Source organism: Ascaphus truei, chromosome 3, assembly GCF_040206685.1.
Source record: "Ascaphus truei isolate aAscTru1 chromosome 3, aAscTru1.hap1, whole genome shotgun sequence".
NCBI classification, from domain to species: Eukaryota; Metazoa; Chordata; class Amphibia; order Anura; family Ascaphidae; genus Ascaphus; species Ascaphus truei.
This window is the reverse complement of record NC_134485.1, coordinates 404496685-404640863: the sequence shown is the minus strand read 5'-3', so window position 1 is coordinate 404640863 and position 144179 is coordinate 404496685. Positions and strand designations below refer to the sequence as shown.

The 144179-nt window shown below is 41.8% G+C and overlaps 2 protein-coding genes across 3 annotated transcripts; one reads left to right on the top strand and one right to left on the bottom strand.

The window, feature by feature from the left end:
* Positions 1-56196: 56196 nt before the first annotated feature.
* LOC142490792 (uncharacterized) lies at positions 56197-79479 on the bottom strand. Its single transcript, XM_075593213.1, has 4 exons — positions 79415-79479; positions 77948-78025; positions 76796-77584; positions 56197-56654 (listed from the first exon to the last, which is right to left on the bottom strand). Exons 2-4 carry the CDS (start codon positions 77994-77996, stop codon positions 56197-56199), a joined length of 1296 nt encoding a protein of 431 aa, XP_075449328.1. The 5' UTR covers positions 77997-78025; positions 79415-79479.
* A 16849-nt stretch (positions 79480-96328) lies between these two features.
* On the top strand, positions 96329-118372 carry PRSS23 (serine protease 23). Of its 2 annotated transcripts, XR_012800040.1 has the most exons (3): positions 96329-96680; positions 112612-114695; positions 115054-118372. XR_012800040.1 is itself a non-coding variant. In XM_075592566.1 (2 exons), exon 2 carries the CDS (start codon positions 112625-112627, stop codon positions 113753-113755), a length of 1131 nt encoding a protein of 376 aa, XP_075448681.1. In that variant the 5' UTR covers positions 96329-96680; positions 112612-112624; the 3' UTR covers positions 113756-118372. The 2 variants fall into 2 exon arrangements, 1 of the variants encoding a protein (XP_075448681.1); XM_075592566.1 differs by having other exon boundaries at positions 112612-118372.
* Positions 118373-144179: the final 25807 nt, after the last annotated feature.

Genomic DNA, 144179 nt, shown 5'->3' with positions numbered 1-144179 from the left:
GCCCACCACCTTCGAGTGGTTAGACTTCCGGTTCCGGGACAGGGACCCTGTGAGAATCTGTAGTAGTGGATAACGGTCTGGGCAGGGGATTCACTGGCATACGCTGAATGCAGTCATTTGTGGGAGCCTCATCGTGCATGCGGTTATACCCAATTGTAAGTAAATATATGCAGTGTTTTAAACAATAAATTGACTTGCTTTAACCTTGGGATCTCTTCTTCTCTGCGCTCCAACTCCTTTTTCTTGTACGATGGTGAGAGAGAGGAAAGGGGGAAATGGAGAAATCAGAGAGATTTTGTTTTCGTGAAAACCAGGTTTAGGTCCATCCTTGTTGGTGCTTGCTGCAGTCCACTGTTGAAGGCCAAAAGAAGAGGTTAGAGAGAGAAAGTTGCAAGGGAGAGAGGGATAATCAATGTGTCAGTTGAAGTCCCCAAGGAGAAGAACAAGGGAGTATGAGGAGAGAAAGAAAGAGAGTCAGGATTCAAAGTGAGAGAGAAAGACAGAAGGGGGATGAGTTGAGGTAGGTGGGCCATAGATGACTGTCACATGGACAGGGAGAGGAGAGAAGATCTGGACAGTGTGAGCCTCAAAAGAGGGAAAAGCAAGAGAGGGGGGAATAGGAAGGGTTCGGTAATGGCAGAGAGAGGAGACCCCCACGCCTGCACCCCTGCCATCATGGCACAGTGTGGGAGAAAAAAATGCCACAATAAGAGAGGGCAGCTTCCAGAGCAGAGTCAGACTGAGTGAGCCAGGTCTCAGTTATAGCAAATTGGATCAGAGAGTGAGAGAGAAAGAAGTCATGCACAGAGAGGAACTTGTTAGAAAGGGAGCGAGCATTCCAAAGGGCACAGCAGAAAGGGAGAGAGGAGGGAGGGTGACATGGGATGGGTATGAGGTTATAGGGGTTGACACCAGAAGGAGTAGAAGTTGCATTTGGCAGGCGAGGATGAGAGCTTGTAGGAATAAGACAGGGACCAGAATTGCGAGATATATCCCCAGAAGGAGGAGAAGCATGGATAGAAATAGAATGTGTGAGGATGTGTTTTAGTGCAGGGGCTATGGCTGTGTAGTGACAAAGGGGGCAGATAAGAAAGTATTTAATGTGAACTGAGAAGTGGCGAAAAAAGGAGAGATGGAGATATATGAATACATGAATAGAGTTGGAGACATGAGGCTGGTAGAAAGAAGCGCATAATTTGAAAAGAAGTGAGGCCATAGAAAATATAAATAGTAAAGGCGGCATTACAGCAATAGTAAAGAAAAACAGCAAAATGTGTGGTGCTCTAAACGAAAGCCTATAAAGTAAAATCACAGTAGCTTGATTGAAGAATACTATGGTTTAACTCCACCGTGGAAGAATATGGGATATACCCCTTAGACAAAAAACAGATAACAGCTCCAATTGTAGCTCCAAGATATAACCGACTAGTGGACTAGGATCCCAACAGGCACTGTAGTAAGGGACCTCACAATAAAGTGATCACACGTATTACATCGGATTGGAGAATGTCCAGATAAGGAAATAATAACTCACTCTGGGTAGGCTTGTTATCCTTGTCGTCACTGCTGTTGTGTTTTCTTCCACACATGAGGGGTGTGCATCTGTTTTTTCAATGGTCCTGAAGAAATGCAGATGGGAAAAAGCAGGCACCAAACACACAGGATCCAAAAATATAAATAAAGGAAATCCAATAAGAGCTAGTTCCCATAGAGGATAATTTAATGAATTCTACAAAAATATACAAGCATTATGGGGTACAGAGCCCCCCACCAACGCGTTTCGAGCGCAAGCTCTTTTTCAAGGTGACTAGAGGTACTCACCTAGCCGTTTTTTGTAGTCCTCAGAAGCGCGCCAAAATCACCTGCCATTCACTTCCTGAAACTCTCAGGAATGACGTCTGCGTGATGACGTCAGCGCGCGACAAGGGGAGTGCAAAAAAAACATTCAAAAACTGACAACTTTATTGACAATATTACAATGGACATTCATAGTGTTAAAAAATACCGGCCAAGGTACCAGGCTGGTAGAAAGAAGCGCATAATTTGAAAAGAAATGAGGCCATAGAAAATATAAATAGTAAAGGCGGCATTACAGCAATAGTAAAGTGCTGAGATGTGCAGTCTGGGATAGATAATACAGGAAAAAGGAGACCAAAAGCGCACCAGCACAAACGGAGCAGGAAGGACCCAAAACAGAAAATGATTAAAAGGGCACTTTAATTTGACAAAAGACCCATCCAACGCGTTTCGAACGTCACAGCGGTCTTTTGATACATTATAGTGCCCTTTTAATCATTTTCTGTTTTGGGTCCTTCCTGCTCCGTTTGTGCTGGTGCGCTTTTGGTCTCCTTTTTCCTGTATTGCATATTTGTAGCTGCACAGCCTGCCTACCTACAACCAGGATGTGAGTATTGCTTATTTTCAGGGGAACCTGCCGATGAAACTGAGGGTGAGTGGGCTTGTACCATCTACCACCTGTCTTCAGGAGGATAGTACCCATACTATTACACATTAAGTACTATGTTATTTATTAGTACCCTGGTTTAGTGGTTTGGCTTATTTTTGTTCAGTACACCTGCATTTGAGCGCTTCAGCTATTTTCTACATTGGGATAGATAATATCCACCTATATATATATATATATATAGCCATGCTTGGTTTTGGTTACCCGTCTGCCCTCGCTGTCATATAAGCCCTGCTAACAGTGCAGGCAGTGACATGACCAATCCAGGGTTTTCCCCACAGAAGCAGCTCCCTTGAGTGATAGAGGAGGAAGTGGGACTAGGCCTGTGTTCTGCCCAATCCTGGGTTCAGACCTCTCACCTTCCTCTTTGCACTACTACTGCGTCAGGTGACCTTGGCCTGGATTGGATGTCCAGGGACCATCCAGAGGTTGAAGACCTGTGTGAGCTGTATTGGGCAGAAGCCTGTGCTATACTGTGCAGAAGGAAAGGAATACACCGGTTCCAGTTAATCATACTCCTGCCTAGTGTCCTAAAAATATAGGATGCTGATGAGATTAAAATATATATTCTGGGTATAGGTGATTTGAAACTCTTAGAATATATAAAATATTTGTTTGACTCCAATTCAGCTAGCACTCTTGCCCTTTTGAATAACAGAATAAACAATATACAGAACAATAGAACACTTTAATAAGATAAACACATATGCATAAAAATCTTTAAAATCAATAAGTCTCTGAGTGTCTCTATTTTTAATGGAATCCAATCCAAACGATATATGGGTAATGCTGCTTGATTCTCCAAATCCAACCCTTGGGTCCGGGTGGTAACTACAGAGAAAAAAGAAAAAAAGAAAAAAGCGCAAAACCCATAGTGCAGTATGTTGGGCTTAATGCAATAAAAAACGGTTATAAACACTTACAAGCATAAGTAGGTATAAGGCACATCAATATATGTGGTGATCCAAGGTGAAACTTCCGCCGGAGCTGCCGCAGTGTCCCTTCTTTTCCTGCTGGGAGGTCTCTTTAGTCTGTCCTGCCCTCCCCTAGTGATCGGTGAGGTCTTCACTTCCGTGTCACGTGTGTTGTGACGTCACCGCGTCAGCGTGCTCGCGTCGTCTGTTGGGGGTTGGATTTCAGCTGCCGTACACTAACCACTGGATTGTGCGGACAAACACTGTATGCTCTGACAGAGTTACAATGACAGCAAAATTAGCAGATACAGCCCTACGCGTTTCGAGGATGGGTCCTCTTCGTCAGGGGCTCTGTAACTGCAAGGGTGCTATGTTGTATTTATATAGTGGCAATGAATTCCTTTACCATCAATGAGAACTAAATTGGCTAATTGCCAATCATAGCTGTTGTTTCCAACATATCCAAATGATGCTTGGTGTTACTGAATAGTATCTAAGTGACTATAGTTAGTATGTAATTAGGTTTAAAAATTAGCTTAATAATATCTTTATTATAAATGGATAAAAAAGACTAATTGACGAATAATGATAGATTCTAAAAGTAATGAAACTCATATTAGTAAAACAATGTATATAAATTTTTTATTAAAAAATTATTGAATTAATTGGAATAATTATAGTTTTTTTTAAAATTGCAATTTGAAATATATAATAAAACACATTGAGATAATTTAAAACTATCTGCCCTATATTTTTAGGCATGGTCTGTAAGAATCAGCAGCTACTGTATGATATTAACAGGATTGAATAAATGATACATGTTAAGTATATGACAAGTCCTATGCAACTCATATTTTAAAAAGACACTAGATTTTCATAAAAATGCTGCTGAATCTATATCCTCATTTAGGCCATTAGGTGACATGGTTCCCAGCTGATGAATCCAAAAAGTCTCTTTTTGTCTTAACGTCATACTGTAATTCTATCCCCTCCGTTAGGAAAATGACTTTTAAAAGACACTATTTTAAACTACAAAATGTAATATCAAATACTGATGATGGCAGCTATTCACATAATACTGCTCCTGACATTATGAAATCTATTACTAATCTACTAGCTGAAATTGAAAGTCCTGACACCAATATTGCAAACTTTACTCTTCATGATAGTCACAATGATTAATTTTTAGGTGATGTCCTAAATGATACAGAGGTAGGATTTAAGCACACCAAATTCAAAACCAATATGAAAAACACGTTTTATGCTTTGGTCTACAGGGATTTCAAACTTTTATGCGAACAAGAGAATTTTATAAGAGTAGCAATCTATTAGGATTGGAAACTAAAGCAATTAAAGATATTAAAACTGATCCTAGTATTGTGGTTAAACAAGCAGATAAGGGGGGGTGGAAGTGACACAAGATAGAGTCGACTATTTGGAAGAAGGTTTGAGACTCATTAATGACAAAGATACCTATGAGCTTTTAAGGAGAGATCCTACACCAGACTTCCAAATAGACCTACATGCAATGCTCAACGAAGCATTTGCAGTAGGGATACTCAGCCAGAAAGAATTTGAATTTCTTAATATTACACATCCAAAGATCCCATTTATATATCATCTCCCCAAAATTCACAAAAACCTAATCAAACCCCCAGGTAGATCAATTGTAGCGGGAATAGATTGTTTAACAGCTAAACTTTCTAAATATATAGACTCTTTTTTACAGAACTATGGGCTCTATGCAGTAAGCGCCGAAAAGGCTTTTTTCGCCATTTTCTCGCCAAAATTGCCTTTCCGATTCAGTAAGCGCCGAAAAGTGCCAAAAATCGGCAATTTTTATTCCCGAAAAAAACTTAGTTCCCACGCTCTGATTGGCTACCGTACCATGTGAGGCCGGCCATCTTTCTTTTCATGACGTCATCTTAAAGGCAATTGAAGCACAGCCATTCTGATTGGCTGGTGTCATTGCCTTTAAATGACGTCATCATTTTTTCCCCCTCCAAATCACATGGTTTTCACGGCCCAATCAGGGGCGTGGGAACCATATGACGATAATGTGACGTCATAGGCCTATAAAAGCCTATGTCGTCTCATTTTGAAGGCAGACGCCGAGGAGGACGGACCTCCGGAAGGAAGAAGAGGACTGGGGCGTGGCAGCAGACGGGAAGAAGACCCCCAGAAGACCCCAGAAGAACAAGAAATAAGACGGAAGAACACAGATAAAGATTCCGTTGACGTTTTGGATTAAAAAAAAAAGTCTTGGTTTATTTAATTATGGTTTGTTATTTTATTGGTTCCTGTTGCTGTGCGTGGATTGGTTGGAGAGCTTGGGGTTCAACGGGAGTCATTGAGTAGGGCAGCTAATGGTAAGTGAACAAAAATAAATGTAATTTTTTTAACTTTAACTGTTTTTTGTAATGTCTAATATGTGATACAATTTTTTTCCATTCTCATTTCTTGCCACTGTATGTATGTATGTATGTATGTCTCTATCGATATATACATGCAGGGTAAGAAATGATTTGTTTGGAAATGCTTGTTTTGAACTATATCAATGTATTTTGATATGCTGCTATTCTTAAATATGTGTAATTTAATTTTTAATTAGATAGATGTAATTTATGGTGTTCTATGCTGTACTTTAGGTCAGGGTGAGGCTTGCTTTGTTATAATGTGTTTTTTTGCTACTTCTATTTTGTCAGATGTTTACATTTTTGGAGAATGGCTTTGTTTAACGATTAAAAGAGTTAATTTTGTAATTGATTTGGATCGTATTTTAATTATTAACCCTTATTAACCCTTAAACATTTCTTTGTATATTGGTCCATCATGTGTGTGTGTATATATATATATATATATATATATATATATATATATATATATATGTATGTATATAATATATATATATATATATATATATATATATATATATATATATATATATATATATATATATATATATATATATATATATTTGCATGATGAAGCCACTGTATAAATTAATGGGTGAAGGGTGGGTATCGGGCCAGGCTGGCTTAACCCCTTGATTACCTTTGCGGTTATTATCCGATAAGGAATTAAGGGGTTAATTGATATCAGAATGTAATTGCAATGTATTGGCTATGTATTTTGTTGGCAACGGTGGACACAGATTTTGCTGTCGAGGGGGATTCATATTGATGAGGTCAGTAGAACTTTATTTATTTTATTATGCTAGTTAATGTGTTTAATAATGGGCACATAATCTATTATCCCCATCTGGAAAATAGTTATTTTGCACATTATTGTACTGTATGTGTTGGGGGGGGGGGGGGGGGGGGAATTGATGTATTTAATGTATAGGACATGTTTATTTATTTTTACATACAGGGTTGTTTCCTCAGGTCTGCGGGAGACATATGGAGACCACCTGAGGTCTCCTCGGATTTCTCATGGGTAAACGGCTGCCGGGTCCACGGGGGACACCTGCGGGGAAGAACCCGTAGAACCCGAGGGCCCCCAGACCCCCGTGTGAAGCACCCGAGGCCCCTCAGACACCTGTTGGTCTGACCCGAGGCCCACCAGACAGCCGCGGGCCTACCTGTGGGGACCCCATTGTGGCCAACGGTGACCAGCAGAGACCACTTTGTGGACCATGGTGCCTGGCGGGGACCACCCGCAGCCCTACAGACCCTGTTTGAAACCAGGTGCTGGGCTACTGTAGGTCTGTGAGGTGACCCGTCAGGCCCACCGGGGACTCTCGTGGCCCTAGGGTATTAACCCTGTATTAAAAATAATAAATAATGTATTTATGGGGGGGCACAGGGGGTGGGTTATGTATGTAATAAATATAATGATGTTTATTGTGGGGCTGTGTATTGTTTTTATTGTGGGTACAGGGGTGGGGGAAGGGGGTATTGGTCCCAAGGGTATGTGGGTAGGCCTCCCGGCTGGGTAGTGTGTGAGGGTGGTTAGGCCTCACGGGGTGGGGGGTAGTGTGGGAGGGTATTTGGGCCTCCCGAGTGGTGGGTGAGGGTGGGTTAACCCTTTAATGACTGTAGCGGTTAATAACCGCTATGGTGATTAAGGGGTTAGGAGACATTACATTGGCTGTTTTTATTCTTGTTTATGTTTTGCAGCATCGGAGGGGGCATGGACGGTGATGAGGATGAGGATGGCCATCATCGTGGCAGCCGGAAATGGGGGAGTGCAATATGTATTTAATGTATTTATTGTTCTTTATTTATTTAAATGGGCACATTCACTATTATCCATATGTGGATAATAGTAATTTTGCACATTACTGTACTGTATGTGTTGGGGGGGGTGTGTATTTACTGTAAAGTATTTGTGTTGTTGGATTTTTTTTGGGAGGCACAGAATTGGTACTGCAGGCCTGCGGGGAACACCCGAGGGCCAACGCCGGCCTCTAGTATCATTGCTGTTCATCCCAAAAATGTAATATATGTAATGGAGGTATAGGGGTTGTTGGGGGCACAGGGGGTGTACTGTATATTGTTTATTGCAATGTTTATTGGGGGCAATTGTCCCTAATAAACATGCTATTATGCCTTAATCCCTTCATTGCCTTAGCGGCTATCCGCTATGGTAATGAAGCAGCATTAATGTATTTTAATAATATTGTGCGGGAGCAGGGGGTCCCCTGAGCTGAACCGCATTGATTTGTGGCTCAGGGACCCCCTGCTTCCCGAGTTACAGGCCCCGGTATGGGGCATCGGAGGCCAATGTCGCCGCCATCTTTATAGCGTCCAAGACGCGACGTGGGCTCTATAAAGATGGCGGCGACACTGGCACCCAATGACACATACCGGGGCCTGTAATCCACAAATCAATGCGGTTCAGCTCAGGGGACCCCCTGCTCCCGAACATTATTATTAAAAATACATTCATGCTGATTCATTACCACAGCAGATAGGTAATTAATGATTGTTTATTTTTATGTGTGTTTTAATCAGTGTAAATGGGCAGAGGGTCTCCGGAGCTGAACCGCTTTGGTTTTAGGTCCCGGGACCCCCTGCTTCCCGAGATACAGGCCACTTTAAAGGGTGCCGGTATCCCTCTGCTTTGTTTACATTCCGTGGTCACGTGATCGGGACATTTAAATGCAGAGGGATACCGGCACCTCATAAAGGGGCCTGTATCTCGGGAAGCAGGGGGTCGCCGGACCTGAAACCAATGCGGTTCAGCTCCAGAGACCCCCTACACATCTACACTATGAATAAAAATTGTTCAGAAAGATTTTTTATTTTGCCGATGTTTGCGCAGAGAGAGTGGCGGATCTCTCTCTGCTGACATCTCGACAGGGGACGGCGTATCGCCAGGTTATCGGAAGACAGACTTTCTCACCACCGGCTACTCTGCGTTTTGCTTTCGCAGTGATTCGCCAGGGATTCGGCCCCTCCTGAATACTACGAGGGCAAATCGCCAAAATCATGCCGATATTGAACCCCTGCCGAGAGTACTTTATCGGCGCTTACTGCATGAGGCCCTATGTTCCCAATCTTCCCTCACATATAAAAGACACCACCCATGTTTTAAAATTGTTAAACGAAGTAATTTGGCATAAGGAGTATATTTGGGTAACCTGCGATGTCGAATCGTTATATACGAATATACTACACAAAGAAGGGCTAATGGCCATTGAATATTATTTATCCAAAGATACCACAATAACTATAATACAGAAATAATTTATATTAGATTGTATTAAGTTAATTTTATATATGGAACAATAATCCTTTTAATACTAATTTAATATTTTACAAGAGATTTATAGTCGATATTATAGTTATATGGAAGGGAAGTGAGATTGAATTAAAATTTTTTTATCCAATACATTAATTTTAATCCATTCAATCTCAAATTTACATATACACAAAATCCCATTAATATCACATTTTTAGATTTGGCAATATCAAGCAACAAATCCAACCAGATAATTGCAAAAACACACTTTAAGGAGGTAGACTGCAACAAATATTTAGATGCAGCCAGTAATCACCATCCTGGATGAATCTCAACATAGCATACAGCCAGTTTTTAAGAATTAGGTGAAATTGTAATAGGGATGAGGATTTTATCAGCCAGTCGACCGCACTCAAAATTAAGTTATTAAACAAAGGACATCAGGAGAGAAATATAGACAAAGCCTATTCTAAGGCATTTTCTACTGCAAGAGCAGATACATTAATAAGTAAAAAAAGATATAAATAACACACATAATATAGATAAACCTAATAAGGTTTTTTTTTTTTTTTACAAAATATAATGCTGCTTCTAAACAAATCAATTACATTATGGGTAAGCATTGGAACATACTCCAATGTGATCCTATTTTAGCACCCATACTAACAGAAAGACCAAAGGTGATCTATAGATGGGCAAGAACCCTAAAAAATGAAATAGCACCATCAAAGATTAGGAAAATTCAGACTCATTTAGGTATCAATCAAATATCTAAACCAATTATTGGTAATTATCAATGTGGAGGCAGATGCATCACATGTAAATACATAAATAACGGGGCCACATAATTTAAAGCAAATAATGCTACAGTTATACATAAGATTAAAAGTATGATAAATTGAAAAACTACCTTTGTTGTTTACTTATTGGAATGTATCTGTGGCCTACAATATGTAGGAAGGACCTTAAGAAGCCTTAAATAACGATTTCTGGAACATCGTGGCAATATCCTCAAATGAGTAATGACATACTGTATGGTGTATCCAGACACTTTTCTATAAAACATAATATAGACCCTCGGGGGTTAAAAATTATGAGCATATAACACATTCCAAGCATTGACAACGGAGGGGATAGACTTATGACTTTAAGACAAAAATAGACTTTTTGGATTCATCAGCTGGGAACCATGTCACCTAATGGCCTAAATGAGGATATAGATTTAGCAGAAATTTTATGAAAATCTAGTGTCTTTTTAAAATATGAGTTGCATAGGACTTGTCATATACTTAACATGTATCATTTATTCAATCCTGTTAACATCATTCTTACATAGCCAGCACGTTTTAGACCATGCCTAAATATATAGGGCAGATAGTTTTAAATTATCTCATAGTTACATAGTTACATAGTAGATGAGGTTGAAAAAAGACGTACATTCATCAAGTTCAACCTATGCTAAATTTAGACAACATATACTTCATTCTATATCTATACTTACTTATTGATCCAGAGGAAGGCAAACAAAAAACCCCATTAAGGGGAAAAATTAATTCCTTCCTGACTCCAAGAATTGTCAATCGGATTAAGCCCTGGATCAACATACTTCCCATGTATACTTATTTGGTATATCCCTGTATACCTTTCCCATCTAAAAAGATGTCCAACCTTTTTTAGAACAAATCTATTGTATCTGCCATCACAGTTTCCATGGGTAATGAATTCCACATTTTAACTGCCCTTACTGTAAAGAACCCTTCCTTTGTTGCTGGTGAAATTTCCTTTCCTCCAACCTTAAGGAATGGCCCCGAGTCCTTTGTACTGCCCGTGGGATAAATAGTTCTTTTGAAAGCTCCTTGTATTGTCTCTGAATATATTTGTATATAGTTATCATATCCCCTCTTAGACGCCTCTTTTCTAATGTAAATAAATCTAATTTAGCTAGCCTCTCCTCATAAGTTAGAATGTCCATCCCCTTTATTAATTTGGTGGCTCTTCTCTGCACTCTCTCTAGTTCCATAATGTCTTTTCTTAGTATTGGTGCCCAAAATTGTACTCCATATTCAAGGTGTGGTCTTACTAATTCTTTGTAAAGCGGCATCATTAGGTTTACTTCCCTTCCATCCATTGCCTGTTTGATGCAAGATAAGATCTTGTTTGCCTTTGCAGCTACTGCATGACATTGGGCACTATTACTAAGCCTGCTGTCTACAAGCAATCCTAAATCCTTCTCCATCAAGGATTCCCCCAATATATCTCCATTTAATTTGTAAGTCGCCTTTTTATTCTTGCATCCCAAATGCATAACCTTACATTTATCTGTATTAAACCTCATTTGCCATTTACCTGCCCACGTTTCCAGTTTCTCCAAGTCCTTCTGAAGAGAAATTACATCCTGCTCTTATTCTATTACCTTACACAATTTAGTATCATCAGCAAAGATGGAGACTTTGCTCTCGATCCCAACCTCAAGGTTATTTATAAACAAGTTAAAAAGCAGGGGTCCCAGTACCGATCCTTGAGGTACTCCACTCACGACTTTAGCCCAACCTGAAAAAGTTCCATTTATGACAACCCTCTGTTGTCTGTCCTTTAACCAGTTTTCAATCCAGGTGCATATATTATTACTGAGTCCAATTTTCTTTATTTTGTACACCAACCTCTTGTGTGAAACCGTATCAAAAGCCTTTGCAAAATCTAAGTAGACCACATCAACTGCATTACCCTGGTCTAAATTCCTACTTACCTCCTCAAAGAAACAAATAAGGTTAGTTTGGCAAGATCTATCCTTCATAAATCCATGCTGACTATTACTAATAATTTTGTTTTCCATTAGGTATTCCTGAATATTATCCCGTATTAAACCTTCAAGTAGTTTCCCCACTATTGAAGTCAGGCTTACAGGTCTGTAATTCCCCGGGTGTGATCTAGCTCCCTTTTTAAATATAGGCACCACATCTGCTTTACGCCAATCTTGTGGTACTGAGCCTGTGGAAATGGAGTCCTTGAATATTAAATATGATCTGTGTATTTGGAATGGTGCTCAAAAAGTGCTGGGACTGTATTTAAAGGAAGGGAGAAATAACTGGGTAATCCACAAATAAATGATTAGTACTGAGCCTTAAGAGGGCATAAGGTACCCTGAAGGTTGGGGTGGGTTGCCCAAAGACAGCCCCCCCCTTCCTCATTGGGTTAGCCCCAGGTATAGTACTCACTGTAGTATTCTTCTTCCTTCCCCAGTCTCCCTTCCAGAGCGTGCAGCTGTTGTAGAATATGTATCCAAAGCCAGGGTGTGTAGCGCACAGCAGTAATGAAAGAGCAGGTCTTGCAGAAAAATGAGTCCTTTATTAACAATTCATAATGGTGTGGGACAGCAGCAAACCTTCAACGCGTTTCGTTCAAAGGAACTTTATCAAGAAGTGCTGTGTGAGTTAAAACCAACAATTTAAATACAGCTGACTTGCCTAATTTCGCGCCAAATGGTGACGTCATTATATGTCTCTAACCAATGGAAATCGTAGTCTTCGCGCATGCGCGCGGCGCCAGAGTACTCTCTGCTCATACCAGCCGAGCTGGACGTCTATACCAATGGGGTACCTGATCTCCGCGCATGCGCACGGCGCCAGAGTGCTAGGGATCCCCTGCTAGTATCAGCCGTGTTCATTCAATGGATGTACGCCCCTCCGGGCAGTTCCACCTATGTAAGCACGCCTCTGACAGTCACAGGGGAACACCCCCTCCTCTCCGCTCAGCGCATGCGCTGATCACACTTCCCCATAATTTAACAAGTTATATCACAACCCTAAAAGAGGTTACAGAAGATATTAACAATGAATGTAATATCAAGAAATACTAATATATGATTAAGCTGGGGGTATATGAGGCAGTCAGCTGTATTGTATAACACAGTTAAATATGGGCAAAATATGAATACACACACATACACTGGCGACACACTTTATTTGAGCTCGGCTAGTCCCACGAATTCGGGTATACCCGGGTGTATTGAGGTTTGTGACTGTTTTCTGCCCGAGTGCATTGAGGTATTTTCCAGGCAGGGATTGAAGCATTTTATTCCCGCTGGCTGCAATACTGCACAGTATATATATATACTGCATTACAATTCATGAATTTATGCCATCTGGTAGACACGCGAAGCATTGCAGCCTATTAAATCCTAATCATTATCATTTAACAGATCAGCCGCCCGTCAGCCAGGCATGAACCCAGGCTGGGAAGGCAAACGCAACGGGGCTTGTCAGAGGTGAGGAGCGGCGCATTCCAGGTATCTGCCAGGTACATACTGGATATTTGCTCGAATAAAGTGTGTCGGTGCAGTATGTAAAAACATATAGCAATATATTAGTGAGCAAAAAAATTATATAATTATACTTAAAGAAATACATATAACAAGACAATTTATTGATTAAAAATTATATTAAGCAAAAAACGTGATTAATTAAAAAATGCGACAAAAGCAATAAAAACATATTAAAAATGCAAATGTGTCTTGTGCCTTTAAATAAGCAACAGCAAATTGCATGCCCCAATGGATGAAAAATAGTGATCTTACGAATTTAACATACAATACATTTCTGTTTAATGTGAAGTGCAGAATATATATATTCTTTTATAAATAGACTGTCATTAATCCGTCTACATCGTAATTTAAATGGAACATAGTAATCAATACTGAAAAATATTGGTTAATATTGTACCTCAATTACACTTTATTTAGACAAATCCAAAATACCTTAACTAAAGTGAACGTGACCGAGAAAGCTCTTATTTTTTGCTTTTTATAAGTATTATAATACCTCAGATATACGTAATTTGAACAAGTCTAAGACATTTAAACTACATAAAACAAAACAGTGAAGGCTCTATTTGAAATAGGTCTTATAATACCTCAGATATAGATTGTACAGACAAATCTGAAATACTGATTACAAATATGAATTACTTTAACTGAAGTGTGTAGGACAGAGAAAGCTCTTATTTAATATAAATATATCTTCACGGAGATGTATATTAATTTACTCAGGCAATACTTTATGATTTATAGGAGTATGATTAAATCCCAATAGAGAGTTCTTTTAGATGGAAAAATATATAGACTGAGCAATAATATATTGTTTTTGGAAGACAGATAATACTTATTTAAGAAAGTGGTTAATGTTCCATTCTACGTTCATTCCATCAGGGAACCTTGTTCTCAATGTAAATATCCAATAGGATTCTCTACAATCTAATGTTTTTACAGTGTTACCCCCTCTTTCTTTATTGATTATCTTCTCAATGCCCACAAATGAAAAGCTGTTAATGCCACCTTGCCCACATTCCGAAAAATGTTTGGACACAGGGTGCTCCATATCTTTTTTACGTATCAACCTGCAATGTTCTTGCATCCTTATTTTTAATGCCCTTGTGGTCCTGCCGACATATCTCTTCCCACAGCCACAGGTGATGAGATACACTACAAAGGTAGTATTACAATTAATAAAATTGTGTATAGTGTGACGTTTGTGTGGACTGTGGGAGAAGACATGCCGAGCGGGTTTCATGAATTGACACATGTTGCAATGATTGCATCTAAAGGATCCTTTGGTCACAAAATGATCTGAGCTTTTGACTGGTGTTGATACTACACTGGGGGATAGAAATGTAGCCAATGTCATGGCTCTTCTATATACAAATTTAGGACCCTTATCTATATATTCCCGAAGAATTGGATCCATCCTTAATAGTTCCCAATGTTTATTCACAATTTTGTTTACTTGACTACTTGATTTACTATATTGTGAAATAAACAACGGGCAGGTCCCATCCTCTTTGATGTCTCTTTTTGTACCCTTCAGAGATTGAGTGTGTACGCCCCCCCTCACTCTGGACACAGACTCCTTGAGAACTCTTGGATGTATGCCATCGGGGCCAGGTGCCTTATTTACTTTAATTTTTTCAAGTTGCTTATGAACTTCTTCCTCAGTTAACCAATTGGTCATTAATATGGTATACACATAATATGGTAAACACAGAGGCAAAGAATTTGTTTAATACCTCTGCTTTTTCCTTATCTCCAATAATCTGCCTACCCATCTCACACTGAAAGGGTCCTATATTTTCTTTTCTCATTTTTTTGTTATTAAGGTACTTAAAGAACTTTTTAGGGTTGACCTTACTTTCTATTGCAATCCTTTTTTCATTATCCATTTTTGCTTATTTAATTGCCCTTTTGCAATTTTTGTTACATTCCTTATAATTCTGATACGATGTCTCTGTCCCTTCTGACTTAAAGAATCTAAACGCCTTCCTCTTCTTGTCCATTTCCTCCCCTACCTGTTTATTTAGCCACATTGGTTTTGACTTATTTCTTTTATACTTATTACCCAAGGGTATACACTGATAATTGTGCTTTTCTAACAATGTTTTAGACTGCCCATTTATCTTCTACATCTTTCCCTGCAAAAACATCATCCCATTGTATTACTACTTGATTAGACCTCAGTTTATTAAAATCTGCCTTTCCAAAGTTGAAGGTCTTTGTTGAACCCAAGTAATTTTATCTTAATGTGTTTTATTATATTTTTCAAATTGCAATTTAAAAAAAATATATAATTATTCCAATTAATTCAATAATTTTTTATATTTTTTTTATATACATTGTTTTACTAATATGAGTTTCATTACTTTTAGAATCTATCATTATTTGTCAACTAGTCTTTTTAATCCATTTACAGTACAATAAAGATATTATTAAGCTAATTTTTAAACCTAATTACATACTAAATATAGTCAATTAGATACTATGCAGTAACACCAAGCACCATTTGGATATGTTTGAAACAACAACTATGATTGGCAATTAGCCAATTTAGTTCTCATTGATGGTAAAGGAATTCATTGCCACTATATAAATACAACACAGCACCCTTGCAGTTTCAGAGCCTCTGACGAAGAGGACCTTCCAAGAAATGCGCAGGGCTGTATCTGCTGAAGTTGCTGTCATTTTAACTGTCGGAGCATACAGAATTTGTCCTCACTATCCAGTGGGGAGTGTACAGCAGCTGAAATCCAACCCCCAAAAGACGACGCGAGCACACTGACGCGGTGACGTCACAACACACATGACGCTGAAGCGAAGACCTCACCGATCACTAGGGGAAGGCAGGACAGACTAAAGAGACCTCTCCCAGCAGGAAAAGAGGGGACACTGCGGCAGCTCCGGCAGAAGTTTCACCTTGGATCACCACATATATTGATGTACCTTATACCTACTCCTGCCTAGTGTGCAATCTTTCTGGGGGAGTGGAGTAGTCCTTCTGCAGGAGATTGCCTTCATACATCTGGAGCCTGCAGCAGATGGAGGCACTGTACTGTCAGAGATAGAGACCCGTGATGTACCCCCAGCAGCCTTTCGAACGTCCCCACAACCATCGGCAGACCACTCAGCATCCTGTGATCTAACAGGTAGTCAGCACTACACCCCGTGTAATGGCAGGTTCTCCCAGAGGGTGGGCGAAACAGCGTTACATGTATGTATGTATATACATACATACATACATATATATATATATATATACACACATACACATATACATATACACACATACATAATAAATAAAAACGTGTATGGGTAAATTATTGTAAAATGGGAAGAATAAAATGCGACATGATCCCACTGGGTAAAGTTATTTGAACTCGTGTTTAATAGCGTAGTTAGTGCTGCATTTTTCATTTATTCTTTGTGTTTCACCTTGGCCAGTCCTGAGATTCCACCCATGGAAGGATTCCAAACTATTTGGCTTGTCACGCTCTCAATACCTGCATTAATATTTAACTGGAACAACAGCTTAAGCATAATTGTATTCTACAAATTCTGTATCTTTTAATGAGACTCACATCCCCATTACTTCCTTAAAACAAAATATTTTAGTAGTGATAAATCTCTCTCACTCTGTGTAGGTCAGGTTCAATGAGTTTGGAAAAAGAATAAAACACACAGACGGTCGGGCTTGTAACAAATTGAACTGTAATGAGTTACATGCACATCGGAAGCAGCAATACCACTGCTCTGTTTTTGATAACAGCTTGTCTTGGTTCATTGTAGGTTGCACAGTAACAACTCATAACAAATTACCATGAGAGTTCTTTATTGGCATTATTATATACAAGCTTACAAGGTCTCATAGCCTTTTCCTCTTAACAAATCTTTTTTGTACGTAACCTTACTTTTTGTTTTAAACTGGAGCACTCTTAATACTGGAAGGTTTCTCATTTTTTTTTGTAGTTAGTTAACCAGCTGCTTAAATACATATAATTACATTTGTCAGGATGCATTGAAAAAAAACATTCATCTCCTGTGTGTGCAAAAAAAGAAAAGCTGATTACATCCTAAAATGTATTGTCTTAATTGGCAGATGTAAATCAGTAACCCATGTATAAGGCTGATATTTTAAAATATTCTGTTTTAGGAATTGCTCTTTGGACCATAGAAGGAAGGTATGATATGGTTGAAAAGAAGCATGGAAATACATGAGACACACAGATGTATCAGGGGTTATTGCGCACCTGCCGGTGCGTCTTTTTTTGAGCGCAGCTCATGTCATTACAATGGGATCTGCTCCCACGTCGTGTGTCCCCCCCTCGCTGAAATGTGCTAGCAGCAGCATTAACAGCTCCTACATTTGTAGTTGAATTGCCTGCACTTTTAAAGAATAATGTCATTATATTGTGTTGTACCTTTCTATAACAAAGCAGTTTACATAACTGTTGGTATTTGTGGCCAACAAGAAAAACAAAAAGAACAAGGGTACAGATGTGTCCCATTTGTTTTTCCGCTATGCCACGCGGTTGTGAGGATTCGCCATTCCAGCGGTTCTGTCCCCTTAACCCTCAACTGTCCGTCAGGTTCCAGAGACACTCAGAGAGGGCATCCTAGCGGCGGCTCGCGTGCTCGGCGCGTGGGTAGTGCGCGGGCTCGGTCGGTCTCCATGGTTCCCACATCCAGGATACTCGCGTCCCCCAGTGGCGGTGACGCGCGATGTGCACTCTCTTTAGAGTTCCGTGGTCTCCGCTCCCCGGCCCTGTCCCCGCTCTGATGTCGGAGGTATGCGGCACAGTAGCCGCACACGTTCCTTCCTCCTCACCTCGGGTCCCGCTTCCGGTCTCCGCCCCCACACTGACGCAGGTGTTGTGGCAGGCGACCAGGTCGCCAGCGGGATACGTGCGCATATTAGAGGTTCCACCCACACTCCTAATTGGTTGCATAATAGGATGCACCTGCACGATCCAGCAGCCTATCGGTGAGGGTTCCACCACTTCCTGGTTGTCTCCCATTGGAGGGAGGTTCCTTATATTCCTTATCAGTACTCTCTTGCATTGCCGAGCATAACTCCTGTTTGTGATGCTGACATCGCTGCTTCCTGCCTTGCCTGATTCCTATCCTGCTGCACTGACCCTGCCATGGACCTTGGACATTCTGATACTCTCCTGCACTGACCCTGGCTTTGGAATACGACGATTCTGCTCTCTCCTGCACTGAATCTGACTTTGGCTTAACGCTTACTCTGTTTTTCCAATCCTGACTCCGGCTACGTTCCCCAACGATACAATACCCTCCTCTCCTAGACCCGGCAAGTACCACGTTTACGCTGTCCTCTATAACCCTGACCCGGCTTGCAAGACTATCCTACACTCTAGACGCGCCCTCGCTGTTGTGGCCGGCGTTCTATATCAATCCCTACCTCAGCCCCGCGGTCACGCCTCGTTTGTGGTGAGCTACGCGTTACAGCGGTTTCCTGAGCCGAGCCCGTGCCTTTTGCGATTTTGTGACCAACATTTCCGCGAGTTATCTGTGATTTACCCAAGGTTAAAAGTGAGCAGAACGCAGGAAGAAAATCAAATTTGGCGTCATCCGCAATACCGTCTGGAAACTGAAGTCGGCGACCACGAGTCTTTGTGTCTTAAAATTCTAATTTGCTAGACCACACAGAACCGCTTCCGCACAGGATGCTCGACCTATCCTTTCACTTTTTCCTGTTTATGTGTGCACTATCCGATATCACACAGATTTGTATATACAGTATGGGTATATATACATATTTATTTTGTATATTCATTGTTTGTACATTAAGTGGGTTTACCGGAATAAACTCCATTTTATTCCACTACTAAAATATGTGAGTGTATATGTAAAAGACATCCAATACAATACAATATACTGTATGTAAAATATGTACATAATAATAATAATTGTTTGTTCTTGTATAGTGCTAGTTTTACGTAGCGCTTTACAGAGACATCTTGCAGACACTGTCCCTGCCCGTAGAGCTTACAATCTATGTTTTTGGTGCCTGAGGCACAGGTAGATAAAGTGACTTGCCCAAGGTCACAAGGAGCCGACACTGGGAATTGAACCAGGCTCCCCTGCTTCAAACTCAGTGCCAGTAAAAAAACACACAAAAAATGGTAAGAAACAGGGCACGACCCTAGTGCATTACCACAAATATTAGATTTATTAAAAAGAAGAGGGAAGACAATGCCCACTTAGAAGATGAATACAATAAAAGAACATTGAAATGTTTCTTTGATACCAGTACCGCTGTGGTTAAAACCGTCAACTGGAGAAACCACTATAAACTGTGAGAGTCCTCAGAACCAACATCAGTAGTAGCAGCTGCAGATATAAACGGCAGTATCGGCACAGCTCGGTTCAGACACTGACTCGATCAGCTTTGTTTGGAGGAGATCCCAATCGTACCATGCAGGTCACATGTGTAAAGCAGCATGATGACGTCAAACACCCTAAGCGTTTCGTCAGCGTTAGCTGACTTCATTAGGGGATGCGGCATTGATTATTTATAGAAAGCAATAACCCAAATTCATTGGCCAGCAGAGGAATCGCAACATAACGAGCAATTAAAATAATTTTAAACCACACTAAGATGATTGCAAAGGAAAAATACAAAAAAGATAAAATGTATTTAAAAACAGCTTGTAAAAACTCTAGCACAAAAATAAAATAAAAAATTATGAATCATAAAAATGTATATTATGACCACAAATATACAAAACACAGCAAATCTTTGTAAAGGAGCAAGAAGCTCCAAGCTAAACAAAAAAAATAGTTGATAGCAGATCTATAGTAAACATATCTAAAATGGACATATAAAACCTTTAGAACATTAAAATGACAAATTAAAAACCTCTGAATAGGTAAAAGTTTCAAGAGATATGCTAAATATAAAACAGTGTACTTAACATTGAGAGATACCTGTTTGAACGTAATGAAAAAAGACAAGAAAAAAATGGATGAGAAGAAAAGAAAAGAGGAGAATGTGGAAGAAAAAGGGAAGACAATGGGGAAATAAAAAATAGAAAATGTAGGACGGCAAATAAAAAAGGAATAAGTGGGGGGAGTGGGAACAGGAGGGAGTAAAGAAAAAGAATTGTGACAAGGAAGAAAAAGAATAAATAAAGGCACGAGAAAGGGGGAGAAATAGAAAAAGAAGAAAGAAGAAATGGAGAGAAAGAAACAAAGGGAAAAAGAAAAGAAAAGGGGACAGTGTGGCAGAGAAAGAACAGAAGGACCAGATGAAGGAATGGAACAGATGAAGGCCTATACTATAGTACTAATATCTACATTTTCATTAGACCAAATGGAACAAGATAGTTTAATATAAAAATCCAGTAACTTTCTTTCCTGGAAAGAAGTTTGAAACGTTCACAGCAAGAACGGAGGTTGGTATAACCTCCAGTCCCATCATTTTTTAGTTTTTTATTATGCACCATTAAAAAATGTTTTGATACATAGTGGTTGGTGACTCCATTAATAATGTTCCTTCTGTGCTCCAGAAATAGTGTACTAAGTGGCCCTCGTTGTCGTGCCAACATAATGCAGGCCACAGCTACAAGTTAATAAGTACACGACATAGGTGGTTAGACAGTTAACAAATCCCTTAACTTTAAAAGATACGCTGCCAGGGAGGGTGGAATGAAACTCTTCCTTACATCTAAAAATGTACATGTAATACATCTCCCTCAACCACACTTAAAGTTACCAAGTGGATTTAAAACCAATTTTGATTCATGTATAAGTTTAGTAGGAGCAAGTAAATTTTTTGTGCTATTTGCCTTTCTATAGACATTGGAGGGTCTTTCTTCCAAACTACCTTCTAGAACCGGGTCTCCTATGAGGACGGCCTAGTGTTTCTGGCAAGAAAGACAATCCATTGTCTATGGAAAGGCCAATAGCAGTAAAAATCTCCGTGCTCCTATTAAACTTAGACCTGAATCTAAATTGGTTTTAAAACCAGTTGGTAACTTTAAGTGTGGTCGAGGGAGACTGGGAAGGCTCTGCCACCGTGCTGTATCCCTCGCCAGGCGCCTCGGGACAGTTCCTCTCTTCTATCTTCTGCAGGTCTCCTCCCACTCACGTGCTCCTCTCTTGCTATATCTCTCTCCATGATGTCATCCTTCTTGGTTATCCTATCATTTCAGTCCTTTCCTTGGTTCAAAGTCCTTGAATGCCGGAGGGAAAGTACATCATTTAAATTTGTGTGTGTTCATAGGAGTGTTACAAACACATCATTGTTGGTGAATGCAGAGTAACCAATAAATGATTTCTTTGTATGAGGAGACTAGAATCTCAGATCTACCTGTATAGTACATCAAACTTTGCTGTTGAATTTGAATATGTAATATCTTGTGAATTAAAAATAAATAATCTTTATATTCTTTTTAACATCCACCACATATTGTATGATTACTGCCTCTTTGCCGTGACTTCATACTCCTCATTTGACACCATTGTGTCCCTTGCTACTGTGTCCTTACATACTAGAGGAGGGAACATTTTTTTAAATTCTAAGAGCAAAAGAGGTTGATTTAGATACAAGTAGGAAAAAAATTAGTCAACTATTATTTCTCATAGTTTTATTTATTTATTTATAAAATGTTTTACCAGAAAGTAATACATTGAGAGTTACCTCTCGTTTTCAAGTATGTCCTGGGCATAGTTAAAATGACAAATAATACATGGTTACAAACACAGTTACATAAATGAACAGGGTATACATTATATACAATACATTGCATGCACAGTTAGAGATGATGTATATTATAAGCATATGTAACAGTTACAGAGTGGTGATAGAGCTGAGAAGTAATCCTGTCTGCTTGCTTCATGTGAACTGTGCCAAAAGTTTGAGCAAGAGCCTGTGGTGTAATATCAACCAGCCACATCCCAAACACTACTCAAACTACCTTTTCATAATGGTCCAGCTATATAGGGGGCTATGCACTAAGCTCAGAGCTTTTGCGCCGGCCTGAAAAAAATTAGCACTGTCCGATAAAAAATGAAGCCGGCGGCGTGATTCACTAAGGCCCTCAGCCAATTTTTTATCGGACGTGCCCAAAACTGGCTTATCGTGCGTGCAATGTATTTCCCCCCTGCTATCGCACTTAAAGTTCCCGTACGCTAGCTGATAGAAAAAAAAGCCGCGTGTAACATTTGCATGGAGATTTGCCATCTCCATGCAAGGCTGTTACAGGCGATCGTACAATAAATAAATACATTTTAATTATAGTGTACATGAGCAGGGGGTCTCCCGAGCTGAACCGCATTGGTTTCAGGACCGAGGACCCCCTACTTCAGGAGATAAAGGCCCCGTTATGGGGTGCCGGTATCCCCTGCAGAATTTCAATGTCCCGGTCACGTGACGCGGACGCTTGAAAGTGCAGGGGATACCGGCACCCCTTAATGGGGCCTGTATCTCCTGAAGTAGGGGGTCCTCGGACCTGAAACCAACGCGGGTCAGCTCCGGAGACCCCTGCACATCTACACTATAATTAAAATGTATATTTAAAAAAGAATTAACAAACATCAATACACGACCCCCCTCCCGCCCTCCTCCCTAACACATACAATACAATAATGTGCAAAATTACTATTATCCAGATATGGATAATAGATTATTTGCCCATTATTAAACACTGCATTAGCATACCTAAATAAAGTCAATCAAAACAGCAGCCAGCTAATCCAATGAATATAAGCAGTAACAACATCAACAATTATCTAAACCATTAACCAATGAAACCAATTAATTCCTAAACCAACTCAAAATTAATAGTAACACTAACCAATCAAACCAATTAATTACAACAACATTAATAAATGTAAACATTAAAAGACAAATAAATACATTCAAACAATCTCTGAAAGAACCATACAACGCATTAGCCAACATAATACAACATTAACTACAAACGAACACCAATCGCAAACATTTTATTACATTAAGCAGGAAAAATATAAACAATTACATCCACATAAGAAACTGACATTAAAAAAACCAACAGCAATACCAAGCCACAAATGCCCCCCAAATATTGTAATAATAATGTATTAATCTGTACCCTAACGTGGTACAGATTAATATATTATCAGTCAATGTGCCTCCCCCAAAAAATCAACAATCACATCCAATGAAAAAATCTGTAAAAAAAGACATTTACAAACATTCAATATATTACTTACCATTAGAAGCGGTGGCCCTCCGACTCCCGGGGAAACAGGAAGCTCATGTACCTTGAAGGCCTCCAACAGCATCCGATGCCATCGCCATGAAGATCCGGATCAGGTACACCAATCTTCTTTTTTCTTTCTTTAATCACCTTCTTCTGTCTTCATCTGTCACCATTTCTTGATCTTCTTTATCTTCTTTCTTCATCTGTCAATCCAAAATACCCCATGTTAAATCCCATCTGTCTTGTCAGCTTCTTGGTCTCAAATGAGGCGTCAGGGCCTTAAATAGGGCTTGTGACGTCACATTTAGCCTCAAAATGGTTAACAGCCACCTGATTGGCTGTTCAAAGCATGTTCCGACTTTATTTTTTTTTTTTTTGACATGACGTCACTTAAAGGGAATGATGCCAGCCAATCAGAATACTTATCTAAATCAGATCTATTGCAGTGCATAGATATAAGAGAACACATAAGGGTAATGGCATAATTTATAAGAAGGAAGAATAAATAAATCCTTCATTGAGTCCCAGGGGGGAGAGGGTTTGTAGTTGGTATATCCAACGACATTCTTTTTGTAACAGTTTTTTGTCCCAGTCTCCCTCCCTGGGATCTCTAGGGATGTATCCGATGCCACAAAATTGCATAGCCTTAGGATCTCCTTTGTGGTATTGTGTGATGTGCCTTGCCACTGGGGTGTCTACTGCGTTTCGAACATTCCCAATGTGTTCCACAACTCTTGTTTTTAATGGTCTATGAGTTTTTCCTACGTACATAAGGCCACATACACATGCCATCAAATAAATTGTGCCACATGTTAGACAATTAATTAAATCTTTGATTTTGAAGGTGGCAGTATGGGCAGAGTTGGAGAACTGTTTGGTCGTAGGCATGAAGCTGCAAGCTTTGCATCTTCCACATGAATAAGATCCCTGTGGTTTAGTACCCAGCCATGTTCTTACTGATGTTGGTTGGAAATGGCTGTGCACTAATCTGTCTTTAATATTGATGTTTCGTCTACAACCTGCGGTGGGTGTTTCTTGTAGAATCTTACATAAATCAACGTCTTCTAATAAGATGTGCCAGTGTTTCTGGAGTACATTCCTTATGTTATGCCACTGATTATTATAGGTTGAGATAAATCTTATAGTTTCATTAGCAGATTCCCTGACTTTGTTTGCCAAAAGGCTTGGTCTAGGTGATGACAATGCCCTGTGATATGCCTTTTTAATAAATTTGTTGCTTTAACCCCGTGATCTGAATCTTTTTGACATATCCTTCGACTGTTGTATAAATTCTGACGTTGAGGAGCAGTTCCGGCGTAATCTTAAGAATTGACCAATAGGGATGTTATTAGTCACATGTTGTGGATGATGGCTGCTTGCCATCAATAGAGTATTAGTATTATTGATGAACTCTAGAAGCAATTCTTTTGTACCCCTCCAGATCATCAAAATGTCGTCGATATATCTGACCCATAACTCTATCGATTCAGTATATTTCTCATGGGTCTCTATGAAGACCACCGTTTCCTCCCACCAGCCAAGATATAAATTGGCATAGGTGGGAGCACAACCCTTAATATTCTGTGGCTCTCTCATTCCTCTAAAGCAGGGGTGTGCAAACTGGGGTGTGCAAGATTTTCCAGGGGGGACGTGACGGTTGCAGAGGCCTCCGCGCTCTCCCTGAAGGCATTTAAATTAAATGCCGGGATCACGTGAGGCCTCTGCAACGCGGTGTCTAATGACGCCGTGGGGTCACTTGCCATCGTGCTGCCATGGCAACGTGGCATCACATGACCCCGCAGCGTCATTTGATGCAGGAGACATGGTAAGGAGGGGGTTGAGAATGGAGGGTGGGGGGGAGGAGTGCAAACAGGGGGGGCAGGGGGGGAAATTTTGCCCCCCCTGCTCTAAAGTATTCTATCCACCTATAAATATTTTACAAACATTCTCTTTATGTTAGATTGATGTTCCACATCAGTACAGTACATATGTTTCTTTGATGAGGAGATAATCCCACTTAAACATTTTTCTCAATGTTAACATCAGCCCCAGGTAATTTCTGCCCTTGTTTGTCCATAGTTCAAGTTATGATACAGTACATGCTCATTTAACGATGACTTGATGAGATACCAAACTGCCTGGCAACTATAATGTGAAAGGTCACTTTCAAAATGTGCATTCACTTGAATGGTTGTTAATTATGTACAGTAGTAGTCAATGGGTATATCTGTTCAGTGAGTAATTTATGAACTGCCACACACAAACAATACTGTAGTGCCACAAATGAAAGGAAAGCAATAATCTCACTTTCATGTGCCATTCACACACATTGGCCAGGTGTCATGAAACCCCAGTATGTATGAGTTACTATCACCCCTGAGGTGAGTTATGGCCTACATCAGCCACATTGTGGTAAAAAAAGTTCAGGTTTGATATTAACGTTGCGATAGCGATGCAGTAATTAACTCCTTCGATATAGGAGTTAATTACTGCAAGTGATGCAATGGGGGTGGGGGAAGGGGAGAAATCTTAAATCCTTCTACCACTGGGGTATGTAATAAGAGTAATTACAAACCCTATGTCAGAAAATACATTAACCCCTTTGATGCCGGAGGCTACCAATGCATACCACAAGCACCAAAAAGGTTAATACATTCCGAACAATACCTACCCCCTCGACTACCTAAAAGGCTTGTAAGGAATTGCATGGCACTGGGGGAGTTTGGGTTTCAGTAGTTTGCATTAAACCGACTTAGAAGGGCCTTGTGGTTTATTTTCTTTTGCACAGTTTGCATTGGGTTGCAGACGACAAGAATTAGTTGTGTGCGATATCCCTAAATTCAGATTAGTTTTCAAAATTTGTGCACAAGTTCGTTCCCCGAGATGCAACTAATCTGCACTATGCTTCACCTTGGCTGTAAGTGTGATAATCAATGTGATCTGCAGTATGAGTTCTTTTGTTTTAGGCCCCCAAATACTGTCGGTTTGTTGTTTAAATCACATGCATGTTGTGAGTCATTTTGTACATTAGGGATGTTTTTTAAGTTTTTTGTTCTCTAGCCTATGGTTAACATACAGAACTTCCAGTTTTTTATGCCGTTTCTTCATGACAACAATGCAAAAAAAAATTAAATAAATGTGTCCTACAATTGTTGCAGAATTTCTACATGGATTTACAAGGCACAAAACTGGCATAAATTGCAACAGATCTACGTTTTTCCTGAATCCTTGATTTTATTGTATGACTGTACAGTAGCTAGTGTCTGTCATCTTGTTGTCCAAATGGGATGATCCTATCATGTGCATCTCTTGGCATCTGTTTCTTCTATCACTACTAAACTCCGCAATTCCCAGAAACCTTAATCCTTTGCCATTTGCTGCTGGCAGGAGACTTGTTTTCAGCAGCTTTTGGAACGAATATCATTGGCTGCACAGTAACTTTATTTTTATACTTGTTCATCCATGCTGGATGTTTAACTATCCACAAAGATGGAGTGAGGCACACAAGTGCTACATTCTAACCTCTTCCAATAAGGTCTGGTCACACACTATCAATACAGATACAAATTGATCAAAGAGTGATCACAAAGAAACCCCTATTACTGCACTCAATCCATTAATTGTCACTATCAGCACTAGACTAATAGTATATGCTGAACAATCAATTCTGAGAAAGGTGCTATCGTATTAAAAATACAAAATAATAACATTTTATTAACAAAACTAATCCAAGTGCACAAATATATACAGTGATAAATGAAAGAATATATATTAAAAAAAAACCATAGATGGGAAAGGAGGCTGAGATCAATATTGGCATCAAATCCTTAAATGGATATGTATAGTATATAAGTGTATCATAATTAAATAGATACACCTCAGGAGACACAGTCCTTTGTACAAATATATTGTGATTTACAGTGTGTTAAGATTCAACACACCATTTACAGCGTGGATACATTAGTGGCAAAAAATAGCAGGGGCTTATTCGGTAACTTACTAACTATGCTAGTCGGCGGTGTTGTTTTGGATTGCTGATACAGTGTATGCAATCTTAAGGAGTGGGTTACATTATACATTACTAATTAACCACTTTAAGGTTGGTGTTGTTTCAGTGTTGAGCTAGCTCTTTAAAAGGTGGTTTCGTGTTACCTGCTAATACGGTGTCGGTTTATTCATCAAGTTTGTGGTAGAACTGCTAACTACTGTATATTCTAATCCATAGAATATGTGGTGCTGGATCCGCACAAGCCGGGCATACTGTAGATACTATATGCTGACGGTCACCGGGAACTTTTATAGTACAAACAGGAGCTTTATTAAAGCAGCAAAACATGTGACATCTTATATTTATTTATTTATTTATTTATTTATAAAATATTTTACCAGCAAGTAATACATTGAGAGTTACCTCTCGTTTTCAAGTATGTCCTGGGCACAGAGTAAAACAAATAATACATGGTTACAAATACAGTTACATAAATGAACAGGGTATACATGATATACAAGACATTGCGTGCATAGTTAAAGAAAATATATATTATGGGCGTATGAAACAGTTACAGACCAGATTAAAGTGTGAGACAGCCTTAGATTTGAAAGAACTTAAACTGGTGGTGGATGTGAGAGTCTCTGGTAGGTTGTTCCAGTTTTGGGGTGCATGGTAGGAGAAGGAGGAACGTCCGGATACTTTGTTGAGCCTTGGGACATGAACAGTCTTTTGGAGTCTGATCTCAGATGATAAGTGCTGCAAGTGGTAGGGGTGAGGAGCTTGTTCAGATAGCTGGGTAGCTTGCCCATGAAGAATTTAAAGGCAAGACAGGAAAGGTGAACTTTGCGCCTAGACTCTAGTGTTGACCAATCTAGTTCTTTGAGCATTTCGCAGTGATGTGTGTTGTAGTTGCATTGGAGAACAAAACGACAAATTGAATTGTAGAGGGTGTCAAGTTTGCTAAGGTGGGTTTGAGGAGCCGAGCCATATACTATGTCTCCATAGTCAATAATTGGCATTAGCATCTGCTGTGCGATACGCTTTCTGACCAGGAGACTTAGGGAGGATTTGTTCCTGTAAAGTACCCCTAGTTTGGCATAGGTCTTGGTTGTCAGGGTATCAATGTGCATCCCGAATGTTAAGTGGGAGTCAAACCATAAGCCCAGGTATTTAAAACTCGTGACAGGTGTTAGGGTGGTGTTAGCGTTGGTTCGAATCAGGAGCTCAGTCACTGGAAGCTTTACAAATTTAGTCTTGGTCCCAAATACCATTGTTACAGTCTTGTCAGTGTTTAAAAACAGTTTGTTTTGGGAAATCCAGTTTTCGAGTCTCAAAAAGTCAGACTGAAGTATGTGTTGAAGGTCAGAGAGGCTATGACTGTGTGCATATAGGATTGTGTCATCTGCATACATGTGTATTGAGGCTTCCTTACAAGCTGTGGGAAGATCATTAATGAACACTGAGAAGAGTAGGGGCTCCAGAACAGAGCCTTGCGGGACACCACAGGTGATATCCAGGGGGTTGGAGTTAGAGCCTGAAATGGACACATGTTGGGATCTTCCTGATAGGTAGGACTGAAACCAGTTTAAAGCATGTTTCCCTATTCCAGAGCTCTGGAGTTTGTTAAGCAGGATAGCATGATCGACTGTGTCAAAAGCCTTTGCAAAATCTAGGAATACTGCACCAGTGAGTTGTCCCCGTTCCATTCCACACTGGATTTCATTGCAAACTTTTAGCAGGGTAATTACGGTGGAGTGTTTGGGGCAAAATCCAGATTGGAATTGGCTAGGGAAATTTGTCTTGGTGTAGAAATCGCTTAATTTGGAGTGGACACATTTTCCCATGACTTTGGATAGAATTGGGAGAAGTGAGATTGGCCTGTAGTTTGAGACAGTGTTTTTGTCCCCACTTTTGAAGATTGGGACAACTCTGGCAGTTTTCCAGGTCTTAGGGATATGGCCTGCAGATAGGATAGAGTTGACTATGGACGCAATTGGTTTGGCAATGGCTGGGGCACCAAGTCGTAGGAACCTAGATTGTAGTAAGTCGGGTCCACATTGGCTGCTTAGTTTTAGTTTGAGGAGCGCTTGTATAATCTCCTCTTCAGATACTGGGCCAAATTGAAAATTGTGGGCAGTGTTGGGAGGGGGTGGGACTGTAGGGATACTCCCAGGATGAGATTCATGTTTGGGGTTTGTGCTGCGTTTCGCTAATAAGTTAGTGGCACACCCCACAAAGTAATCATTGAATGCATTTGCGATGTCAGTGGGGTTTGTCAGAGTAATATCCCCCTTAGTGATATTACTTGGTTGTTGATGGTTAGGAGGCTGGAATATATTGTTGATAACCTTCCAGAAGTTAGCTGGGTTTGATGTATTCTGGTGGAGATTGTCAGAGTAATATTGTGCTTTTGCTTGCCTTGTTTGCCTTGTGCACATGTTCCGCAGGCATCTGTAGTGATTGAGATCCTTGGTAGTGGCAGTTACTTTGTAGCTTTTCCACAAGGCATCCCTGAACTGGTAGAGTGCTATAAGGTCAGTTGTAACCCATGGAAGGTGGGCCCCCCGTACCCTTATTATAAGGAATGGTTATGCGATTTCAGGTTTATCCGTGTGGGTTGGGAAATGAGTTGCGATAGGTTAAGTGACTTGAGTTGTATCTGGATTTTGTGGTTTTTAGGGTCAAGCCAATTGAAGTTGAAATCCCCAAGAACTAGCAGCTCACTCTTCTCATTCAGAGAGGAAATGGAGCCAAGAAATTGGGTGATATCAGTCAAGGATTGCAGAGGGGCTTTAGGGGGGCGGTAGATGCCAGCAAGCAAGATGGGCTTAGAAAAGGGGAGGCAGATTTTGCCAACTAGAATTTCAAAAGAGGGTGGGCTTGGTGGGCAATTTAAAAGTGTAAATTGTAATGTGTCTGCAATATAAAATAACACCCCTCCTCCTCTCTTTTATCTATCTCTCCTAAAAATGGAGTATCCCTGAATGGCAATATTTGCATCAGGGGTTTTAGGGGATAGCCATGTTTCTGTAAGAACGATGGCTTTGGGTTTATGCATAAGGCACCATGCCCTTAGTTCGTCCAGTTTGGGCAGCAGGCTCCGGATGTTTATATGGGCGACAGATAGCCCTTTTTGGAATTTAAAGGTGGAATTCTCAGGGGCATGGTTTTTATTTATTTAAATAAATCCGTTCTGTAGTATTAGAAAATAGTGACTGTGTTTTTTTGTTTTTATTCAACTTTTAATGCCATTTGTAATGAGTTTTACAGCATCCTTTGATTTCTATAGCAGGTTTTAGTCCATCCTCCCAAGCAGTGCAAGATATCTGCAACACTTTCCTGTTTGGGATCATTTGTTGCAAATGTTCCCAGCAGTTTGAGCTGCAAACTGTAACAATAAATAATGTTACCTTAGAAATATAAGGATACATTTTAACTGCTGAGTTACACTGACTGAAGCAGACATTATGTTAGGCACACAATCAGGATTTTGACAGATTTATAATAGGAGAAACAAACGATTGCCAGCATAGGTAAGAATTTATAATTATATATTGTCACATGCTTTATATTTAAAGATATTAATGGGAAAAAAGTTGGAAAGTAGAATTGCTGATTTAACAGCTGTTGATAATGAGACACTCTTCACAGTATTCAAGTCTGATATATTCACAGGGTTTAGACTATGTGTTTCTTCCCTAGGTACTCTTATCTTGATACACTATGGAGGTATTGAGGCTTGTTTATCTCCGAGTTAGCTGACTTGTCCCTCTTCTGTATGGCATCCATAATGTTACCTTACTAAGGGGCCCCTGGTGGGCTGTGGCCGACATATATTTCCTCAGGATAAATATCCTGGTACTGATCTCTGCTTCTTGGCAGACTGGGTCGGAATTGGCTACGGACCTTCCTGTAAGACTGATCCGGCTATGCCCCAATGTTCCTCTCTGGGGAAACCCTTGTGGGCATATGCTTCTTTGAATATGAATAACTGCATTCATCGTGGCCATTTCTACGGATTCTATCTTCCCTAACTATGAAACAACAAACAGGGATAAATCAATCCCAGCATATATCTATACACTGAAATCTATTTACATACTTACAGTAACAGTGAAGCTCCTGCAACTGTATCTTCCAGGAGAAAGAAAAAAGATCGATGCCGCTGCCGTTCCAAGAAGCACAGGGACTCACCAGGTATAAATAAAACTGAAGTTTATTCTGACAGCATTAAAATGAACACTCAGGACAGACAAAAATAGGACAACCTCCTCCCACGCGTTTCTCAAGGAGTATACGAGGTGTTACCTTTGAGCTCCTCAGTCGGTTTTTCTTTCTCATTGTATCTTCCAGGAGCCTAAGTTCTAGAACCTTCGGGCTAACTACAGTATATACCCCCATGGTAACATCACTGGTCACCAGCATACAGAGGGAGTGCAATAGAAATGTAAGCAGTGCAAACTAGAATAACACCTTAAACAATTAAAAGTTAATTGAACACATACAGTACTGTAGTGGAAAGTGAAAAATCAAGTGAAGAAATCACCATACCGGAGAGCTGCAGCTGGCTCCCCAACATCACATGTGTCCGACAGCAGAAGCATACAGTAGAAGGCAGAGATCTCAGTGCCTCAGCATCAGCAGGGGACCCGCAACGAACAGCGTTCACTCAACAACAGGTAGGTAAAGGACCACCCTACGCGTTTCACTTGATCCAGATGTGAGCTTCCTCAGGGGTGTTATTTCAGCCTAATTCTACCACCACCTCCAGCCTTTGATCAGATTTATCTGAGACATGCTTGATTTGACCTACCCATGTGAGTAGGCATTTGGAAGTCTGATTTATTTATAATCTTTGCTTCTAGCACATCTGCACTTATGTATGCTTTGTTCCTTTTTTTTTCATATATCACTGAGAGTACCTTGCGCTTGATTAACCCTGTGTAATCTATACAGAGAGTGACTTCTTTCCTGCCAAGGCCCGTAATATAGTGGCTGTGGATTGCCAGCTATCCTATACTAGGGCCGCACGCGCGGACGGCACTGAGCATGGAGCCGGCCGACAGGGGGGAAGACTGCGAAAAGTAAATTTTCGCGCAGCTACCGCTGCTGTAATGTATGTATGTGTGTGTGTGTGTGTGTGTGTGTTTGTGTGTGCATAATGTTAATAAATAATTTATTCTTACACAATGTGTCTTTTTTTTTATTTTAAAAATATATAATAAATTAATAACTCACACAATACACACACACACACACACACACACACACACACACACACACACACACACACACACACACACACACACACACACACACACACACACACACACACACACACACACACACACTTCAGCCAGTGCTACATTTAGACTATGGATACTTTCCCTATATTTGTAGTTATTCTTGGATCTGGATATCTTTGGTTGCCGCGGTATTCTACAAAGTCTTACACCAGACAGTTTAACACAATAAACTGTTTTATTGCAGATTGCAAATGCACACAGTTTATTATGCTAAAATGTCTTGTGTAAGACTTAATTAGAATAGTGCAGCAACCGAAGATATCCAGCTCGAAGTATAACTACATGGCTGAAGTGGGATCCCAGCCACTCCCAGCCTGCACCTTACGAAGAAAAACTACAGCCACTGTAATTCTCTAAACGAAGTGCGGTAAGATCTAAAACCTTTATCCTGACTATATTTGTATGTAAGTATATTTATCCAGAGGAAGACAAACAAAAAATCCCAGGGAAACATTACCCAATGATGCCTCATAAGGGGAAACATGAATTCCTTCCTGACTCCAGTAATGGTAATCAGATTACTCCCTGGATCAACATCCTTCGGATGTTTACTTATTTGTTATATCCCTGTATACATTTCTAGAAAGATGTCCAACCTTTTCTTGAATATATCTATTGTTGCATATAATCAGTTTATCATCTGTAACACACCCTTCTCACAGTACAACAGCATTGCCTCTTCTGTAATACAAACATAACCAGGATGTATACAAGCTGCAATACATTTATTTGCACAAATATTAAAAGTCCTTGTAGAGCGGTCATTTTCAACTTGGGTTCCGTGAGCAACTCTCAAGGGTTCCGCAGCCACCAGGGGGGGAAGAGCTGGGACAACTCTCCCAGTTGTCCCAGGCCTGGCGGCACCCCATGCAGCAGTGACCCCGCTGCTCCCCAGCTCAGCAGCAGCAGCAGCCGCCCGGTCACTGCAATCCATCCTCTCCTTGTTCCTGTCGGCACTGGAAGTCGCGTCAACTTACAGCTGACAGGATGAGGGAGCTATGGACCAGCATGCTGGCCAAAGAGGTGTGTGCAGTGTTAGATTTCCCATTAGGCCCGGGCCTAGGGTGGCTCTCGGGCCTATTAGACCTAATGGGAAAGCACTTAGCTCTATCGGCCTGCCTCCTTGCTGTGCTCTGCTTCTGCTTTGTGTAACGTTCATGCTCACCACAAACCAGGACCAGACCGTGGAGCTGAGTGAAACACAGACCTTAAACCAGGAAGCCAGGTCCGGATTGCATAGTCCGTAGTTGTACCTAGCCGGGTCGGGGTTGGAGAAGGCAGAGTAAATGTATTCCATGCTGGGGTCAGGGCAGGCGGCACAGGAGCGATGGTCGTGGTCACAAGCTGGGGTCGGCATTAGGGAATTTCAGCGAAGGTGCTTCAACGTAGACACTACAGCACAATGAAGGCCTCTGGAAGGGGGGTAGGAACCGGACGTAGAGAAGGCCACTGGGAACAGGGGATGCAGATGGCCACAGAAACACTGAGGACTTCAGTGTAGGCGCTTCAGCGTGATGACAGTGAAGTCTATCAGGGACACGAAACTTTAGCACAGGGGCTACAGCACAGGAATGGCCTTTAGATGCAGTAGGTTGCAGGATAACAAAAGTTTAAAGACAGGACAAGAAGGCCAAGTCAGGCCAAGCAGAGTTGCTTGTGGCAAGCACAGTTACGTGCATGAAGATCTATGCTCAGCCGCTTCCTGGGGGGAAGGGCTGCCCCTAAATAGCATGGGCAGCCAATAGGGACAGAGCCGCATAGCAGGCAGCATGAAGCAAACTGCAGTGTGAGTCCAGAACCAGGTGATTCCAATTGCCAAGTATAGGGAGGGCTTTGCCTAGAAGCTCTATATCCTAGAAAGGGTAAGTTCCAGCCAAAGCCAGGTCCAGAACCCTTACATTTTGGAACCCCAGCGTCAAATGATGCCGCATGATGTGACCAACTAAATATTATGGCGTCATGTTTCCATGGCAATGCACCACCATGCGACATCACTTTGGTGACTTCCGCACCGTCATTTGTCGCTGGGATTCCAAAGGACAAGCAGAGCAACTGCAAGGAGACGGTCGACAGAACTAAGTGTCTAGTTTGAAAATTCGCAGCAGGGTGTGTGTGTTATAAGGGGGCAAGAGACAGGGGAGGGAGGGTGTGAGGGGGCAAAAAAGAGGGGGAGAGTGTAAAGGGCAAATAGAGGGGGGAAGAGAGTGTAATGGGAGAAGAGAGGGGGAGAGTGTAAAGGGGCAAGAGAAAGGGGAGAGTGACTGGGGGAGAGTAAAGTGGGGGAAAAGAGGGGGGACAGTGTAAGGGGGCAACAGAGAGGGGGATAGTGTTATGGGTAATAGAGGGAGAGAGCACAAGCGGGGGGAAGAGTGTATGGGGGGAAGAGAGAGGAGGAGGGTGTAAGGGGAGAGGGGGAGAACAGAGAGGGAGGAGGGTGTGAGGGGGAGAGAGTGATGATGAGAGAGTGAGGGGGCAATATGGAGGGGAGAGTGTAAGGGGGAAGAGCTTGGCCCCCTGCAGACGCACTTATTAGAATTCCCTCCTACTGTTTCTATACGTTCCCCTACCTACCAATTAGATTGTAAGCTCCTCGGAGCAGGGACAACTCTTCCTTAATGTTACTTTTATGTCTAAAGCACTTATTCCCATGACCTGTTATTTATATTATTTGTTATTTATATGATTACAACATGTATTACTACTGTGAAGCGCTATGTACATTTATGGCACGATATAAATAAAGACATACAATTCAATACAAGAGAGGGGGAGAGTGTGAGAGGGAAGAGTGTAAGGTGGAAGAGAGGGGGGAGCATGTAATGGAGAGAAGAGAGAGGGATGGAGTAAAAGGGGGAACAGAGAGAGGGGGGATGGTGAGAGGGGAAGAGAGAGAAACCGATGGATGGGGGTCGGGGGGCGGGGGGGGGGTGAGGGATGGGCTAGGGTCATCTATGTAAACGTTTTGGTATTCTTTCTCCTAAAGATTAAAGTACAGTATTAACAAAGAAGGGAGCAGGAGAAAATGCTAAAGATTAAAGTACAGTAGTAACAAAGAAGGGAGCAGGAGAAGGTGCTAAAGATTAAAGTACAGTAGTAACAAAGAAGGGAGCAGGAGAAGGTGCTAAAGATTAAAGTACAGTAGTAACAAAGAAGGGAGCAGGAGAAGGTGCTAAAGATTAAAGTACAGTAGTAACAAAGAAGGGAGCAGGAGAAGGTGCTAAAGATTAAAGAACAGTAGTAACAAAGAAGGGAGCAGGAGAAGGTGCTAAAGATTAAAGAACAGTAGTAACAAAGAAGGGAGCAGGAGAAGGTGCTAAAGATTAAAGTACAGTAGTAACAAAGAAGGGAGCAGGAGAAGGTGCTAAAGATTAAAGTACAATAGTAACACAGAAGGGAGCAGGAGAAGGTGCTAAAGATTAAAGTACAGTAGTAACAAAGAAGGGAGCAGGAGAAGGTGCTAAAGATTAAAGTACAGTAGTAACAAAGAAGGGAGCAGGAGAAGGTGCTAAAGATTAAAGTACAGTAATAACATAGAAGGGAGCAGGAGAAGGTGCTAAAGATTTAAGCGGAAATTGTGGACATATTTTTATTTAAAAAGTGTGTCCTTTTCATCCTCTGCAAAGGATAATTAGGTGTTGCCAGGGTGTTCTCAAGGCATACTTACACATTAACACTACAAGCCCAGCATTTTTCATAACTGTAACAGGGACTTCTAGTCTATGAGAGAGCTTTTTCATACGGAAACCACTACTGTACATCAAAAATGGCTAAAAAATGTGAGGACATTTCCAATATTGCAAATGCTGTTGGTCAATGTTGTGAAATTGATATAATGTTTTGGTAATATTTATCTTTATTCTGCTTAAAGAGAAAAACAGCTCGGCTCTGCGAGTGGTACGTTATATAAATGTAGAATAGGAGCCACATAAATTTATTTGACCAATGTGAGGATCGCTGCTGATATTTCTTTATGAGTGACCTCTTTATTTGCTGTTCCTTCTTGTTTACTGTGAATATTTACCTAATTGATGCTTTCATTTATGGTTGATTTACATTGCAGGTTATTACCTCTCACTGGCCCTAATTTAATATGCTGTAAAGCCGTCTTCTCATTGCTAAGGAACAATTCAGTCCATTAAAACGACAACTTTTAATCTTCTCTATCAAGCAGCAAATGGCATCGCTGCAGTTTAATTATACTCAAAAGGAGCCATTGACATATTTATATACAGTATATGGATGACTAACAAATGCTTCTTATTGGACAATAATACTATGGTATTACATATAGTATAATAACCTATACATAAAATAATAACCTATTGTTTTACTTTACATTTGCTTAAAGATAGTGCCATTTGGCCTTCCATGTAATTTCCTACTTGACAAACTTAATATTTGTCATATAAAGAACATTTTTCTTACTATACAAAAGAATGCATATCACACTATTTCAGAAAGATAAAATCAGTCCCATATTTGATTGTACTGAGACTTTTTCCTATGCTTCACTTTATCAAAGTAATGTTTACATAACTGTGAACTTGTTGTTAGGTACTGGAGGAACAATGAGTCATAGAAAAATATTGAGGCCTGTTAAATATCATCATAATTTTGACATATTGGAAGCACGCTACCTGCTGTAATTAGCCACTTTGCTCTTTAATATAATAGTTAGAAAAACTGAACCGGTGACTTGTGGTAGAATGTATTCTTTTCACATTATTATCGGTTCCGTGGGTAAATAACATGAATATTTACAGATGTGAGATTAAAGGGTGTATGCATGTACAAATAAAAGCAAAGTGTTTGTGTGAGGGTTTGGGAGTCACGCCGCCCTCGGCGTGCTCCTCACTCACCTACAGCTCCGACGGAGATCCCCGCAGCACACTCTCATTCCCTCACCGGAGCGCCGGTCACTGCTTCACGTGGGCGCGCGCGCGCACGCCAGGACTGCACTTCTAATCTCGGGCTGGCGGCTTCACCCGGTCACACGCACGCAAACCCCGCTATACGGAGGCATGGCCACACGGCGTCGCCTCAACCCCTTAAAGGTACAGCGCATCAAAACATTGCTGCAATCAAATGCACTCAGACTACTGGGCTTTATGGCTCCTCCCATGGGACTCATTCTGGACCTATCCCTGCGGTATCCTGGCCCTTCTACACACCTCCACCTTGCTGCACTGCTATTGGACCCTCTCTCCTATATATACCTGGCAGAATCACTGACTCGTTGGCTGAGCATAGAACCAGTTGTTCTCACCATTCTCTGCCTCCCTAGTTCTCTTTGCAGCTTTCCTCGTGAACCGAACCGGCTTCCGCTACGTCTTCCTGTACCTCTGGCAACCTGAACTCGGCATACGGCTACACGACTCTCCGCATCTCTGGCTTCCCGATCCTGGCTTACGGTAAACTACAACGTCCTTCTCTCCAACCCCGGACTTGGCAAACGGCCTTCCTACCAACCGTACCTCTCCTACCCCGATCCGGAACCCCAGACCAATCTACTCTCAAGACGTGCCCACGTGGCTGTGGGTGGCGTTCTAACCTTTCCCACCTCAGCACCGCGGTCCCGTCTCGTTTGTGGTGAGCACATCCTTACATTATGCTCAGCCCACCAAAAATGGACCCCGCTGAGGTGGAGCGGACTTTAAATGCCCATACTGCTCTTTTTACAAGATTAGAGTCTTATCTGGACCAATCTGATAAACGAATGGATGTTTACAGCAAAGCGTCCACGCCCTTACTCTTCAAGTTCGAGTCCTCACGCGCCAATCTCCACCCGTGGCACCGGCGAATCCTTTCCCGATACCTCCGTTCAATCCAGAACCACGTATTCCTCCTCCCAAACACTACGCGGGGGATCCCCAAGGATGCCGGGGTTTCATTAACCAATGTCTCGTTCAATTTCGTCTCTCCCCCTCTCGCTTTGTGTCTTCTGTCTCCAGGGTTGGCTACATCTACTCCCTTCTCACCGACCAGGCACTGGCATGGGCCTCTCCCATCTGGGAACAACAGGGGTCTCTCACACAGGACATCGATCTTTTCGTCGAGGAATTCCGAAGAGTTTTCGATACTCCAGCACGGAAGTTAACGGCAGCTTCTGCTCTACACCACATAACTCAAGGAGATCGTTCGGTTGCCCTGTATGCTGTGGAGTTCCGCACTCTTGCTGCTGAGACGGGTTGGAACAACGAGGCTCTATCTTCTGCGTTCTGGCAAGGTCTGGCTGAAACTCTAAAGGATGAGCTCGCCGCACGAGATCGCCCTACTAACCTGGAGGAGTTAATCGCTCTGGCTATCCGTGTGGATCAGCGCCTACTGGAGCGGAGATACGAACGTTCTCATTACCGTCAACGGGTTCCAAGAGGTCTTGCTCCCACCTTCGTGGCTCCGTCACCTTCTTCCGGGGACATTCCTGAACCAATGCAGTTGGGGGGCAACAGGCTGTCTTCTGCTGAGAAGCAACGTCGGCGCACGGCCGGACTTTGTATGTATTGTGGCAATTCCACTCACGTTTTACCCCAGTGTCCCCACAGACCGGGAAAACGCCAGCTCTCAATGAGATCCCGGAGAGTTTCGTTGGGAATACTGACCCTTTCTCCCATCGTCCAAAACATCCTTCCTACCAGGATAGTCTTGCCTATAATACTGTCTGGAGAGGGGTTTCACACCCGGGCACGGGCGTTCATTGATTCCGGTTCTGCAGGTAATTTCATTGATGAGACTTTTGCTAGACAGAACAATATTCCATTTATCAACAGGAGGACGCCTGTAGGTCTGGAGGCCATTGACGGTCGACCTCTAAATCCGGCATTTATCACACTACAGATGGTACCTCTTCTACTGCAGTTCGTCGACGTCCATACGGAGATCATTACTCTCGATGTAATCCACACTCCCTCTGCTGAGTTGATTTTGGGTCTTCCTTGGCTCCAACTTCATAATCCTCGCATCGACTGGACGGATCGGGAACCTGTGCAGTGGTCTCCTTCTTGTGCCAAGACATGTACCAGGGTTTTCCAGAAGATCGGTGGAGTATCTACCATATCTGAGAAGATTAACTCCTTACCTTCTGTGTACTGGGAATTCCGTGACGTATTCGATAAAGCACGTTCCGAGGTACTACCGCCGCACCGGTCTTTTGATTGTCCCATTGACCTACTTCCTGGAGCACCTCTTCCCAGGGGAAGATCCTACCCTCTCTCTCTTCCAGAGACAAAAGCCATGAACATTTATATTGCCGAGAACTTAGAAAGGGGTTTCATCAGAAAATCTTCCTCCCCGGTCGGAGCAGGATTCTTCTTCGTCAAGAAGAAGGACGGTTCTCTCCGTCCATGCATCGACTACCGGGGTTTGAATAATATCACACGCAAAAATCGATACCCTCTGCCTTTGATTCCGGAACTCTTCGACCGTCTCCAGGGAGCAACTATCTTTTCTAAACTGGACCTGAGAGGTGCTTACAATTTAGTAAGGATACGAGAGGGGGACGAGTGGAAGACTGCTTTTAACACCCATGACGGCCACTACGAGTACCTGGTTATGCCATTCGGTTTGTGCAACGCACCAGCAGTTTTCCAGGATTTTGTCAACGAGATCTTTCGGGACATCCTTTATACATTTCTTATTGTTTACTTAGATGACATCCTCATCTTTTCTAAATCCGTTGAAAAACACATCAACCATGTTCAACAAGTGCTGTTACGCCTTCGGGAGAACCATCTCTTTGCGAAATTGGAGAAATGTCAGTTCCACCTCAAATCGGTGGCGTTTTTGGGATACGTTATCTCTGACTCCGGTTTCAACATGGATCCAGAGAAACTTAAGGCTATTTTGGACTGGCCTCGTCCTACCACTCTCAAAGCCGTGCAACGCTTTCTGGGTTTTGCAAACTATTACCGACGTTTCATCCGCAATTTTTCCTCTACAGTATCTCCCATAACGGCTCTCACTAAGAAAGGTGTAGATCCTTCATCATGGTCTGAAACCGCCATACGGGCATTTGATCTGCTAAAAAAGGCTTTTGTGTCAGCTCCCATCCTCAACCACCCGGATCCTAAACTTCCATTTACCTTGGAGGTAGATGCATCGGACATCGGGGCTGGAGCCGTCTTGTCACAGAGGACATCTCCCTTAGCTAAACTGCATCCATGTGCCTTCTTTTCGAAGAAATTTTCGGCCGCAGAACGGAATTACGATGTCGGGAACCGGGAGCTTTTGGCGATCAAATTGGCACTAGAAGAGTGGAGACACTTCTTAGAAGGTACTGAGACACCCATAACCATTCTTACAGACCATAAGAACCTTCTTTACTTAGAAGAGGCACGTCGTTTGAACTCTCGACAAGCCCGCTGGGCATTATTTTTTTCTCGATTTAATTTTCTCATCTCCTTCATCCCTGGCTCCAAGAATCTAAAGGCGGATGCTCTGTCTCGACAATTCCTTGCTGAAGACAAGTCTGAAGAGCAGCTAGAGACAATTATTCCCTCTAGATGTATCTTGTCCGCCAACTCGTTTGATATTATGGGCAAGATTCAATCCGAGCAATCACAGATTCCTATGGGGCTCAAGGTTCCGGAGGGAAGACTCTACACGGCGCCTCAACACCGCAAAAGGGTTCTCGAGTGGTGCCATTCCTCTAAGTCTGCAGGACATCCAGGGATACGGAAAACCAACGACCTTGTTCAACGTACCTTCTGGTGGCCTGAGAGGGCTAAGGATGTGGAGGAGTTCGTCAAATCATGTGGCACTTGTGCTCGCAATAAAGTACCCCGGGTTAGACCTGCAGGTCTTCTTCTTCCCTTACCTATTCCAGACCGTCCTTGGAACCATATCTCTATGGATTTCATTGTGGAGCTCCCAGACTCCAAAGGAAAGAATACCATCCTTGTGGTAATTGATCGTTTTTCCAAACAAACTCACCTTGTTCCCTTAAGGGGTCTTCCAAATTCCTCCAGGCTGGCGGACATTTTTATCCAGGAGATTTTTCGTCTTCACGGAGTACCTGCAACCATCGTCTCTGATCGTGGGCCCCAGTTTGTGTCAAGATTTTGGAGAGCCTTTTCTCGGAGGATGGGTATTTCACTTCATTTTTCCTCGGGTTACCACCCACAGACCAATGGGCAGACGGAGAGGGCCAACCAAAACCTGGAACAATACCTTCGGTGTTTCATAGCCGAGACTCAGGATGATTGGGTAGATCTACTTCCTTGGGCTGAGTTTGCTCTTAACTCCCTTCGCAATGACTCCACTCAAGAATCACCCTTCTTCATAAATTGTGGCTCTCACCCTTCCCGCCTACCATTCTCTCCTATAACCTCAGGAGTACCAGCAGTTGATAAACGCATCTCCCGCTTAAAAGACTTATGGACAAAGACTCAGGAGAACTTAAGGGTGGCTACTGGGAGACAGAAACTTCAGGCAGATCGTCTTCGACGCCCGGTTCCAGAATTCGTCCCAGGAGACAGTGTTTGGCTTTCCTCCAGGAACATTCGTTTAAAGGTTCCTACCATGAAGTTAGCACCTAAGTTTCTCGGTCCTTTTCCTGTGGTCAAGAGGATTAATCCTGTGGCTTATCGTTTGCGTCTTCCACCCTCGTTGAAGATTCCTTCAGTCTTTCATGTTTCCTTACTTAAACCTGCATTCCGGAGTTCTCGCTTTTCTAAGTCCACGGTATCTCCACTTCCTCTTCTGGTCCAAGGTCAAGAGGAGTACGAGGTTCAGTTTATCCTGGATTCTAGGATCTCCAGAGGAGGGTTACAATATTTGGTTCACTGGAAGGGCTTTGGACCTGAGGAACGTTCCTGGATTCCCCACCGGGATCTCCACGCGCCTCGCCTCGTTCAGGCTTTCCATCGCAAGCATCCCTCCAAGCCATGTCATGGACGCCCGGAGGTCGCCCCTGAAGGGGGGGGTACTGTGAGGGTTTGGGAGTCACGCCGCCCTCGGCGTGCTCCTCACTCACCTACAGCTCCGACGGAGATCCCCGCAGCACACTCTCATTCCCTCACCGGAGCGCCGGTCACTGCTTCACGTGGGTGCGCGCGCGCACGCCAGGACTGCACTTCTAATCTTGGGCTGGCGGCTTCACCCGGTCACGCGCACGCAAACCCCGCTATACGGAGGCATGGCCACACGGCGTCGCCTCAACCCCTTAAAGGTACAGCGCATCAAAACATTGCTGCAATCAAATGCACTCAGACTACTGGGCTTTATGGCTCCTCCCATGGGACTCATTCTGGACCTATCCCTGCGGTATCCTGGCCCTTCTACACACCTCCACCTTGCTGCACTGCTATTGGACCCTCTCTCCTATATATACCTGGCAGAATCACTGACTCGTTGGCTGAGCATAGAACCAGTTGTTCTCACCATTCTCTGCCTCCCTAGTTCTCTTTGCAGACTTCCTCGTGAACCGAACCGGCTTCCGCTACGTCTTCCTGTACCTCTGGCAACCTGAACTCGGCATACGGCTACACGACTCTCCGCACCTCTGGCTTCCCGATCCTGGCTTACGGTAAACTACAACGTCCCTCTCTCCAACCCCGGACTTGGCAAACGGCCTTCCTACCAACCGTACCTCTCCTACCCCGATCCGGAACCCCAGACCAATCTACTCTCAAGACGTGCCCACGTGGCTGTGGGTGGCGTTCTAACCTTTCCCACCTCAGCACCGCGGTCCCGTCTCGTTTGTGGTGAGCACATCCTTACAGTTTGAGAGAGAAAATTAGTAGTGCAGCGGTCTGGAAGGAATACCTTTGGAGATATGTGGAATATTGTGAACAGGATGAAATAAGCACAACTGTTAAGGTATCCCAGCTTACAATAAATCTACTTCTCCAGGATTAATACGGCTACTAGAAATTTGAAGTTCATTTTGGTAACAATGTAGAGATATCACAGATTGGTACTTATTCTGCGCGGAAAGACCCGTTGACTTGAACTACCGGCATTATTGCACTTTATTAAACGAGTATTTATTTATTTATAAAATATTTTACCAGGACGTAATATATTGAGAGTTACCTCTCGTTTTCAAGTACTGTATGTCCTGGGCACAGAGTTATGATGACAAATACATGGTTGCAAATACATACTGTAGTTACATTAAGTGAGCAGGGTATACATTATATACAAGACATAGCATGCACAGTAAGAGATAATATATGTTATAGGCGTATGTAACAGTTACAGACCAGATTAAAATGAGACAGCTATAGTCTTAAAAGAACTTAGACTGGTGGTGGCTGTGAGAGTCTCCGGTAGATTGTTCCAGTTGTGAGGTGCACAATGTGTCAATAAGAACACATTTTCAAACATTTCTATTCCTTATAGCAGTGGGACCATGTATACAGATCACAAATAGGGAAAAAATAATATGTAGGACAATATTGAAGCTTAGCTTTAAAAAAAAAAACTAGTTGAGACGCATTAGGGTTTGAATAAGCCTGCAACAGAAAGAAATGATTCAATGGCCTGGCAAAAGGTTGCTAAGACTCTGCAAGCTGTGAACTCGATAAGACATTTGAAGTAATCCATGACCAAGCAGTAATAGTTGCATGTTGCTGGTACCTTTCCAAGTGATTTATAGCGATTAGGCGTGCATACCAGAATAAGCAGATGTGGTGTTAGTGTGAGTGAGAGGGAAGACCCTGTCTCTGTATGTGCTACAAACACCAGTTCATCACAGTCAGGCTGATACAGATTTTCCTGGCCATAAAAATTGAGAGGAGGAGGACAACGAGGGGGAATATTGTTAGGAATCTGGCAGGGCCTCAATGTCTGAATGTAAAAGAGCACCAGCAGACCTGGTTTTGATGGAAGCATCAGAGTCATAGTCCTATTCAAAACATGTAGGTGGGGATGCTGCACTGACTCTGGCAGTGCTGCAGAGAAGTTTCCAGAGTGCCTCGTAGGCTAGCAGCAGCTATCCCTCTCCCATCAAGTCCAGCAGCACCCTCAAGACCTTTAAGTCAAGGGAGCTGGTCTCACCTGGTGTCTTCATCTACTCAGAGATCAAGGGTGTGGAGATTTTTTAACACACAGTAGAAGGCGAGGATGAAGGATGAGCAGGATGCAGTCACCTGTTGTTGTGCAATATGATTGTGAGGTGGGGGAAACCGAGAACTCACCTGGGTACCTCTGCACACATAGGACACATGGCCAATCATAATAGGGCTACATGGCAAAGACGTTTAAACTCTAAGGGCGACACAAGCAAAGCTTTTGATAGGGTGTGCATGTACCATTGCTCACAGGATAGGGTCCTATTGGCTAAAATACAGTACTTGCAATTAACATGCTGTCCTTTAGCTTTGTAGATGACAAGGGGTTTAGGGAGCTAGAAACATAGAATTTGTTGGCAGATAAGAACCACTTGGCCCACGTAGGCTGCCCATTTCCCTATCTGCTGTAAAACCTCAGATCCTATTTGATCATTGGAGCTACTCAAACGTTCTGAGCCCCACTGGAATATACCTAGTAGAGCATATTTTTCTGCCAAGACTACACATGTTGTTTAATTACTGTAATTGGCCAGGCTCTAGAGGATACACCTCAAATTAGACATGGACTAGTGGGAATACGTAGTGGAGGGGACTACATAACTTATCGCCCATTACGTGTGCTTCCCTTCTTCTTGCAAATGGGTACACGGTGCTGAACGTGGTGGTGGCAGTAGTGAGCTGTACATCAGAGGCAGTATTTTCAAAGGCAGGGATAATGGCAGTCAGTAGCAGCACTTTTTGGAGCCATGGTACCCTATTTCTGCAGGGTGTAATCAGAATGCCCATACAGCAGCTGATATTCTTTTTACATTAAAGAGGGTCTTTGAGTGTTGGGTTTCTCTGAGGGTCCTGGAGTTTGGACTAGTGGAAGGGATCCAACGTGGTGGCAGCATTAGATCAGGGAAACCCGATTCATGTTCCCTGTTCTGCCTGTGTGCTCAACCTGGTAGTTAGCCATGTCTTAGAGCAGTGTTAGGAAATGCAGGAAATATTATAAGCATCTACAAAAAAACTGGGCCCACTTCAGATGCACCTATGCCACCTGTTGCCTGCAGGTGTGTAACAACGTGCCACTCCAAACATTCAACACAAAAGTACCAACTCAGTTCATACATATGCTGTAGCTCTGCTCCAAAAAAACAGAGAAGTGCATCCAAACACACTTTATGTCTACTTTGAAACATAGATCCCAAGCTGCTGCTGATTTATAGCTCACCATGACATACCCCTAACATCATTAGCACCAGCTAGTGTTCACCACTACTACCACCATTATCATCATCACCAGTACCAGTTGCCACTTTGCTAGTGCTATCATTTCATATTTTAGTCCTTTTTTACCATTTTGCAGGGGCCCAAACAAGCCGGCACTCATACAGCATTTTTTTTGCTGGATGTTGTTCTGCAACTTCTGGTGAAAATGTGGGCCATTTTTCACCAATTCCCGAGCAATGTAAAATTACGCAAAAACGGGAAATTGAAGGAAAAAAAAAAACTCAAAGCAACTTTGAAGATCTTCACATCCCAGCTGCTCGTCTCTCTATTTGCCAGTATGACAAGCCAGAGGTGACTGCAGGATAGAGAATCAGAGTCTTTTATCTCACAATCTCTGTGTTCTGAAAATAAATAACAAACACCGTAGGTGTTCTATATGTAAATGAAAGCTAACAAATTGCAGCAACGAGTCAGGACCCTCGCAAAGTGCCACATGTGGAAACGTTAACGTGCTTTAACCCTATTCCCGGCCAAAAGGGCTAGCAATGCCATTTCAGCCCCCTCTGGTAGAGAAAGGGTTAAGAGGTGTGACCTTGATAAATAATCCCCAATATCCTTACATGGAAATGTAAGACGGCTGACAGCTGCATTTTTCAGTTCCCACAAATTAGTGAGCAAATGGGTAAAATAAAGTCGTCTGACTCAACCTCTTTAAATTCCTACATAAAAATAGGAAAACACCAGTGGGAAAAAGAACACAGTTTCCTCTGAGTCACCTACTGCAGGAACCTATTCTCCAGGCCAGAAAAATTCTACAGCAATGATCCTATGGTTCTTAACAGCTGATAAATCTATCGTCCTGTTTTCATGAATTTCCTTACCCCTGGTAAAACTTTTGTTGATTAACAATTCCAGTGCCTGAGTGATGTGATACAGTTGGATTTAAAAGAATTATGTTGAGCTTTGGACAACAGAACACTTTAATGCTTTACAATTAAGTTATATGGAGACTTAACTGGGTGTAGCGTAAAGCATAAAATATGAATAACTAGAAAATTAACATTGTCCCTAGTTCAAAAACTGGAGTTTTGCCATAGACAGTGAGTTTACTTAAACCCCAATTGTGCAAATGCAGAGCACTAGTCAATGAGGGTTGTAGCACCTGTACAAGCAAGAAAGACCAGGCATATCATTTTACTAGTAAATACATAATAGTATGGAACACCTCTACCCACGGCTAAAGAGGAGGGGCCACACCATGACAGGCCCTGAGTGTGTGTGTGTGTCTCAGAGGTTTCCCTTTCATCGCAGGGGGCTGGATACCCATGCAGAGCTGGTATGGTGAGCAAAATAAAAATGGAGGACATCAGGAATGGTTGTTGAACATTATTAACAGGAACAACAGGAACACAGACAAGAACTTCTTCCTTGGGGTGCTCAGTCAGCATTCCCCAGAGGCACATACTTTCCCATTTGCTGTCACTTTTTGCACTGCGTCTGTGAATGTGGCTGTTCCTACCTCCACTAAGATCCATAGGCATGGCGCCCTCTTGCATAGAGACACCCACCATATCACTCTATCAGAGCTACTTTGAGATGATACTCTGAGGTCCTTGCTGAAAAGCCTTCTATAGAGTACCTGTCCATCCCCTCTTGTGGGTAGAACATGCCTCAGGACTATATATACTGGTGGGTAGAGTATATAGAGGGGCTGTATATACTTTAGGAGTGACACTTTTCCCTCACTGGAAAATAACAAACAGGGATCCTGATTCTAACACACTTGGTTACAGACAGACATACTTACACTATGTACAGATGAGATCCCCTCCTCTGGTTCCTCCTGGGATCTGAGGAAAATATTCAGGTCCCAAACATTTATAACCTTGGTTCCCACCCCTGTTGCTAAGCAGGAAATGAGAAGGCTTACTTAACTAAATCATCCCCTGAAGGGTTGATTTTTCCTTCCCAGGTTTTAAGCCCACCCATCCCCACTTCCCAAGTTAGTAGGTCCTTTCATTCTACTGGATATAGATCCAATGTGGTCTTTTTCTCTCCAATAGAGGTAAATGAGAATTTTAATCTTAATAGAGGTATATTAGTATTTTATCTGGTAGTGTTAGGACTTGCAAACAGGGTCTGCCTTGTCGTGGCGCGCAAGCTTACAATACTTTGGCCAAAGGGTTAAACTAAATGACCCTTTTTCAAGAGAATATATAAGTATTTTACTGTGTATTTTTGTCATGTTGGATATAGCATTGAGCTTCTCTGTCGTCTGTTGTATACTTCAAATAAGTTATATGAAATTGGTAAAAACTAGGGCCTGTAAATGATTTAACCCCTTAACTCCCTCTAGTGACCAGGACTCACCAGGAATACTTTTAGTATATCCCAAGGTTGCTACAAGCAGGGCTGCTAACAGGGTGGTTCTGCCGGGGTTGGTGTCCCGGGCCTGGTGAGTCAGGGATCCTGGCCGCCACGTGCCTGCCTCCTTCCCCGGGCAGCAGCCGCTGGGACCAGTGGCCGGGGAGGGGGGGGGCAAATGCTCCCGCTGGAATTAGCCCACCAGTCTCACCGCCCCCCCTCTGCCTACCTCCTGCACTCCCTCCAGCCTACCTTTTCTGCGCCCCCCCAGAAATTTGTTTGGTTGTAGTTGCACTATGGGTTGGGGGGGGGGAGGGGACCTACTCCTTTCATTTGTTCTGGGCCCCATAATTTCGGTTGGCGGCCCTGGCTACAAGTATATGTGTACTGTACATCTTTGTAAATATCCGTGTACCCGAGGTAAGACTGCATATTACTGCCTCCATGTGTATCAGCATGTTAATGCGTGTGAACCGTTTGTACATCAGTGTGTCTGTACATGTATCGACGTGGGTTAGGGAATTTGTGCAGTGTTACTAAAGAGCATCATGTGCTGCTGACATTAGGGGGCCAGCAGCTTTTAATAGCCGTGCGTTTCATTAACACGGTTACTGCCAGAAAAATCATGGTCAGTGCAGGGTTTAAGTGTTGTGCTTACGCAGTATTTGCCCTCCCTGCAAATATTTAAACAACAAACTAACCTGCTCCAAGTAACTGTGACAGTGTAGGTGCAGAAGAAGGTAAAACGCCTTTGTAAATTTCATTGAGAAAGACAAACACTGTATGCTGGTATACTGAGGAGTCTTATACAGTACAAGTGGGGAGCATATTGTATTGTATGATGCTGTCAGAAAAGTATGTGATCTGCTTTGTGTAACAGATAGGGGTTCAACATTATATGCAGACATTTGTTTTTCAGAAGGTATGCTTTTATAGATATTTGTGATTTTTTTTTCTATTTTTTTAAGGTTATTTCTAAATCTCAGTAAGCTAAACTCTTCGCTATTGCACCAGGATTTAAACTCCCTTATTGTGAAAGTGTCACTCATGTCATTTGAAAAAAGATTGCAATTCTATTTTCGACACAGCAATTCTTTGTGTCATTTCTTTTACGTGTCGTACTTCTTAACTATCTGGCTAATAATATAATTATAATTATTTTCACAACAAATGCTTATATTCGCTTGAAATAAAATAAAAACTCCTCAATCTCCTGCATTTAATGAATTAAACATCCTGTATCATGGCCATTATTTCCCTTAGAGCGTAACCAAAGCTGAGCCTTTAGCTTGTTGGATCAGCAGTCCCCTCTGCTTGGAGATCTTATTTAATGACTTTTCCCCCTTACCATTACGTGGAGGGTGTAGCAGAGCAGAACTGCTGGATACTTTTATAACTAGGAAACCCCAAGTTTGGTTCAAAATTAAATACCGTGCTTTTTAAAGGGAAATAGAAATGTCACCGGACATGTCACCATCAGTGAGCCAGTCAATTAAACCATGTCATTCCCTTCACTAATTTTCTGCTGCATCTTTAGCCCTTCTTTCCCCCAGATCCTGGAACCTATATTCTCCTTGGTAAGTATCTGATGAACTTGAGATCACCAGGTCATAAGGAAACAGTGGTTCTGCTCTCTTGGGACACAGGTAAAAAAATTATAATGATATACTAATTTGGGGAGGGTGTGGGGGGGGGGGGGAAATTGCTTGCACATTTTAGTATATTATTATAGTGTGTAGTAAGATATTCCATGTGGGATTTCTACCAAGCTTCCAGCCATTGAAATCCATTCAGGGGTTGTACTGCTGCAGGACATGAGGAACAATATCTCACTAATGGAGCACCTGGGATGAATTAGGAAGCGACAAGCGATATAAAGCAGAGCAAGACTGGACTAGCAGAATGATGCTTACTAGTAGTTCCTAGCACTAAGCACAGGAGAGTATCTTGCACATTTTACGGACTCCCCGGCCGCTTGCCTATTTTGGAGGCTGTATTCCATGTTTATTTTTCATGTGCCAGGCTGCCGCCGCTCTCGTCACTCTTGAGGGGCCCCTTTCTGCAGTCCTAGTTGCATTTCTCCCCTCCTCCTTTTTTTTTTTTTACTGTGTCCTGGTAGAATAGGGCCAGGGACCCGCTGGAGACATTAGCCACATTGGCTGTATATAAGTCCAGGAAGCAGCATTTGCCTGGGGAAGCTCCCCTTTGCCTGTGGTGCTGTTCCAGGCGCTGGTGGGCTTCAGCATCCAAGCAGAGTTGAACTACATTGTGGCTACTGCGCAGTTACCAGAGTTCACTTACCAATGGGAGTTACAGTAAGTGGGGTGCTATGCTCGGTAACCCACCTATAATTTAATTTGAGCTCCACCTCCTCTTTTATTGCACTTGATTCTTATTAACATGTTTATTGGTTTGGTTTCTTTTTATAACCAGTTTTCAGGGCTTTTCTTTTCTGGTTGGTGTGTCCAGAGGTATCCAGACAGATGCCTGTTACCTCTCCTGATTGGCCAGCGTGTCAAGTTTTACAGTCTGGAAAATAGACTGGTAGCTACTATGCTGCTAACAGTTAGTGTGTGAGCAGAGCCACAGGCAGATTTCCCGGGGCCCAGGATTAGAGTTATGACCGCCCCCCCCACCTGTGTTGGTGTTCTTGTGAGCCCCCCACCCCCATTTCACACCTCGCAGGCCCCTCTATTTCCCTCCCTCTTCCCATGTATTTTTCTCTCTCCCTCCTCCATCAATTACCCCACTCTCACTCAATCCTTGCTCCCCACCTCACATGTTTTTCTCTCCCCTGCATCCCACTCTTACTCCCTCCCTTGAGCCTCTCACTCTCTCCCCCATCAATTACCCCACTCTCTCAATCCCTACTCCTCACACTCATTCCCTCCTTCCTCACACAACCACCCCCCCACAAAATACATACCAAAATATCCCACCCCTCTTAATACATACAAAACAAATCTTCACCCGCAAATATATACAGACCCCCGAACCCCCAAATAAATATTTAAAAAATACATATAAACCCCTCAAAAATCCATATAAAACCCCCAAAATCAATAAAAAAAACACAATCCATATAAAAAAACAATACATACAAACCCCCCACATACATATACTGTATACAAAAACCCAATACATATAAAACCCCAATATATAACCCCCCCAATACATATAACCCCCCCAATAAATATAAAAAAAATACATAGAAAAAAAAACACCCAATACATATAAAATCCCCCAATACATATAAGCAAAACCCAATACATATAACCCCCCCATACATATTGAAAAAAACAATACATACTGTATGTAGCCAAGTGCCCTTGGCTGTAGCCTCTACTGACCTCAACACTATAAGTCCTGGTAAGAACAGGCAGTGTTGGCGTTAAACTCCTGCACACGGCCTAGCCTGCAGTTGCAACCTGGATGGGTACTATGTTGCTTATCCAGGGGCAGGCCTAAACGACAGTTAGAGTGTCATAGCTGGGGAGGGTACTGACTGGGTCACATGTATATGGTGTGATGCCTCTCAGTACCTAGATCTGCCCTGTTATGGGGCAGGGTTTCAAGCCCTTCCCCGCGGGTATAAAAGCTGACACTTCACCAAATTGAAGTTGTTGATTATGGTACAGTGTAATATCCTTTTCCCTAAAAGAGGGTCAAGGAGATTGGGAGGGGCTCTGGGGGCCTAAAGCCCCTGTGGTCTGCTCCAGGGCTTGAGGATGATCATGGTATTGTACAATAAAGCTGACGTTGGACCAACCATGGTGTGTGGTTATTGGACAGGAGTATTGTCTTTGGGAACCATCCTGCATCCAGCAGGATCATCATGGGATGGAGGCGCTGCACAGTAAAGAGAGGGAGAAAGCCTGCCCTGATGCTGCTCCCAAACTACAACTGTGGAGCCACTCAGACCTCCTGAACCAGCAGGTGAGCTACAACAACGGGGACAATACCCATGTAGTAGCCAGATCTTCCATGGCAGGGGGGAACACATATATAAAAAAAACTATAGATAGAAAAAAAAACGCAATACAAAGAAAAAAAACCCAATACATAGAAAAAAACAATACATAGAAAAAAATACATAGAAAGAAACCATACATAGAAAAAAAACTTCAATAGATAGAAAAAATAACAATACATAGAAAAAAAACAATACAGATAAAAAAAAACATACATAGAAACCTCCCCCAATACATATAAAAAAAATAAAATAGATATACCCGACAATACATATATATATATATAAATAAATAAAAATACATAGAAAAAAGCCCCCACTACATATAAACCTTTACCTTGTTGCTGGTCACAGATGTCAGGCCTCTGGCCGGGCCCGCTGGCTTCAGGGGGCCTGGCGACCAGACAAAGCAGGTGGGCCCGACCTCTCGCAGGCCTTTCCCTCACTCTGTCCCACGCCGAGCGCTGATGTCAGTGCGCCGGGCCTTCCTCAAGCCACCGTGCCAAAAGTGTGGCCCAGCTTACTTCAGGTGAGCGCAGACATCAGACGTTAGAGGGCCCAGCGTGGGACAGTTAGTGAGTAGGGAGGCCGCAGCTTGGGGAGAGCCGTGCCCTGGCGGCCACGAGAGGTTGGGCCCAACTGCTTTGTCCGGCCGCCGGGCCCCGCACAGCCATCTGGCCTGGGACACGTGTCCCAGCTCTCCCCCCCTGTCGGCAGCCCTGTGTGTGAGAGAAACAGACATTACTAAGCTGTATATTGCTGGCCTGCTGGGGGTTTGGAAGACCAAAATACTGCATAGTTAGACTTGAAAGATTTATTTAACACCAAGTTTTCTTTTCTTCTGTCAGATGGCAGTTGCGTTTTTGCCAATAAATGCACCATCAACCATATGTTTGTCATCTTGACCATTGGCTCAGAGTGATTCAGGATATCCTGAAAGACTGTTTAATCATATTACCCTTCCACTGCTGTATTTCGCTCTGATTTGTGTAATGATCTATATTCAAAGTATGTTTTTTGCAATTTAGAATGTCTAGTGAAGTTAGGGAGGGCAGAAAAAAAAAAAGTTAAAACATAATAGTATTTTCTTGTTTAGAGCTGCTAGTGTACTTGGTGCTGCACATACATTTTGCAGGCACATGTCCCTCCCTGCCCCATATAACTTACAATTTATTTCTTTTGTGCCTGAGACACATGTAGATAACGTGACTTGCCCAAGATCACAAGGCGCTAACGCCAGGATTTGAACCAGGTTTCCCTGCTTCAAACTCGGTGTTGTTGTTCTCAGAGTTAGTGTCTTTACTCACAGAGCCGCTAGAACATACTGTATAATTATTACAAATACTTTTTTTACTCGTTTTGGAGCTGATAGTGTTATTTATGATGAGGAAAAACACAGGAAACCAACGTTCTCTTAAGAATAAATTGATGTAAGAATAATAGTGACAAGTACAAATATGCTACAGGCAACACAAACCCACACATTTAATCAATAAACAGACAAGAAATAGTAACACATATTTTAGCTCGGTTTGCCAATAGAACACTGCACGTTTAGTCAACATTCTGCTGCTCGTATCTGGTAACAGATCTGTGTTGTGTTAATCCATTCATCTAAAATCTGTGTGTTATCTTTTTCCATTTTATTCACTTTATAGCTGCTAGCGGCAGTAAATCACTACAGTATGCACAACTGTTGGATGTAAATGACTGTTTCGAAGTTTGAGTGGAGTATAGATGAATGAGATTATTGTGCATTGTGTGAATAATTCCAGTCACTAAAATACTATGATATGCAATATATATGTATTATTTCCTGGTAAATTATTTTATAAATAAATAAATAATATATAGGAGAGCTACATTTCTACATAAAATGACTTGTGGCTAAGATTCTCTCCAACATCGATGCTGAAGTTAATTATAAATGTACAATCCAATTATCTTTACTTGCTTTAAAGATTCAAGGCATTACCGTAGTTTAATTTGAAAACATTCTGTTTGGAAGGAAGGATTGGATATGTGTTGGTTAACGGTTACTGCTTCTGTCTGGATTAACATTACTAAAAGAGTAGCCTGAAGGTCAAAGGACACTGAACCTAATGAATGCAGAAGAATGATATTGTCTTCTTACGTACAGTACTGTAGTTGTCCAAATTTGGGGATCGCTCGCAGGTTTCATTGTGGATATGAAAGATAAAAGAATACAAATAATGGTGTAGCCAGTAGAAACAATGTGTATAATAAAAATAGATATATTGGTCCCATTCACAAAATTAGGATGGTAATAAAGGCAGAACAGAGATACATCTCTCTCTGCTCAGAGCACTGTGGCCACTCCACTTCTATGTTGTCAGTCTTGTATGTCATATGTGACAAGGATCCAGCATTCACTCAAAGGGATAAAGGAGAGACTCACGATGGTGCAGTATGTCTCAATCAGTGTATATTGTATAGACACAGGATATAAAAGTTTCACTCACCTTTTCAATAAATATAACATTCGATTGAGAGGATTTGAAGAACACACTCTGCCGTACTCTGCCCTCCTCCATCTCCCCCTGTGATTGTCACTACCTGTGATGTCAGAAGTTCTCTACGGTCACTCGGCTGCCAGCAAGATGATCTCAGTTCCTCAAAAGACAGGATTCAACGCGTTTCGCCGCGGCTTTCTCAAGATGATTCTCCGATCTCCTTACCTTTTGGGCGAATCAAAAGTGGTCACCGGCAGAATTGCATACATTTGTACTAATACCCTAACTTGGTAGATCACTATTCACACTTTTGATTCGCCCAAAAGGTAGAGTTTCTTGTGGTCTGTAAGGATTGAAATCGGAGAAGTTGTCCTCTCAAGCAAATGTCTCCATTCTTCAAGAGCCATTTTCATAGCCAGAAGTTCCCGATTTCCAACATCATAGTTCCTTTCTGTGGTAGAATTTGTTTTTGAAAAGAAGGCACAGGGGTAGAGTTTCCAATGAAAACCCTTCCTTTGAGAAAGAACGGCTCCAGCTGCCAGATTGGATGCGTCCACTTCAAGCACAAAGGGTTTCGTAGAATCTGGATGGATCAGCACAGGTGCAGAAGAAAAGGCGCATTTGAGCTTATACGAAGCCAGAAGAGCGTCAGTGGGCCATATATTAGGATTCGCCCCTTTCTTAGTAAGATCCGTAATGGGTTCAACCACCTTAGAAAAATTCCTGATGAATCGTCGGTAGTAGTTGCGAACCCAAGAAATCATTGTACTGGTTTGAGGCCTAATGGTAAGGGCCAGTCCAGCACTGCCGATACTTTCGCAAAATCCATCTCGAACCCCCGGGAAGAGATGAAATACCCAAGGAAAGAAATCTTCTTCTGTTCGAATTGACACTTCTCGAGCTTGGCATAGAGGGAGTGATCCCGAAGTCTTTGGAGAACCAATCTAATCTGTGCCCTATGTTCAGTCAAAGAACTGGAAAATATAAGGATATCGTCCAGATATACCACGAAAAGTTGGTCCAGTAGATCCCAGAAAATCTCGTTGATTATATTTTTAAATATGTCCAGTGCGTTGCATAAGCCAAATGGCATGACTAGATATTCGTAGTGGCCATCACAGGTATTAAAGGCTGTTTTCCACTCATCGCCCTCTCTGATCCGGATCAAATTGTAGGTTCCTCTAATATCCAGTTTCGTCAAGATCGGAGTCTTGCGTAAGCGAAGAGTTCAGGAATGAGGGGCAGCAGATATCTGTTCTTTAGTGTGATTTTATTTAGGCCTCTGTAGTTGATACATGGCCTGAGAGAACAAACAGTCTTTTTTGGAAACGAAGAAGAAACCCGCTCTAGCGGGAGAACTTGATTTGCGGATAAACCCACGTTCAAGGCTCTCCGAAATGTAATTCCGCATAGCCTTGGTTTCTGGTTCCGAAAGTGGATAGGTGCGGCCTCGAAGAGGTTTGGCCCCTGGGAGTAAATTGACTGCACAATCATAAGGTTGATGTGGCGGTAACTCCTCTGCCTGTTTTTTGTCAAATATGTCGGCAACTTCCTGGTAACAAACTGGAAAGCATGATGAGGAAGTCTCAATAGGTAGCCAAACCTCGGAGATGGTGCGAAACACCGGAAAACAAGATCCATGGCAATGTTGTCCCCAGGCTGTCACTTGATTGGTCGCCCAATCAATCTTGGGGTTGTGGTGCCGCAGCTTTGGAAGTCCTAGAAACACTGCAGTCGAGGGAGAGCAAATGACGTAGAATGATAGTGACTGTTTATGAAGTGCCCCAACCGTAACCAGCAAAGGATTAGTCACAGGCACGCGCAGGGAAGATTGTATGAGCACAGCACTCAGTTCACTCTGCGACTAGCTGCAGGTCCCTGCTCCCGCTCAAGGAAGACTATATCCGCTATTAGTAATGGCTATATAATATTCTCCACTACGGTGATCAAAGGGCATTAGTGCTTCCACTTACTTAGCAAGGGTAGTCCATGTACACAAAGGGGCATAAGCTCTTTCTGAGTTTACTTAATATTTCTAGCCCATTCATGAATCTGGGCTCTAGGTTAATCTGGTAACATCAGTTGAATTATTTTAGTGGCATTATTGCTGTGTCAGCAGCTCATTTATTGCCACATTAACATCAAGGACATGCAGCAGAGCAACTGTATCTTTTAGCTTTTAGCATTTTTACAGTTATCTTTTAGCTACATTTTCATTGCATTGCTACATTAGCTGTGGAGCCTTTATAGTAGCCAGGAGTTTCCTCTATGCTTCACTGCAAGTGTATTAGGCAACCATTTGCACCATTCAGTATTTGGTTGTGGACTCCTTGAGTTATAGGTACAAACCTGCATGTTGTTCTTCAAGCATACAGCTGCCATACACACATACTGTACGTGGGCCATTTCCTACAACTGTATTAATTAGGTGTGCTTGGGATTGCCTATCAACAGTTTACCTATTGTCTCTAGCCCATTCATGAATATGGGCTCTGGGTCAGTCTGGTAACAATAGTCCATTTATTTCTGTGGTATCACTGCTGTGTCAGCAGCTTTTATATTACCACACCCACAACAAGGACATGCAGCAGAGCTAGAGTACTGTGTTACCATTAGCTGATTCTAGCCACATCTCCATTTCATTGCTACACTAGCTGTGGAGCCTTTAGAGTACAATAGCTAGGAGATCCTCTTATGCACTATTGAGAGTGAATTCAGCAATTTATTAGACCATTCACTACTTAGTTGAGGACTCCTTCAGTTTTAGGTACAGACTGGTATTTTGTTCTTTAAGCATAAAACTGTTAAACACATATACCCTGGTCATTCACATGATTGTGTTACTTATCAATTAAGTGTGCCTTAGGTTGCCTTTCAACCGAGTCTGTTAATAGCACCTAATACTCTACTCTCTACCCGAAGACACCATCTATCATGGTAATACTGCATCACATATTTGTTTAGGAGTTAATTGATTTAATACACCCTTTTTACCTACTATTGATCCAGGGTGCTATACTCCACCCTACATAGGATCAGTAGCGTGTGTTTAATATATGTCTATTTTATACCACCTGTATTTTAATATTTATGATTAATAAAAATATATTTTTACCTTTGACATAAATCATTCAGTCCGGGAGTTTGAGTGCTATATACTGGGTTTCTTTTCTCTTTGTATACCAGAGCCTATTCAGGCACAAAGTTGCAGGCTTAAGCCCTGAAGCTATGCTTTTCCATTTTCTTTCAGATGAAAAATGCTGAGATCAGTGTAGCTGGAGCCCCTTAAGAAAAAATCAGAACTCACCAGCGATTAAAAAAAAAAAAAAAAAAAATTAACTACATATACAAATTGATACAAAAATACACAAATAGGACAAAAAATATCTCCTCCCATGCGTTTGACGCCCACTCTGGTGCTTTCTCAATCGATCAGTGCCCCGCCAGTTATGTGTACAAAACCAATTTTTGCTAATGCTTAGCATTGCATGATTTCCTTGAGCCTATATTCGGTATCCACTACATTGTTCCATTTTCTTTCAGCCAGAAGTGGCTGCAGCACATTCCAGTACTTTGAAATACCTTGCACACAAAACTCTGACAGCGGAGTTTATTTGAACAGCTACTGTAGGTCTATTGTGTATTTGTGTGCATTAAATATTATCTGTTGTCTTTCTGTTCTCTTTCTGACATCATTGTTTCAATAATCTAACTGGATTTACATACGCCTTGGCATTAACCCAAAAATAGAGTTTACCAATCTCTGCTTCCAACTTTCTCGTACGATGTCATATGTGTATATATAATATAAACATGTTGTAACGAAAGCAACAAAGTTTCCATTACTATAGTTCAATTATACCAAATGTCTGTCAAGATACACATATTAAAGTGAATGTATTAAAAAAACAAAAAAAAAAAACAAGCGTTGACAAGTACAGGTAGGTATTTTATAAGAGTTTATTGTACAGTACTCACTAAGAAATTCATCCAAATTGAACTCTGGCACATACAAGTAAGTACTGAGGAATGTACATTGTTTGCTTTTTTTAGTATCAGGCTGTTTGTATCTAGTCTCACGCTTTCTTACCAGCTCTTAATGTAAAAAATGGATAAATTACAATTCTGTATTATGCCCCCTGCCCAAAGCAATCGCTTCTTCGTATAAATAAAGTAGGCACATTCAAATGTTCTTACTGAAAGATTATACAAGGTACAGTAGTCAAGCACAACAAAAATAGATATATCAAAAAGGTGATTTGATGACTAAAAGAAGTCATTACAGCATCCAACGTTTCAGTGCAACATGCACCTTCATCAGGGCTAAAAGATTGCAACATTCTATACAGTAAATTAGTTGGGCTTGTTGTATAGCTGTGTCTATGTAATGCTAATACAGTACAGCAGCCATAAGAAGAGGTTTGTAACAAAATACAACAGATGGAGAAAACTACTAGGTCGCGCTATATCCCACAGTAAAATGGCAGCCTATGATATAACCCTGACCCCCAGTCAGGTTATGGAAATGGAAAAAAGTTATATCTGTGGCGCTCAACACTGTAATTATCAATACAATTCTGATAGGTAATTAGAAATATACAACCAGAGCAACGGAAATCGCCCATCCAAATGGATGCTCCACGTGATAAGGGTGAACATGTAAATATAAAAAAATTCAAATCATAGCATAATACTGTATAACATATAAACAAACAAACAAACAAACAACATACAACACTTAACAGATGCTGAGAACAACAGGTGACAACTTACAATAGCATTTAATATGGCATATCATTAATATCATAAAATACACTAAATACACATAAAATAGCACATAAAAACCATATATAAGGTTCAGGCAAGATTCTCCAAATCGGGTGGGGTACCTGCTTACCGAAAACAAGATGGTATCAGGCAATGGATAATTTAAAGAGTATCCCCTCTTATAAATGGCAGCTGCTGCTGCTTACATCTGGGCTCAGGCGCGTGGTATCATATGGGCAGGGACAGGCTCCTCCAGCCAGCGGTGTCTGCCTCCGTCTGTAGTCAGCACCATCCACACACGGCAGAAGTTCCAAGGCAGCACACACAGATACTTCCTGGTCTGACCGCACCAAACACACCATACAATGCAATGGTGAAATGCCGAATATTCCTACGCCAGCGTTCTATTGCCCACAGCTCGCAGCTCACAGCTTCGGAAGGGTACAGCACTCACACCCGAGTAGTAGGGATCTCACAGAACAACCCTACGCATTTCGAAAGTCTTGCTATCTTCCTCATGGGTAAAACGTTTTACCCCTGAGGAAGAAAGCAAGACTTTCGAAACGCGTAGGGTGGTTCTGTGAGGTCCCTACTACTCGGGTGTGAGTGCTGTACCCTTCCGAAGCTGTGAGCTGCGAGCTGTGGGCAATAGAACGCTGGCGTAGGAATATTCGGCATTTCACCATTGCATTGTATGGTGTGTTTGGTGCGGTCAGACCAGGAAGTATCTGTGTGTGCTGCCTTGGAACTTCTGCCGTGTGTGGATGGTGCTGACTACAGACGGAGGCAGACACCGCTGGCTGGAGGAGCCTGTCCCTGCCCATATGATACCCCGCGTCTGAGCCCAGATGTAAGCAGCAGCAGCTGCCATTTATTAGAGGGGATACTCTTTAAATTATACATTGCCTGATACCATCTTGTTTTCGGTAAGCAGGTACCCCCACCCGAGTTGGAGAATCTTGCCTGAACGTTATATATGTTTTTATGTGCTATTTTATGTGTATTTAGTGTATTTTATGATATTAATGATATGCCATATTAAATGCTATTGTAAGTAGTCACCTGTTGTTCTCAGTGTCTGTTAAGTGTTGTATGTTGTTTGTTTGTTTGTTTATATGTTATACAGTATTATGCTATGATTTGAATTTTTTTATATTTACTGTACATGTTCACCCTTATCACGTGGAGCATCCATTTGGACGGGCGATTTCCGTGGCTCTGGTTGTATATTTCTAATTACCTATCAGAATTGTATTGATAATTACAGTGTTGAGCGCCACAGATATAACTTTTTTCCAAAATACAACAGATACTGTATATGTCAGCATATCTTCTTGCTACAAAGCTCAGTCTTTGAGATAAGTCAACACTTCAACAAACTCTTAACTTAATCCGTTCATTACTTTTGAATACTTCTGTCCCCACTTTTGTTTTTAGGTAACTTATGGTGAGAACCATAATTGGGCAAGGTACCTGCTCTATTTTATCTATACTGTTAACTTTCTAACCATAATTAGAGATCAGAAATGTTGATGTTATTGTACCAACTCTTCCCCACCCCTAAGGGTGATCTGGCTGTTATGGGTGTACTGTATGGGCTCACTAGTTGTCTGTCAGGAAGCCTGAGTTTCCGCGTAGGTATGGGGAAAGGCAAGGGAATGTCATCTGGTGCAGCGCCTCAATCCTGTAGGGATCTGCCAGGGGCAGAGAGGGAACCCACATGAACCCATTTCCAGTAAATTAGACAGAGACAGGGAACATTGTACCATTTATTGGCAGGCCAGCAGATTCCATCTCCCAAGCAAGAGAGGTACTTTGTCAAACCCTACAGATGAACACCTTCCCTCGCATCTTGCGGTCACTTTGTCGCTGCCCAGAGCCCCCAAAGGCTTGAGGCTAGTCATCACCACCTCACCCCCTGATAGGGTGAGGTAGAACCCCCTCGCTCACTGGAGCAAGCTACATCCTGGAATCTCTCACTATAATTTCTTGGGTGGGGTTGTGGGACTCTTGGGACACTTGGGTATGGAGTGTGGGTTTATGGCCCTAAGAGGTCAGTGTTATAGAGTGACACTATTGTGATGTTGTTGATGTAATTGTGTTGTACTTATCTTCATATAGTAAACTGTTAAACCATAGACTGGTGAATGTGGTTACTATATGTGGTCCTGTGTCAGGAGTTATTCTATACTCTAGGATTCTGCACAGGTGGACGCGCTGTTATATTGTGAGTATCATTCCAGGATAAACCCCAGGTTCCCATCAGCGGAGACTCAGGCCTCCTGTGAGACAGAAAGGTATTGCACCACACCTGGTAATGCATGTAGATTTCCCCACATGGTCCCAATCTGCGATTGGGGAGGGGGGGGGAAGTGTGTTACAATAGGATTTAATAGAAAGCCAGGGAAGGAATTTCACCAGGAGAGAGCTGAGACAGATTTAGGAGAAAGTGAAGTGATTCTAGCAGCAGCGTTTAGGATAGTATATAGGCAGGGCTGCCAACAGAATTTGCAGGGCCCAGGACACATTTGAAGAATGGGACCAATTTGGGTGCAATTATATCTTGGTTTTATTGAGCCAGTTCCTTTTTCCAGGCAAAACATACAAAAACAACAAAATAACCAACCCCCATCCCTTTGTAAGGGCTAACTTACTTCCCCAGACCCTATCTGCAGGACTAGAGGGATATTCCCATTACCAGCCTCAAAGTCTCAAGAGGTACCTTAAGCGAGGTGTCAGTCTCTGGCAGGTTCCTGGGTCCTCTGTGTCCAGGAAATATAGGTCTCTGGGTGTCTTGATCTCAGCACGGCCTTTGTGCTCAAGACAGTGTCTGTGTGCAGGCTTCTCTGCTCTCCTGTCAGCCCAAATGTGAGTTAAGGAATCTCTCTCCTGTGTCTCGCATGAGGCTTTTTACAGTGCTCTCATTAGTCCAGGTGTAGTCTAGTTAGTTAATTGAGTGGCTGCAATCAACCATCTCTGTGCTGGATTCTCAGAGCTCTGAGGCTGCTTTATTTAAACAGGGATAAGTCCCTGTTACAGGCCCCTGCAAATATTAACACATAATCACACTTGGTCTACTTTGCCCATGTCTCTGTCTCCCTGCATGTTTTTCTCTCTCTTATTTCCCCCCCCCCCACCCCCAGAATGTCTCATTATTGTCCTTCTTCCAGTATTTTTCTACTTTCCTTCCCCTAAAGTGTTTTTTAATTTCATTTCACCCTTATCTGTTTCTCTCCTCCAATTTCTTTCTCTCCCCCTTGACTCTCTTATTTTCCTCTTCATGTAGTTCTATTTAACCTTTAAGTTTCTCTTTCTTTCTCGCCTTTCCCCAATCCCAGCATGTCTCTCTCTCTCCTCTCCCCCCAGCATGTCTTTCTCTTCCCTCCCATCATGTCTGTCACGGTGGACCAGAACTTATCAACACTTTTTATATTTTGGGATTCTCGATTGAACACAACAAGGAGGCAAAATAAATTGTGATTTATTTCCTTGCTAGACAAACACACGACAACTTCAGAATACACCTAATACAACACTTACTGGGATAGGAAAACAAAATAAATTGTCCTTTGCGAGAAAGCGCAAGAAACGCAGTCTCTGTTTAAAGTCCCGTTGGCTAGATCTCAAGTTGCCGATCTAATAACTTGGCCAAATCAAAGTATTTCTTTAAAGTTCATAGGAATTCGTTCGGGAGTCCCCAGGGCTAACGAATTCCGAAGTTTGGCGTAAATTCTTGGTTGCGATGGTATTAACCCCGCTGTACTTGAACGAAATCCTGCGTAAAGCGCAGTTACTGCACCGACACACTTTATTCGAGCAAATACCCAGTATGTACCTGGCAGATACCTGGAATGCGCCGCTCCTCACCTCGGACAAGCCCCGTTGCGTTTGCCTTCCCAGCCTGGGTTCATGCCTGGCTGACGGGCGGCTGATCTGTTAAATGATAATGATTAGGATTTAATAGGCTGCAATGCTTCGCGTGTCTACCAGATGGCATAAATTCATAAATTGTAATGCAGTATATATATATATACTGTGCAGTATTGCAGCCAGCGGGAATAAAATGCTTCAATCCCTGCTTGGAAAATACCTCAATGCACTCGGGCAGAAAACAGTCACAAACCTCAATACACCCGGGTATACCCGAATTCGTGGGACTAGCCGAGCTCGAATAAAGTGTGTCGCCAGTGTACATCATGAATCGTATCTGGATCACACTGGGGATAGTCCGGCGGGCACAGTTATAGGGTGATCCAATCTATCCTTAACATGTACACCCAATCCCCTCCATGGGAACATTTAACCCACCAATCCCCGATTTGCCCGCAGTTTGCAAAGTGGGCAAAAAATGCTTTCCGGTCTGCAGAGCGCATGTGCTCACTTGACACCCATGCGGTTTAGCATACCTGGAATACACCCTGTCCCTGGCGACACTGGGTCTGGAGTTTGTCTCAAAGGTGTGAAGGTTTCATGTCGGATGCCGGGATCTGGCACTTTGCAACATCCCGGCCATTTTCACACCTTGGGTCTCTTAGGCTTTTCATCCCTGCATTGTCCCTAGACTTAGAGGCTCCCACTTAGTGGGACCTCTTTGAAATGCAGGAAAAAAAATACCCTCAGCTCATGCACCCTTAGCATATTTACATGCCAAAGGATTTCTTCCGGGCTTACAGAAACAGTTCCTGCCTGTACATTTTAAATTCACAGTATTACACACTTTTTAAAACCATCATGTTCTGGGTGTACTACAACTGTAATTTTTATATGTGTGTGCATGTTTTATTGATTTATACTTGCACCCCAAAAATCAGGGTGCAGGGTGCCTCCGTTCGCGAGTTAGCCCCCTTAATTGAAATGTTTGCTTGTGGGAAGCCAAGTTTACCTACTTCCCACGTCAACTGACACACTTCCCACGGCAATAGACTTTCTGCCTTTCAAGTTACGGGGCTAACAAGGTACGAATACATTTTATCTGTAAACCACTTCAAATCTAACCGCAAGCCAATTATTCAATTGACTTGTGCTTACGAGGTCGAATGGATAGAAATGGATACCCATACTTCAAACAGACCTCTAAACCGCAGCCACGCTTTTTCAATCAGCGCTGGCTTCAGCACTCACAATGCCATCTTGTGCCTCAAAAGAATATAGTACACATTGCATTTACTTCTATTACAGCAGGCAGGGAATAGCCTGCAAATTGGGGTTAAGAAGGTTGGGACAGGGCAAATACAGCAGTGCAGTGCAAATACTTTTAACCCCTTCATTCCCAATGCGAGTTGTCGTTAATCAGCCGGGTATAATACCTTTATTTAGGCCTGATTGACCCTCTCCTCGCCACAATGTCTCTGTCTCCCCTCTCCCTAAGCCTGTCTCTCTCTCCTCCCCCCCAGAATGTCTCTCTCTATCCCCTCTCCCCAGCATGTCTTTCTCTCTTCCTCCCAGCATATCTCTCCTCTCTCCCCAGCATGTCTCTCACTCCTCTCCCCCAGCATGTCTCTCTCCTCCCCCCCAGCATCTCTCTCCCCTCCCGCCATCATGTTTCTCTCTCTCTCCTCCCCTCAGCATATCTCTTGCTCCTCCTCCCAGCATGCCTCGCTCTTCCCTCCCCTCAGCATGTCTCTCTCTCTTTTCCCCCAGCATATCTCTCTCTACTCACTCCCCAGCATTTCTCTCTCCTCAGGATCTCTGACCTCTCCCTCAGCATGTCTCTCTCTCCTTCCCCCAGCATGTCTCTCCTCACCCCAGCATGTCTCTCCCCCCCTCAGCATGTCTCTCTCCTCTCCACCCAGCATGTCTCTTTCTCCTCTCCCCCAGCATGTCTCCCTCTCTCCTCCCCGCAGTATGTCTTGCTCTCTCCTCTGCTCAGAATCTCTCTCCTCTCCCAGCATTTCTCTCTCTCCTCTCCCCCCAGCTTTTCTCTCTCTGATCTCTAACCAGCATGTCTCTCTCTCCTCCCCCCAGCATATTGCTCTCTCGTCCCCCCAGCATAATGCTCTCTCCTACCCCCAGCATATCTCTCTCTCCTCCCCCAGCATGTCTCTCTCACTTCCCCCCAGCATGTCTCTCTTCTGCCCCCAGCATGGCTCTCTCGCTCCTCCCCTCAGCATCTCTCTCCTACCCAGTATGTTTCTCTCCTCTCCCACTGCATGTCTCTCTTCTCTCTCCCCAGCATGTCTCTCTCTCCTCCCAATTTCTCTCCTCCCCCCAGCATGTCTCTTTCTCCTCTCCCCCATCATGTCTCTCTACTCTCCACCCCTGCATGTCTCTCTCTTCCCCCAGAATGTCTCTCTCTCCTTCCACCATCATGTCTCTCTCCTCCTCAGCATGCCTCCCTCTTCTCTCCCTCCAGCATGTCTCTCCTCTCCCCCCAGACCTCCAGCATGTCTCTCTCCTCCCCCAGCATGTATTTCTCTCCTCTCCCCCAGCATGTCTCTCTCTCCTGTCCCTTCAGCATATCTCTCTCTCTCCTTCCCCAGCATGTCTCTCCTCCCCAGCATGTCTCTCTCTCCTCCCAGCATGTCTCTTTCTCCTCCTCCCAGCATGTCTCTTTCTCCTCCCCCCAGCATGTCTCTGTCTCCTCCCCCCAGCATGTCTCTCTCTTCCGTCCCCCCAGCATGTCTCTCTCTCCTGTCCCTTCAGCATGTATCTCTTTCCTCTCCACCCAGCATATCTCTCTCCTCTCCCCCAGCATGTCTCTCTCCTTCTCCCAGCATGGCTATCCTCTACCCCCAGTCCTCCAGCATGTCTCTGTCTCCTTTTCCCCCTCATCTATCTCCTCTCTCACAGCATGTCTCCCTCTCTCCCCCCAGCATGCCTTTCTCTCCTCTCCCCCAGCATGTCTCTCTCTCTCCTCCCCAGCATGTCTCTCTCTTCTCTCCCCCCAGCATGTTTCTCTCCTGTCCCCTCAGCATGTATCTCTTTCCTCTCCACCCAGCATGTGTCTCTCCTCTCCCCCAGCATGTCTCTCTCCTCCTCCCAGCATGTCTCTCTCTCCTCCTCCCCCAGCATGACTCTCTCTCCTCCTCCCAGCATGACTCTCTCCTCTCCCCCAGCATGTCTCTCTCTCCTCCTCCCCCAGCATGACTCTCTCTCCTCCTCCCAGCATGACTCTCTCCTCTCCCCCAGCATGTCTCTCTCTCCTCCCCCAGCATGTCTCTCTCTCTTCCCCTCAGCATGACTATCCTCTACCCCCAGTCCTCCAGCATGTCTCGCTCTAATTTTCCCCCTCATCTATCTCCTCTCTACCAGCATGTCTCTCTCCCCCCAGCATGCCTCTCTCTCCTCCCCCCCAGCGTGCCTCTCTCCTTTCCCCCAGCACGTCTCGCTCCTCTCCCTGAGCATCTCTCTCCTTTTCCCCCAGCATCTCTCTCTTCTCCCCCATAGCAGATCTCTCTCCTCTCCCCCAAACAGCTCTCTTCTCTCCCCCAGCATGTCTCTCTCCTCTCCCCCAGCATGTCTCTCTCCTCCCCTGAGCATCTCTCTCCTTTCCCCCAAGCATCTCTCTCTTCTCCCCCACAGCACATCTCTCTCCTCTCCCCCAAACAGCTCTCTTCTCTCCCCCAGCATGTCTCTCTTCTCTCCCCCAGCATGTATTTCTCTTCTTACACTGTTCATCTCATTCTCTATATCTTTGTTCTCCCCTCATGTATGTATCGTATTCCCCCCCAGTGTCTTTTTTCACCTTCTCACACATGCCGTTCTCTTTATTTAATCCCCCATATTTCTCTTCTCACCAATGGCTGTTCCTTATTTTCCCCTTCATTGCCATCCTTCCAGATTTTTATCCCCCAGGCATCTTCTTTTCTTCTCCCACATGTCTTTCTATCTTTTCTCCTCTCCGTGTCTTCCTTTTCCCTCATGTATTTCGATCTTGTACTTTATTTCCTCTTGTTCTTTCTATGTCTTCTTACCTGTCATGTCTGTATTTCCCCCTTCTGATTTAACTATTCCTTTCCAGCCTGTCTCTCAGGCTGCAGCCTCAGCCCCATGCTGCTCTCCTCGAGGCCCCGCCCACAGACTTGGGCCCCGCCCAACTACGAAGGCTCTGCAGAGCAAGGGATTTCCCCTGTGTGAGCTTCCTGCACCACTGCAGAAAAGTGATGTTTGCAAGGGCAAGGCCTCTAAGCACACTGGACCCGGGACAGCAGTCCTGACTGTCTCCTCTTGTTGGTGGCCCAGTTTGTAGGAGAGAGAGGTGAGACGCAAACAAGGTTGGCTAGTAGAAGATTACAATTATCAAGAGGGGAGAGAATGAGGGAAAGTTTTAGAGTTTTAGCAGTGGAGCAATAGAGGAAAGTGCATATTTTTGTAATGTAATGGAGCAAAAATCAACCGGTTTTAGCAACATTGTGAATTTGAGGGAGGAGTCAAACGTGATCCCTAGGCAGTGTGCTCATGCTATTGGATGTACAGGCAAGCCAACGATTATTCTAAAACTTACCTTAAACTTGCCTTAAACTAGCCAGGTACATGCTGGGTACATGCTGGGTACATGCTGCAACATTTCAGTGACATTTCTGCAGAGACTAATGGCCCATCGGATTAACACAGCACGGGTCCCTGGCAGTCCCATTCAGTTTGAATGGGACTGCCAGGAACCCCCGCTGTTAATCCGATGGGCCATTAGACTCTGCAGAAATGTCACTGAAATGTTGCAGCATGTACCCAGCATGTACCCAGCATGTACCCAGCATGTACCCAGCATGTACCCAGCATGTACCCAGCATGTACCCAGCATGTACCTGGGTCTTATTGGTGATTGCCAGTGGTTTGTTTTACAATAACCGTCGGCACTACAGTATGATATTTTTTCCAACAGTAATCAGGGAGGGGGCAGCAGGGCCAGGTTTTGAAGGGAGTCTGAGGAGCTCCATCTTTGACATGTTAAATTTGAATCGGCAGAGAGCCATCCAGGGTTACATAGCAGAGAGACATTAGGTCTAGACAGCAGGTCAGGAGATGAAAAGTGCATTTGTGTGTATTAAATTAGAGATGAGGGAAAGTTTTTTTGTTTTTGTTTCCTGAAATCAACCTTAGATACATTTGGGTTTCCAATTATAACTAGTCTCATCAATAACAGACTTCCTTATACTGTAGCTCCCACAATTACGTTCTTCTATTCAGAGACAATGGGCCTCATGCAGTAAGCGTTGATAAGGGAAATATGGCCATGTTATAGCCAAAATTGGGTTTGAGATTCAGTAAGCGCCGATAAGTGCTTCATATCGCCAGGTTTCGGAGCCGATTATTTGGTTATGGCCAGTCGCCTGCCGATAAGCCTGTTTTCGACACTGATCGCCACTTTTTTAAATCGGCTGGATTCAACAAAAAAAAACAGCTTATCGGGGCTGATCGGCACTACGAAATTGAGATGTTATGGCCGATTTCTCCCGCCAACTAAAGTTGGCAGTTTGGACGGGAGAACGATCGCTAAGGCTGCCGGAACGGCACTTAGAAAAAAAACATCTTCTGTACATCAATGGAAGTCAATGGAGCGGGGACGTATAACAGTATAGTACTGTTTACGTTTCATTGCTCACAATACAAGGGGGATTTGCATTACAGTGTGGGGGCATTCCCTGCATTGTGTCACAGCTGATGTGTCTTATTTGCATAACATTCGACTTTTACATGTTTGCAGCATTTGCGGGTCACATTACTCATCATGTGATGATGTGGCAAGGGAAAATACTATACTACACTCTTAAAGGAGAACCTCACATCATATCACACATTTTACTCAACTCAGCGACAATTATTTACATGATGTCACACATGTCACACATGTCACTCATACACAGTATATTCATCTTCCTTTACATTACACAATGCTTGTAATGTGACACGCATCTTTAAACGTTCATGTACATCTGTCTTCTCATGTTTACATATACTTTTGGGTCCTCCCTATTTTCATGACGTCACTTATTGGACGCTCAATCACATTGCATGTTTACATTGTAACCGTTGCATTACAAGCACTTCAACCTAACTTATACACACATGTACAGTAATTCAGCATTGGGACACCTTGTAAACTCATTCTATACCAACTATCCTCCTTACACAAATGCATGCATATGCACACGACTATTCATTGTTGCCAACATGTCACAATAACATGGATAATTACACATGTTACACAAAACTTTTCCCACGTCAATCTCAGCCTTTTTGTCTCATTACATGACTGACTCTTGCGTTCACAAGTGTTACATGCATTGCACATGCAACTATTTATTTGCAAGCAATCTTTGTACAAAGCATCACGTCACATCATTGCCAAATATCATCATTCCCTGCAGAATACACACAACAAATACTTAGAACAACAAGTGCACACAGCTTGCCACAGAAGTACTTTATTATGTTAATGTAACACCTTGCATTTTACTATGTCACCTGACATCATCACATACCTATTTAAAGGACGCACATTACCTGCTCATTCACAGCTACTCATTTCAAAATGTTGCGAATGTTTAGGAGACGGAGGAACATTCTTTTCTATGACATGCTTGATGATGAAGACAATCATATAGGGCAAGGGAGGGACACACCGAGGGACAGTGACAGTGACGTGGATACGACAGGGACAGGGAGAGGGACAGGCCGAGGGACAGGTAGAGGGACAGGAGATCAGAGGAGAAGACAGAGGAGACAACTTGTGCCTCGTCCGCGTCTGTACAGGGAGAGAACCCTGTTAGATGGGATGAGTGAGGAGGAGATTGTAAGTCGCTATCGTTTGAGTTCAGCAGCAATCTTAGCTCTTTATGAGGAGATAAGGGGGGATTTAGATTTTTTCACAGCCAGAGGTCGTGCAGTCCCTGGGCTTGTTAAAATGCTGTGCTCATTACATTATCTTGCTTCCGCGTCATACCAGACAACTGTGGGCATAGTGGGCGGGGTCTCGCAATCTACATTCTCGCGGGCCTTGACCCAGTTTCTCTATGCACTCAATAGACGCGCTAGGAATTATATTCATTTTCCTACAGAGGCGACAGAGTGGCTGGAAGTCAGGACTGGCTTTTATAATATAGCAGGGATACCATGTGTGCTGGGTGCAATCGATTGCACACATGTTGCTTTGATTGCACCTAGTCAGAGTGAGCATGTGTACCGCAATCGGAAGCACTACCATTCACTCAATGTACAGGTGGTATGTGATGCCACGATGAGGATAATGCATGTGGTACCCAAGTTCCCTGGTTCCAGTCACGATTCCTCTATCCTGAGGAATTCTTCAGTCTTCCATGCGTTCGAAGAGGGACATTTTGAACCTGGTTGGCTGCTGGGTGAGTACATATTTACATGTTCTAACACAAAACACATGTTGATTTAGGAATGTTGGCATTGTACAATTTGATCACTAATGTCAGCTTATGTGTGCTCCATTCATTATAGGTGACTCAGGATACGGAATTAGGCCGTGGCTCTTGACTCCGGTGCTAAACCCTCAAACTGAAGCAGAGGACAGGTACAATGCAGCCCATATATCTACAAGATCTGTTATAGAGAGGACATTTGGCCTACTCAAGACCAGGTTTAGGTGTCTGGACAGAACTGGTGGGGCTCTTCTATACAAGCCTCAAAAAGTGTCTGATATTATCCTTGCCTGTTGCATTTTGCACAATGTTGCACTCAGGCACAATGTACAGTCAGACCTAGCTGAGGCTTTGGTAGACGAGCATCCCACCCATGTAGCTGCTGAAAATGAACAAACAGCCAGTGGTGGCCAGACACGACAGAATCTCATCAATTCATTTTTTTCTTGTAAGTACAAACTCATATGTTCCTAGTACTACTTTTATAGTTTAATTATGTTATATTAACAATAATGTTTCTTTATATAACCTTCTGTTAGGACACAGATGAATATGGGTTGCACACCTTTCTTTTCTCTGCTGTGTGCACAAAGGGATGTGGCACCGGTATGTTATTGTTGCACAGGTTATATAATCCCTCTTCAATTGTACTTTAGTTGTGTGTATGTGAATACAACTTGGGTAACAAAGCAATAATATTTTAGCATTGTGTTATTCCTTATGCTAAGACAAAACACATATTATGCCCATAATCATTCATGCTTCTAGTATGCTTACATACAATGTTATTGGTGCAGTGTAACATGTACATCCATATGATGTGTACACCAGGCTGATTTACATTTTGAATGTCATGAAATATACATGGTGTTGTACATTTAACACCAAATACACACTTTGCTGTGTTGTTTACGGTACTGAAGATGGCATGTCAATGTTTGCAATTTATATATTGTTCCTTTGCATTATAGGTATATCTCCAGTATGACTGATCATGGTATGTATATTTGCTGACATCTCTCATAAGATGTGGCTACCTCAATCTTCCTATAATTATTGGAACTAAAAACCCAACATATTGGTTTAAACACAAATGTTACATATATGTACTTTCTGTATCATGTATATGCATTTAGCTACTTTTGAGCTTTCATGTGCATTGTATTACAAAATGATTACTCCCATTTCATCACATTTTATGTATGTTTCCTTATAATTTCCATTAATGTAATATAGAGGTGGTTGGAGAAAAGGGGATAACTGTACTTATTTGTTTACTTACGGGAGCACATTCATCACTAGCATAGACACACTTTTTAAGACAACTGTTTGTGTCTCTATCAATTGGTGTAGGATCCATGTATAACACCGACAAATGATAACACCAGCTTTATTATGGTAGCTTATAGCATCATATTGACTATACTATGTATTTCTAAACGATTAATAAACACAGTAAACTATAGTTAGTTAGGTTAATGAAATATACACAGAAACGTACTTCATAACATGATGGTGATGTCATATTCAGAACATCATGCATTGGAGGGGACCATAACATCTGGCCACTAACATTATTTGCTACAGTCCCAAACCATTTTATCTACATACCCATGTAACAAGAGATTTTAAAAATAAATGGCTACTTGGTTGTAAGTGTCCTTTACATTGGGAGAAGGAGTGGCTCACTGAGTAAAGACACACACTGGCACTGATAGTTTGAAGCAGGGGAGTCTGGTTCAATTCCCGGTGTGGGCTCCTTGTGACCTTGGCCAAGTCACTTTATCTCCCTGTGCCTCATGCGGCAAAAAAACATTTGTACGTTCCACGGGCCAGGGACCTCAGGCTGAAACATGTGTCTGTAAATCGCTGCGTACAACTAGCAGCCCTATACATGAACATGCTCATATTATTATTATTATTGTTACATAGTTTCGACAGTCATACGTTCCATTACATATTAGAATACACAAATGTGTTAGCAGAGTGGGAATGGTTGTTATATATAAAACACACCATGTCATAAAATGTTAGTAGTCATTAAAGAACACTCAATAAAAATTCATGAGCCACTCTTTTGCAACATCATTATGTTAATTAAGTGCTTATGCAATATAGGCATAAGGGTATCACATTTTTAATTGTTTGTTAATAAGCGCTGCAAGCAATATAAAATTAGTTCCATATGTAGTATAGTAGTCGGTGGCTCCTCCTCACAATCATCTCATATAAAGGTAGACTCTTCTGAAATCATACATTGATCCGATTGTATCTTCCCCGACATCTCTGAAATACAGCAAACACATGATGGTCAAAGATGGCACCTTACTAGATATGCATCCGTGACAACGCGTTACGCAGCTCTATATGATTGTGTAGATACACACGTCACTCACTTATATGTTAGAAGTAAAACTGTTCATCAGTATGTAATGTTTCTTTAAATTTGTAGCAGGCATAACTATGTATAAGAAGTGAACGTTGCCTGTATACTGAAAGATGTGCGCGCACATCTTTGTGTGCGCACGCACTTCACGCTTGGCTCCACTAACTGTTAGCGCATGCGCAAAACAAAGCGTACGTTGTGCGTTCAATACATGTTGAAAATACCAGTAAACATAACATCTTTATTTCAAATACAATGAAGACGAAACTACATTCGTTCTAAACGAGTACATCTGTATTCTTTTTAAACAGACGTGTTTGAACAGAAAGCACGGCCGATAACACAATGCGCAAATGCAATACGTGTGACGTCATGTTAAGCCAGCGTGAAACGCACGCTAACACTCCTCCCACTCAATTAACATTCGGCTAACGCCCAGGGTACGCCTACAAACACTGAGCCGCACGCATCACACACTGCAGTTACCGTTACTATAACAAAACATGACAGCCAATAGGCTTTGAGGCGCGCACGTCGCTTGGGGGCGGGACTTACATCACTAATCCTTTTTAAGGACGCCTTGGCCCATGACAAGGGTCCCACGTCATACGTGGTGGACCCGGTTTTCAATGTTGTAGATGTTGCATGATAACAAAACAGGTATGTGTTAGAGTAATGGTAAAATGTTGCTAATATGTTTAAAGGGATAGGAAAGTACGTATATTTATTCCGTCAGCAATGTGTACTACTCTTTCAGGTCCTACTATATTGTATTAGGAAACAATTTGTTTGTGATCGCTACATGTTATGCAGTCTGCAATGTTACGCTGTATCCACGCATTGAAAGTGAAAATGATGGTTACAAAAAAAAAAAAAATTTAAACGCAGAGTCAACGCATAACGATTGTTATATTTACCATTCTTCTAGAATTAACTCTTCGCCTGGCTGCAACTGGTCGCTCCAGAAATGCAAGCCATTTTCATCCACGCTTAACCCAACCGCTGAATCCAGTATGGCACATATCTCCTCCAGGATGCGCTCATAGGAATCGCCACTGCTTTCTTCAAATAATTGGTCGGGAGGTAGGTTCATTTCTTCCGGTTCCCATTCCAATGCAATTTCAGCTGAAAGGCTTGGTACATAATCATAGTACTTTTGTTCTTGTACAATGTGGGTTTCAGGAATGGAGGCTGCAGATATTGCAGCACGTATCGATTCAAACGGATCAGTAGTAGCGGATACATTGCTATTGCCATTAGGAATAAATATGCCTTTCACGACAATATAAGTGCCGTCTTTCAGGATAAATTGTTTTTCCGGGGCAATCTTCCAGAAACCATAGGTGTGTTGTAGCTTATCCTGGTCACGTTCAAAAAAGTCATTACTTGATAAAGTGAATCTTATTGAGGAATTAAAATTCCGTGCATGCTTACGGTCTTGGTAATAAGGATATTTTGCTCGAATGAAATCATCGATTTGGCGTGTGCTTGCTTTCTGTCCGCGACTGTTCAAGATGGCTTCACAGATCATGTACTTATACCCTAAAAGGGGATTAATATTGTTAACGAATTCATCAGCCATGTCTGAGTAGCACAAAAGCTGTGTGCAGGTCTGTGTTATTTGCTCATCAAAATGAATGTGCTGAATGGCTAACAAACTCCTGTTTTTCCTTGTCAAGGTCAACAAAAGTAACTACTTTGACTCCTTATTTCAAACGCCAATTGGATTTGTTTGTCTAATTGGGTTAACAGTTGTGGTTCGTGATATGGGACTGTGGGAGAAACATTTCTCCTTCTTTTATCTCGTTTGTGAAAAACATCCCTAGACTGTGAATGCGTTCACATAGTGTTTTTTTGAAAACTAACAAAGACCAGTGTGTGAAAATATTTCTTAGCCAGGCATATCAGTAAAAACACACCTGCAAAAAGAAATGTTTTTTCCCCGCTTACATTTCTGTGTGTATGTGAAAGTCTGGTTAACTCCCTGTCTGCATGAGTTTAAATACGTGTGTATATATATATATATATATATATATATATATATATATATATATATATATATATAAATATATCTCTTATAAAAATATATATATATTTATATATAATATTTTTTTTTTTTTTATATTGCAGGAGTACACACAACATTGATGGCATTAAGTATACCTTGTATGAAACCTATTTAAATGGTGAGAAACATGATTGAATGAAGTAATAAACATTTGTTTAAGCACAATACTGTTAGAGTCTCATACTTAGGATATTTCTCAAACATTAGGCCTGTATTATTAAAATAGTGTTTTCACAAGGAAGCATGAAGTGTATTAGTTTGTGTATACCAGTTTATATAGTACTATATATATATATATATATATATATATATATATATATATATATATATATATACACACATATATACACACATATATACACATATATATATACACATATATATACACATATATATACACATATATATACACATATATATACACATATATATACACATATATATACACATATATATACACATATATATATACATATATATACACATATATATACACATATATATACACATATATATACACATATATATACACATATATATATACATATATACATATATATATATATATATACACACACTCACACACTCACACTCACACTCACTCAGTGTGTGTGTGTGTGTGTGTGTGTGTGTATATATATTATTATACATTCTGAGATGTTATAGAAACGAACACACAACTGATTAAAGGACAAAATTACAATGGCCAAGCAAGGCAAAGGTAAGTAATAATTTACACATAATCCTGCTGTACACGTACAAGAAAGATGTTTGCACTTACTTAGGTGTTTTAATAATTGCATGTGACTAATATGCATATGCAATTCTTACATCAATTAACACACCCAAATGCAATGTTTTGCTGCAAAGTCAATGGCAGCTTCTCTAAACTTAGCAACTGGCTCCTGGTGGACCATTACTGAACAGACGATTACAACATAAATATTTATAACACAATTAATTATGAGTGTTAACATTTCCAAAACTTCACGTGTACAAGAACATAGTTGAAAGTTTGGAAACAACACAGTCTTCAGCATACATACAATAGTAATTAGATAATCTGAAGTCAACAAAACAAGGCCAAAGACATATTTTCTGAATTATAACATTTATTTTTTTTGTTCCTTTTGCGAGCGAGTAACAGGCCTGCTTGTTGTCTCTTGAATTTTCCTTTTTCTTTTGCCACCAACTTTAGGCACAACAGAGCCACTTTGAGTGGCCTCTGGCACTTCACGGGCAGGGCTTGTGGCCAGTGACTGTTCACCTACGGGGCTTGTGGCCAGTGACTCACCTACAGGGCTTGTGGCCAGTGACTCACCTACAGGGCTTGTGGGCAGTGATTCACCTACAGGGCTTTTGGGCAGCGATTCACCTACAGGGCTTTTGGGCAGCGATTCACCTACAGGGCTTTTGGGCAGCGACTCACCTACAGGGCTTTTGGGTAGTGACTGTTCACGGACAGGGCTTGTGCCCAGTGACACATGTGAGCAAGTTGGTAGACACTGCACAAGTGATGGTTGGTCTGTTTCATGTGTGTCTTGTTTTGTTTTTGTCGCCTCCTTTGTAGGTGTCTGCTGCTGAATTTGTACAGATGGCAGCGGTAGGATGTCATCAGGAACCTGCACAGCAATGTCTGCTACTTGACCGGTAACATTTGGGCCTGGTGAATGAATATCAGATGAATGTGGTGAAAACTGACCTGCATGAACAGATCCTGGCTGGGAGGTGTTGAATTGTGGTACATTAGTCATTCTCCAGTAATTAGCTTGTGTTTGCTGAACAACTAATGCTTCGAATGAGGTGTTGATTTTTTGCAACTGTTTAGGCACTTCAATGAAGACTCTGTGGAGATGTGCCAATTGTGATACTGTTTCTTCCTGCAGTCCAATCATCCTTTCCAGCACTGTCATCATGTCTGAATGGCGACGATTTTCTGCGTCCACTATTTTTCCCTCTGAAGCTACAATTGCATCGTATGTGGAAGTTGATGGACGATTTGGCGGTACAACAGTTTCTATTGGCACCTCTTCATGGTCACATGATTGTATTTCAGTCTCTTCTGTGGCGTCATCCTCATCATACTCATCATCCTCATCACCATGATGTTCTAAAAAGAAATGTACACATTATTAAATGGCATGTTAATGTATGCTGTGTTACTATGTAATTGTACTGTGTCCTAAGTAACACCTAACATGTTAGCATACGTTTTATAACCTCATTAAAAACTACCTTGACTTACGAATAATGTTTGGACTCAGTATGAAATATGAATGAATGAAAAGTTGCTCTAAACTCAGAAGTCCTACATGATAATTAACATCACTAACACAATACATGTTGCCTTACACTTAATTTTCACTGACACTAAGTAATCCTATTTAAAGAAGATGTGCAAAACAAATAATGCACATGACAACATAACATATAGAAGAGCACATATTATATGGCCAGCAAATGATACACTCACCTTCTAGTAGTGTTGAGCTGGCTGACCCAGGTGAAGACACTTGTTCCATCTCAGGTGACACATGTCCTCCAGGGGCAACTATATATAACAATAACATAAGTTTTACATTTACATGTGTAAATATTGAACAAACACTTATTGTATGTTCTGTATTTATGATTAACTAACAACATCAGTTCCTTAACCGAAAATGTGTGTGAAAGTGAACATAAATAGTTGTAATAACACTGTACATGCCTGTGTACTTAGAATTTTTGAGTTCCCTAACATACAACATACTATGTTTCTGCAGTAATGCGTGAGGATAAATAGATTAAATGAGTACATAAAAATAATATGTTGTGTAGTGATATCAGTATCATAATGTACATAACTATCATGAGATGACCATTCACAATGGTTATCATGAAGGTGGTCATATTGCAAAAAGTGTTGTTTTTGGTAGAGGATATGTGTGGTACATTAATCGAAGATGTGGCACACCTGAATGTGGCTGTGACTCAACAAGACAACACATGCAGTGTGTGATAATGTGTCTTTCATAGTAGTTCAACTATAGATATGAGTGAACTAATGTGTGACGTACGCTTTGATAAGTAATGAGTTGTTGGGGCATTTAGTAGCTAGAGTTAAGCTTTCAAATGAGTGTGATTAACTTCAGTTGTGCTATTCAGGTTGTAAGAAAGGTATTCCCTTCCCCAAAAAGCCTAATCAGCCACACCTTTCAATGACTTGAAACAGGTGCAAATGGTGTGAACTAAGTTGACCGTGAAATGAGGCTGTAATTAGTGTGTGTGCTGAACCCCACCCCCTCTGTTGAAGTGTATGCTGTGATGAGATATTAATTGCAGCTGCTTTAACACAATGGTAGATGAGCTAAGTAGTCATCTGCAGTGTTAAAGTTATGAAAACAATGACATAACATATGATACGTGTGCCTCATTATGCTGTCTGTATATGACATAAAGCAAAAATGGATCTTTTCATAAGCAACTATAGATGTGTTAGTGCCAGTGATGTTTGTAGGCCGTTACATGCAATTTCTTTGATGCATGCTTAAAATAGGCAGTAATGTCATGTTTGTCGGAGTAAAATCAATAAAATACACAATAATATGAGACATATTTCTGTTCTGTACCTGTAGCTACTAATAATTTCTCATGAACATGTGTTACACGTGTACTACCCTGTTGTTCCCCATCTTCGCCCACCATCAATTGCTTCCACTGCAGCTATGCATTTTGGGAATTCACATGTAAATGAGCACGCAATGGCACGTGCTATATTAGTTACTGCTTTTAGTAGGACTACTACATATATGTCTATTTTGAGATATATATATACAGAATCAGACATATACATATATAGATGCAGGTATGCTTATATTGTGAAGACAGTATAAAAAGCAGTGTAACTATGCAAAATAACTGTAAGCAACGACACGCCTAGTACAGTAATATTTATCACCTGCTGGAAATTGTGACGGATAAATTCCAATGTCACGGTCACCAGCCAAGCCTTCCACGACGACGGTAAGTAATTTTGGCCGAAGCAGCTCCTCCAATGGAGTCAATATGAGACGTTGTGGTGTGGGCCCACCTCCAGTGCCAGTAGCATGCACGCGTTGGTCTTGTATTTTCTTTTTCAATTTGGACCTAATATCATCAAATCTTTTCCGACAATGATACTTGTCCCTGACACTATTCCCACAGGCATTGACACCAATGACTATTGTGTCCCACATTTCTTTTTTGCTTGCTGCACTTGTCCGCCCTTGAAAAACATATAAAAGATATGAGGTAAATGAATAATAATATAAGCACCAGTTTCCTACACTGCTAGCTGTTCCAAGTGATAGCAAACATGCTGTTTTATGTGTAATATGTGCAGCACATGAGCATTCACTACTAAACCTATACATGTAAGCAAGGTTGCATTCATATTGTATGCAGTTCTGGCAAATTGACCGCCTGTGTTTATTTGTCCTTGTAAGGCATGATAAAAAGCTGTGTTTCCACACTAATGAACATAGAAAGATATTGTGTACCCATATTTGCATATGAACAAAACTCAGATGACCTAGGATCACATGTATTTGAATAATAAATGTAAAGTTACACTTACCTACTAAATGTCCATATATACTGTCATAGTGCTCCAGAATGCCAGTGACAAGAGCCCTATTTTCCTGGTCATTGAAGCGAGGATTACGTGGCTTCTCCACACGTTTTTTCCGAGCAGGTTTAGGGTCAGAGCTTGGCTGGTGCTGACTGGACTCTCCTTCTTCCAATGGAAGAGCCTCCAAAAGCTGGCCACCAGCAAGCACGCCACCACCATCCACCCCATCAGCAACTGCGCCACCAGCAGCACTCCCAGCACCAGCACTCCCACTCCTAGCACCAGCACTCCCACTCCTAGCACCAGCACTCCCACTCCTAGCACCAGCACTCACACTCCTAGCACCAGCACTCACACTCCTAGCACCAGCACTCCCAGCACCAGCACTCCCACTCACAGCACCAGCACTCCCACTCACAGCAACAGCACTCCCACTCCCAACAACAGCACTCCCACTCCCAGCAACAGCACTCCCACTCCCAGCAACACCACTCGCAGCACCAGCACTCCCACTCCCAACAACAGCACTCCCACTCCCAGCAACACCACTCGGTGCACCAGCAACATCACTCCCCTGAACAGAACGTTCACTCCGACGCGTACTCGCACGAGTAGCACTCCCACTCCCACCAGCATCACTCTTCCCACGCTTTGCGGGCATACTTCCAGCACTCACAAAAAACAGACAAGAAATGTACAGGCAATCACACGACCCACTTCCACATATAAAACAAGACAAAGATGTAAACAAAACAACAAAGGACAAAGCTCACCCAATACACAACAAGTCTCTCAGTCAATATGCAAATGTTCAATCGTCCAGCTCTGTGCGTCTCTCTCTCTCTCTCACTCCCAACAACACAGAGAATGATTAGCAGTACACGTTGCCTTTAAATATGGCGCGCAATCAAAAACATGCTTGTTTCGCCTGATTCAGCAAGATTTGTGATTGTGCAACCTAACAGCACCCCGCCACGCACGCCGATACACCTGTGTGTGATCGGCTCATCATCGTGAGAGTGGGCGGATTTGTTTTCGGGTTGATTTTGAATGTATTCGGCACTTACTGCATACGGAGAGGGAAAAACGCCAATAACATGACTAATCGATAAGCTTGCCGATTTCACATAATCGTCGCTTACTGCATGAGGCCCAATATAATATAATAGAAAACTCTATGCAACATTTGATATAATTGTGATGCAGCATGCAACCAGTCTCTACATTTGGTGTGTGCATCATGGGTTTATCCTCATTCTTTGTTATATATTTGTTAGAAGTGGAGTGTTCTTGATGTCTCTCAGAGATTTTACATCACCCTGTGGATTAAATGCATACCACCAACACTGTATTTAGAGATATTATAGGAGCCCCTTTGAAACAAGATTTTTAGTATATTTGTCGAAGGAGGTAGGCAGAATTCTGGAATGGTCAGAGTAGAATACACACGGCATTGATGGTAGTGCACATACTGTAGCTGTTGTGATAAACACCCAGGTGGATGTTCTATGTCGCAACACTATAGATCCAGGGGAATGGTCGCATGGTCCAGAAATCTTTCCACAGATATTTGCCAAATAGGGGAAACAATCTATTGTCCTTGTGACCTGAAGTCACAATACCATATGACCTAACTTTTTCTCAAGGTACAAGGATTAGGGAGCAGTAGGAGTGGACACCCGTCCAGAGATTCAGGTTTTCCACTCTCTCTGCTGCTGTTGATCCAGAGATCCCTAATAAAAATCAGAACTCACTGAATAAATGCTATATTTGTGGCCCTGGCTTGGCGCAGGAGAACCTGGTGTACCGACCACAAGTAGATGTCAGTGACGGCACCATAGACTCTCCCAGTATTTGCAGGGCTGCTGTTTCAGGGGCTAATTAATCACCCAAATCTAAAGATGTTCTACTTAGCAACATGGAATCTGAGAGGGACATGCTGAGACGTCAAGGTTTATCTGTGATAGAAACACTAATCAAAGCTAGAAACCTAGTGATCATCAAACATTTATTTTAGAATTTGGAAAGTTTTCAATAACTGGTACATTACAAACATGTGGCTCCCCAAGATCCATCATATGTGGTCATTTTACATTTTTACAGCAAGGCTTCAATAGAGGCCTTGGTCACTCATCATTGAAGGTTCAGGTGTCAGCAATTAGTTTTTTCTCCAAAGACAGCTAGCCGAATAGAAATACAGTGTATACTATAGTTTCAAAAAAGGCATAAGTAAAATAAAACCCAGAATCCGAAATGCAATACCACCATGGGATCTGAATTTGTTTCTACAAGCAGTACAAGCATCAATGTTTGATCTGATTGAGTGGTTCTGCAAACGATGCTTCAATTCCATGGTAATGACACCTTTCCAACCCAACCAAGAGATGGTGGTTGTGACATTCTGCCCAAATCCTAAAAATCAAAAGGAAGAGTCCCTACACTCTCTGGACATGGTAACGTTCTCTCAAATCCTACATTAATTGATCCAAAGATTTTAGGAAAGTAAGAAATCTATTTGTCCTTTTTTGGTGGTCAACAGCAAGGGAAAGTGACCTCTAAATCCGTAATAGCGATGTGGATTAAGAATGCGCTTCTAGAAGCCTATAAGTCTACAGAAAAACCAGCACCTATCGCAGTTCAAGCCCATGCCATGAGAGAGAAATGGCGACTTCCTAGGTGGCAAAGCAAGAAGCCTATTTAGAACAGATCTGCAAGGCCACCACAAGGAGTGAAAATGGAAATGTTATACTTACCGATCATTTATTTTCTCCTTATCCCTCCATAGCAATGCATGGGTAGTTCCCACCCTCTTTTCTTTTCGAAACATATTTTGCAGTGTATGTTTTCGTTTACCTTTTTAATGCTCTATGTTAATAAGGTGTTTAACTTGGCTAGACGGAAAATGACTCAGTTTCATTAGAGAGGGGCTTATAAAGTCTCAATTGGGGTCGGAACTGTGTCCTAACTTTGGATGGGAGGATCATGAATCCCTCATTTCAAGCGGTACCATAGAGGGACCAGGAGAAAATAAATTATCGATGAGTATAATATTTCCATTTTCGTCTTATCACCCAACTCCTTTTTGTTCCACCTTGAAATGTATTAATGTATTGAATGATTTCCTGAAATATTTTTACTAATAGAATTAGGATGAATCCGGGTACCCAGTTTTGAATTTGGTAGGAGTTCCTTTTGGATACTCCGCTCATTCGTTTTTTCAGTACTTAATTCGCTCATTCAATTGGTTGCCATCTATACACATTTTAACTGTGTGTTGACTTTTTGGACATTTTTTTTTTTTTTTTTTTGTGATGTGAGCACCAAATGTGTATGTATTTAGGCTGTATTCTAATAAAAGGATTGATATTTGTTTCCAGTGTGCCCCCTTATGTCAGAGGTTGCTGTCCCTTCTATTGGACTTTCAATTTTTCTTCAGGTGATAAAAGATGTTTTCAAATTCTTCTGGATGCCTTAATGGCACACTGGGGGCTTTTGTAACATCTAGCGAACATCATAACACTATCTGGCATCTGAAAACTCTTTAAGGAGATTTGGTTGGAAAATGCAAGAGAGCGCTTCATTTTCCATTCACCTGCATTGAAATGTGCATGTTTTATTTAAAAAAAAAAAATGTTTTTAAGGGAAAAATTATTTTTCTTTTTTCTTTTATTCATGATGCAATCTACCACTTTCTTTTGCTTCTTTCTATGGGAAATCACACCCTTAGCTCCCAGGAAGGTGGGTTGCAGTCACATGAGTTGTGACGTACAAATGTAGCATTATTTAACCGCAGCACTATTGAAAATAATGGTGAAGGCATGCGTTATTTAGCGTTAATGGGGGATAACATTGTCTGCTACATCTGTATAAAGATCCATTGCACTTGTTGGTGACAAAGACATTATGACCTCACAGATTAGCACCAATGGTTGTTCTTTCCTCGTTCATGACTTACAGAGTTAAATAAAATCTGAATCACAGGTGAGACCAAGATGGTGGTGCTGTGGGAGACCCCCTTGAGTCAGGATGCTGTGAAGAAATACGGTATTTTATTAGGTTTTTAAAAACTCTAGCCCCAGAGCCTAGCTACAAGTAATAGAATATACTGTACAATGCATATGGCTTTTGTTAGGGGCTAAGTATGGGTTCTTACATAATGTTTCAATGATCAAGGATGAGTTATATAGTACTTCCTAGAAAACAACTGGGAACCGATTAGCGTATGACAATACATACAAATATGTATATTTCGTTTATTAAGTATTTGTATTTATTTTGGGGGTGCGTTAAGTGAAACTGGGACATTATTAGATAAACCTAAAATGCTTTGATGTATTAAAAAAATATGGTAAAACTTTTAAAAACAACCACACTAAGAATTCTGTCATTGATAACATAAAAGGAAGTTCTGTGATACAGTACTCTGAGACAAGAAGAATTAAGCCTGCTACACTTATACATACATGTATGGTTAATTGGGGAAGGTTGCTGTTTTTAATTATGAAGGAACAGTTAAAAATGACAGAGAAGCTATGTGGGTGAATGCAACTCCAATATATATTGTTATGCGAAACTGCATCCTGAACTGATGCAGGAGTTATGCCCCTGTTTGTATTGCTCTTATTTTGTTAAAAAAAACCCTTGTTGATATTACCCCCTGGAGAGGCTTCTATAGAGTTTTTGAACAAGAATGTTAGCTGTCCACCAGTGCTGTAGTGTGTACCTTAACTGTAACAGACTCTGTTATATATTTTAGCTCTTTAACAGATGTAGAAATATTTGGAATCTTAAAATCTGAATTTTTGCTTAGCTAACTGTAAAATATTTCTTTGTACAATTTGTCTTTCTTGTCACAATGCTCAAAGTTCAGTAAAGAATGCTTCACATAGATAGCCTGTGGTTGTAAAGGCCTTCTACTCATTATAGTGACAACACAAGTAATAAATGTTGCAGCAACACCTACAGTTTAGCATTAACTATATTATTTCTGCATTGTGTTGACATTACACAGAGGGGTTATCTAACAATTAAGTTAAATATACTGCTAAGAAGGTATGCAGTGCTATTCATACAATGTACAGGCACGTCAGCCCATGCCACAAAGGACTCACAACTTAACGTTATCTCCCTATTCCCAAGACACAAAAGGTGACCTACCCAATGTCACAAGAAGGAGGCACTGAGGTTTAAGCTTCAAAGGCTGTGTCCTTACAAGACCTCTCTCCTCCCTCCAAGCAGGTCAATCCTGTCTGCCTCATTGCAGTCACAATGATTAGAGTAAGAATGAGTTAAGTGCAGGCTATCATATTTAATAAATGACATATGTCAATCCCCCACTTCAGTTGTAAACTGAATTTTGGAATCTCAGTCAATCACTCAGTAAAAGCCCATTCTGCATTGAAAAGGTCCAACCGAATCTAACAAAATACAGTCCAAAGTTTCTTTTATTTTGAGGGCAGAGACCCAAACCATTGGTGCTCTACAGAAGTTACAGCTGCTGGGTTCTCTACTGCCTTTTACACATATGGAAATGCGTGTACACGTGTTACTGATCCTATTACACGTATGGAAACTGCTATTATGAAACATAAGTTTATTTTATATCAAAATGTTAATTGGCATTCATGGCTGAGAATAACTTAGCATTTTTCTTGTAGTTTAAGGATGTCATAGAAAAATCTACCTACACATTTTTTAGATGACTTAGTGGAGAATGGGACATGCAGTAGGGTGTGCTGTGGCTTAGCACTGTTTAAGAATACAGTACATTCTGACTCTAGGGCCCAAAATGACTAAAGATAGTATGGGCCAATTCAACAATGCTGCCCAGTCTTCTTAAGCAGGCCCTCTCTGAAAAATGATGATTATACAGATGTTTGCTTGCTGCACTACTATCTTAAATAACTCAAATAAATTAGCTGTACACAATAAGGTACTTTCAACATTTTAATGAAGATTTCTTTCACCTTTCATGATGTTTTTTTTTTTTTAATATAATGGTTTTCTCAAAAGCTGTATGCTGTACCCTGTATTACTGGATACAATGTTACATGAGAGGAACATCTGTGTGCAGTACCACACTTTAACACAAATCTGGTGTATGATATAAATGAAACAAGATGATTGTAACCATTAGAAATGATGATAATGGTTTAAGTATAACTTGTACAAGATGTGAAAAAGGGGCATTGTATTTCTTCAAATATTGACACCTTCTTTTGTATGCCTGAAAATAAAAATAAAGAACGCAAGAATTTGACTGAAAGGGATCTGAGTGCTTCTGTAAAGACTAATTATAAATGTCTCTTGGGTTTGTAATTCTCCCCCTCTGTTTGCTATATGCAGTCAAAGGTTTGATAGGTATGTTGAGTAAGGGAATCTGGGCTCTGCAAAAGGGTGTTTCTTGCCAAGTGCAAAGTAAATGAGAACCCAAGATTTAACTCCTTTGATTAAACATTGAATTAAAGCAAACATGTGTTCAAGTAATTACAATTCATTTACAGCCTAACAGTACCTTAACATTGGCTGCATGTCCCTATGCCATATTTGTAAAAACCTACTCACCTGTAATACTGCGTTAAGTGTTAATGTAGTCCTACATGATACTGCACAATTTATTCCTTCAATGTCCTAAAGTTATATAGTTACATTGATGAGGTTGAAAATGGACGGGTCCATCGACTTCAACCTACCTGTATGTTACATTTAGACGACAGATACGTATACTATTTTTGTATTTACAGTATATTGATACAGAGGAAAGCAAACAAAAAAACCCAGTTAAACATAAGCCAATGATGTCTCGTTAGAGGGGAAAAAATGAATTCCTTCCTGACTTCCATGATGGCAATCAGATTTCTCCCTGGATTAACATCCTCCCAATGTTTACATATTTTGTATATATCCCTGTATACTTTTTCTGTCTAAAAATATGTCCAACCTTTTTGTGAAGGTATCTATTGTATCTGCCATTACAGTCTTCATGGGCAATGCATTCCACATTGTTTCTGTCCTTACTGTAAATAACCCTTTCCTTTGTTGCTGGTGAAATCTCCTTTCCTCCAACCTAAATGGATGATACTGTATCGTTTGTTCTGCCCTCGGGATGAATAGTTCTTTTGAAAGCCTCTTGTATTGACCCTGAATATATTTGTATATAGTTATCATATCCTCTCTAAGACGCCTCTTTTCTAATGTAAACAAATCTAATTTAGCTAGCCTCATAAGCCAGATTTTCCAACCCCTTTATTAATTTGGTGGCTCTTCTCTGCAATTTTTTATTTATGGAGTGGTGCCCAAAACATTGGAAGAAATGAATCTAGGAGAAGAGCGCAGACAAAAGGACCTCTAATGGTGTAGTAAGTAATATATTTAATTGATTATGCATGTGATAGAACATGTATTGCACTCATGAATTGAAGCTTATTAAAAGCGTGTGGTAAGACTATCCAAAAGTATCTGCAGTCCTTGGGCTATCCCTATGGTGTCTCCGATGGGGGTCCGGTGCTGTAGCCGCCAGCGCTATAGCTCCTGGCATCCAAGGAGATTCCTTGTGCAGGATTGCGGTGTCATGATTCGGAGCTGGATGACATCAGCAGAGGGAAGTCTCAGCTGCTACGGAGGCCTGGAAGATCCAAAAGGCCCTCCAATGCATTTTGCAAGACACAGCTTGCTTCCTCAGGGATAGTGGTCTATCTCCAGAGTTATGGAGGGGGCTGTACTGTATACTAACTCTTGCCACCACGTGACGGCTGAACCGCCAGTGGGTGAGTGTGATTGAAGTCTCTATTAGAAATGTCCAAACACAACGTGTGTAACAGCTGATATAAATCAATAGGAGAAGCACAGCTTATACAGAGCTAATGCACAATAAAATGTACCCATAAAAAGGAAAGTGGCACAGAGACACTAAAGTATAGTGCCTTGCACTGGATGGGACAATATGACCAGGGTAAATGGCAATATTGTATAGGATGCACAGTTGCCTTAAATAACACATGTGGAGATAAATAAATCTCCAATTAGAAGGGACTGAGCTTCCCAAGTGTATATATAAGTGGTCATCATGGGAAGTGAGTATATACATGTTGGGAGGCAAGAACATACAGAGGTGACCAACTGTTCTCTCCTGCTAGCCTAGGAAAATATGTGGCTCTCCCACAGAAAGGCTGCAACATTTCAGTGATATTTCTGTTGCCAGACTAATGGCACACCGGATTAACACAGCAAGGGGCCCTTCTATTTGAATGGGACTGCAGGGACCCCGCTGTGTTAATCCTATGGGCCATTAGTCTGGCTGCAGAAATATCACAGACATTTTGCCGCATTTCTGTGAGAGAGACACAGATTTTCCTAGGCTAGCAGGAGATAACAGTTGGCCAGCTCTGTATATAAGAACATATACCAGGGATAATAGAAAATGAATAATTACATATATAATATAGCCATGAGCAAAGTCAAAATCACATTAGTGGACAGTGGACTTTTAAATGAGGGAAAACAAAGCGAAAACCAGGGAGCAATATTCAAGAGAGTAAGTAATACTCAAGAGAGTATAGTATCAAAAACATATATGTATTTGGGATGGAAAGGGAATACAAAATTATAATATACATAAAACAGCCATCTTGTATCACCTCCCAAAAATACACAAAACCCATATTTACCCGCTTGGTAGACCGATCATTTCTGGTATAGGGTCTCTCACTCTTTGAATACATTGAAATTCTACTACAGCCAATGGTATGTACACCACAATCCCACCTTAGAGACACCATTCACCACCTAAGTATAATGGACACACTATATTGGGAGGAAGACTTTTGTGTATGGGTTATGTGCGCCATCCAGTCCCTTAACATCTGTATTCCCCATGATAAATGTATTTTAGCAGTGAGAAATGTCCTAGATCCGCATGACCATATTGAGAAAAAAATAAAGCGTTTTTATTACTGAAGCCATACATTTTATCTTGAATCACAATTATTTTTATTTTGAAATCACATCTTATTATAGTGCCGACGAGTATTCGAAAACAAATCTGGGGGAATCACCAACACGATCCAGGTACTGCACCGACACACTTTATTCGAGCAAATACCCAGTATGTACCTGGCAGATACCTGGAATGCGCCACTCCTCACCTCTGACAAGCCCCGTTGCATTTGCCTTCCCAGCCTGGGTTCATGCCTGGCTGATGGGCGGCTGATCTGTTAAATGATAATGATTAGGATTTAATAGGCTGCAATGCTTCGCGTGTCTACCAGATGGCATAAATTCATGAATTGTAATGCAGTATATATATATATACTGTGCAGTATTGCAGCCAGCGGGAATAAAATGCTTCAATCCCTGCTTGGAAAATAACTCAATGCACTCGGGCAGAAAACTGTCACAAACCTCAATACACCCGGGTATACCCGAATTCGTGGGACTAGCCAAGCTCGAATAAAGTGTGTCGCCAGTGTACATGCTGGGTACATTGTATTGTATGTCTTTATTTATATAGCTCCATTAATGTACATGGCGCTTCACAGTGGTAATACATGTTGTAATCAAATAAATAACAGATAGTATAAATAACAGGTCATGGGAATAAGTGCTACAGGCATAAAAGTAACATTAAGGAAGAAGAGTCCCTGCTCCGACGAGCTTACAGTCTAATGACATGCTGCAACATTTCTGCAGATAGACTAATGTCCCATTGGATTAACCGCGGGGTCCCTTGCAGTCCCGCAGTCCCATTCAAACTGAATGGGACTGCCAGGGACCCCTGCTGTGTTAATCTGATGGGCCATTAGTCTCTGCAGAAATGTCACTGAAATGTTTTCAGCATGTACCCAGCATGTACCTGGATCTTGTTGGTGATAGCCCCAAATTTTCCAAGGCAAGTTTAAGGCAAGTTTTAGAATACTCGTCCGGGCACCTGTATCTTCAAAAATAGGGAACGCCCCTCTTCCAACCACATATTTATGTGAAAAAGATTCATAGATGATATTATTTGGAAAGGGAACCAGACTAGCCTTGAGTTTTTTTTATTTTTTATAATATCTTAATGATAACAGTCATTATGGGAAGTGAGTACTGTATAGAGATGTTGGGATGCATATTCCCTAAGGAATTCACGTTTTGCGGGACGCATTGGAGGGCCTTTTGGATCTTCCAGGCTCCCGTAGCAGCTGAATATTCCGTCTGCTGATGTCATCATCGAATCATCACACCGCCACCCTGTACTAGGAATCTCCTTGGACACCAGAAGGTATAGCACTAGCGGTTAAAGCAACGGGCCCCATTGGAGACACCAGAGGAATGCAGAAACGTTTAGATAGCCTTCCCAAATTCATAACCTTACATTTATGTGTATTAAACCATTTACCTGCCCAAGTTTCTAGTTCATTAAATTCCTACTGTAGAGAAATGAAATCCTGCTCCGATTTTACTACCTTAAACAATTAAGGGTCATCAGCAAAGATGGAGCATTTGCTCTCTATGCCAACCTCCAGGTTTAATAAAAAAAAGTTAAAAAGCAGTGGCATAGCACTGCCAACTAAATATAGCTCGATGTGCCTTTTTTTGGTAGAATGATCTCAACAGAAGAGGAGAATGTTGCCTTCTAATCACATTCTCGCCTTCCCATTGTCCAGTCTGGCTTCCATCCCTCACACTCTACTGAAACGTCCCTCCTCACCATCCACAACTTTCTCTCCCAAGTTCGCCACTCCAAACTCTCCTCCATCCTCATCCACCTCTACCTCTCTTTAGCCTTTGACATCATCGATTACCACACTCATCTCCACCCTCACCAACCATGGCATCACTGACACCGCCCTGTCATGGCTCTCATCCTATCTCTTTCACTGCTCCTATTCTGTCACCTTCAGCAATTCATGCTCTTCGCCCATCAGCCTCCAAGTGAGTGTGTCCCAAGGCTCCGCCCTTGGTCCTCTCCTCTTTACCCTCTACACTGACTGCTCTTTAACCTCATCTCCTCCCATGGACTCAACATCCATTTTTTTTTGCAGACGACATCCAAATCTATTTCTCCTTCCTACTATTCTCACCCTAACTTTCCACCCATATCTCTGCCAGTCTTTCTGCCATTTCCACCTGGATGTCTTCCCACTTCCAACAAATTAACCCAGCTAAGACTGATTTTCTCTACTTTCCTGCTTTCTCCTCCCTCCCGTCCTCCCCAATCCCCATCATCTTCTCCCCCCACTCACCTTTTCCTCTTCCGCTTGCAGCTTTGGAGTCACCTTTGACCCTTCCCTCCTCTTCACCCAAAACATCCCCTTCATCACTACCATCTGTCACTACCACCTATACATAAAGAAAGGGGAGAATCAGGTAAAGCAACTTGGGATGCACCTAAAAAGAGGGTCTGTCACGGTTGTGCTCGCCACAAACCTGGGTCGAACCGCGTGGCTGAGGTGGGGTTGTAAAAGCACCGACCTTAGACCGCGCAGGCTGATCTGGATTGCGCAGTTCGTAGTCGTATGTAGCAGGGTCAGGACTGGAGAAGGCAGCATCGTCAGTGGACAAGCTAGGGTCAGGACTGAAGACATCAGGGTAAACGTTGTTCAAGCAGGAGTTCGGCAACAGGTAGTCAGGAGTTCCCCGCTTCAGATTAGGAGCGTGAGCGCGGGAGTGGACTCTGCGCGTGCGGCGACCATGGCCCATGGTACTGGTCTCAGGAAGTGATAGGTAGACCGGAGTGGGCACACCGCCTGGCAGCAGTGGTAGATCAGTGCTTCAGCGCAAGAGTCCTGAGCGGGATGGAGAATCCTCCGCTTCAGCGCAGGAACCAGGACACGGCCTCTGCAATAGAGAATGAGCAGCAGGCCCCAGGAACCAGGGAGCTGAAGACAACACTGGGGAAACCTCCGCTTCAGCACAGGAGACAGGAACAGACCGCTGCGTGACACTTGCAGCCGGTCTCAGGAAACAAGGATCTGAAGTCAACAAGGAGAGTACTCCGCTTCAGCACAGGAGACAGGAACTGACCGCTGCGTGAGACTAGCAGCCGGTCTCAGGAAACAGGGAGCTGAAGTCAACAAGGAGAGTACTCCGCTTCAGCACAGGAGACAGGAACAGAACTCTGCGTGAACTAGGGAATAGAACTAGAGAGATTAGAACACAACAGAGCCAAGCCATAGGGCTTGTGGCAGAACACTTGTGAAAACCAGGAAGGGTTATGCTCGGCAGAGAAGGATTGTGGGGGATGCAGTACTTAAAGGCCAGCGGGCCAATCCCCGGAGGAGGGTGTGAAGGCACTGCTCCAATGAGTGAGTACAAGGCTAGGTTGCAGCTTGCACAGCTGCAGTAGATACCAGAGGGAGTGTTCCAGGACTGCACAGGTCTGTGAGGCAGTAAACTGAGGTGTGGATTCCTTACAGGGTCTAGGCTAAAGGAGAGTGAAAACATTGGTGCTAAAAGCAAGATAATAACCACCTATACAACATAAGAAAAATGTTCCCACTCATTTCTCTTTCTTCGGACAAATTTCTCATCCACTCCCTCATCTTCACCCGTCACGACTACTATAACTCCCTCGGTTTCCCCTTCTACTCCTCCACACCCCTCCAACAAATCGAAAACGCTGCAACCCGTACACTTCTCAATCTCCCCCGCTCTGCCCACACCACCCCTCTCCTCTCCCAACTCCACAGCTACCCATCCAACAGCATTCCCTCATCAAATTCCTCACCCAGGTCTACAAATCTCTCCATGGTCTTGCCCCTCCTTACCTTTCAGCACTCATCTCTTGCTAACACACCTTCCTGTCCTATTCAATCCCTGACTGCCACAACCTCTTGATTCCGATCATTTGCTTTACTTGCCCCCCTCCTCCGGAACAAGCTCCCCCACCACATTCAATCTGTCCCTTCCCTAACTATGTTCAGAAGAAAACTCAAAACTCATCTCTTCTCCAAAACATTCCATGATCCCCCCTAAAGCTCCTATGCCATCCCCTCCCTCAACCCCACCCTCCCCAATGCCCATGATCTCCCCTAACCCTTCCTAAAGTCTCCAAAACCTTCCAAAGTCACCCACCTCACCGATCCAATTGCCTCCACTGTCACCACTGTCAAACCCATCACCATGCCACCAAGAGTAAATCCAGAGATCTGAACTCAACCCCTGTCCACTAACCAAGCACGGTTTACTAACTAATGTACAGTGCCCTGGATAAAGGCGCTATATAAATGTTGTTATAAATAAATAAATTCAAAGCACAACAGAATCTAATGCCAGTTATTGACTATGGGGACATTGTGTATGGTATAGCATCCCATATTCATCTCAGCAAACTCAATATTCTATACAATTCAATATGGAGTTTGGTCTTTTATGTGACTACAATATTGGCTATCACTTGACGTACAATTTTCCTAACTTTCAAATCCTTTCTGTTCAAGGTACCCAATTATCAAGCAGGCTTCTCACCCATATTGTATAGTTCAAAGATTCAACAAAGAAACCAGTCACTCTTCTTTAAATCTACCTGAATCTCTCTAAACTGCCACCTGTTTAAGATCGTTCAAGTCTTCTGGATATTTCAAATATTCAGGCAATTTTTATTTTATTTGAAAAGAAAGCCTTTTGTCCCCACATACCTTAAAAAGTGTCATAAAGAGATTGATGAAGGGGTGGGAGAGAGGTTTAAGACCCACCCAGAAGATGAGTTTATGCTATGCTCAATGTAGAAGAGTTTTAGGCTAAACACTCTGCAACTGAGATATGAAATTAGAAATTCAATACGGAATGTGTGTTTGTCCATGGAACAGGTGGATTTCCATATTTCCAACTTCAAGCCCTCTCTGGTGGAAATCTGATGATGGTATGCGGTAACATAATTAGATAATCTATTTTACTCCTTTTATTTTTAAGAAACTGTCTGCATTTATTATACTGTATATTTTTGTAATAAGCTTTCTGTAACCTAAGCACTGTACTATTTTTGTATATAAAATCTAAAATGGAATATGTAATGAATTTGGGGCTCTGATTGAACTTTGTATGTTTTTAAGAGTGATTACTTTTTTGGACACATTTTGCTACGATAGATTTTTGTGTGCTAATTACATATGTTGCTTAGTAAACAGGGACCAAAAACCCTGCAAGTGCATCTTGATATTAATTTTTGGTGGTGACAGCGAGTAAAGATACATATTGTGATGGATTGGGGGTGGGGCGTAGAATTAATTTGAGGGATACTGCGGGAGTGGAAAATGAGTCAGCTAGATAGCTGTGTGTATTACCCTTGTCACATATAGCACTCACGTGCTCACAGGTGTGCCGTTCATGACAAGGACCTACAGTACTTGAATATGAGAGGTAACTCTCAACAATGTATTTATTCCCTGGTAAAAAATGTTTTATAAATAGATTCAGTATTGAGTAAATAGTGATCTAATATCATGTGATCTCTTCAATAGGGATCTCATGACCCTGCAATCAATCTGTTGTGAAGACATCTTCCCTGTGCTTGAAATAGTTGAAATCCATTCACATGATAGGGCGGAAAAGCTCAGCATCTTTAATGCAGGCACAAATGTCTGCGGCCCATGGTGACACTAAACATTGTGGTACTGAAAATGTTAATACATGAATTCATTATTTATCAGATGAAATTACACTTCATGTTGTGCTACTTTCTCTCAGTACCATCAAGCAAAACTGGTTCAACTGTCTCTTTGATAACTTAAATTAATTCCCACAATGTTATATCCTTGTGTGATACATCTTCACATACACGTGTAGGATGTGTCATCCACAAGACCGGGTTTTAAGCCGTCTGAAGAAAGTGTTTGTGCCACAAAAGCACAAAAATGCAATTTCTGTGCAAAAATGATTATCATAGTGTAAAAAGAACCAGGATACCTACAGTAATATGTAGTCGACACTCAGAACTGATCAATACTACATAGCATGCAGTAAACCTCTAATGTAAAAATAGCCTCATTCTGTAATGGCACATAGATCTTATCACCATTTCATGTGCCTAATTTATTTGTACAGTTGGTCTTTTTCTTTTTATAATTGCAATTTTGACATCAATTTAGTCTAACCATTTCTATTATGTATTTCAGCATTTCTTATTTAAATACAGGTACACATTTTGCACTTTAAAGGCGTTGCTTTAAATTTATGTGGGTTTAAAAAAAAAAAAAAAAGTCTACCTGCAAGATTAGCATATGTGTTCATAATCTCTCATTGCAACCTATAAATGAGTAAGTCAGTTCAGGGAGCATCGAAAAAAATATCTTTAGCGTTGATATAAAAACTTGAACGAACATTCTTATAATCTCAAAGGTCCTAGTTTACCAAGGGCAGGTGGTTTGCACAGGTCTGTAGAAAAGCTAGGCGTGGCCAACTCCAGTCCTCAAGGCAACCGGTCAGGTTTTAAGGATATCCCTGCTTCAGCACAGGTGGCGCAATTAATGACTGAGCTACTGATTTGAGCCACCTGTGCTGAAGCAGAGATATCTTTAAAACCTGACCTGTTAGTGGCCCTTGAGGACTGGAGTTGGCCACTCCTGCTGTAGACAGAATACTATGCTTATTAAAATCACAAATTATGTTTATATTTAAAAAAAAGTATTGCCGATTACATTTTCAACCGCAATCCCCTACTCTACTCTCTATCTGATGTCTCAGGTGCATTTTAATCGCTGTATTATATTTAACATACAATAATGTACGCAGTGATTTATTGTATAAACATAAAATGTAGAATAAAAGGTGAGTGCTGATACAACAAAAGCAGCACAACCAGGCACCATATAAAATGAATAAAACCATCGCAGGGGACAGAACCTTTTCTACAGGGAGACAGTTTGATTTCCCTGTTGGAAAACACACAGGGTGAGTCAGTAGGAACTATAAATAGATTGTGAAATAACTTGGATGTATTTTTCTGGGGAGGGTAGAAAATATGGAGTATATAATGCTTTTCGCTATGCTGTGAAGCCTCTATGGTTGTATATTTTACCCTTAGTCTTATTACATGATTGTCTATCAAATATCAAATGTGGGAGTTCAAATTGTGTGATGCTTTCTTTCACCAAGGCCTGAATGTTGTAAAAAGACACAAACCTTGCCTAGAAAACAAGGTATAACGCAGGGCAGGAGCTAGAAACCAACCAGTTCATAACCAAATGTGTACAAGTGTCAGATTTAGTTTGGAACAATCCATTCCAGGGACTGAGTTTCTGAGCTGCCACTGGAGCTGTTTGTTCTTGGCCAGTACTGTAGCTTGTGGGTGGGTGGCGTCACGTGACACAGAAGCTGCTTGCTTGTTACTGAGCTGCTGCACAGAAAAGTTTGCAGAGCCCAGCAGAGAGTTTGGAGAAAGGCACCTGCCCACAGTCAGCCTGGACTCACCCAGCACCCTGCAAGGAAGCTGATCCGTTCTCTGGTGACCACAGAGCAGCTTGTGGCTTTATGGGGACCTAAGAGAAGATTTGTGACCTGTGGGAAAAGCCTCACTTGTGTTTTAGGTTTGGAGTTACTGTATGATACTGTTCCCCTGCTGCTCACTCCGCTGCATGAGCTTTCATGCTCAGAGCTGCTGAGAGGCAGAGGTGGCTACAAATTACCTTGTATGCATCTGGTAAGTTACCCATTACATCACTTATTCTTTCTTATTGCAGCTGAGCACATCGTCCTAACTGAACGGAGTGCTTCTCTTTGGTTAGTTCTCTGATGTAAAGCCAGTTTCTCTTCATTTATTGGCATGGCCGGTGTACATTAGCACTGATACACAGTAACTAATTGGGTCATGAATGTGATCCAGTAGAGATATTAGAGGAAGGACTTGCTTATCCCTAGTCTCAGTATATTCGGGATAAATACAAGAAGCTTATGAACAGAATAATAAGGAGATAGTAGGGAGGGATCGCTGGCACTTGGGTCAGGTCACATTACATTTGTTGTCTGGATGCTGCTGACACGGTCACATTTTAAAGAGGGAAGTGACTGTTCCCTTAAAGTACTCAAGTGCTGATAAGGAGGATAACTGTGGGAATGAGTGGGAACTGATAGCAGTGCAGCTTGTGAGAAATACTGTAGTAAAGTAAATGCCCAGACAGGGCATCCCATGTACTCACACCACCTCATATCATACACTATGTATGTCTAACATACTGTATGCATGATATATATATATATATATATATATATATATATATATATATATATATATATATATATATATATATATATATATATATATATATATATATATATATATAATGGGTGGGTGTGTGTGTGTGTATACACACACACACACACACACACACACACACACACCCATCCATCCATCTCAAAATGCATATGCATGAATATATTTAAATATATGTGTATATATCATTAGCCCTTATCAATCCACTGCTGGATGAGGGCCTCCCCGGGGATCTTCCAATATGATGCATATATATTACACACATGAATTTATATTGTGCTGAAAGTGTAACAGACACAGCCCTTTCTTTTCCTTAGTGTGTAAAACCGAATGACAAAAACACGCTTCTTTAGGTGACACCCTGTCCAAAAAGAGACAATAGGCAGCTGTAACAAATCTGTGGAGGTTTAGCTGTATGTGCATTACTTGTTATTTGACACCATATAATAGAGGAAGAGTAAACATTTTTTTTAGACAGTCATTCAAATACATGTCATTGTATTAATATACATTGTCATTCTATACATTGACTGGCTCTGACAGTCTCCTTGTAGTGCCATGGGATTACGTATATGCATTTCATAACAAGTCCTGTCACTACTTTATAAGAATGGAGAAGGTGGGGGATGTAATTACTATCTACACTTTTACTAATGACAGGTGGGGAAACTTTCCTTTCTCATGAGGATAATTCACCTGCCCTGCAACCATTGAGCTGGGAATGGCCATAAACTCATTTGCTGGAAGCCCATCTGGTAGAAAACAAATACAACCAAAGGTTCCAAGTGTCCTGGTCACATTTTTGGGATAACTGACATATCCTACTCATATATTTGGCTTTACATGTCTTTGCCCTTCCATTGCTTATTTCTAAAGCCCTGGACACTATGTCAACGTTTTAGCACCAGTGGAAGATAAATCTCTGTTCTTGAAACTTTTCAGTACTTGCCGGAAAGTTTGTATTAGTTTTTATATTGGCTGAACTGATTTAACAGGTGGGGTGGGGGGGATGGAGAAGCTGGTTATATGTAAATATTGCTGGAAAACAACTATTTTGCATAAGTTGAGCAATGCTACATGTGTCGGCCAAGAATTAACAGGGTTAAAGTAACACTTTGTTTCATAGAGCATTTTTTTTTACTCTGCAAGGGGGGGCAAGCAGTGCAATAAGTAATAGGGCTAGCAGTGCAATGAGTAATGGGACCATCAGTGGAAAGTCAAAAATGAGTTCCCTTGTTATGTCTTCTGCCTTCAACATTTTTTTGGCATGTTCACCCACTAATTCGCAGTTATAACCATCAAGATATGTTTTAGTTGCATTAGTATAAGACAAGGAGCAGGATAAAAAGCACTAATAATAATAATAAAATATTTGATGTCATAAAATGTACTTTAGGACACACCCTTTTATCATTCAGTGACATGTATAAAAGGTGTTCTCATGTGGATTAGTGTGACCATAAAACTCTAACTTGTTCAATGTCAAAGGAAAGCCTTGCAGTGCCTTGGCCTTTAATTTATTAACTCCTTTTTTTATGTGGGTGCCCTGTTTACCTGTAAATTGTTTGACATATATATCCAATCATGCAATCTTCTCGTTATTAGCATGCAGCCTTCTCACTGGCAGGTAGGGCAACGCTGGAATACAGTCTGTGTTCAATGTCATTCACTGGCTAATGTACTAAAACTTTATTTGGACTGTATTTGAGGCTTCAAATTGTTTAGCTATTGTGAAGTTAGCTCTGCTACGCTTGAACAGTTTTGATACCAAGAAAGGGAAAAGCTTAGGCATTTCTGCCTTTGTGCTAAAGAAGTCTTTTGTTCTTTTCTCTTGTTTATTCAGTTGGTTGCTTTTCTTTTATGCTGTGTCAATCATTCTTTCCTCGTACTTTGTCATTCCATTTGTGTTTTAGTTTATATCATTATCAAGCCTATTTCTGTGTACTCAATACAAATCTTATTTTATAGCTAAAGTGTGTGTTCCGTATTATATCATTTACACTCTTACATTTTGGGTGTAATACTTAGAGGATTGGTATGAAAAAGAATGCATTTCATAATACAAACAAAAATGACAATCATTTTCATAGAGCCTACTTGTGTAGTTCCCCTAGTGCGTGTGTGTGTGTTTAGCAAATACAACTACAGTATATTTTAGAGCACATTCATAGGCCTGCAACCCTGCTCTTCACCATTATCTCCTAACATACAGTTCTTCCACTGCAGCCAGGGATTCTGGGAAATGACATGCAAATGAGCACAGTAGCACCTTTTACTTCATGTCCATGGACCACTATAAACTCACACCCTCCATAACATACTATATTTAATTATAGGGGCTAAAAACAGACACAAGATTAAAAATACTCCATGATTAATGAGTTGAGAGATGTGATAACGTTACCAGTCCTGTGAACGGGATGCAGCTGTAGGGCAACAAGCTTTCTTTGCAGCCAAAAGAATGCAAGCTGTGGCTCCTTATGCTGATTGGAGAAACCTGCGTGCATGCATCACAGGTATAGCAAATAAAGCCAATGGTGTGTGTAGGTATGAAACTCTATAGAGACATCACAGTTATGAGGGGGTTCCCCAGATGACAATCAGCTGTCTTATGGGGAATCCAATGGGTCAGTGTTTCCCAAGCGGCGTTCAAACACCCTGGGGTTCCGTGAAAGGATCAAAAGGGTGCTGTGGGATTTTCCCAATCTCCCAGAGCAGGGCAGTTTCCTCTATACTGTACTAGTTGGCTGCTGCTGAGTAATTCAGCCAATTAGGAGGAGGTGTCAGGAGCACGTGGGGTGTGGGCAAGCAGAGGAGGAGGAAGCAGCATGGGCAGTAGAGCGGTGACGCGGTGTGTGTCTGTCCTTTGTGTATTTGTTCTGTTGTGTGTGTGTTTCTGTGACTGTCCTGTTGTGTGTTTTCTGGGACTCCCTGCCCCCTCTGATGCCCCTGCCCCCTCTGTCTATCTGTCGTCTGCTGGATTTTCTGTGACCCTGTCCTATTGTAGGGGTGCCTCAGCAACTGAGCACTGCGGTTAGGGTTCCCCCAAGAGAAAAAAAAAGGTTGAAAACTACTGCAATAGGTTGAAGGATCCCTGAAGCTGTACTGCCTTTCCTCCAGCATCAGGCAGTGAGTAGCTAGAAATGGATGCTGTCCGCACCACACAGCTGAAGTAGAGCAATCTAACGGGCACGGGACGTGTTGATGAAACACTCCATAACGCATCCCAGATGAAGGAAAAATCTCAAGTTGTGTTCAGCTGTAGTAGGAAAAGTCTAATGGGCAAATACCTCCGGAGCGGAGTATCTAAGTAGCCAGTGGTATGCGTAAGCAGCTTGAAATGTCTAAGCCTCATGCAGCTGTAGTTCCCATCAGGCAAATGGTGTCAAGCGACCTTTGACTAGTAACAGGATTTAATATGTTTCAGATCATATAGGTAGCCACTTATCATCCAAATAGCAAAAAAAGTGTCCCAACACGTTTCGTTGCATTCATGCAACTTTATCAAAGGTTTGATTGCTGTATTGTGACGTTATCTTGTACACCCTGAACATTTCCTAGGTGACAACCAAATGATGGCAACATTTAAAGCCACAATGTCTCCCTCAATAATGTCAATAGTTTCCTATGTGGATACATTTGTAAAGATGCTGTGCACAAATTAATGGCACTTTGTATAGGCTATTAACCATATACTGCCAGCATCTGGAATTAATACACTATACAGTAAATGCATGTACATTTTTTTTTACATTTCGCAATTAAATTAAAAGAAATCAAATGACCTTCAAAAACATGATAAAACATGTACCCTATTATATAACCAAAACCATTATTTTCTTAAATATCCAATAGGGTTTATATTAACCAATTCCATGTCTTTGAAACAAAATGATGTATGAATTAGACAATGAGTAATTAAGAGTCAGGGTATGTGAAAAAGTAAGCGAAACCCTGGTTTTATCAGCTAAATTAAAGGAGATCATTAGAATCGGGTGTTTTTAACTAATTTGGTCGATCTTCCGGGCTGAGTTTGGGAGGCCTCACCTTGTATAAAGATCAAAAACCTTGTGAATTTGGTCTTCACCATACTGGTGTGTGGAAACACATCATACAACGATCAAAAGAAATCTCTGAGGACCTCAGAAAAGCAGTTATTGATGCTCATCAGTCTAGAAAGGGTTAAAAAAAACATTTCTGAGGATTTTTGGCTTCACCAATCCACTGTCAGACAGTCTACAAATAGAGAAAGTTCAAGACCACAGTCACATTGCCCAGCAGCGGTCGTCCTATCAAAATCTCTCCAAATACAAACCGGCAAATCATCCAGGAAGTTACAAAGAACCCCAGACTAACATCAAAGGATCTGCAGGCCACTCTCACCTTTGCTAATGTGAGTGTTCATGACTCAACTATCAGAAAAATATTGAACAGGTCTGATGTTCATGGAAGGATACCCAGGAGGAAACCATTGCTCTCTATAAAGAATTGCTGCCAATCTGAAGTTTGCCAAAGAGCAAATAGATGATCCACAAGACTTTTGGAACAATGTTCTCTGAACAGACGAGTCAAAAGTAGAACTTTTTGACCTCAATAAGAAATGTTATGTTTGGTGAAAACCAAACACTGATCGAACAGAAGAATCTCATTGTAACTGTTAAGCATGGTGGTGGGTGTGTGATGGTTTGGGGCTACTTTGCTGCCTCAGGACCTGGATGGCTTGACATCATTGATACAACCATTAATTCTGCATTGTATCAGAAGTTTCTAGAGGAGAAAATAACACGCCATCCATCCATGAGCTGAAGCGAAAGTGGGTCATGCAACAAACAAGACAATGATCCTAAACATGCAAGCAGATCTACAAAAGAATGACTGCAGAAGAAGAAATTTAGCATTTTAGAATGGTCTAGTCAAAGTCCGCACCTAAACCCCATTGAACTGTTGTAGCATGACCTTAAGCGAGCTGCCCATGCAAGGAAGCACTCATGTCACTGAGTTGAAGCAGTTCTGTAAGGAGGAATGGGCCAAAATTCCTCAAAACCGATTTGCGAGAATTGTTTTTGTGTCATTTGTTTGACCAGGTTATCTTTATCTATTAGGACTATGATTAAAATCTAATAACAATTTAGGGTTGAAATATGTGAAAATACTAAGGGGTTCACGAACCGTTTTCTCGCCATTGTACGACAATGTAAGAATCCATAGTGCAATTAGAGTTCTAGTACCTAGTTGGTCCTTGAGACTAGGTGCCACAGTATCCAATTTAAATATCCAAAATGTTTTTTTGGAGGCAAAGTGTTTTAAATCTGTCGCCTCCAAGGATGGAAATGAGAATATATTCTAAACCCATAATTTCCAAAGTACATACATCCTTGTGATTGTTTAATACAGAAATATTTAGGAACACCATGTGTTTGTGCGCCCTTTAGAATGCTATGTCTATGTTCCAGAAATCGCACAGAGTGGGCGTGTGGTTCTGCCAATGTAATTAAGGCCTTAACCACAACTAATAAAATAAACTACATGGCTTGTTCTGCAGTTAATATTTCCTTTAACCGAAAACGTTTCATGGATTCTAAGATTCTTAAAATAACTTACCTGTAAATTCTTGATCACTGCAAGGCACCTGGACGCCCCACATTTGAAATTCCCCATCTCTATTAAATTGGATGAATTTCCTTCAATGGCACTGGAGGAAGGAAGACGACTGACTGCTAAAATATTTTTTAACTTTTTTGCCTTGTGGGAGATCACCTTAGGTGAAGAAGGAAGATGATTTTTCAAAATAGGATCAACCACAAGGCTCCTCCAGTATTTGTGTAAAATCTGCTTTATGTTAGCTGACTGATTAAACTTAGTGACAAAAGCAGATGACATATCGTTAGTCTGTTTACTCCCCCCCCCCTTCTGATCCCTACTCTTGGTAACCAATTGATCTTTTACAAGAGATCTCTCCATTCATAAATGCGTACTCTGTTCAATGAACTATTAAAAACTTACACCATATGGAGCATCATTATACATATGTTGCAGACGTTATTGCACCATATATCTCACGTCGTACCGCTGGCTCGAGTTGGAGAGCGTTTCCGTGTGATTTGCAATGTAAACAACTGGAGCTGTTGTTGGGGAGGGGAAGAAACAAGGCAGCCTGCCATGGGTACCGAGGGGGAAGGAACACCCCCTACTACCATTTCCCGCCCCGCGTGGGCAGCCAGCCACGGGGACTGGGGACTGGGGGCTGGAGGGGGGGGGGGGAGGACACACCGCGTGAGCAGGAGGAGCAGCAACACACACACCCCCATTACTTACCTGTGCAGGTTTGAAGTCCTGGCAGCTCCATCCTGCGTCACAACTGGGTCAGTACACGTGGACATGAAATTCCAGGCAACGCCGGGTATATAAGCTAGTAGTATATAAACCAGATATAGCCTAGTTTTTGCAATAGTGTTTTAAAGCAGCAATCCCCCCAGAAGCCTAGATCAGTTTAAGTTGTATAATGTTAGCACCTTGTTCCGTTCTTGACAAAAAAATTGTGTTTAAAAATCATGATTTTCTTAATCTCTACCTTCTGAGGTTACCATAATAACATTTAAACTGCACTGGGCTCTGAGGAGAGCTCTATTTTAACCCCCCGGATACTTAGAGGCAATTCAAGCTGCACTTTCTAATAAAAAAATAAAAATAAGAAAAACCTAAGCTGCCAATCGATTAGTTCTCCCGTAATCGATCAGTAAAGATCCTGCTTTCCAGGGTTCACTAAATGGCCGCCTTTCAGTTTCCAGGAATCCTTCAGTCTGTGTAACTCAGCAGTTACAATGTATTCTTAAATTACCAAAGTAACATTATCTATTGTTACAGTTTACAGCTCAAACTGCTGGGAATATTGACAACAAATGATCACAAACAGGAAAGTGTTACAAATATCCTGCACTGCTGGGGAAGTGTTAAAACCTGCTATACAAATCAAAGTATGCTCATTATATTAAAACTCATTAAAAATGGCATTAAGAGTTTACATTTAAAAAAATATATATAGTATATGATCTAATGCAGAACTGATTTATTAAAAAAAAAAAAAACACAGCTTATTATGTATATTTTCTGCATCTATGACTGTTCATCCAGAAGATAGGCTTGTGATTTTCTTTGTTCTGTTTACTTAACTTTGTAAAAGCAATTAGGTTGTATGTTCTGCAGGGCAGGGATTTTCTTTTTATCGTCTGGTTTTATGTTTGAGGTACTTTTTTTAGGTTTTTTTTTTGCACTTTTTGTATGATTTCCTATAATGTATGGTCTGTTTTGTAAAGCACTGCTGCATACGTTGATGGCACTATATAAAAAAAAACACACTGTACATATATCAAAATTAAAAAATGTTGTTGAGTTGATGCTGAAGCATTTTGGATAGGGATCTCGGGGTGATCTTGAAGGGAGAGTATGCCTTTTTGCAGGTGGCACAAAGATCTGCAAGAGGGTTGACATTCCAAGGGGGAGGGTAAACTACATGATCAGGTAGATTAGAGGAATGGTCAAGAGTAAAGGTGGCCAACTCCAGTCCTCAAGTTCCACCAACCGGTTGGGTTTTAAGGATATCCATGCTTCAGCACAGGTGGCTCAATCAGTGGTTCAGTGAATGACTGAAGCAGGGACATCCTTTAATCCTGACCAGTTGATAGCCCTTGAAGGTTGGAGTTGACCACCCTTGCTCTTGACCATTCCTCTAATCTACCGGAATCATTAGTCATGTAGTTTGGCCACCCCTGTTCACGAGTGTGCCCAAATAGTGCAAAACAATGCACACAAATTCAAAGGCATATAACGGGAATAATGGCATTGTAATGTCAACTACTATAGAGTCCTGGGCTGGGAGTCATTCTTTCAGCTGACTTTAAAGAAGGAGAGCCAACAGGCTACTAGGTTGTATAGGCAGACATATTAGCAGCCACTTGATTGATTAATAATAATAGCATGTTCTTGTATAGCGCTGCTAGTTGTATACAGCACTTTACAGACATTTTACAGGCAAAGGTCCCTGCCACGTGGAGCTTACAATCTATTGTATTGGTGCCTGAGGCACAGGGAGATAAGGTGACTTGTGACTTGCCCAAGGTTAAAAGCAGCTGACACCAGGAATTGAACCAGACTTCCCTGCTTCAAACTGTCAGTGTCGTTACTCACTGAGCCACTCCCTCTCCCGATCATTGATGAAACCTCACCTAGAGCACCGTGTTCAGAAGGGGATAAATAAACTAGAACGTTTCGAAAAAGTGCTACTATAAAGTTTTATGAGGTAGACCAGGGGCCTCCCATTGCTCGCGCCCTCCCCCTTACCTTATCTTTGGCATCAAATGATGCCGTGAGGACGCGTCGCCTGAAGCCGTCTGAGTCAAGGTAAGGGAACTTACAGAGGCCTCGCGAGGGCCCCATGGCATTTAATTTAAACGCCTTCAGGAAGAGTGCAGGGCTTCTGTAAGTGCTGCGCCTCCCCCCCCAAAAAAATCTCACCCCCCCCCAGTTTGCGCACCCCTAATTTAGACCATGCACTGTATCAGAAATCACTGAAGGACCATAATATGTATAGCTCGGAGGAGTGATTGGAGAGGGGCGAGGAGGGGGTTAACTTTCACATTCATAAAGGGTTTCAACAAATGAGAGGGGGGAAGCATATTTCAGAGAGAGAGCAATGCTAGTACAGGAGGTCATGCTCTGAAGATCAAGGCTGATAGGCTCAGGGGAAATGTGAGGAAGTACTTCTGCATTGAAAAGGTGGTGGATCCATTTAATAGCCTTCTAACAGAGGTGGTGGAGGCTAATGCAGTAAGGGAATTGAAAGATGCTGGGAACAGACCTAAAGATATCCTAAATATGAAAACCATGGATTAAACAGGGTCTGCGATTTTACAGCAGATGGGGAAATAAGAACCACTTAGCCTACAGACGAGCCAAAGAGTACGCTAAAACTTGCCTTAAACTAGCCAGGTACATGCTGGGTACATTTTAGTGACATTTCTGCAGAGGCTAATGGCCCATCGGATTTACACAGCAGGGGTTCCTGGCAGTCCCATTCAGTTTGAACCCCCGCTGTTAATCCGATGGGCCATTAGTCTGTCTGCAGAAATGTGTGAAATGTTGCAGCATGTACCCAGCATATACCTGGGTCTTTTTGTAGATTTCCCCCAGGTTTGTTTTAGAATAATCGTCGGCACTACAGTATCTAGTATGCTTATCTGCCGTAAAATTCAATGTTTCTATGTAACCTCTTCTTTGCCCTGTTTGCTTCAGACTTTATGATTTAGGGAATGGTTATGTGGAACAATAGGCGGAGGCAGGAATGATTTGCATGGCACAGCCACAGACTATGATCTAATGCATTCAATTCCTAACCCGCGGCAAACAACTCGACTAGTCCTGCCCAAGAAGCTTGAGGCTCTCATTGTTGAAGTATAGTTTTTTTTTTTTTGCAGTTTCAATCTAACTATATTACTTAAAATATTTTTTCTTTAGCGTGTTGGTGGCCACATGTAATATATTCAATTGTAAATATTACATTGTAAAATACTGACAAATCGCTTAATTCTTTTTGAGAATACTTCATTTATACAGTAATCAATGGCTTAGCTCTTATAAAATAAGCACACTTCGTCAGCATAATAATTATTTTCTTCTGTAACTACCAGTGTCTAATAATCATAGTGATTAAGTGTAATAGTTTGGAATTTTTAAGTTCAGAGGTCAAAACCTGGAGTCTCTGGTCATTACTGATAAGAACTACTTAAAATTAAACTACATTCTCTTCCAGTCATATAATTAGCTTTTAGCTGTACATATATATTTCTGTAATCCTTGAAGGATAAAAATGACCAACCTGTTTTATTGCATCTAAAGTCTTGATAAATAGCAGCTTACCAAACTTTGGCATCCCTGGAAGGAGGGCAAAGCTGAAAAAATGAATTTGGACACTCCCCCCCCCCCCCTCCAAGTTAGAGGTTTATGAAAAGTTGTGTTTTCTACTGTAGTTTGTGTCTTTCTTTCATTTCTGTTACTGTGCTTCTGTGAACAAGTAAGAGCTCATTTAGAGCAGTACTCTTCGACTGACGGTTTCTGGAACATCCCAACCTTGTTGTCTCCCTTTATCTTGCATAGTCCTTTCTCTCTCTGCCCTGTATGCTGTTATCTTGATATCCTCTTCCTTAGTCTCCTGCTATTTCAGGTCCCAACTATTGCTTGAAACCTAACCCAACACCTTTTGACAAACCAATTCACTCATTTGGACTTCAATCTCTCTGTAAAAGCAGAAATGCACCCTACTCAACTTTTTGTAAACTTTATTTTTTCTCACAGAAATTGAACTGGGGGGAAATCGGAGCTGAACCACACTATTCTTAGCACCGGGGACACCCCCGGTTTCTGAGATGTTAACCTTTTATATTTTCCAGGGTTTCTGCTCACTTTTTGGAATCATCTAAGCCTCACTCCCACAGGCCAATAGGAAGCAACAATGCTATCAGAGCATTACATTATAGCTTTCTATTGGACCATCCTGGCATCCATGTTTTGATTTTACAGTACTTTCATTTTACCGGCACATAAAAAGGTAAATATCTCGGGAACCAAGGCGTCCCCAGAGCTAGGAATAGCGTTGTTAAGTCCCAAGAAGCCCCCAGGTTCCAATCCGATAAGAAAATGAAACAGCAGTCCCACCTTCTCCCTTTTTTCATTTTTTTTTCTTATGAGTGCTCCCCACTTTCATGTGAGACGTTCCCTGTTTTGCTTCAGATCGATTCTTTCACCCACAGTGTCGGTCCTGTGAAGAGTCAGCATTTCTGGAGAAATCAAAAGGTTTGCCAGATCACTCTGCAGACTCCTTTCCCAGTGTCCCTGAAATGCATAGGCATGTTAATAAGTATTCCAATGATGCCGACAAGCTCCCAATGCTCCTGCAACCACATCCGCTATAACAATGTGTGCCGGGAGTGCATACAGCTGGGAAGGGGAGAAGGTTTACGGCAATAGAGAGGTGTTACCAGCCCTCTCTGTCTAAAGAGACTTCATGTGGAAGAGTTAGATTGTAAGATCCTCAAGGTAAGGTCTTTGTCTGATGTTATCCCCATTTAGTTTTCATTCTCTCACTCCCCCGTGTACAGTATTGTAGTTCTGTAAAGCGCTGTATACACTGTTAAGGCTATATAAATACATTGATACATACTTGCACCTAATGTCGCTTGTTTTGCATCAGTGGTTGTCATGGCAACCTCGGGAGGCCAAAGATCCGACAAACCGGTAAAAAGTAAAATAAAATAACACAGTTGGTGTTTTCTAATGAAATACAAGTAATTTTTGTTAAGAAAAAAATATATATAATTTTAGGCGGTACTCGTGCTGTAAGCTCCCTTTTCGCTGTGAAAATTCTATGAGATCAGGTGGAATTCATGTCTAATCAGTTGCCATTAGGCATAACAAAAATGTAGTGAAACATCAATTATTTAAAGTAGTTTGTATCTGTCACATCATCTTGTTGAAGTCCCTGCGATCGGCCGCAGGGTACAGCTAGCCGCCGGCCGTATCACCGCAAAGGTAAGTCCCTAACCTTAACCTAAGGGGTCTAATTAGCAGTAAGTCCCTAACCTTAACCCTTACTGCTAATTAGACCCCTTACCCTAAAGTTCTTTACCTGTTAACCCTTTACCCATGTATTTGTCACCATGTATCTGTCATCATAACTCTGTGCACTTGAAAACGGAGGTAACTCTCAATGTATTACTTCCTGATAAAACATTTTAGAAATAAAATAAAAATATATAAATACCCTAACTCATAAATGCCTTACCATAAAACCCCTGAAGTTAACCCCAAATACTAACACTAATCCCTGTAACCACCTGTTTACTTGCGGTGAAACGACAGATGGTTAGCTGTACCCTGCGGCTGATCAGCGGTGACTAAATGGCTGTGGCTGATTGACTGCGGCGAAATGGCTGCGGTGAAACATCCCATTCTGATTTGAAGTATATACTGTAGAGAAGTAAAATGATTTTTCCCGCAAAGAAATACTGCACATTTTGCTCATTATATTTTAGTCCAATATGCTTTTGTAGTTGTTGGTTAAATCAGAGATTCCTTGTGCTGTTTTCATTCTCTTTAATTTGCCTTTAGAAAAAGGAAACCGCATACATTTCTCATGGGCCCAGTAATACTACTTTTGTTCTTGAACAGTCCAATATATAAGGGCCTAAAGTATATGATGGTTTAAAGCGTAGTGTGTGCATATCTAGGAGGGATTTACTCCTTTAAATTAGAAAATGCATTTAATTTTGAGCAACGGTTTTCTCTCAAAGCAGCAGCTACTGCTCATCTACCCAATAAACATACGATGGTAGAGAGTAGTAATGAGTAGCCTATACAGTAACCACACACTTTCAACTGATAAAAGTTTTATGTGCCTATGCTTAGAGAATGGAGAAATGGTACTGAAGTCCTAATCCTCCAAATAATTGCAGCTGTGAACTCCTTCTGTTGCATATCCGGTAGCCATGCTACTGTTTTATTTATGAACCCAGAGTGACACTGCTTTGTTGTTATAAAACGTAAAGTTCTGCTTTCTTTAAAAAAATAGCTTTATCCCTTTAGCACCATACAAATGATGATACGGGTGCTATTGCTATGAAGGAGGATTGTGCATGCTCACTGTATGAGAAGCTGAAGGCTTATACATTCCATTGCCTCGTAATTGTTCCCTTTCTGGAAACCTGATTGGGGAATTTCCGTACATGTTTCAAATATATGTCCTCATGTTCTCAAGAGACGATATCGGAGCATGACTCACACAATCTGGGGGGGGTAGATGGGTAAGGGTTTTACAGTCATTTAATTTTATGTTCATGTACCTTAAACATCTCCTGGTGAGCAAGGTGATTGTTCTGCTTAATACATTTTCCAATTACATAATGTTCTGTAATAATCCTTTTGTGACCATCTGCGGACAGAATGGATTATTAGCGTATGTTTTCCCAGCCCCTCAATCCGTAAATAATTTAGAATGCAGATGTACAGAGGCTTATAGTATGGGCCATAGGGAGAACACATCACAGCAGATCATAGTTTCCATAGCTCTTAATGGTAAAGTTGGCACAAAATATTGTCCTATAACACATCATGACTGAATACTTAGTGCCAGAGGTTACATCTGCAACTTGGTAATCCAAATATATTACAAGGGTACCTACATTATTTACCTGGTAAATATGATGGTTATTCATGGCAGTGACTTCTTTCTCTTAGTTTTTTTTATTATGCCACTATCAAAATATAGTCACCTGTAATCTAATGTCAGTACAAGTACACAGTGTCCCAAAATGACTATACCAAAAATAAAGTTCAATAACATTTTTATTATTCCAGATGGCAACAAAACGCAATTATTTAATGAATTCTACATGTCTTCCACTATTAGCTATGGACCATAATTTTTTTTGATGAGTGAACTGTGACCGGCAGTTCATACCTAAACATTCTAGAAGAGGTTTTTTTATTCAAACTATTTATTATACTGTAGTTGCAAGAAACTATTTGCTTGTTACAAAGAGCCATGTTCCAAATGGATAGAGCATTTCCACACTTTGCTTGAATCGTTAGAACATTTTCAAAGCAAACCTTTCCAGTGTTGGATTCCAGTAGGGGAGGACCTACTGAAGGGCCTGCTCTTCTCCCTCAATGTAACCACTTTGGACTTTTATCTTTGGGGCTTTTTGAAAATAAAAGTCTACCATAACAAACCAAGGGTTCTTGAGGAGATTTGTATCCCCAATTTGTATCTTATCCATCCCTTCAGCTGTGTTAGAAAATGTGTTTTCCTAATTTGAACGCAGAATTAGATTGATTATAGTTAATAATAGAAGACCTGTCGAAGTTTATTCATTGAAATAAATAAAACTTACCAGCCTTCAGAAGATATTTTGTTTGGAATTTTGTCACAATCTCAAATAATAAAAAAAAGTTATGTCACTTTCGTTTTGGTATATTCATTTTGGGGCACCCTGTATATCTATGTACATACTTATTTCACATTACTAGAGTTACAAGGTTTAAACGGTTTGGATAAATAGCTGCAAGTACATTACATAATGTTATGTCAAATGCATGAATACTTACTTGCTTAGTTTTTCCATGAGAAAGTTGAAGTACTGTACACTAAGCAGATACAGTAACTATGTGTATGTGGCCTTTTTGTGTATGTCGGATGACTACATGTGGTCTAACGCATAACCACACTAGGATTTGTTTGCTCTTCAACGAATTCTAACTGAAGAAAAGCTCACAAAAGTGCACGGAGTAGTTGTAATTTACATTTTTTTTATGTGTTTAAGTCTCATACAGAGATTCTGGTAGAAGGCTGGATCACTTAAATGTGCACCCTCTGCTGACTGAATTCACACTTGCAGGCAGAACAGGAGCAAGCATTGGTTAGGCAACATTTGATTTTAATAGCTTCTTGTGGACCAGAATAATCGGATTGTTATTGGTAGAAGTCATTCAATACTTTATCTAAAGATACTAATCTATCAATTGCTAAACAGATTAGAATAATACAGGGACAATTAATCCCTGCTAGAAAAAAAATTAAATCTGCCAATTAACCCAATCAATCAACACAGCTACTATAATAAACTAAAATATATCAATGCTGGCATAATTAGGTTTTGTCAAAATAAATACAAAATGGTCATGTGAAACTTTTTATAATGTATTAAAGCAGGAAACAGTGGTGCTGTTTTGTCTTTGGTTGCAATTACCCCTTATATTTTGTTCATTGCGACATGGGAAAAAATAGGCTTTCTGGAATCTACAGTACATGTCCTTGTCTATCAGAAAGGGGGACCAATAACATTTCCCTCTGGTTAGCAGGAAGGTATCTTGAGAGGAATTTACAAAAATGGGCAAATGTGCACTTCTTGAATTGTACAGTAACTTTCAGATTCATACTGAAAACCGCCCTTGTTCTGAGAAAAAGTAGGGCATTGCTGCATTGAGTTACGCTTTCCACAGTCCCAAACAGTTTTTTTTATGTACACTACCTACATTTGTCTATGAAAGTTCTCATCTGAATCTACATTAAAAAGAAAGTACTTGGAACAAAAGTCCAGGCAATTATGTAGAGACATAATAGCAAAATAGTTTCTAAATGCTGCCTTAGAATTTCTGGCATTACTATTATGGATTCATATGGATTAATATTACTCACTCTCTTAAGTATCCTCGAATGACATTTTAAATATTTCCTATCTGTTTATTCTTCACAAAGTCTGTTTTTTTCCATTATGCATTTGACCTAAAGTATTGCTCTTCTTTTTTTCAACAGATTAACAGCCATAATGGTTGAAGCAAGAGTTCCTGCATTGTGTGTCCTCCTGTGCTTAGTGTCCTATGTGGAACCACAGAACACTCATTGGAAACCAACATGGCCAAATTACAAAGTTCCAGTCATTCTTCCACAATCTACTTTTGATTTGGACAAAGCACATTTTGATGCAATACCAAGACTAGATGTGGCATCTGCTTGTGGACCAGAATGTCACAAACATTCGCCAATGCCTACATTTGATGAACTTAAAGAATACATGTCTTACGAAACCTTATATTCCAATGGGAGCCGTACTATGACCGAAGTAGGAATTTACGTTCTTGGCAACAGAGCCGAGTCTGAACGAAGTGGTGGTAAATCACGCAGGAAGAGGCAGATTTATGGATCTGATAGTAGGTTTAGTATATTTGGAAAAGACTTTTTGTTGAATTATCCCTTTTCTACATCAGTAAAATTATCCACTGGCTGTACTGGCACTTTGGTGGCAGAAAAACATGTCCTAACTGCAGCTCACTGCATCCATGATGGTAAAAGTTATGTCAAAGGAGCACAGAAGCTGAGAGTGGGTTTCTTAAAACCCAAGTATAAAGATGGTGGGAAAGGACTGAACCAGACAAATTCTAGAATTCCCGAAAAGATGAAGTTCCAGTGGATTCGAGTGAAAAGGACACATGTTCCCAAAGGTTGGATAAAAGGAAATGCCAATGATATTGGCATGGATTATGACTATGCTTTGTTAGAACTCAAGAAACCTCACAAAAGAAAATTCATGATGATAGGTGTAAGCCCCTCAGGTCGTCAGTTACCTGGTGGAAGAATTCACTTTTCTGGCTATGACAATGATAGGCCGGGCAACTTAGTTTACCGCTTCTGTGAAATAAAGGATGAAACATATGACCTTCTGTATCAACAGTGTGATGCTCAGCCTGGTGCTAGTGGCTCTGGGGTGTATGTGAGAATGTGGAAAAGACAGAAACAGAAATGGGAGCGGAAGATCATTGGAATATTTTCTGGGCACCAATGGGTAGACAAGAATGGCGTCCCACATGATTTTAATGTAGCTGTACGCATAACACCCCTTAAATATGCACAGATATGTTTCTGGATCAAGGGAAACTACATTGATTGCAGAGATGGATAATACGTTTCACTTCACTATCCCCAAAAAAGCACTTGATGGTCTCATTGTTTCATGCAAAAGCCAAACTATTGAGATTTAGCTTTTTTTTAAAGCCCATATCTAAACCAACGAACCACTTTATTCACTCAACAGTTTCCAAGTAGAGGTGCAACAAACTAAGACGAACTAACTATAACATTGAATGAAAAGGAAATCTTAATCTTCTTGAAAACCTTACATTTTCTTTCACCGTACTGATAAGTCAATACCTTGAAATATTCATATTAATAGAAAGGGTTAACATGTTTTTTCTTTGGTTAGGCATGATTTTATTCAGCTTTCTTAATTTTGTGTCACATGACCTCTTCCACGGCTTGCTGGTTTTTAACCATTACACTGTCAAGAAATGTAAACTATTGATCTGCACTTCTCTCCTCTCACAGAGGTAGATTCATTGTGGTAGGGAATTAAGACTGCTAAGGATTGCTATATAATGACAGAGTCCCGATTTCCCTGCTGCATTGTGTGACTAAAAATTTATTATTTCTATTTTCCTGCTGAGTTTTGATTACTGCTGTAACAATGTAACAATCTTTCACCGATCCCGTTCTGCTAGCAGGGGAAATAGATTTTGCCTCAGGATCTATACAGTATATATAAGTAAAATCATTTCATTTCACTAATTTAATACGGTGATTTTCTTTTTATCAGATGTTTTTCTATAGGTTATGGGTTAGATCCTCAGAAAGCCGTTCATTTTTACATAATAACGTGATGTAAACGAACTAGGGAACGGGCATTATTTTTCGTCTTACTAACGGGTATCCTCAAAGCTAATGAGATGCAAAAATAATGTCCATTCGTCAAAGTAGTAGTGCTTCTGTGATTTTCATGTCTCTGAGACGCGTTCTTTAAAACACTGCACATGTGCATTGGTCAAATCTTAAGGTGCTTCATTAAGGCAGCGGTGCGCAAACTGTGGGGCGCGACCCCCAGGGGGGGCGCGAGACTGCCGGTGGGGGGGCGCGTGGTTTACAGAGGCCCCGCGCACTTCCCGAAGGCACTTAAATTAAGTGCCCGGGGAGCTGCAGGGCCTCTGTAAACCATACTTACCCGTAACTCCGGCGGCTTCCTTCTTGCGTCGCCATGGCAACGCGGCGTCAAAATGACGCCGTGAGGCCATGTGACGTCACGTTGCTATGGCAACGTGACGTCATGACGCCGGAGGGCGGGTCAATGGTGGTTAGGGGGGGCGCGGAAGAGAGGGGACCGCCGGCAGGGGGGCGCAGGGAAAAAAGTTTGCGCCTCCCTGCATTAAGGCATCACCATTAACGGAGATTTTCATGTGTGTTACCAAAAGCTAATACAAATCTTTTTATCATTTTGGGAAATGTATCATTTTTACACTTAACTTGTTCACGATATTATATGATGTATAATGTAATAATGATTATAAAGTATGGGTGTACAATAATGTATAGCCATACCTCAACAATGTAGAATTTTTGTAAATGTGCAATTAAACAAAAGGACATACTTAATTTTATTATAATTGTACATTAATAAACATGAACTATTAATTTATATTGTTGAGGTACAGTATATATGGACTACATTATTGAACACCCATAGTTTATACAGTAATTATTACATTATATAGCATATTAGTCCACATAAGACTATCACTGTAATCACAAAAAATATATAATCTGATTTATGGTGTTTCATACATGTCTGTAATCCGTCATATATAAATCTTTGTATGATAGGTGTAACTTTTTGTAATGAAAGGGTTAAGTCCTATACTCATTACATTGTTGTTAGGCTATTCCAAGAAATAACGCACTGATAATCGGGGTCTGGATGTGAGTAAGTGCAGCGTTATTATCATGTGCTAACATGAACGCAGGTCTGAGGATCTCCAGCGTTAGGTAAAGAGCTAATTACTATACGATTTGCTATGGTCCGTTAAAAGGTCAGGACCCGTTATATTTAAGGACACCACCAGGACATCATTGCGCTGAGCACCTTTGGGGATATGCATTACAGATATGGATACATTGAATTGAGATGACGTAACGTTACAAATTACCGCCTTCTGAGGATCTACCCCTTCTATTTTTTTTTAATCGACTTTTCACTGCCAACTACGTTGTTCTATGAAGAGTCTCATAAAAGTAACAGAATTATAGGTGGTTTGTGACACATCGATAGCACGCGTTTGAAATGTCCATATGCATACACTAATTCCTGCTTTCCACATAGCCTAAATAACAAGCACGGCTTATTCTGGTCTCTAGTGGCAGATATAAAATATCATTAAATTCAGTGTGGTGGTAAATATCAGTAAGCGTGCAGCCATTCCTGTTATGTTACATTGAGTGCTAATTGCAGCTCTGCTTCAGCAGAATAAGATATTCTCTCATATGTTTCTTATTTAAAATTAGCAGTACATATTTATTTTAAAATATTGGTATACTTTCTGACTCTTAAATGATAAATAACATACCTTTTTGTTACTGAAATACAGGTTTGCCTGCATTAAAAAAAAATGCTTTACCTTTATATGTTTTACCACAAAATGTCTAATACAATACATGGGATTCTAAAATGGGTCATAAGAGTACTGAACACTCCCCTTGTGTACCAGCACTCACTATTAATTCATACTCCTTTAACATATCTCAGAAACTTGTATGCAATTAACATTTCATATTCATTTTTGTGTTTCTGAGAAGATAAGGGTAACATAGTTAATGAATGCTGAGGCTTAATTAAAGTTTCCTAATTATTTCCTTAGGGTTTACTGCTAGAAAACCTTGTCATACAAAAGTATTCTTGAGAAAAGACAACAGTATCTTGGGTGGATGGAATATAGGAATGAGATTAAATACATGTTATATCATTGTGACTTTGCTTCACATACCTATGCATACAGTAAGGCTCTCATCTAACATCTACTTATAGCTTTAGATTCCTATATACCTAGAAGAATTGCATCCTGTGGTGGGTGTGATCACTGTAAATGGACTAATGCACACACTTGCCGGGAGATTCTGCTTGACCTGATGGATTCCCTTTATGGATCTTTAATCCGAAAACAGATTACATTTTACATTGGAAGGAGGGGATTATGTGTGCCTCCAAAAATGGCTTCCATCCATTGATTATCTTCGATGTGGTCCTATAAATGCAGTACAGAATATTGCTGTCCACAGACTAGATTTGTATGGTCAGCTCAATCAATTTAAGGCGGATAGGATATTTTGTAGACTTGTGGGGACATTTTTTTTTACATGATGTACTTTTCGGAAATTCTAAATACATATGTTGAACTGGCACTCACGAGGTCGGTCCTCTTCCTCAGTGGTCACACATGCGTGTTTAGGTCAGGGGCTGCCAACTCCAGTCCTCAGGAGCTACTGTACCAACATGTCAGGTTTTCAGGCTATCACTGCGTCAGTACAGCTGGCTCAATCAGTGGCTCATTCGTTGACTGAGCCACCTGTGCTGAAGCAGGGATTTCCTGAAAACCTGACCTTTTGGTAGCTGGACTAGAGCTGGCTACCCCTGGTTTGGGTGCCCTGATCCTGTTCCCAGAACTGCTAGCTACAAAAAAAAACCTTTGTCAAAAACAAATCAGCACACAAAAAAAAAAAGTTTAAAAAAAAGGATAAACTCACATGTTCCTTAGATATGAAAAGCTTGTTCCTTTAATAGGCACAGATTCTTCCAGATTTGCAGAGTTTACAGAAAAAAAAAGAGTTACGCAGACACATTTATGACAAAGTTTTTTGTGACACTTAACAAATGAAAAGTGCCCAAGTGCCACAGGTTTCTTTCTTCGGAAGGTTTCCATGTACAGAAAGTAAGTGTACACATTGGAATCCTTTCATTTGTTTCAGGAACCACAAAGGTTTAGCCGCGCAATAAGCAGGAGACTTCAGCATCCATGGACATAACTGTAACTTCGGCTAGAATGCCCTATGACTGCTTAGCTATTACGTCACATTTCAGTGTACCAACTGCATTTTCATTTTGCATGTAAAAATTGTCACTTACATGTTATGGTGCTTTTGTCAGTGTTGCAAAGTTACACTTGGTAGCTGAAACTATGGGTGTTATTTTGTTCTTAGTTAAAACTACAATCCTCTGGTCATGCGGGGGTCTCTGGGGCGGTTCCATGCTATTTACCAGTAAGTGTATCAGAACTAGGGGATCCCCAGGGCTGATAATAATGGGGTTCAGCTGCAGGGATCCCTTTGTTCCCACTCTGTAAAGCAAAAGAAAAATGGGAGGGGTGGAGGGTGGATGTGGGATTGCTGCTTTAACTGGGCGATAGATCATCATTTTTATCATCCTTTTGATCCAGAATAAAGTGCGCTCTGAATCTGTGCAATGACTAATTCTTTGTGTGTAAATAGCTATAGTTATAATTTACCGAATGCTTTGACATTTTCCGGTGCTTCATATAATGGTTGTTTGCCTCAGCACTTCTTTACAATGTGCCGCACATAGAAAAGGAATCCTATGAAACAATTATGTCCTGTGCTTTTGTGAAACAAATGTGTCCTGTGCTTCCCGAACAATTGTTAAGTTGTTGTTGTAACAAAAATACAGAACTCTTTTGTCTTGAAACTGCCTCAAAGTATTATTTTGTTGCTGTTGTAATTGTTGGGCACACAATGTATTTTAACGCCTTTTTTTGCCTTGTACTCTACAAAGATACTGTAGGCATTCATTTTGCTATGAATATATATTTCATTTTGGGTGTTTATCTTACGAAGAAGTCCTGTGGTGGTTTTTTTTTATCCCACTGAAAGTCGAACAAACGTGTCTGTTTCGCCGTCATCGTCTTCGACTTTTTCCCATGTTACATCTTCTGCATTGCAAATACAAATGGTATTACGCATGGAATGGGCCATGCATGGGTGATTTTAACTACTCGGAGTAGAAATTTAAGGGAAGCTGTAATTTGGTATTGGAAGACGCACTACTTTTAAAAAATGGTATACATCTTCGAGATGATCTGCGCCCTGAGAAGTCTACAACTTTTGCTTCGAGTTCTTGGTATTGGCGTCATTGTACACACTTGCACAGGTGTGGCCAACACCAGCCTTCCAGGCCCACCAACAGGGCAGGTTTTAAGGATATCCCTGCTTCAGCACAGGTTGCTCAATCATTGGCTCAGTCGAAGACGGCGCCACCTCAAGTTATTTCACAATGTATTGATAGTTCCTACTGACTCACCCTGTGTGTTTTCCAACAGGCAAATCAAACTGTCTCCCTGTAGAAAAGAGTCTCTCCTCCGCGATGGTTTTATTCATTGTACATGGTGCCTGGTTGTGTTGCTTTTATTGTATCAGCAATCACCTTTTATTCTACTTTTTATGTTTATACAATAAATCACTGCGTACATTATTGTATGCTCAATATAATACAACGCTTAGAATGCACCTGAGACATCAGATAGTTAAATGCACCTGGGACATTCAGTATATGAGAGAGTAGGGGATTGCGGTAAAAATTGAACCTGCAATACTTTATTTGAAATAAAACAATTTGTGATTTTAATAAGCATTTTATACTGTCTACAGCAGAAGCGACCAACTCCAGTACTCCAAGGGTCACCAACAGGTCAGGTTTTAAGGATATCCCTGCTTCAGCATAGGAGGCCCAATCAGTCACTCAGTTATTGAGCCATGGTTGAACCACCCGTGCTGAAGCAGGGGCAGCCTTAAAACCTGGCCTGTTGGTGGCCCTTGAGGACGGGAGTTGGCCACCCCTGCACTTTAGAATAAGGTCATGATTGCAGTATCACTTATAACCTTTTAATTCAGAAATATAAAAACACCGCAAAAACACCCCATGAAAATAAAATACAAAGCGAATAAACCGATAGCCACCCTTTTAAAACAGGCCTGCACAACATACGGCCCGCGGCCGCCTGGCCTCTCTCTGCGGACCGCAATGACTCCGGCCGGGCGACAGTTCATTAAATAAATTAAAATAAAAAAAAGTTTTAAAAAAATGGCGGCGATTCACCCCCCCCCTCCCTCCATCCCCAGCCCCTCCCTCCCTCCCTAGCCCCTCCCTCCCTCCCCACCCCCTCCCTCCCAGCCCCCTCCCTCCCTCACCCCCCAACCTCACCCCCCCCTGGGTTTTGCGGTCGCGGGGGCAGCAGCACCATGAGGATGATGCGACAGCCGTGAGTATTTTTTATTCAATAGCAGGATACCGGGGGGCGGGGCTTAGTACTGGGGAGAGGATGTGTGATCTAAGAGAGGTGTGTGTGTGTGTGTGTGTGTGTGTGTGTGTGTGTGTGTGTGAAAAACGGGCTGGTGCAGGGGTGGGTGTGAAAAACGGACTGGTGCAGGGCATGGGCATCCGCAGAAATGTTTTCAGGGGGGGGCATAATTTTAACTAGACAGAGAGAGAGAGAGTGGGTGTGGGGGGTGTGTGGGTGACAGGGTGGGTGACTGACTGACTGTGGGTTGGTGTCTGTATTCATTCACAGACAGACAGACACAAACACACACACACCCTCCCCCTCTGACTCTCCCCCTCAGACTCTCCCCCTCAGACCAGACTCTCTCAGACCAGACTCTCTCAGACCAGACTCTCTCAGACTCTCCCTCTCAGACCAGACTCTCTCAGACTCTCCCTCTCAGACTCTCCCTCTCAGACCAGACTCTCTCAGACTCTCCCTCTCAGACCAGACTCTCTCAGACTCTCCCTCTCAGACCAGACTCTCTCAGACTCTCCCTCTCAGACTCTCCCTCTCAGACCAGACTCTCTCAGACTCTCCCTCTCAGACCAGACTCTCTCAGACTCTCCCTCTCAGACCAGACTCTCTCAGACTCTCCATCTCAGATCAGGCTCTCCCTCTCAGGCTCTCCCTCTCAGGCTCTCCCTCTCAGGCTCTCCCTCTCAGGCTCTCCCTCTCAGGCTCTCCCCCCCCCTCAGACACTCTCTCCCCCTCAGATGTTTTCAGGGGGGGCATAATTTTAACTAGACAGAGAGAGAGAGAGTGGGTGTGGGGGGTGTGTGGGTGACAGGGTGGGTGACTGACTGACTGTGGGTTGGTGTCTGTATTCATTCACAGACAGACAGACACAAACACACACACACCCTCCCCCTCTGACTCTCCCCCTCAGACTCTCCCCCTCAGACTCTCCCCCTCAGACTCTCTCAGACCAGACTCTCTCAGACCAGACTCTCTCAGACCAGACTCTCTCAGACTCTCCCTCTCAGACCAGACTCTCTCAGACTCTCCCTCTCAGACCAGAATCTCTCAGACTCTCCCTCTCAGACCAGACTCTCTCAGACTCTCCCTCTCAGACCAGACTCTCTCAGACTCTCCCTCTCAGACCAGACTCTCTCAGACTCTCCCTCTCAGACCAGACTCTCTCAGACTCTCCCTCTCAGACTCTCCCTCTCAGACCAGACTCTCTCAGACTCTCCCTCTCAGACCAGACTCTCTCAGACTCTCCCTCTCAGACCAGACTCTCTCAGACTCTCCATCTCAGATCAGGCTCTCCCTCTCAGGCTCTCAATCTCAGGCTCTCCCTCTCAGGCTCTCCCTCCCTCTCAGGCTCTCCCTCTCAGGCTCTCCCTCTCAGGCTCTCCCCCCCCCCTCAGACACTCTCTCCCCCTCAGACTCTCTCAGCCTCTCTCCCCTTCAGACTCTCTCAGACTCTCTCCCCTTCAGACTCTCTCCCCCTCAGACTCTCTCCCTCTCAGACTCTCTCCCTCTCAGACTCTCTCCAGGGGTGGGTGTGAAAAATGGGCTGGTGCAGGGGCTGGTGCAGGGGTGGGTGTGAAAAACGGGCTGGTGCAGGGGTGGGTGTGAAAAACGGGCTGCTGGTGGGGTGGGGGGGGGGGCAAACGGAGTGGTGTGGTGGGGGGAGAAGGGGTGGGGGGAGAGGAGTGGAGGAGAGAGAGGATGCGGGAGGGGGGGCAGAAGAGAGAAAGTGGAGGAGAAGGGAGAGAGGGGGGGAGAAGGGAGAGAGAGAGGGGGGGAGAAGGGAGAGAGAGGAGGGGAGAAGGGAGAGAGGAGGGGGGGTAGAAGGGAGAGAGGGGGGGGCAGAAGGGAGAGAGAAGGGAGAGGGGGGGCAGAAGGGAGAGAAAGGGGGGGAGAAGGGAGAGAGATGGGGCAGAAGGGAGAGAGGGTGGGTGGTGGGAGAAGGGAGAGGGAGGGAGGGGGGGGAGGTATGAGAAGGGGATGGGTGAGGTATGAGGAGGGGGAGATGTAATGTTTTTTTCTGTATCACAATAAGAAAACAGTTAAGTAAAAGTTGCGCGCTATAAGATATTTTTTCGTGGTACAGGTAGGTGCGCTATGGGTTCGGGGGGGGGGGGGGCGGGGGGGGCCCTGCTCCTTTCATTTATCCTGGGCCCCATGATTTCTGTTGGCGGCCCTGTGGGTGATGTGAGTTGCAGGGGGGGGAGAGGGTAATGGGTGATGTGAGGTGCATAGGGGAGGGGGACGAGTGATGGGAGGTGCAGGGTGTCATTGGAGGTTCAAGGGGGGGTGATTTGAGGGGCATAGGGGTGATTTGAGGTGCAAGGGGTGTGATTTGAGGTGCAGGGGGGTCATTGGAGGTGCAAGGGGGGTGATTTGAGTTGCATGGGCGGTGATGTGAGGTGTATGGGGGTGATTTGAGGTGCAAGGGGGGAGAGTGATGTGAGGTGCAAAGGGGGAGAGTGATGTGAGGTGCCAAGGGGGAGAGTGATGTGAGGTGCAAGGGGGGAGAGTGATGTGAGGTGCAAAGGGGGAGAGTGATGTGAGGTGCAAGGGGGGAGAGTGATGTGAGGTGCAGGGGGGAGAGTGACGTGTTGTGCAAGGGGGGAGAGTGATATGAGGTTCAGGGGGGAAAGTGATGTGAGGTGCAAGGGGGGAGGGTGATGTGAGGTGCAAGGGGGGAGAGTGATGTGAGGTGCAAAGGGGGAGAGTGATGTGAGGTGCAAGGGGGGAGAGTGATGTGAGGTGCAAGGGGGGAGAGTGATGTGAGGTGCAGGGGGGAGAGTGACGTGTTGTGCAAGGGGGGAGAGTGATGTGAGGTTCAGGGGGGAAAGTGATGTGAGGTGCAAGGGGGGAGGGCGATGTGAGGTGCAAGGGGGGAGAGTGATGTGAGGTGCCGGGGGCTGTGATGTGTGTGCTGTGCAGGGGGGTATTGTGTGTTTGATGTGGAGGGGGAGTATTGTGTGTGGGTGAGTGGGTGAGATGGGGGTATGAGAGATAAATGGGGAGTATCGCAAAGGTTGATGTGAGGGGTTCAGGGGGAGATATGAGGATGATGATGAAGGATGCTGGGGGAGATATGAGGATGATGATGAGGTGCTGGAGGAGAGATGATGATGATGATGTGATGATGATGATTTTACCCGTGCGGCCCAATTTTTTTTTTCCTTGGAGCAGTTCGGCCCTTCTCACTATACGAGTTGTGCAGGCCTGCTTTATATGATACTGACTGAAAGGGCTGAGGATTAGTGGGGCCGCCTCCCAGCAGAGGGGATAGAGGCAGATACAGTAATGTAATACAAAAACCTTTAGAATGGTCACACATTTCTTTAAGTATGGTGGGGTGGGGGGACGGAGCAGTACAGGTTGCTGATTGAGCCACCTGTGCCGAAGCAGGTATATCCTAAAAACTTGACCTGTTGGGGGGAGGGACCTTGAGCACTGGCGTTGAGCACCACTGGGTTAAGTGGTCCTTTTTTTCTGATAATGTCAGTTACTATTTAAAATGATGAGTTTTGCCATGTAAGTTAAATATAGGGTCATGAGATTAATTTAATTAGCTTACTACTAGATATGTATTAATCAAAACTGGATACATAGGGGGACTCTGTAAATAATATAATGTACTAATGTACAGTATGAAAAGTTAAATATTTTAAAATGTTTTTGTTTTTTTTTACATTTCAAAGCACAGAGTTTTCCGCTCTATTTTTGTACTATCCATCTCTCAGTTTTTCAAAACCCACCCACTCAGAAGAGCTAACAATCTAAAAACATATTTGTCACCTAGCTGCCCCTTTAGTAATAAAGATAACACCACCAAACACAACATCAGGGGATACTATCCTTGTGCCAAATGCATAGCCTGTCAGTATAGCATCAGAACCCAACATTTTGTATCAAACAATACACATAAAAAATACCCCATCAAAACCCTTATCAATTGTCATAGTCAATTCGTGATCTACATGTTAGAATGCCCGTGCGGTCTACAATATGTGGGCCGCACGGGTAGAACACTGCAGAGAAGATTAGGAGAACATATCTACAATATAAAAAGGGGATTTGAATTACATAATGTATCTCTGCATTTTAAAACATTCCACTCTCAGAGCCCCATAGGTCTTAAGTGTCATGCCATTGAGTGTCCCAATTTCAGCAATAGAGGTGGAGATAAAATTAACCTCATCTCGAAAAGGGAATCATTCTGGATATTCGAATTAAAAACACTTAGTCCATTGGGTCTAAACATCGAATTTGATCTATCAGCTTTTCTATAATCAATAACTACAATACATGTTGTCTGCCGACTAGACTACAGTTCCATAATATTGCTTCTCCTCATATGGCTTCTCCTCATAGAGTAACTGAAGGTTTTCCATATATATATAAAATTGTTCACTTAATAAAATTGTTCACTTAAAAATTGTTCACTTAAACAAATAAATTTCTTAAAAATAATTATCACTTTATATACATTTATATACATTTCTTAAAAATTAAAAATAATTATCACTTTTTATACATTTTTTTTTTCACCAAATTTTCAATAATTCATCAAATAGTGATGGAACAATTGTAAAATAATCACATTATATAATATTATAATTCAAAAAACACTTATAATGTTAAGTTATGAATTAGTTCATCACATATTCTATAGACACATACTAATCTAATTTAGCACTATCACCATTCAATAGCACTGTACATGCATATAATTGCCTTTTTTCCTTCCTTATGGATCTATTTATGGATCTAATTTATGAATATACCCATGACTGTGGTCACCATACCAAGTACCGCACTCTTTTGTTACAATTGCTGTGTTATCATATGATCTACTTTGTGATTATGTCCCTAACTATGTTTAATGTATTTTTTCAACTAATCAATGTATTTTCAATCCATATGTATTTATATTCCACATGTATTTCCATTCTACATCCACTATGATTTGTTTGGTATGATTGGGTTAATTTGACTGTACATAATATGTGCATGGCAATATGCCCTATATGACACCATGATATGCATTACATCATGAGAATTTCCAACAGACATCTCTGTGTAGGTTATGAACATGTATGACTTAAATAATTAGTCACTTAATTAACAACAAATATGTTTGTTAATACAACATCGAATTAGATACATTTTCACACAGAGAAGATTAATTCATCTATAATTTACATGTCAAAGATTCCCAATTGTATTAACATTCTTGCAGTATATTAAAATTGCTGCAGTCCATCTCTATTTTAAATCATGTATACTCTTTCAAATATCTGAATCAAGAGACATTGATATCACACTGTTTTAATTTAATCACACCAATCATGGACCGTTTGCAATCAAAAACTGAGATATAAAGCAGCATAGATGCTTTCAGCACATATCCCTGACGAAGAAAGACACCAATAGAGCTTTCGAAACGCGTTGGATGGTTTTTGGTACTGTTGGGACACCGTAGCAGTGGACGAGAATTGGTGATGTCATTGCGCGAGCGGATCGGGTGCATTCCATGAAGTGATTCACGACGGAGCACGAGATAGGATCCCGGCAGCAGGAGACGCAAACACCGCCAGGCAGACGGTGCATCCCGGACTTAAAGACCATTAACCAGTGCATTTGACCTATTCACATCTGGTGAGTAGGTTTTCAATTTTTACCAGGCGGAGCAAAGATCAGAAGTCTTGGACACAAATTTCAAGCCTCCCACTGTGATAGTGTGCAAGCAGCTTGTTCACATCACCAGTCAGTGCTAAGCACTGGTTCAAATATTTTATTAATTTTTATGTATATTTTCATGTATATTTTTATGTATATTTTATAGATATTCAATCAATAAATTGCTCCTATATATGTTTTGCATCCCTTGGGTAATACACTATTGCAGGCTTCCTGCATGTTTTGTCTTTTGTTTTTTCATGATTTAAGTATGCAGTTTGAAATCATGATTTTGTTTGTTTCATTAAAAATATATAAGGAAGTAATGATAAGATTGCTCAGTGTTTTGATATTTAGTTGTAATTGTCCTTATTTCAGATTTGTGTAATGCTTTGGAGAAACGTAGTACCATGGAGTCCAAGACTTATTTTTTCTACCCATCACAGTTTTAAACCAATAATATTCATTGATTTTCATCATAAATATTTCTGAACAAAGGAGGCCTTATTGAAAAACAATTTTAATATTTGTGTAGACTTAGGGTCAATATAAATATGAGTATAGGAACATTGAATGCAAATGACTAGTATTCTTGGTATATGCTAAAATATTTGAGTAATCAAAATAGCATTTCTTTTTGAAAGGTTCAAAGCTTCTGCTCTTTTGTCATCACCCCCAAGTGCACGACATGCTTCAAATTCTTTTTCCATTCTTCATTAAATCTGCCTTTTCTCCAACTTCCTGGTGGAATTCCAATCAAATATGCATGGAGTCTTTGTCAAGACTGCGGCAACAAAATGTTCATTTGTCAGATAGGCAAAGGCATCTATGGCTATTTTTATTTTTTAGGTTCTAGTATTTTGTTACCAGTGATTTATTAATGTTATGAGCACATAAATATATATTTCGCTACAGGGAATGAATGTACTTATCCACATATTAAAGCTGCAGACCTAGCAATATCCTACATGTATGTTTTTTTTTAATAAATCCGTTCTGTACTATGACAAAATACTTGTAGCATTTTTTTTAAACAACTCTGAATTTTTTATGTATTATAATGTAACAAGCATTGTTTGTTTCTATAGCAACCGTTTACAAAGTTACACCCCCTTCCTCCTCTGAAACAGGCTCGAGCACACCCTTTTGAGCCGTGCCCTCTCTCTAGCTGTTCACCAATTGTTTCTAGTGACTACCTGGTCACGTGATCTTCCCCACAGAACTTTACATCTTTGGTCTTCTTCCGCTGATTACTTATTATTGTGGGGATTGAATTGATGCACATACTGTATTAAAGGGGGGGAAAAAAAAACGTTAGCTTGGATTGCTGCTTTAAAACATAATCTAATTATGAGGCACATCTGCATGGTGCAATTTCCCAGGTATCCTCTGCAAATTCCCAAGAGAGACGTACTGTACATATGGGGTCCCTAGGACCCAATAGTGCTTACTGTTCTGGCACTGAAAATAAACTGCTTTTCATTCTCTGATAGAGCTTGCTTTAAAACCCACCCACCCGCTTAGAACATCTGTCCCCATTGACAAGTGTGCTAGTGAGCGTCCCTCCCTAATTACAACCCAGATTCACTTAAATACTACATTTAATCTCGTCTTGTAAATGGTTTCCTACAAAAAAAAAAAAAAATCAGACTATTATTAGGGACCACGCAAGATCCCGGCTGGCAGGATTCGTAACAAACCATTGTACTGCCGTTTTCTCCACAGAGACATTTGACTCGGTTTTGAAAAATAGAAGTGATGCTAAAATGAAGTCCACATTTATGAGATCTCCGTGTGACAGTTCAGCATAAATGCTAACATGTTAACCAATTGCAGTTGAAAGTGTTTCCATTATGCTCAATGAGTTTTAGCAGTTTTTATTTCCCCCTTATTTCGCCCAAACGAACCAAACAATTCACAAATCAAATATGACGGCTATTGTGCAAAACATCTGCATATGCATCAATGTGTACTTACTCTGCTGCAGTCCAAGGATTCACAATAGCTGTCATTTCCCAGGGCTGCACAAAATGTTAATAAAAATGTCATGATAAAGAACACTTCTGAGCACCTTCAGCCTCAGGCAGGTTCTTTACACCTGACCCAGGGTTTGCTTTTAAAGCTCTGTTAAACAGCAGGCATTAGCTTTAAGGAATCCATGTCAAAGGGAATAAGGACAAGATGACCTACTGTGGGGTAGAGCCTCAGAGTTTTGTTACATCTGGGCTACTAACATGATGTTACCTAATTAGGTGACGTGGATTAGTTTCCCTTCGTTTATCGGGTTTCCAGAAAGCTAAATATACGGTATGCAAAAACAATGGCCGTTCGGCAAACTAGCCTCGTTACGTTAGCTGTATTAATGGGGATTATCGTTGCGCAGAGATGAGTTAACCAAATGCACTGTACATGCGCACTGGCAAAAACTCATAACGAACATTTCAATTAACGCGCATTTGTTACAGCCTCGCTACCAGGGGGGGGGGGGGGGGGGTCTAGTGAGTCTGGCTGTTCTGCTCCAAAAAAAGAGGAGAGGATTTCTTGGAAATTGTTTTGATGTTATTTTCTCTGTTAATTATTTCTCAATGTATTGTTCTCACACAGGGAAGTAACTGTGTGTGAATAAAAAAAAGTCGTGTTCACTTTTTCTGTCTCATGGTAATTATTGCTATAATATGCAGACACATTATTATACACCCATACTTTAATTCAGTCAAGTAAGAAGGAGGGGAGGGAAAGGGACTTGGAGCACAGCAGATAAAAAGACAGGCTGGCGGCAGTGGCAGCGTGCAAAAACTTTATTGTGGCAACATAGCCATCATAAAAACAGGACAGGTTCTCTATTCAGTCAAGATTAAATACCATATTAGGTCAAACAAACATATCCTACATTCACTTTAATCACTAAAAATCATATGATAGTTTATTACATTAACTTCATGACACGTTGTCTGATGCCTCTCTTGATGTGTTTCTGACATTGATATGATCCATATTGTCGTCTCATTAGCATATGATTTGCATATGAGTAAACCAGACGTCCGCTACAAGCTAACAGTCCGATATTTCTCGGTGAATGCGAGAGCATGGTAACACGCTAATCACCTTTGCGGATATGCGTTCCGAGTATCAACACATTAAAAGGGGTAACGTCAAGATAAAACATTTTAATTTGTATGTCATTACCCAGAATGCTTGGCTGCAGTGGAAGCACTGTATACTGAGTGAGCATGGGGTCAGGCAGATTTAAAGGACTTGTCTGAGATGTGAATGTGCTCATAAGGGTTTTTTTTTTTTTAAATCATTGCTGTATGAGGGTCTTTGTCACTTTTTTTACTCAAAATTATTTGAACACAAATAAGTAATGTTATTATAGTTCCTTGGTATATTCTGCTTAACCACATAAACCTATGTATGTGTATCTTATTTTATTATTTCAAATGTATATATATACAGCTCAACCCCGTTATAACGCGATCCGTTACAACGCGAATCCTCTTATAACGCGATACAAGCGTGGCTCCCAATGTTTGTATTTATGAATACTTTACAACACAATTATTGGTATCTTAAATACTTTATTGTACAATGCATACAATTTTACATTATTTATAACGTGACCCGCTTATAGCGCAATGTGATTCTTTGGACCCCAAGCACAGAGTTATAAGGGGGTACAGCTGTATATATATACAGTATGTGTATGCTAACATGTCAATAGGTTTACACTACTGTTCATAAAAGTTTTACTCTTGATTCATGAGTTTCCATCCCTTTTGGGGTTTAAAGATCTTTTTGCCTGTCTAACACTAGACATGTTTATGTTGCCTTGATAAAGTATAAGTAAGGCCTCTATTCCAGTGTTTCTCAACCACACCAGAGCCAGATGCCCAGTAAAAGAGTATGCGAAGAAGGGAAAAACTCAGTGTTTAACTATAAAAAGGTTGTTCAGGATTTGAATGTACTAAACATATAGTCATTTCATTACACTTCTATTAATTATGCTACAGTAGGAAATGCTTTTCATCAGCAGTCACCTAACTGACTGAAATGTCTCTCTAGATCAGGCCTGCACAACTCCAGTCCTCGAGTGCCGCAAACAGGCCAGGTTTTCAGGATATCCCTACTTCAGCACAACTGGCTCAAATAGTGGCTCAGTCATACTGAGCACATAACAGGGGGGGAAAAAAACCTATCAGGGTCGTATTTTAGTGCTGAGGCAGAGTCTGAGACTGGAGGATTGCAGCAGGAGGATGCTTTGTGCATTTACATTTGGTATACTGTAGGTAAATATTGCCTCTTTCAAAAATGTGCATGTACAGGGTAAGCACATGTATGTATGTATGCATGTATGTCTTTGTAGCCAGGTCACCTGATGGCTACTATTCTGCCCTTGGGCTGGCAGTAAACCCTGGTACAATCAGGTTGCCAGTAGTGGATATGGGGTTTTTCCCCTCCGAGGAACTGCACTTGAGTGACAGCGGGTGGCGGTAACATCAGGCCTGGGCATAACCAATCATGATCCAGACCTGGTGCCCTCCTCCTGGCTGTACTTAAGGGCAGGACCACTCTAAATTTGGTAGTGCCGTTCCCCACTTGAGGTAGGCAGGTCACACAGTGGAGAGGCTGATTATTGGGCCTTCTCCAGTCCCTTTCCCTCGGGGGAAGTGAGTGTGGACCATACTTCTGCCTCTGCTAGGGAGGCAGGGAAGAGCTAGGACGGCTGCGGGTGCCCTTGGCATGTAGTAACGGTTCAGGGACCATCCTTCAGTGGTTGCTGAGAGTTACTGCATCGGGCAGAAGCCTGCCTTGTTACTATGTTGTACAGAAGACAATAAACCGTTCCTGTTTGCATATACCTCCTGCGTGGTGTGTGACCTTACTGCGGGGGGAGATCACCTTCAGTTCCTGGAGCCTACGGCAGATGGAGGCGCTGCACTTCTGAAGAGAAATGTAGGGTATGAACCCCAGAAGCCTAGTCCTGTGTCCCCACTACCACTGGCGGACGACTCAGCCCTCCTGTCACCAGCAGGTATCATGCACCACACGATCCGTAATGGCCAAATCTCCCATCGGGTGGGGGAAACACGTTACATCTTTATTTATATAGCTCCATTAATGTACACAGCAGTAATACACGTGATAATCATATAACTAACAAATAATACAAATAACAGATCATGGGAATAAGTGCTTCAGGCATAAAAATAACTCTTAGGAAAAGGAGTCCCTGCTCCAAAGAGCTTACAATCTAATTGGTAGGTAGGAAGAACGTACAGAGACAGTTGGAGGGGGGAGCAACAGGCCAACTGCCCCGGTGCTCTGGTGAAGGGGGCCCGGGGTGGGTGAACACGGATATTAGGTCTGACTGGAAGACGGATGCAACTTCTAGGATCATCCGGACAGCCTGGACCATATTTCTACTGTGCCTTCCAAGCAGAACAGGTGACTACCCCCTCACACAACATGGTCTCAGCACCCCCCCTCTAAACCAATTAATACCAAGTCTGGCAAATAGAAATGTGATTTTTATTGTTGTTAAATTAGTGCATATCTGTATTATGTACTGTATACTCTAGGAACCCATCCTTGGAAGATGTTGCAGTATACCTTGTGTGAATATTATGATTCAAATAGATTGGACTTTTATAAAAGGTTTTCCAACATCATCCATTGGTTCATTTGGACATTGATTAGACACTTTTGAAGGCGCCAGTTCGTATTTGTTATTTGTACTATGTTCTGATCTCGTTCCGTCAGTTTTTTTATCAGGCTGCCTTGTCTCAGTTATGGTGGGTGATAAGGTGGCTTTAAAACCATCCACCATATAGCATATAAAAATATTACTTGTGAGCACATTCACGTCTTAGACAGGTCTGCAACCCTGCTTTTCACCATTATCACCTAGCATACAGTGAGTGCTTCCACTGCAGCAAGGGATTCTGGGAAATGGCTTAAGGGTTTTCCATGTAATGTGGACTTGAGACAAAAGGTGGCACTGCGTGCTCATTTGCATGTCACTTACCAGAGTCTCTTGCTGCAGTGGAAGCACTGCATGCTAAGTGATAATGGCGAAAAGCAGGGTTGCAGACCTGTCTAAGACTTATGAATGTGCTCACAAGTAATATTTTTAGATTTTTAGATGATGTATATATGAGTTTTCCTTATACTCTTGATTTATTTAATCCCTTGAGGTCACATTATTTTTGTTTATCAGCAGAAGTGTTTTTGGCATCTTCTTCTTTTTTTTTTTTTTATGATACAAATAGAACATATTCATTTGAAACCAAATTGTGAATAATACCAGATTGGAAACCATAACAATTTTGAGTCTGTACAATTTAACATCATAGCATGCATATATTTGCCTAAACACGTGCGCATAATGGGACACGTTGGTATTTGTCAATTAATAGAACTTGCAGCAGAAACGTGAAATGATGTATGCCATAAAAATGTCAGTAGGCTACTTGGAGTTTGAGAGCACATTTCATCAGAGCAGCCGCTTTGTCAGTAACAGCTAATTCAAATACAGAAGAATCTCTAGTGTGGCTTTATAGATACAATGCACTATGTTGCAAGAACTGGGAAGCAGTCCATTTCTGGTGACCTTGCAGAAAGCCAGGCATTTTGTTCTGTGTGACTTCACAAACGTTTTAGTCAGAGCGTAAGATTGGGGGTTGAAGGAAAATGTCACCATTAAGGAATAACATATTGTTGACTGTACAAAATGCCAGAAGTCACATCCCCATGCTGTAGTTTGCAAGGCTTGTAGCATTCAGAAAAGAGCATTGCTCAGATAATATGTGGTTGCGGAGTCATTTGTTTAGCATGACAAAAATGACAAAAACAGAAGATCACTACATGCAAAAAAACACAAAAGATCATCTCTATTGGCAAGCTACTAAGAAATGAAGTGCTGTTTGGTGGAGATCTTTATACATTTGCTTCTAATTGTGCTACATATAAAATAGTAGTTGTAGCCAGGTCCCCTCTGGCTCCCCGGTTCCCCGTTCCTTTCCCCCTTACCTCCGAGAGAGTGAGGGCAGCTATGGGGCAAGTGTGTCGCCAGGGCCTCCCGGTGACGTCGGAGGCAAAGCGCCGACATCTTTATGTCCACGCATGCGCGGAGGCTTGCGCATGCGCAGACGCGATGCGGCGGCCATTACAGTGATGGAGGATTGGCAGAGATGGTGCTCCATAGTGCAGGTGTTCACTAAGGTCGAGCATGTGCAGTTAGCAATGGCGGCGGCCATTACAGACTCGCGCATGCGCATTGCAGATCGCACACTCTGCCCCAATGATAGAAAGCTCTATGGGGAACTACAACCCCCAGAAGCCACTGGGGCTGCTAACCACCTGACGCCAGGGAGCAAATCACTAGGCCAGATCTCCAGAGGCAGAAAGATACATTGTTGCGCACAGACCATGCGAGTCAGTAGGAGCTTGGACACAGAGAGGGGAGGGCGTGTTTGTGCAGGGAGGCAAATAGCCCCCCCTGCACCAGGCCTGAAGTCTTCCCCTTAGGCCCCAGCTAAGCCCTACTCACCCTCAGCTTGTGGCTGCTACAGGGATGCCCCCTAGGATAGGGACAGGGTCCTGTAGAGCAGCTTAAGTGAGGGTCCAGTCAGGAAGCGTGTATATCCTGGCCTTGCTGTTAAAGGTGAACCACTCTCTGCTGACTCGCAGAGATAAGAGACATTCTTAAGGTGGATCACTCCATGCGGGAGCCACCCCACGCAGAGGCGGAAACAACGTGGTATTGTCCTTCAGGAAAGGGATCTCAAGTACAGAGCATCTGCGTGCCCAGGTGTGGACACACCTGGCAGGTAACAATCAAGTCACCAAGTGCACCACCCTGATCTCATCTTAGTGGGCAGCGCTGTCTCACACTTGGGTGGGAGGGGGACTCTGGGGACACTTGGGACTTTTGATATATGGTGTGGGTTACGGGTCCGTGAGGCCAGTGTTACAGGATGACACTAAGGTTGCTGTTAATGTCATATTGTGATGAGATGTTTGTGTTCTGTTGCATATATAGTAAACCTGTTTTATATATACCTTTGGTGTATGTGGTTAATCTATGTGTCCTGTGTCAGGGGTCCTTCTACCCTTAGAATACTACACAGGTGGAGGCGCTGTTTATGCAAGATCGTTCCAGAGGATACACCCCAGACTCTCACTGGCGGAGGTTCAGGCCTCCTGTGAACCTGAAAGCTAAAAGCACCACACGCCATGGTAATACATATAGATTCCCCTCACATGCACTCTATCTGTGATTGGGGGTGGGGAAACTGTGTTACATAGTCAAACAGAATTGGCTGTTAAAACAATGTGCCGACTTTAATTTTTTTTAATGACGTCACTTAAAGGGAATGATGCCAGCCAATCAGAATGATGAATTTCCCTTTAACATGACGTCACTAAGCCGGCGTCACATGGTATTTCAGCCAATTCCACAATCTGATTTGTTGTTGTACACCATGTGACAGAGTCATTCTAGGTCAAGTATGTGACGTCATCCAAGGGAGTCACATGCTGTACATCAACCAATCAGATTGGGGATATAGTTCACACGATCTGATTGGCTGAAATACCATTGGACGCCGGCCATGTTGGATTTAGTGACGTCACAACCTGATAGATATCGGGGCTTGAGATGGACGAGGAGGTCTTTTCTTCCGGAGCAGCATCAGCCTCGTCCGACACCTCACCGATGGACGCATGATCACCGTCCTTCCGGTAGCTCAGAGATCCAGCAGCAGGGGTTACCTTCATGGCAGAGCCAAGTAACAGGGGCGTGGTGGACATCGCTTGACCGTGCCTGTCCAGGCAATGGCTCGCCTCCTCTAAGGCGCAGATCGGAGCGGGAACCGGCTGGGAAGCAGAAAGGGACCCACGACGTCGCACACCGGTGCTGCACGCTGATGCTATTTCGGTAGAGATGAATTCCCTTCTTAAATTTCTTTATCTATCTCATATTCTTCCAATAAATGTCCCAACCTAAGATGAGTGATATGCAAAGCAAAATGTATATATTTATCTGGGGAAGATAAAGCCAAGAGTTAAAAGAAGTGTATTTACAGTAGTGCATTAAAAACAGATGGTGGTCTAGCCTTGCCGTCACTAAACAAATATTATGCCGCAGCATAATTAAGCCATTTACCGGCATGGCATGGACTAACACAGGCGATTAAATGGCTGGAGATAGAAGCAAATGAGATCCCTGTGCAGAAAATAGATTCATTATTGTGGTTCCCCCCTCCTTGCCTTCCCCCCCCCCCCCCACCGCCAAAATTATAGACCTAATAAAGTGTATAACCACCCAGTTATTAAGTTCATATTAAATGTTTGGGATAGATGGGAGAAAAAAAAGCGGTTACGGGGATAACGCTCGCTCATGACTCCATTATGGAGGAATGAAGAATTCCCCCCCCCCCCCCAGGATGTATACCAGGAAGGAATAATATCTGGATCGCAGAGGTATAATCAGGATTAAAGACACTACAGGGAAATTATATACAATTGAAGTAATACAAGAAAAATATAGTATTCTATCTTCAGAATATTTCAGATACACAAAAATTAGGCATTTAATGATCTCAAAATTTTTCCCACGAGGCAATACACATCCAACTGTATTTGAAGAGATGTGCACTCGTATAGGGCAGAGATATGGGAGGCTGCAGCGAGCTCGTCTGTTTGCACTATAATTAAGGAATACAGATGATAAAATTATGATGATGGTATTTAACATTGGACAGCTTAGCACATATTTATAAAGGAGCAGGTGCTCTGTGCTGGAGATTGTGGATGTAGAGGTACTGTATATAGCATAGCCTCCCGGCCGCTACTTCTCTGCCTGGACCTTTCCAGTCTAAGTCCTGTTAGGTGCAGGCAGTGGAGGGGTTAATTCCTTCTATATGCTCTGTGTGTGTATTGCAGATTTGGATACATTTCAGGAATCCAAGGACAGGCCTAGGACTACCAGAGAGTGTCAGCCTGAGAGAAGGATACTGATTGGTTCATCGAAAAGTAGTGATCACCAATCACTATTCAACCTGTTCTGTTATGGGGCAGGGTTTCCACCCTCAATCTCAGGTTATAAATTCTGGCACTCTCCTAAATTGAGTTCTGTTCTGTTGTTCCGGGTTGATCTTTCTCCTCTACCTGTGGAGCAAGGAGCCTCTTCCTCCATCACACCAGGAGATGGGGGGTAAGGGTAACAGCCCTGACATGGGCCAAATGCCTGAGTCAGGACTCTGACCAGCATGGGTGACAAGAGAGAAAAGGGATACCTCTGTGCTTGCTGTATTATTACCATCTGCCTGCAATAAAGCCAGTTGTATCAGAACCAGTGTTATCACTATCTGCTGCTGTAAAGGAAGAACAAGGTGTCAGCATTAGCCATCCCCTGCCCCTGCAGATAATCTATACTGACTGGAGGCGCTGAACCCCTGAATAACAAAGGTAACTTGCACCCCTATCCTGGCTCTCCCCACACCATCACGGAGCACTCAGCCCTCCTGTTTACCCCAGGTACACAGCACCTGCACACTGAAGTAGTAGCCAGAGTTGAAACATACCCCCCAATATCACTTAGGGTCGGGGTACAAGGGCTACATGTATATTATATCATATTTTCTGGACATGCTCAAAGGCTGGTAATTTCTGAAGAAAAATTATGAGAGAGATCACCAGAGCACTTGGGGTTGTTGTACCAATGGATCCTGTAATAATGATTTTGGGGAAACCTATAAAAAATGTATCATATGCTACAGTACGAACAAATTAATTGCACATCTTCTGGCAGCAGCAAGATGTAAAATAGCACTTCAATGGAAGCATACAAATATACCATCCTGTCAGATCTTTCAGGAAAAGGTTCGGCATGTTCTAGAAATGGAAAAACTCACAGCATTTATGAACAACTCTACGGAAAGGTTTGAAAAGTTCTGGAATCCATGGAAAAGGGCCATTCCAGAAGACATATCGACAATACTAGATATACAAATCTCAACAAATATATGCAGAAAAAGTACTAGGATTAGTACCGCTAGTGTCTCTGCCCTCCCCTCCCCCATATTTTGTTATTAGTACTGTTAAATATTATTTCTATTGTTAATTTTATTATTATTTCTGTATTGTGTTGTTTATCTAATTACGTTGGTTTATTGTCCCCCTTCCATCTTTTCCCTTTTTTGTTCTGTACCCCCCCGCCCACCCTGAATATAACTGAAAAAGAAATAAAAACACCTTGGAAAAAAAAAGTATCACAACCTATGACGAATCTACACATCCCTGTTATTGATACAGCTGTTGGAATTTCACATTTTCTTTAATGAATAAATATAATGATTTTACAATTAAAAAAATAATGAAAAGCAGCAATATACCATAAAATACATTCATTTTATGAGGAGTGGCTCAGTGAGTAAAGACACTGACTGACACTGAGATTGCAGGGGAGCCTGGTTCAGTTCCCGGAGTCAGCTCCTTGTGACCTTGGGCAAGTCACCTTATCTCATTGTGCCCCAGGCACCAAAAAACCCCCCCATAGATTGTAAGCTCCACGGGAAAGGGACCTGTGCCTGCAAAGTGTCTCTGTAAAGCGCTGCGTACAACTAGCAGCGCTATCCAAGGACATGCTATTATTAATATTATATATTAATTTTAGTTTAGCTTGATGCACCTAATCGTAGTTTTAAAATTAGAATTCAGATAACAAATATGTTTGTCATAGTTCATTCAAATCATTGCTGGAAGAGCAACATGACTGGATTTAAGACAGCCGATGTCTTAGAGGGGTTTATTCACAAAGCTTTTTCTTTGTGCTCTATTTTTAATGATCTCTTTTTTAGCTTTAAGATCACACTGCTGCATTTCAATTACTGGATAGTGACACCACTCTTGCTTCTTGCTACTATTCACGGAACGTGAACACATAATACATTACGTCAAGATGTCTCATCCTTTAAAACAGGGCCCGCTGTTCGATGATGACATCACTGCCGGAAGAAGCCTAAACGGCGAAACGCACATCGGGGTGCGTTACCGGGACTTCTTCCTCGCCTCCTCTTAGGACGTACTGATTGTAGATACTTACAGTACCATATGTTGATCGGATGATTTACCGCATTACACATCTCACTGCTCTGGACTTTATGATGAGTATCACTCTTTTTACATCCTTGAGATTTTTTGGGGACATAACATGTTTCATAGCAATGTTCTATTATTAGTAGTTTATCCACTACTACTATTTAGGGTATTTCTCTTTTTGAACATTTGCAATACTTCCTTCCCTATTGTCTAATTTTGCTGTGCTTATTGTATTTTTATTCTCTGTACTGTATTATTTGTGAAGCGCGTTTGGCGCTATATAAATAAAGATATACATCCATACATATTTACTGGAACCTGTGTACCTAAAATGCTGACCTTCAATCAACTTCATGTTCTGCCTTCACCGGCAACTATAAGGTTCCGTTTCAGAATGTATCTGTACATACTGTATACCTGTATTCATGTGCTACAGGGAAGTTTTGTTCCCCCAATATACTACTTATCTTTGTAGACTTACAGTAGATATATTGACCGGCCGGTCATAACACTATAGAGGAAAACTCATGTTCCTCCGTTTTTGTCTTTATTGATGGTGTACACATCATGATCCTGTCAGCTCTACCCTTGCAGATTTTGCACATTCAATCACAGCTGGGGTTTTGTAGTCCTTACTGAGGTTTTCAACCAGAGGTTTTGTAAAGCAGGGGTGCGCAAACTTTTCTGTTTGCTTTCCCCTCCCCCCCCCCGTCAGCTCTTCCCTCTGCTCGCGGCCTCCTTCCCTTATCGGTTCTGAGCTTTGCGGCGTCATATGACGTCACGTGACACCACGTTGGCATGGCAACGCATTGCCATTTGACCTTGGGGCATCCTTTGATGCTGTGTTGTCATGGCGACGTGACGCAGAAGAGGCAGCTCAGACCAGGTAAGGGAGATTTACAGAGGCCTTGCGCCTCCCCGGCATTTAATTTACATGCCTTTGGGAAGAGCGCGGGCCCCTGTAACCACCGTGCTTCCCCCCAGAAAATGTTGTGCGCCCCCCACTTTGCCCACCTCTGCTTTAGAGGCCATGCTTTTTTTAAACTGTCATTTTTTGTCTTTAATAAAATCTGTTTATATTTTGGTTATACAGAGTGCTTGTTTTGGGACAATTCTTTCTCTTTTGCGTTTTTCTATACCATAAAATACATTCATATTAATCTTAGTTTAGCTTAATGCACCTAACCTTAGTTTTAAAATTATAATTCATATAACAAATATGTTTGTCATAGTTCATTGAAATCATTGCTGAAGAACAACACTATTGGATTTGAGACAACAGATGTCTTAGAGAGGCTGATTCACAAAGCCACGGTAGCTGTATAGCTCACTGATACCTTCACAGCTGTGGAATTACCACTTGTGCTACTGTTTGGTTTTTCCTTTTTTATGTGTCCAATTTTCTACACCCCACCCCAAAAGTCCCTAAGAAATACATTCTATTCAACTATGCAGGAGTGATTTTCCTGTGATATTAATGTTCATCTGTAATTTGTTGTTCAGTGGGTGTGCTAAACTCACATAAGTAGTGTGTAGCAAATTGTGCCATTGTGTTTACATGCAGTTGTAGAATCTGGATTTGGGAAAGAAGGCTCCTTCCATACAATTGCATGTGGCAAGTATAAATTCCTCCAACGTAATTATATGTGGTTAAATAATTTATTCGAACAGAGGCTTTTTGATAGCTTAATTAATTCATACATGCTGAGAAATACTGTAGCTGATATATTCACTATACTCCAAGTTTTACAAGAGCATGTAGTTAACTAAAATAAAACACTGCAGCCAATTTCGCCCTCATTCTGTAAATGTGTTCCTTAAACTTAAAAATGAATTCTTCATCCTGGAACATAATTTTCTATGGTTATTTTGTGATCCTTTCAGCGTCTATTTATATATCGTATTCATGTTCCATTAGCACAGTTTCATCGTCTGCTTCCTTTTATAATGTACAGCTATAGGCAAATGCAAGAGATTATAAAGCTAAGCCTTTCCGGCTCTACAATAATTTTTTTGTGTCCCACCTCAGTGACCTTTGAAATTTTTTTCCACAATTATAAAAGTTGAACTAATGTTTTTTTGCAAAAATATTTATGTTTAAACTTTTTAACAGACTGCACATTTCCACCTGTAGTTTACTGTCGGTCGTGTAACTAGTACCATCTGTGTTTACTTGCCAGCAAAGCCAGTGATTTTGTCACAGACATACAGTACTGTATGTCTAATGTAGAACTGAATCCTTATTGTCAATCAACATAGAAAACAAAACTCCACTTCCCCTCATCTACAGTATCTGACCCAAAAACTCAAACTTGACAATCAGGACCACAATACCCGCCCTTACAAACTGGTACAAAGCGTTGATGACCTTACTCTACACACTGCTTTGCATTTCCAGTTTCTCTCCAACAAAGCTGTAACACATAGATATTAGACTAACAGATAAGATATTAACATATTGGACACTAAAATATAGAAAGGTAGAGCCAGTATTAACCATTTAGTTTGATAAGGTACTAACATAAGAAATATATATGTTTAAATGATCTAACTACTGTATAATTAGAATTATAGTTAGACAACCTGGTCGCAAGATTCCATAAAGTATACGGTCGCTCTGCCTCCTCTTACCGTGCACACCACAACTGTAACAATCTACCTGAGACTCTCAAAGCTGCCTCCAGTCTAAGTTCTAAAGCTGTCTCACATTTTAATCTGGTCTGTAACTGTTACATAAGCCTATAACTTATTTTATCTTTAACTGTTCGCGCAATGTCTTCATATTTAATGTATAACCATGTTCACCTAATGTAATGCAATGTCTTTACATATGTAACCTAGCCTCCAGCCGCTACCTATTTCCCTGGGCCCTACCAGTGTAAGTCCTGTTAGGTATAGGCAGTGGATGGGTTAATTCCTCCAGAAGGTCTAGTGTGCTATTGCAGTCTTGGATGCAGTAGGTGTATCCGAGGGCGGGCCTAGTAACAACTAAAGAGTGTCAGCCTGGAGGAGGTACTGCCTGGGTGACATATGTAGATGTGACACCTGTCAGTATCAGACCTGCCCTGTTATGGGGCAGGGTTACAATCCCAACCCCGGGTATATAAACTGGTACTCTCCCCCTGTTGAGTGAGTAACAGCTACCCTGTGTCCCATAAAGGGATACAGGAGGAGCACCAGAAGGAAACTTAGATGGACCACAAGCCTTAAAGTAACCTTCCAGGGTAAGCAAGAAAGGAATGCACTGCTGTAACAACTAACCAATGCAATAAATACCATAGGACCACATGCAAGTGTGATTCACTGCCTTGGGATATGGAAAAGTGTCAGCATGGACCATCCTACTATAACAGGATCCTTGCTGACTGGAGGCGCTGCCAACAAATAAGGTACCCTGTAGACCTGTCCTGATAATCCCCACATCATCGCGGAAGTACTCAGCCCTCCTGTTACCTCACAGGTATGCACCACATCGCACGAAAGACATTAGTAGCAGACCAGATCTCACTTAGGGTGTGGGTAAAACGGCTACAAATGGAGGAGCTGCTGAAATGGCATTCTCATCAGGACAGGTTTTTGCTGCAGCTGGACGTGTGTGGTTGTGCTTTGCAGAGCAGCACTACCCTTTCTTTCTTGGGATAGATGGCAGGCATCTTAAGGGGGGAACGGCTCTGCGAGGGTAGCGGAATATACTTTGGGTGCCTGTCTAGTTTTTTGTTTTTACAACTGTGAAGAAGCACAATGGATTCCAATATGGCATCTTCATATACAAATGCATTTATGCATATTTACGAGAACACATGCATTCTTAATGATTTAACTTCCCAAGGTATGTCACTGGATATGTCGTTACATTGACGATCTGTTCTTTATTTGGACTGACACAGCTGCAACACTGACCAGATTTGTGGAGAAACTTAATTCACTCCCTACCCTTGTTAAACTTACCATGACATTGGATGCCCATCACATAAATTTTCTGAATGTTGAAATCTCAGTACAGCTACAACACAAGGATATTGATAGGAATACTCTCCTAAATGCTACAAGCCTTCATCCGACAAGGATTACCCTTTTCCCAGATTAATAGAGTGATACAGATTGTGAGTGATCCTGAGGAAACATTTGGACAATTGAAGATGGGTCACACATGTATACAGAGATGGTGAATTTATACAGTGAACGTGATGTATGGGCTAGGCTCAAATGGGCACTTCAATACAACAGAGATGGTTTTCTACTGTACAAGAAAAAGGATCCGACTGTCAATACAAAGGGTAACTTTATTATCAATAAATATTGCTCAACGTCCAAAGGGTTTAGCAAAAGCATACACAGACACTGGCATATCTTAGCCAATGATGACACCTTGGACCCTTCATTTAAAACATTACACACATTTGGTTACAAGAGAAGCACAAACCTTGGGAACCGATAGGTCATCCCTGACCCTGTTGCTAAATATTAACCTATAAAAGCACCAGTTGGAAAACCAGGCAGCATCAAATGCTTTGGCTGCGTTATATGTAGCAGTATGACACCTGGCAATACATTCTCGCATCCACATTCTGGCAAACAGAATAAAATTAAGAACAAACTCACTTGTACTTCTACCCATGTTGTATACTTGCTTAGATGCCCCTGTGGCCGACATTTTATTGGGAAGACCCAAAGGCAATTTAAAGAGAGAATGCCAGATCACAGGTCGGTTATCAGGGCAGCCTTGCGTACTGGGAAAACCGACCAACCCGTGGCCAAACACTTTCTCACACAGGGCCACCAACGTTCAGCACAATGGTGTATGCACTTTGATCTGGTCAGCAGACCACCTAAGGGTGGCAATCATGAACTATTATTACTTCAGCAAGAGTGTTTCTTGATACTGTACATGAGCTCAATACAGTGTATCAATAGGGGCTCAATACGAGCTTATCACTATCATACATCGAGCGTGGTCCCTTGCAGATGCACTTACCAGAACAATCTCCTACTGTCTCTGTACATTCTTTCTATCTTTCTACTTGCAACTTTGATTGTAAGCTCTTTGGGGCAGGGACTCCTTTTCCTAATGTTACTTTTATGTCTGAAGTGCATATTCCCATTATGTGATATATTATTAAGTCACATGTATTACTGCTGTGAAGCGCTATGAACATAGATGATGGTATATACAGTAAATAAAGATATACATACATCTTGTTTCCTCAAGATTAGACCCTGAGCATTTACTCGGACCAACTGGGTCCCTCAGGTTGCCCTTTATTTATTTATCCTGGAGCACCCACTGGGCATGCATCCTTGACTAGTATCAGAGTCCAAGTGCACACCATGACACCCTGACAGAGGGTTTTTACTTTATTTAGTTATGTGTGTTGTTGACCATTGTTCTCTCAATGAGCACTGACGAGCATTGCATGGCATGGGCAAGCATATTAGTCTTGAAATACAGTATGCAGGAGACCATGAGTGTGTCTGGATAGATACCGTACTTATCCTACTGTATTATATTCTCACTAGACAGAGGGCACATGACCCTCCAGAGATTACAGTATTTTATGAATAGTGCCTCTACCCAGCAACCGGGACTATTGGGCACTTTGCTATCTCAGTCATGGCACTGTCTGATCCTGTACAAGCTGGTGCACATTCGGACACGAGGGAATTTAGTGTTAGTAGCCCATTTATCTCAACTCATCATTCTGCGTGACAGAGGACACACGACCCTCCAGGGATTACAATATTCAATGGGTTAATACTTTCCAGCACAGATGAGCAACCAGTGTGGCTTCAGATGGGTTGGACACCGTGTTTAGTATTCATCTCATCTGCTACGTGTCACCGGACCTGCGACTTGACTGAGGATGCCTCCCTTAACGGACAGCCGGCTTACTGAATGTGATCAATCAGACTACTGCTTTATGAGTACACAGTTCAGGTATGGTTGTATACGAGATGGTCCTAGGACTACAGTAATGGATGGTGACCACTCTGCTACCCTCATAGAGTAGTAAGGGCTTCCGGTACTCAACAGCTTAGAACTGATTCTCTGAACCCTACAACATTGCATAAGGCATAGGATTCTTTCACTAATGTAAGACATCCCTATTTATCAGTATACACTTGTTAACATTTGTGATTGCCCGGTCTGCACCCTGATGATGCTTCAACTTAGACCTTACCCAGCTAAATGTACTTTACTCACGTACTCATTCTCCAGTCAGTTTTCTTTTATAGTTGCCTTTATGCTATACAGTGTTGTCACTCTTTAAGTTACAATTGTGACCTCTATTTATGGGACTGTGTGTACTGTGTTATAGGTGATTGTGACAGGGTGAAGTCAGGTACTGAGTATTTCGCCTGGCAAAACATACATCTGAGTCCTCATCCAGCACTCAGAAGGTTAACCCAGGAGAAAAAGCTGGGCAATCA

Excerpts from the sequence above, each read along its gene's own strand:
- LOC142490792 (XM_075593213.1), bottom strand. The coding sequence starts at position 77,996 with ATGGAACAAGTGTCTTCACCTGGGTCAGCCAGCTCAACACTACTAGAA. Across the intron at positions 77,585-77,947 it reads CAGCTCAACACTACTAGAAG|AACATCATGGTGATGAGGAT; the intron begins GTGAGTGTATCA and ends ATTTCTTTTTAG. Across the intron at positions 56,655-76,795 it reads ACTGCCCACAAGCCCTGTAG|TGTTTCTAGGACTTCCAAAG; the intron begins GTGAGTCACTGG and ends CCTCGACTGCAG.
- PRSS23 (XM_075592566.1), top strand. The coding sequence starts at position 112,625 with ATGGTTGAAGCAAGAGTTCCTGCATTGTGTGTCCTCCTGTGCTTAGTG.